Source organism: Boleophthalmus pectinirostris, unplaced genomic scaffold, assembly GCF_026225935.1.
Source record: "Boleophthalmus pectinirostris isolate CB_2022bp ecotype Guang Dong unplaced genomic scaffold, ASM2622593v1 HiC_scaffold_14, whole genome shotgun sequence".
In the NCBI taxonomy this organism is placed as follows: domain Eukaryota; kingdom Metazoa; phylum Chordata; class Actinopteri; order Gobiiformes; family Gobiidae; genus Boleophthalmus; species Boleophthalmus pectinirostris.
The window spans coordinates 12551303-12693206 of NW_026571047.1; the positions used below are offsets into that span (position 1 = coordinate 12551303).

Genomic DNA, 141904 nt, shown 5'->3' on the forward strand with positions numbered 1-141904 from the left:
GTGGCTGCATGTACTTCCTCTGCTTTGACACCCTGAGTCTCCTGTCTTGTGTTTCCTGCTGTGATCTGACACTCTTTCACACGACGCCTCGGATGCACATCTGAAGAAATGTTAAGGAATATCCCTTTCACTCTGTCCCAGTTTCCAGGGCTTTCTTATGGCAGCCAACATGTATTCAACAGCTGTTTTTCACAATACATCAAGAGATTTCAGTGGGAGTGACTCAAATGGAGAAGGCAAGAAGCCAGGTGACACAGCAGGCTCTATTAATGTACACAGGTTTCAGCGGTGCAAAAGTGAGCTTCAAATTATCTTACTTAGAAGGTGTATTTTGTCTATGATGCAGTAATGATTAGGCACAGTTTGTTGCTGCATAAAGCAGAAGACTAGATAGTGAACAACAAAGCCACTGCAATGCAGAATGCTGTATACAGTAATTACAGGTTTACAGGAGAATGGTCTGCATCTCTATAGCCCCATACTGTGTTTTCAAAAGCTAAAAGTGGTGTTTAAGTATTTATTAATTTATTTATTCTTAGTCAGAATTTTCAGATTCACAAATTGAGCAGTGGGATTACTAGCAAAATATTGGTAGTTGTGCATGCTGTTGTTGTGCCCTTGAGCAAGACACTTAAACTGCCTTCCCATGTGGTTGATGATGGTTGACTGTTGGCACACATTTGGCAAACACATTTCCATCTACCTCAGGGCAGCCATGGCTATTGGAGTAGTGTTGAAATGGAATGAAAAATGCTAGGGATGCACTGATCCAACTTTTCTTTTCGATACGATACTTTGACTTTAAGTATCTGCCGATACCCTTAAGGTTTTATTTCCTTAAAACACAGTTAACATAGCCCATAAATATGCATAAAAATGCACTTGATTAAAGCCCCAACTAGAATACCCCATCCAGCATTTTTTTCAGTATTGGTGATGATATTTGATACCAGTATTGGTGCAACCCCAAAAAATGCCTTGTAAAGTGACTTTGCCAATCTATACCACAATATATAACCCTATAGTAGAACTGTTAAAGTTCTGATTAAAGTGGTAGTTATACACACACACACACCAGGATAGTAATTATTACTTTAACACTATGTGCCACTTCCTTGCACAGCAGTCTTCCCCAGTCACCATGTGGGCATCCCAGCAGAGACTGCCACACCTTGTCAAAATACTGAGATTTCCAACCGAGTAGCCCCAAGACTTCTTTTCTAATTGTCTTAATGATAGACTGAAATAAAGGGTGTGCTTGAGAGAACATTTGAGAAGTCACACATCCTCTTAATTAGATGAGATGGTAGTTTCTGTAATAGGACAAAACTTAATTGAAGTGACCTGACCAATGACAGAGCAGCAGTGACCTATGCCTTGTGTTATTTGCTCAGAAGCACTGGTCACTGTGAGTGGGCGCACCTCTCCACAGATCTTACCTGTAATATGGCAGTGTTACCTGCAGAGATTGATACATTTAATGCCATAGAGTGCAACAATCCAGGCAAAGCAGTAACATCTCCATTGAGACAAGCAGGTGGCAGTCTCTCCACCAGAAAAGTGACATAGTTTTTTTTCATGAGTATAACCTAAAATGCATTAGCATATGAATTCAGAAGTTTTGAGGCAAGCACATAAATGACTTGTAAATTTTTTATGTAAAATGTTGTGCAGTATTTGACACAACACAAACACTTTTGGAGTAAATTGGATAATCAATTTCTTTTCAGCAACTTTTGAAGAACATTTTTCACTTTGATTTACACACGGAGCGAGACTCTTACCGCCTCCTGCTTTCAGTCAAACATTTCCAACACTGATAAAGTCAAACTAGGACAAGTGGTACTTTCTAAACATTTCCTTCAGAGATGTATAAGCCAGTGCTGCAGGGGGAGACTGTGACACCGGTGACAGTTGACATGAATCACAGTCGGGGTGGCCTCCTCTCCATCACACCTGTCGTATATTTCAACCATTAGTTCACACAGAGAAGACTTGAATGGAGAAGGATTTAGCACTTAGCTCACAGAGACAGCTCCTGACGTTCATATTTTCTGTGCATGCTTTTGTACCACCTACCACAAATCTTTAAATTCAGCCCTCCACACTGCTCAGATTCATTTGGCTTTGAAAGAGGCAGCAATATATAAGAACCCATTCACAAAAAAGGAGTTAACAAATTGCTTCAAAATAGTACTGACAATACATGCAATTTAATCTTAAAATACCAAATGCAGTTTGGATTACATATAACAATATTGCCAGCAAACAAGAGTTAGGTGATGTGTTTGCAGATTATTATAGTTTATTAAGAAGAACTGATGCTTAGTAGCTACTTGATTATTATTATTATATACTTCCTAAACTCCTAATCCTAACCCCTAAATTAAACCTGAATCAATCTGAATAAACTATTGAGATATTAATAGATTTGTTCATTATGAATTAAGCCTTTTTCATGCTTTATTAAAGGTGCACTGTGTAACATTTCTGGTGAAGGTCTTTGGCTTTGTCTAGAATGTTCCACAGTAAACATCTATCATGACGGAGACAAGCAGGTTACAGCACTACGCTACATTACAATTCAGCTCTGTGGAAAGTTGCCCCTATTCACAGAAGGAATATTTGTATTTTGAACAACGTAATGAATAAATGCTAGATGGATATGTTTAATGTTATACCATGGAACATTCCAGGCAAAGCAATATCTCCATGGAAACAAGAAGTAGTGCAACCTCCACCAGAAAAGTTGAGCAGTGCACCTTTAAGGCTGTAATAAAGTATACCAAAATGTATACAAAAGTGTACCAAATTGTTTATAAAAATATACAAGACTGGAGAAAGAGGAAAACCTGTTTATATCTAAAATAAAGTTTTTGTACAAGTGATGTCAATTCTTCCAGCTAAAATGTCAAGTTGTGCTTATAGTATCTTTGACAGTCTTTTCAGTGTTTGCCCCCAGCACAACATCCTCTCCCTCTTCTCTTCATCTCAGAGCTAACTTCTCTTCTCTTTCCAGAACCTGTAAAACACTTTCTCTTTGGCTCAGCTTCGTCCGGGTTTGACAGCGTCCACCTTTTGAGCCAAAGTATTAAGCCTAACACAATGAGTTGGAGTGACAGGCTATTAGAAAGAACAAGCTGCAGCCCTGTGCTCCAACCCTGTGTGTCACTGCTGACCTTTCTATTGTCTTGCACTGTCTCAGCTGATTAGGTTCATTTGAGCCTGACTTACTGTTACTGTTCAAATCGAGGATCAAGATTGAACAACCCTTAGCTTCTAAAATGATGCCCTTCACTTATTTTGACACCAACAAGAAAATGTGCAATGATTAATAAAGTCTATCTAAGTCTAAGTCTAAATCTGATTATTAAAATGACAACATCCGATGTGAGTAATCTGATTTCTTTCTGGTTGTTCACAGCTGTGCAGGTTTTGACAAGGAAATTATGTAAAATAGGCAAACTAATGAGGAGACAAAAATGAAATGAAATTGTTAAAGATAGAATGATTTTAAAATTCGTCGTGCTTTGTCTTACAAGTACTGCAGTAACTCTAAAATTCCATTGATTAACTGTCACATGACACCAGGTGTTTTTGGTGATCAGATTTTTTGTGCATGTAAACACACATCAAAAATCAGATTGTATTAATTGGGTTATCTGTTTATTCTAGTTATGCAAAGTTTACTGGCCATGTAAATGTGTCCAATGCCTTTTCATATCAAAATAGATAGAAGTGACAATGTATCCCCTCTTATTTAATACTTTTATTTATCCTCTTTATAAATTACCACAAATATTTAATATTTAGAATTTTTATTTTGTAGATTTTAAATAATCTTACAGGACTTTTTTAACACCAAGACAAAAAGAAATGTCTCTTATTTTATTTTATTATACTTGCACTGGCCCAACCCAGTAACAGAGTAGCCTAACTGATGAGGGCTATTGTTCTCACTCGTTTCTTTTTCTCTACTATTATTTTTCCTTGCAAACGATTGTGATTTTCAGGGCCTAAACGTCGATGAAAAGTCCCCAGACTGGGTATAGGATTGACTGGTCCGGTGAAAAATTTTATAAAATGGGCATCGCGACAATGCTCAAAGTGACCCGACTTAACAGTGCCACCTAGAATTGGACCTTATTTCTTTGATGGCTTCTCACGGCCACAAGTATTGGTCCAGAGAGCTAAATTCAAATTACAATTGCGTAATCCTGACCTGAATGTAATGGTGTATGAAGTCTAATATAACTGAACACTGTTGTGCCCCCTACCATGTACATGATGTCACCATTATTAGATTTGTACCAAAATCTCGGGATTATATTCTATGTATCACTACAAGAAAAAATATATATTATGGACAAGGGGTATTTTTCACAGTTGGCCAGCAACACTCACATGTTTAGTCCGAACGTGCTGAAATTTGAATCTCTAATGCATGCTCTTGGCCTGAATATAATATACTATAGTGTATGACAAGTGTACACTTTAGCGTCCTCTACCATGACTACAAGCATGACTACTGTGGATGTCTTTAATTATTGAGACAAATAAAGGTCTTATTAATACAGTGCAGTACAATAAATATGACTTTTTAGTGTACTGTTTATGTCTTTATTGTTTTGTTGACATAAGTGAGCAAGTTTCCTTTTCAGTGCTGTACTGACAGAAAATTCTTACTCTGCTGGAGAACTGTTGATATATACATTAAGACAAATGATATAATATCTAGGTTGCAAAATAACTGTGGTGGACTCTGCAGTTGGTGGCAGTAGACAAAGGCTCACTGACAAAACACTCTCTTTCAGTGGTCGTAATCCAACCGTCCTTGAACCTATTGGGTGTATGAGGGCAGCAGATAGTGCGTATCTTGTGATGTGTTAATTAGACTTTCAGCAGAGAGGCGGCATATTAAAGCAGTCTGGGGGTTTGGAGGCACAAAACTCAAAAGCCAGAGGAAAGCACACGAGTCACGCTGACCTTCTTGTAAATTCAGGATGGCAATTCATTTTTCCACTGGGCCACAAACCACCATTGTTGTAGTGTCATGGGCTATAGACTGAAGATAACACTGGGATTTGCATATGTTTAATCGAATGCAATTATAAACTTGCTGTGGAACAAAATGTACTTTAAGATCTAGTAGGCTATGTTAGAAAATACATTGTAAGTTCTGCCTCTCTTTGTCTTGCTAAAATAACACTAATGAAATATACTAAAGGTGTATCTCATGATTTAGAAGATATAATGCTACATACCTTTTATTTCAGGGGTAAATGCTCAATCCGTCAACCCATAATGTCATTGTTTAGTCTTACAACGTGTCATTCAGTATTAGCTTTGTCAAAAGTTGTGAAAATCAGATATTTATTGAAATTAACACTAGTATCGAAACTAGTCATTTGAGCAAGTACTGTCTTTTTATCAAATTATCTTGAGCTTATTTTAAGTATAAAGTATCATAAGTATAAAACCATATGGTGAAATAAATGAAGTACCCTATTATTATTATTATTTTTTATCATTATAGTAGTATTAGTTATCATTGTAGTACCAAAATCAGTATCAAGTATTGAGCCTATTCAAAATGGAGTTTAAAATTTTGGTTTTGTGACAACACACTAGTATTTGCACACTGTATTTAAACCAGATATAGGCCTATACTAGTCACCATATACTGTATCTAGATAGAAATCAATAATAAAGTATGTAGGTCTCTTTGTGTCTTTCCCTCATTTCTTGTCTGTGAAATATAGTGTGAAAAGTGCAATAAGCATTCAGAACATATATCCTATAAATGTCCACTGGTGCGCTGAGTACAGGAGGGCATGGTTATGTAATATGTCACTGTATATCTATGGACCAAGTTGACCTGAGAAAATTCTTGTTCTTGGCACAGACAGCACAAGACACCGTATACTTGGTGCATAAATTTATTTCAACATATATTAATATACTGTATCTGCTTTATTAAAGACACTCCACACACTATTTACACTATTAACAATGTAAATCCACTGGCGTTGAAAATAAACATTGTGATTTACAACCAGGAGGCTACTCTTTTGACCTATGGCATAAAGAACGTGAATTCGATTTGACAGCTCACGTGCCTATGTACTTGACAGCAGATGTCATAACAGTCTCTCAGAAAAAGCAGAGCACATCAGAGTGACTGATTACAGGGCCTTGATCCAAATGGCAGTGACGTACCAATCCCCACAGCTGCCTGCATCATGGACCAATCGAAATCGAAAGCTCTATTTTTGGACCCATGTTACACGTTACAGGCTGAAATGTGAAGATACAATGCTCGACTTTGACAGACCTATCAGCTTCAATCAGTTTCGTCATTTAAGAATAAAGTGAAAAGAAAAATGATTGCAACCTTTTGGGGAGCTTTGATAGAGCCTGGCCAGAACAGATCAAGACGCTGGACTTGAACAAGTGAACACACAGAAGTCAAGAATTATCAGAAGTGAGAGAGGGAGAGAGGAGGTGTGCGGTTGTTTCATTTGCACTTGGAAAGAGAAAAAAAAGCAGGACAGACAGTGAATCACTATAGAGACTGATATGATGGGCTGTCATAGGAGGTGTCATAGACTGAAGGAAGTGAAAGCATCCCAGCACTCACACAGAGAAGATAGACACTGGTGACAAGTGCTCAGAGGAGACAGAGTACTGATGTATTTACTCAGGCTCTGGTAACTGGGCTGAGACAGTGCAACTAATGATGGCCAGGATCAATGTTTACAGTGTGAACACAGAGGTCAGCAGGCAACACACAGCACCTGGGCTCTGAGAGGGAAAGTATGGAAAGGTTTCCCCAAAACAATATTAGCAGATGTGACAAAGTGATTTTGAAGTAATCATAGCTGCACATGCTACAATGTACAGCAATATAATCATTCATGGAGAATCTTTCCAACTCATGTAAACATTTCTAGCCAATTTTTTACCAAGTGGTTGAAGGTTACGTTTATAATCACCATTGTGTCACATGTTGAGATAAAAATAACTTAAAATGGCAGTTTTTTAATTAAATAATAGCAGCTGCTACTATGTTTAACATAGTTTAAAGTTAAATCGTTACATTTATAATTTTTTATTTCAATAAACTACATTCATTTGTTGCTACATACAATGCATTGCCTGATGCCGACAGTACTATTACTATCCGATTTTCCCTTGTTTTAGTATAAAATACTTACAGCTACATACTGTAGTTATACTACCTGATATTATGCTGAATATTTACAATAAAGTATAGTTATTTTGCTAACTTCTTTGTGCAAAACTCTTGTGCTTTTGATACTCATACACATCCTCACATACAGAGCAGGTACAAAACAAACGTGTTCTCAGTTCATTGTTCATTTGCGTCTCCACTCAGAAAATGTACAGTAATAATCCCTGTAGTCTATTGTGATACACTGAAAATGAATCTCATTGAGAGCAGTTGAAAGGAATCATTAGTCAATAGTTTTCTATAAACAAAGAATGCAGAGTCCTGAGGTGATGTCTACTCCCAGTCTAGACATCTACAGTACAAAACATAAAACTGCTACATTAAAGTTTTCTTTCAACTGTAAGTTACTGAATATCGTTAAAAAACTCTTGACCTATGTTGGAAGTTTGGAGGAGGTGAGACACAATTATGGAGAGAACCCCCCAGTCACAGGCGGTACATGAGTCGCCTCTCAAAGGGCTCCTTCTCTTCTAAGATATGCTAAAGAAAAACACAGAATGAGATTACAGACAGGAATACATTATCAGGATCTAATTCTAGATTCATTAGCACCACCACAGTGTATGTTGGCAGGAAACACACATGTCTGATGCAGAGGGAGCCTGCATGGCTTCTCTGCTCAGGAAGCAGTCTTTGGTCACAAATCAAGCCTAAAAGGCGTGTGCCGTGATGAGCTGTCCAAGTCCTGATGGATGGTGTCCATTTGCCAGTGCCGGAGATGTGATCCTGAGCTTGTCTTTCATGGATAAAGTACCCAGTCTCGGCGCTGTTCATTAACCGCTCTTCTCGGCTTATTATCTCTGCCAGAAGACATTTGTGTCCTCCGCTCAGACTGGAGCAGTCACACACAGATCTCTATGGCAGTGGCCATGACCATCTGGCTTTTATTCTTGTCTCGTCCTGGAGACTGGTGCTGCCCAGGATCCTCTCTGGGAGACAGAGGATCAGAGAGGACAGAGCGCTTAAGGGGGGCGGGCCTCATACAGGTGGTGCCTGGAGGAGTGGAGGGCTCAGGGTGTCTGTGTGAAGATCTCAAAGTGGAGGAAGAGGAGGAGGAGGTACAGCTGCCTGTACACACCCCTGAGCTGGACCTTTCCCCCCTCTTAGCCCTACATGAGGCCCTGCGTCTCAGCTCGCTCACTAGTTCGTACTTGACAAAGCAGAAGACATCTTTGACTCCACAACGTTTCTCTGGCTCTGCAGCTAACAGCCTTTGGAACATGCGTAAAGCATCGTCAGTGAAGCGGCGCCACTGTGATGGGTATGTTCCCAAAGGACATCCCGCCTTCTGCCAACGTCTAAACTCTTCATAGAAGGCATCAGTGGGTAGTGCTGCCTCCCAGGGGAAGTTACCTGTCAACATACAAAAGACCAGCACACCAAACGCCCACACGTCCAGACTGGTGGTCACTAAGAAGCCCTCAGTCCGACTGGCTCTGCAGACCTCAGGGGCAGTGTATGGGATGGTCCCGCTCACACGCTTCACTCTGCAGCCCACACGCCGCGTCATCCCGAAGTCTGCCAGCTTTATCCTCCGACACTCACGGTCAAAGAGCAGCACATTCTCTGGTTTGACATCTCTGTGAACCAGGCTTTTCCCATGCATGAAGTCGAGGGCCAGGCCCAGCTGCTGCATGCAACGCTTCACCATGTCCTCTGGCAGGCCCACCTGAAACAGAGGAGGAGAGGGCTAAATAAAGAACACTGAGCTGACAGCAGGAGGTGTGCAGCCTCACAGCCAAACAGGTACAGTACAAGCACGATGAATAGCTAAAAAAAATGCTATATTAAATGGTGAAATAAAGTATAGGGTGAAAATAATACACTTTGGAGAAGAGAAATGAAACAAAAGCAGCTGTGAATACTGCAGCCATTTTTAATGAGTCATTAGAAGAGGCCTGAAGCCTGCGCTTCAGCACTAAAACAAAGGCAGGACTCCGAGCCGAAGGAAAAGCGGGACAGAACAGGGCTTGTATCCCGAGAGGGCTTGTTAAAAGTGCTGCGCTGCACATAGCCAGTGATTGGAGCGACTGGGCTCTGGGAGAACAGCTGTATGATTGCTTTACCTGTGGGGGGATGATGTCGAAAAGATCCCCGGCGGGTGCATATTCTTGTCCAAATACGTAGCAGTCCTCGGTCTCAAAAAGCACGTCTAAGACTTTGATGATGAAAGGACTGGAGCCGAGCGAGCCCGTCAGACTGTACTCCCGCAGGAAGCTCTTCAGCTTGGTCTTGTTCTTAGTCACAAACTTCAGAGCTATTTTAGTGCCTGCAAAACCAAAATACATTTGTAAAACATGGGTGTCAATTCAGACACTGCAATCAGACATTTTTAAAAGCAAATGTCACATTAAAATGTTGTAGGAGGCTGAGTCTTGGTTTTCTATCTATTTCTTCACCCATACTGTAGGAAATAAACTGTGAATAGGTCTTTCAAAGCACTTCAAAATATGGATTTCATTCAAACCGAGAAAGAGCAACTTTGAAGTGAAGCCTTGGGAGTTCTTCCACCACATTCATCCTTTTAACTACTGCTCTATTCATAACAACACATGGACTGAAAAAGAAGCATGCTAAATCTCTTTTCTTGTGTTCCACACAGCTCAATATAATACACTGACTATTCAAAAGGACCATGCTATTAGCCTTTTAAAAAGTTTGGATTGTTGGCATCCCAATGTTTTACCATTATTTGGGGGAGTTCTTGACATTGCACATGGTGACTAACTGAACAGTTTGTTCTCTACCTGAAAAGCCTACGCCTATGCTTCTCTACATTACTTTGTACTGTTCAAGTAACATTGATTAGACTCAAATGTTCTTTAAACACCACAATATTCAATCAGCAGTTTGGCTGTTAAGCTCACTTTTTTACTGACTGCAATGCAGTATGCACTGTAGTTCATCACTAATGTTCTGACAATATGTATTTCAATTGCATCACAAAACGCACTAACTGCATTTAGTATGCAAAGTCCTATAGGTGACATAATTAAACAAATAAATCTTACTTGAATAATTCAAATCACAAAAGCAACTTCAGTTAAATAAACATAATTTATTTTATGGATTTGGATGTTATGCTTTTGTCTGCTATTTAGTTATAATGTACGGCACCAGTAATATGTATTGTTGGGTGTCACTAAGTTACTAACACATAGTTACTTTAATTAAATTAGATTTTTAAGTAACTTGGTAGTTTAATGTACTATTGTGAAAATAGTTGCTGTAGTAGTTATTAATAAAATATTTAGTTACTTAGTTTCCCATAAACATGACTTCTGCTGTCAGGACCCCCCTCAGAGGCAGAGAGGAGATTGTTACACTGCTGTATAAACAAGTTATTTGTTCTTTAACTCTGTTTAGATGCCTTTAATAATAACACATACTTTCCCAACCCTGTAGTAATAATGTGATTATATTATTGTTATTATTATTACATTACATTGTTAAAAGTTATTTTGCATAATATGTTTAACTTTAATTTTCAATAAGGTTTGACCATGACCCCAATGCCTCATATCTCTCCTGTTCTTTTGTGCAATTTCAGAACAAATGCCACAACCCTGATACCTTGTGCCCTGTGTGCCACCAGGTCCACCTTCCCATATGTGCCCTTGCCCAGCTCTCGGATGTGCTCGTACTGCTTGGCTACATCTGCAGTGGACAGAGAGGTGAGGGTCAGGGCTTGCATATCTTCCACCGGGACCCTGTCACAATAGCCCCCTTTAGACGGAGGAGAGGTGCCTGCGCTGCCAACTCGCCCTGGTCCAGTAGGCGACAGAGACAGGCTCGCCTTGACTCCGTGGGGCAGACTAGAAAGAAAAGAAATAAAGAGTGGGTTTAGTGACTTACTCAAACTACTATGACAATAAGAATATCAAAGATAACAATATGTAATACTAAGTAATACATAATAGATGTGTTGCACCTGTTAAAACTAAATATGTATGTATATGCATAAAAAAGTAGTATTGGCATTATCAAACCTCATATCAAAGTCATGTTTTGTTGTAGCTGTATGGTGAAACTGTAGAAAATTATAGACCACAATCCTTTGCTCATTTTCAGGACAGACAACATGAAACAATGTAATCTTTATCTTTTGGAATATGAGAATACCTATATCTCTGACATTCTGTAAAGCACTAGCCCCAGTACTGCAAACAAGCTTATTATTACTGTAATTAATTATACTGTATTATGACTCATAATATTACGTGATCATGAATGTTTTGTATTAGAAGCAAAGTATGCATAATTTTGGCAGGCTTGGCAAGGAGTGTGTTGTGATGGTTGTAGAGGTTGTGATTTTATGGATGTGCAATATCCCCAAATAATACCACAAATTTCAGCTTTTGTAGAGTCTAAATCGTGATACATTTCGAATGAATTCATATAATATAGTGTCTTTATGTATCATTTAGAGGTAGCCGCCCTAACTAAAATCACCTGCCGCTCCTAAGAGTTCAAACTTTACTACTTGCGAATGGTTAAACCCAACTGTTACTGACCCATCAGTGGGTGGGGCAAAGTGTCTATGTTAAAAGCATAGAGTTACGTTGCAGAGAAAAAACCACTAGGCCTGTCACGACAAAAAATTTTGAAGCATGATATACTGCCACAGAGATATATATATCGAAAAACGATACTATTTAAACTACATTATGCCACTAACACAATAACAATAAATCAAGACAATCCCAGTAAACCAGCTGCAATCAAATCATATAGAAGAATGACAGGATAATTCTGGGAGTCCCTGCTTAGACTGCTGCCCCCGCGACCTGGCCCCGGATAAGCGGAAGAAAATGGATGGATGGATGGATCTGATAATTAGACATTACTTATTTAACCTACAACCATTATTACAAAGAAAATGTACACAGAATGAATATTAAACCCACAAATATATTGGTCCAGCTTTCATATACTGAACCATAAGTCAATAGTAATTATCGTGACAGGCCTAAAAATCACTGAATCATGATATGCAGATATGATTAAAATAACAACAGCCTACCTGGACTTTTTTTTTGTTTTTTTTTAACAGTATACATATAATTGACAGGTGGCCCGGTTATTGCAGATCATTGACATTTAGTGAATATGGTCTTTTGTGATTTATTTCTCCTTTGTAGTTGATTGGTGCTCAGTATTCTTCAGCATAATGTATTTTCCTGTGTGCTTCCCAAAGAGGATATAAATCTAGAAGGCTATAACAGGTCTTCATTTCCATACAAGCAATTCCGGTAAAGGCTGGCTCTTTCAGTCAATTCAATGCACTTCCTCTTGTCCCTCTAGATCATTCTGGGCAGCTCTGTTCCGATGGCTGGACTCATGACTGCTAGGAGCGGACCACGATGGAAAATCAATATAACAGGTGGAACGACTAATATATGGAAACAGCTGGGGAAGACTGGCAGCCAGAGGTATGCGCCGCCACTCTATGATTCAATATTATTAACACATATTTACTCATGTGTGCAATATAACCACATAACCCCAGATGAGAGTTTTTTGAGAGTTTCTTGGTTGCTGCAGCATGATATGAAACAAAAATAAATAAAATAATTAACCCTATAAGGTCCGAAGGTAAGTAATATATTCATGGGTTTCAGCTCCTTGTTATGACTTTTTCCTATTCAAAAGATCACTACGGCAACAATCCTAATTTCTCATCATTCTGAAATGACATTTGACTACTGAAAACAATGTATTTTTTATTGTTAATTACTATGTGAGCACTGCTTTCATCATTCTGAAACACATGGACACCATCATTTTCACAGATAAAAACAACTGCCATTTTTATGTAATTGCTGACCAAGCATAGGTCAAATTAATTCTGTACGAAAATTATAGCTGCTTTAATTGGAAACTTGGCTTGAGTCAGATCTGCAAATGACACCAGAAATGAGACAAGAGAAAATGAGAAATGCAGCAACAGGGGAAACATTAAATAAACTATGAATAACAATAATAATTATGTGGAAGCGCCAAATGGACTGTTGATGAAATGGAGTGAATCGGCTAATGATCTCACTGGCCTCTCCGCTCACAAACGCACACTCAAATCTAATCATCTGATCAGTCACACACACTGCAATATAGGAACTAATTCAGGGCACACACTTTAGCTGATGGTTTCTTTCATGAACAAGTCAAGGATTATCATTTTATGTCTATTTTGCAGGAGATATGGTGGATATATTTTTGCAACCCAGCTGTGTCCCAACCTAGACTTCTGATCATTCACTGTTAGGAAGCCTCAGACACAAACCTGAAGCTATAGCTGATTTACTTTAGTGATTAAGAAGTACATTTTAGTAAACAGAAATGGTGTGCCTTGATTTGGTCTAGAAAAGATGCTTTCAGCTAGTACATTTGCCCACATAACAGTTTTTATTTTTTATTTTTTTTTTTTTTTTATTAATACAGCCAGACAGAGAAAGCTAAAAATAAGACGCAACCATGTGCTCTCCTGTGTTCTTGGCTTGTCAGAAAATCTTTCGTTCCAATAATTTACAAAATCACACTTCTTCCTTCTCCTTCTTCTATCTTATCAGAGGCCTGGAGATGGTTATATAAGCAGACCATGAATATTGGAGCCCACTCGTACTGAAGGCAGCCACAGTGAGTCAACACAAAAGCTGATCATCATCCAGACTCCAGAGTGCACACTCTAGGTCTGTTCAATAAACATTTGAACAAACATGGGCAGCTCCTGACCTCTGAAATACACAAAGACAAATTACATTAGGTGCTTTCCGGATTCTGTAGATTGCAGATAATAGCCCACCCACGCATTTCCTTGTAGAAATCCATTTAAGGGTATAAAATGAATGAGGGATGTAGAAACTCATTGGCCAAAGTATCTACTAGACAGAAATAAAGACATTTGAAAAATACTTGACACTTCCATAATAGTAGGAATATGTCAAAAGGAAGTGCCACATGTAGTTATTTGAGCTGGTCATCAGGAACAGATTTTTCCTGGAGATGGCACTTGAAATGGGGCAAGATCTTGTGCTAAAATATTTTTTGTCTCTATAGAGAAAAAAAATCAAAGAATGTATTACATATCATGTTTTAAGACTTATAATCATTTTGGTGTCTCAAATTTATTGTTGATTCATATAAACTTATTCTTAATCTAGATTTGTACAGCACTTAGGATATGAGCTACAGTCTCAAATGTGTGAGGGCTGAAGTAATGCTGGGTCATGAAGAGGTCTGGTGTATCATTTGAATTTCAGTGTCAAAGGCCCATTGTATTGTGCAGCTGTGAGACTCCACTGCACTAGCCAGCTCGTCTCCTCCCATGATGCACTCTGCTCCTCTTCTAAACATGGTGGCCAATAAATTCAACTCCATAAGATTTCAGTCAGACATTTTCTTTTAATCATCGGTATAAGCTTTTCAAACCCAAGCCCTGGGCATTTTCTAATTTTTGTAATGCCACTGCTGAAGTAGGAGGAACTCATAACTTTGGGATTAGAGGTGTATTAAAAGTCCCTTAAACTTATTCACCATTAAAATTAAATAAAAATAACCCTACGATCAGCTTTACGACACCCACTGGAAAATCTTTTTTTTCTGTGGAGCTGAGATGTGGCTATCTGAAGGAGGCGATGATCACATCTTGGGGCCAAATAAAAAGCAAAAAGGACTCAAGGGAGACAACGGGAGTGTAGTTGCATACTGCTGCAGGAACACATTTTATAGCCTGGTCAAATCAGGGCAAACTATTTTAGAGATGCACTACCCACGCAGTTTTTAAAGTTTTTATTTTAGCATTCCTTCCTGGTTCATTTCATATGCATTGCTAAACTGAATATACAAGAATATATACAAGAAACTAAATTAAGACATTTAACCAAAAGAGCATTTATCCCTATTCAGCACTATTGCACTTGTTTTTGTCAGAATTTGAGGATAACACTACAATTTCCAATCTAAAGATCGCAAAAACAAAATGAATGCTAAGCATAAATATTCATATAACAGTTCTCAATGGGGATATTTATTCAAATAATCAGTAACTGGAGACTAACTGCTGTTGTAAAATACCAGTAAACGTGGCTATGATTATGTTATGGCACACTGAGGCAGCACAGTGTTTCCCGTCCTTGTTTTCCCCACTCTCTTCCTGCTCCTGAAAACGTAAACAAGGGACTAATGAAACAAATAAATAAATAGCTGAGACTGCTGTGCGTCTCTACCTCTGCCTCCTCCTTTGCTAATGGACTAGTCGTGGTGCTCTAGGAAGCCCAAGTCATTACAAGCTGAAGACTGATCTCCTGCGTCCAATTTACTGTCAAAATGCCCGCCACGTGCTGCCTCCAGGTCAGGTGGAAAAAACAGTGAGTGAAATGTGAAGTGACTAATATGCTTGTCTTTTGGTGGTACCCAAAATAAGATGAACTGATCCTATGGAGTTGGGACACAGTGTTCTAAATACTAAAACTAGATCACCTTGAGGAGAGAATGGGTTGAACTAACCCCCGCAGTGCAGTGATGGGTGAACCTGCAGCCTGAGAGAGATGGATATTCTGGGTCCACTCTGACATAGACTCACACTAGAGCCCTGTACTATCTAACCAGCCCCCTTCCATCCCTCTTCCCTGTCTCATCACCTCCTGTTGCTAGCTCCATATCCACAGACTACAAAGAGACCACCTACCAGAGCTACTGCAGATACTGCCGGGAGCAACGAGCACCCGTTGTGATGACCCAAAACTCGCTCAATATCCAAGGTTAAACATCCAATGAGGAAGCTGCACTGGTACAGCATAACAAATCAAAGCATGGCAGTTACACAATTTGGTGAGGAGGATTTCCAAGGAATTGTTATGGCAATGGTAAAGAGTGACCATTTATGCCCACTGAGGCTGGAGTTATTGTTACATTATAAGTATACATTGCTGTGTGTTTGTGTTTCAAATCAATCCATAAACAAGTCAATACCAAGCCCAGTTGGACTGATGATTAACAAATGTATTTTAAAACAACAACAACAATACTTTTCTGCATTAGTAAAGTCACAATACTAAAATGTCAAACTTGATTTCAGTATTAACCCTCTCAGGCTCAAATTAATTTTTAGTATCAGGAAAAATCTGATATTTGGGGAAAATTATAATATGGATCGTCCACGTTTATCAGCATGGATGGGAGAAAAGGCTCCTGAGTAAAAAAAGTTCATAAAATATGGATGTGGAGTTAGTAGGTAATTGGAATTTAGTTGTTGCAAATCTGCAATGCCTGCCTGGAGAGGGTTAAGGGATAGACTCAAGATCACAAAAAAAACACCCTTTCTATAGACAATAGAATTTCATTTTCAACATTAAATTGTAGTGTTTTCTTTTATATTACCATATGGTTTTGTATCCATATAATCTCTCAATCATCAAGGTATGTTCCATAGTAGTCCATGGGTCTTTACTATCAGTTTATGTGCTCTTATACTTGATCAGATACAGTTCAAGATCACTCTAAAGCTATTCAGGAAAGGTTCATTGACCTGTGAAGGTGACATTTAAGGATCTAGTATCTAATTTCGATACTAATTTTAGTATTGATTAGTAGCTGATTTTTTATTCTTTTGACAACTCTATTCTGTATAATAACAAAGTTTGTAAACTGCTCATCATCAAATTAGTTTCAAAGCGGCCTGCTCTTTTCCTGTGTCAATCATATCGCACTGATTATAATCCTCTCTTGATTTGCTGCAGAGAGAACAATGATGCACCAAAACAAACAGCACTGGCAAATTCACCCCATCAAGTGTGGGATTATAGGGTATCCGATTAGGATCTTCCAAGCATCTGACTGTAAACGCCTCATAACAACCATCAGCGGCACCTCCCCCATTCACTAATCATAATCTCAACCTAAGGAAAAATCCAGTGCTAAAATATCTCCATCATAATCCATCCAGGGAACATATTGTACCTCACTCCCCCACTTCATAATCAGTCGCCTCAAGTTTCTATGAGGAGGCTTTATGTGATGAGAGGGGAACGGGAGGGGGGAAAAATCCAATGAGATGGAGTCAAGCATGCCAGAAGTGTGGACCTCTTTGATGTCTAATACGTACATGGGCAAATTGGACTGTTGATGAGCTCAGAAAATGAGGTTCAGGGGAATATTGTTGCAACATCACTAAAGAGGACAGGGCTTCCTCCTCATTAGCCTGTGTATGTCCTTTTCTTGATTGTTAGTTAATTATACACAAAGGGGATTAGTTGTCACATATATAAATAAAATATAAATAAAGACTGTATAACAAGCAAGCAAAAACAAGTGTTACTTGACCAGTCTCCAACTTGGTTAAGAAATTAGGTCAGAATATCAATCCATGCATCATAACAAAAAGGATCAAAATACAAACAAAATAAAACTTAAACATTTTTTATTGCTCCTGTGTTGTGAGCTATTTACATGGTTCTGTTTTTTTTTTGACATGTCTTAAACAAACACTACAACTTAATGATGGTTATTCATATATATATATATATATATATATATATATATATATATATATATATATATATATATATATATATATATATATATATATATATATATATATATATATATATATATATATATATATTAATTACATGATAAGCACAATGGGTGCATGTAAATGAGGTGTTATAACGACGATGAAATTTGCTCATGCTCAACTTTTTCTGGTCTCATGCTTTCAAAATAGCAGGAAAGACCAGTGTTTCTTGTATGTCCTCTAAGTGTCCCTATATTGGCACTACATTCATAAAAAAAAAAAAAAAAGATGAAACATCTGAAGATGACGAGAATTGTCTATCTAATGATGTAATGTGTTGCCACTTTGTGCTTATAGTGTATGTGTGTATATGTTTATATTTATATGATTATGTATTTGCAATTTTCCCATGCTTTTGTTTTTAATCCCTTCTCTTACATGCTGAGCTGCATATGCCTGCTCATTATGTTAAGAGAAAGGCTGCCCTATCTCACGCACATTACATAAAAAACAAAAACACAAAGGCAATATTTAAACGTTATTCTAATGACCAGATTATCCAGGTCCGACACTGCCAGAATCATGCAGCTTTGCTTTTAGGGGAGATTTGCGTGAGCGAGTCATCTTCCCATTTAAAATAAGCTTTAACGATGAGATATCACCTATCTACCAAGAATTAAAGGGGTCATTAAAAGTGGAGTGGCCCGGATCCCCTTGCATCCATCTACTGTACTGCGTGCGTTATGGGCGAAGACTGATAAACAAACGTTAACGTGACATAATGGCAAAAAAATAAAATAAAATAAAAATACAATAAATAAACTACGCTGCTGCAAAAAAGAAAAACATCCTCAATGGGCCATTAGTGTTAGGCTCTAGCTGCAATATTTACATAGGCTATTATTCACCTTGATGGAAACGTAGACAATTCAAATTATCTAAGGTTAAAGATATGGCAAAGTTAGTTGGAAGACGTTTTTACGCGCACGATGGAAACAAAGAATTTGAAAACGTACAATCCTCAAATAGTCATCCCACAAATGTATAGAAACCAAATAAGCTCCAGAAGATGTAACTGTATTACCTGCTGGCGACCTGTCTGTCTCCTCCATGGTCCTGCATCGGCTTGAGTGGAGCAGAGCTGCGCTGCCCTGCTCCGTTTTGCTCCCGTGGAACCAGCAATGCACTCACTCAACTGTATCACTCCTCTCTCAAGAAATAACAATATCTTTTAAACGTTTCCTCTATCGATACCTATTGTCCTGACTTCGGAAATTATTTTGGTATGAATCAGTGCATGGTGCGTGGATGGAGATGTTGAGCATCCTTCGTCCTCTTCATCTCAGCCTGCCCTGGAAGCGAAGTCTGTTTATGTTTCGCTACTCTAATGGTCCACCTGACCCACTTCAGCTGCACAAACGCCAAGACGAACCCATTCATTCACTTCTGGGCTCGGAAAGCCTTGCCAGATCCACGTTCCCGCCTCAGCTCTTTCACGCATACAAGGTGGTCCGTCCGTCTTGTCAGTGCGTCCGCGGGGACTTTAGGCTATAGGTTGGTAAAGGGGTGGTCTCAGATGTTGCTCCGGTGCTTGTGGCTCTTACCAGTCAGCTCCTTCATTGTTCATCGTCTCCACCCTCTGGAAAACTAATGCGCTCACGTGTCCAGGGTCCTAGTGCCACCATGTTTATTCCACCTACAATCAGTGCATCTTTTTGAGTCATTCTTTGAAGTAACAAGCTGCTCAGTCGTTGCATAATTTAACATCTTATGGCTCTGAGTGAGTAGTTCAGACTATGACAGTGTCATTGCCCTGTCCAATAATTCACTATCCTAGCATTATCCATTTCCATAATTTAAAGATGCCCGTAATCTTTCTGGTGGAGGGTCCATCACTTGTCTGGAGAATGTCGAATGCATCACGTACTTAATCTACTTATTGTGTAACCAATTGTTGTCTGATTCTGGACAGATGTCTCTGCCGCTGGTGCTGATAATCATGTCTGCTGAAACTGAATAATCCCAGGTAACATTGTAAACCCATATTGGCTCCACTTTCAGTGTGAGTGCCAGTGGATTATTAGACTGTTGTAGTAGAGCTAAATCAGTAGTATGTGTGTAGAGAAAAAGAAAGAAAAAAGAAAAACAAACAAACAAAAACATCCAAGTTATGCCTGCATACAAAACAGGTGTTTTCCATAAATTCTACCATTATGTGTGGAGCCCAAGTACATTTTGGTCACTCACAAATCATGCTCACTTTCATGTGGAGCCTGTACTGCATTGCCAACTACTGGCCAACCCACAGTCCATGCCCATTTGCCCATTTGTCCCTTTTACATTCCATGTGAAGCTCACACTGCCCAGACAAATGGGTTTTATCTGGATTGCCCAGATGGGAACCTGAAACCCATGGACAACCCAATGAGGGCCCATAAAAGAAATATCCATGACTGAAATATTATTACTTAAATACATAAAAAGAATCCATACATTTAGATATCTGCAGGGTTACAACAGTGTTGGTTAGAACACTGGTTTTATAAGAGCATGCATGGGCATGGGACAGAAAAAGTTATTGTTTCAAAATTGCAGTCTTGTAATTTACTATCTGTGAGAACTCTGTATAAAATGATGAACCTGTTAATGTTTACTTTTGGGGGGGCTTACGAAATGTGTATATAAATATACATATTTATATATATATATGGTTGATTGGGGTTCATGCTGATCTCTCAGCAGTGACAGCTTCAGGTGTCCCAGCTCATACTCAAGTGGATTCACAAGGTGGTGAAGAAGAGTGCAGTACAACACATAACAACGCACCAATGAAGACACCACACACGATATTCAAGCCACTCAACCAAGGTCAAGAACACTAGTGGGAGCACGTCACACCTCTGCACTGTGAGTAAAGACAACTACCACTGCTCCAAACTTCCCTCAGGCTGGCCTAGTTTTGCACTTTTAATGTGTCACCTCAAGTTTTCCTTCTAAAGACTGACCCTGTTTCTATACTGTTCTGTAATTTGTCTTCTAGCTGAATTTATTTTAGAACTTGATGCCCTAACTGCTACATATTTGCTCTAAATCCCAAATTAGACCACTGGCTGGCCTTCCTCTATGCATTTCAGGAAATGGCTATAGGTATGCCTGTACAACAACAAATTCAAGTTTTATCGATTTAAATTTTTTGTTTGTATTTAGGCCCATTTCTCAGTCTTTTAATATTACTTGCGCGTCAATATTACTTGAGCAAATATAGACGCTACACTACATGAATATCATACATATCTCAATACTATGATAAATATTAATGAGCGGTGTTTGTGAAAAATAAAGAACAAGGGACAATCAACAATTGAAGTTTAACTACATTTCCCACAATGCTCCGCTATTTTACTCCACGTGGTTGGTCAAAATAGTCGATGACGTAATAACTATGCGCACGTAACCTTGTATTGGTTTTGTAAAACAGCACAAGGAAACATGCAAAGCTGCTTAAAACACTTTTAAACTTTATAAATTGTTCTTCCATACCGTGACCCAGTCATGAGTAAATATATTTTACCAATTTCTGTTTTTGGAACGGCTTTTGGTTGCGCTGTATTGTTAAAGTGAGTATCCACTGGTTATTTCTTGGTATATGCCAGCACAGTGTAAACTACACTGCAATACGCGAAAGAGCTTTAGATTTAAACAGCACCAACCTCAAAATCCTATTGGTATCTTAAAAGTATTTGCACGATTTATCGGGCTTTATATGAACTACTTCTGTATTAACCACCGTTTCTGATCTCTGTAGAAACCATGTGACAGGTGGGCGATGTAAGAGTAAAGCTACAATACATGGCAAGACTGTGGTGATAACAGGAGCTAACACAGGCATTGGGAAAGAGACAGCCCGAGAACTCGCTAAGAGAGGTGTGGAGACATGTCTAGCAGCATGAAATATCTTGCAAATGTGATATGAGTTGGTGGACACAGCCATTATGTAATTTGTTATTAAGCAATCAATACAACACTGCCTCTACTCCCTCTGTATCCTCAGGAGGTCGTATTATTATGGGATGTCGAGACATGGAGAAGTGCGAGGCGGCTGCAAAGGAGATTCGAGGGAAAACACTGAATCCTCATGTTTATGCCTGCCAACTTGATCTGGCCTCTCTGAAGTCCATCCGTCAGTTTGCAGAACGAATACAAAAAGGTTAAGCAAAACACGCATCAAGTCTTTCTCTGTGACTGAAATTAGTAAAATTAATTCCAAAATGTTTCTTATAGAAGAGAACCATGTGGATATTTTAATAAACAATGCTGGAGTGATGCGATGTCCAGATTGGAAGACAGAAGATGGTTTTGACATGCAGTTTGGGGTAAATCACCTAGGTACAAATTATAATAAAACTATGCTTATTGATTAGGCCTGTCATGACAATTACTATACCAACTTATTGTTCAATACATGATAGATGGAACAATACATTTTGTTGCTCAGTATTTATTGTGTGTACATTTTCTTTGCATTAGTGTTGACATTTTAGTTATTTTAGTTGTAATACGATAAGATTTGTGCTGTAAAAAGTTGACTAAGTATTTTCTATGGCTAATTAATGGTTCATTCTGCTATTTATTTGTTGCAGCCCATGCCTTTTAATGATACTGTTGTTTGTAAATAATATTTAAATAATGGTGTACTGGGATTATCTTGCTTTATTATTATTGTGTCAGTGGCATAAAGTAGTTTCAGTATTATTGTTTTTCACTTTATATCTCTCTAGCAAGATCATGCTTCAAAATGTATTATCGTGACAGGCCTATTATTGATATACTTAACTATAATCTGCCTAATTTTCTTGGGTTTATCCTCCTTAATTCCTCCACAGGACACTTCTTGTTGACAAATCTTCTGTTGGACAAGTTGAAAGAATCCGCCCCCAGCCGAGTGATCAACCTGACCTCGCTCGCCCACATCCTTGGAAAGATTGACTTTGAGGACTTGAACTGGGAGAACAAGAAGTTTGATACCAAGCAGGCGTACTGTCAGAGTAAGCTTGCCAATGTTCTGTTCACCAGAGAGCTGGCCAAGCGATTACAAGGCAAGTCTAGTGGCTGCTGCCGTTTTATGTAGGCATTGTGTGGGACTGGAGAATTTACAGTTGGATATAATTTTGCAACAATGTACTTTGTGTTGCTGTTACAGGCACAGGAGTAACAGTGAATGCTGTCCACCCAGGTGTTGTTGCCACAGAGCTTGGGAGGCACACAGGTCTCCACCAATCACAGTTTTCCAGCTCTGTGCTTAGTAAGTATTTCTTGTTTGTATTAAAACAAGTTACGCAGTTTTCTATGTTATAATGTTGTTTCCTCATAGAAAACATACCATCTGGAGTTGTGTTTTGTTTCATTCACACATGTTCTGTGTATTTAGGCTTAGTTCTTCTCTCAAACCGAAAATACTCCACCTCGTAATGCCATGTGGCAATACAGGAAATTCATACACCCATGGATCTATAATCACATTTGGATAATTTAATGTGACTCTTAACTTGAAAATTTCAACTTCATGACATCACAAGGTGGAACTGAGCATTTTGAACTTTGGAGATGTGGACAGCCTAATAAAAAATGTGAGAATGAAAGAAACATAACTACAGGTATGTTTTTGACAAGGCACCAGCATTAGAACATGGCTTAAAGCTCACAAGAATCCAGGTTGTGTAATGTAGGACCTTTAACTATTACCAACCATTGCTGAAACCTTTTTGCTAAAAGAAATATTGGCTTTAATAAATAACTGTTGACTTTATGGTGGTTGCAGTAACTCAGTCAATCAAAAGTTGGTGGCTTGATCCCTGTTGTCCTGGACAAAATGGGTATCGGCAAAAAATGCACATTATTACATATTTAGCTTTCAGTGTGAAGATGTAGTCATCCTTATTTTTTAATACTATGTGTGCCCTGCTGTGTCTGTGCAGTATATTAAAAAATCTTTGATTTTCCTCTTCAGTGTTACTGTATGTTTGCTGCATAGTTACCTCTTTTTACTGACACAATGAAACTTATTTCTTCCTATAGGCCCTTTTTTCTCTCTTTTGGTAAAAAGCCCTGAGCTGGGGGCACAGCCCAGTATCTTCCTGGCAGTGTCTGAGGAGATGGAAGGTGTGACTGGACGGTACTATGATGTGATGACAGAGAAGGAGCCAGCGCCTCTGGCCCTGGATGATGAGGTTGCTCTGAGGTTATGGGAAGTCAGCAGTAGACTGGTGGGTCTGAAAGAGGACAAACAGAGCCAGTCAGAGTCAGCAGCAGGATCAAACCAGAGCAGTGCTGTTGCACACAAGCTGAGGCCACAGATTTCTCCTACTGCACCTGCCTCAGCATCTGCACTGGAAAAACACTGAACATATGGAGGTGGAATCCCCCCCTTGAAAAATCTGTATAATGTATATAAGAGAATGTATTTTAAAGGACAATGTAGCATACATGTCTATTTAAATATCCGAACGTGTGACACACAATTGCAGTTAAGAATTAAATTCTGAAATTATCGATGCATCTTCTAAATTTATTAATTTTTTCTGCCCAAATTGCCTCCATTCATTGACTTTCTGCTTCTTTTTCTCAACTGTGCATGGATAAAATACACAACTCTCACACAAATAGCGCCCTCTGGATGCATATCAGCACAAAACAGAAGCCAATAATTCAAGTATAAGACTTACAATACATACTTACATTATATACATTATATAACTAACACATATCTCATAATAATAATAATAATTATTATTATTTTTTTTTTATTATTATTATTATTATTATTATTATTATTATTAGTAGTAGTAGTAGTAGTAGTAGTAGTAGTAGTAGTAATAATAATAATATTATCATAATCATAATAATAACATACTGTATGTGCACAAAATGGAGTGATGGAGTGATTAAAATTCATATTCAGTAGAACATAAACTATTTTGTGGAATGATAAAGTATTTTGTTGAAAGTTTAAGTAAAAAATCATTAGTGGAAGATGTTCCTAAAGACAACTGTAAGTGCACATGTAACTGGTATGTGATTGGTTTATTCATTCTAATGCATACTTTTATGCGCTCTCTGGTTCTCATATTACCCCATGATGCTGAGTACTTACTGAGTTAGAAAGCACTCATGTCGTATTTCTGGCGTTATCTCTCAGGAGGATTGAAGCTCTCAGACAGCTATCATCAGATGCCCACAGAAAAAGGGTTTGACCTCGTAAATCTTGACACATTTTTTTTTTGTTTTCCATTTTAGACTTGTTCTCATTCCTGGCGATGATATTTTAACGTTATCTATGATAGTTCTTATTTGGTTTAGGCGAACTTTCAATTTAATGATATCGAATACTAAACCTTCTGGCACAGATCAATGGATCCTAATGCAGGCTCAGACTGTCTGGCAACGACCCTGAAACTCTGCCTCTCCATCGTTCAATCACGTCTGATTTTAGAAGAGGAGACCCTCACTGGTGCCTTTGCATCATAGGAGAAAGGTTGGTTATATTACATTAGAATATCACACACAAACAAAAATCTAACAAAAATTTAACCAATATATATTTGATTCTATGTCGGGGTATATGACTTCATTTCACCTCGATGTTTTATAGTATGCAATAGGCTACATTGCAAAGGTTGAATTCACTGGTTTGAGTTTTTGAATGCGCACCAGTCTTGTTCCGGACTGCATTACCCACAATGCTAAAATGCATCTACAGACCGCAGAAAATGTCCGAAGTTCAACAAGCTTCTTCAGAAAAGTGCTTAAACGGTGCGTACACTTGTGCCTGGGTGAGTTGAGCCATGTATTGAATATTTTGTAATAATCTCCCACCATATGGTAAAGTGCCATGATACATCGATAATTACAACAAGTCGGAGAAACACTGACAGAAAGCTGTACTAAAACAAAAGAGTAACGTAGCCTATTTGCATTTCGGTGAACGTATTTCTTGTGAATGATACTGTGAACGTAGCAGTGCGTCTTTGCAAAAATTGCAAAAGTTAATCGTTAACTACATACACATACACTCAAGCAAGTAGAAAAAAAGCAATTCAAGTGATTTTTTTTCTCTAACTTGCTCATAATGTAAGCAGCAGACCATGGCGACCACACAAGAAAATAAAGAGCTACTACCTGAAGATGTTGGCACAGATGACTGTCTGTCCTCCTACACACACATCTACAGTCCTGATCTACTCAAGTAAGTTCTCCTAAAATTTTTCAAATGTGCTTCATTTGAAACCGTTGCAGTGGATTGTTGTATGCATTTTCAGGGACCAAGTTGCTTTTATCACTGGTGGAGGATCTGGAATTGGACTCAGAATTGCTGAAATATTTATGAGGTAAAATATAAACAATACTTTGAATGCGTGAATGAGTAATTTATAATCCAGAAAAATTAAACACAATACAAGAGGTAGTTATAGTGCAACATGCCTTGAACTTCAGACTCTGTTATCTTCTTATCTTGGTATAATATATATATTATATATATATATATATATATATATATATATATATATATATATATATATATATATATATACACACACATATATATACATATATATGTATATATGTGTGTATGTATATATATGTATATATATATGTATATGTATGTATATATATATATATATATATGTATGTATATATATATATATATGTATGTGTGTGTGTATGTATATATATATATGTATGTGTGTGTATATATATAGTGTGTGTGTATGTATATATATGTATATGTTAAAATCCTTCTTAAGTTTCACTGATGACTTTTTGCAGACTTTGTTCAAGAGTTAAAGTGCCATATTGTAGGGATTAATTTGTTTTAGATTCATATTCAGCATGTTGCAAAAGTAATTGCACAATCACACTCATATATAGTATTTTCTGTTACGTTTTTGGTAGACATGGCTGTGATACTGTTATTGCTAGCCGGAATCTGGACAAATTAAGAGAGGTAATATAAAACAATATTTTAACAGTTCATAAAAGTACATTTTGTGTTTATCTATATATTGTGTTTGCCCTCCTAGGCTGCTCAAAAGCTGTCTACTGCCACTGGACGGTGCTGCCTCCCTCTGTGTCTCGATGTAAGGAAACCTGAGAGCATCACGGCTGCAGTAGACGAGACACTCAAAGAGTTTGGCCGAATAGACATCCTCATTAACAGTATGTGATGGCTTACTACATACAAAATTGTCATGGCATCCACACTCATTTGATGTATTGGTAGATGCTGCTGGAAACTTCCTTTGTCCTGCTACATCACTGTCCTTCAATGCCTTCAAAACTGTGCTGGAGATTGACACCATGGGCACATTCAACACCAGCAAAGTGGTTTACGAGAAGTGGTTCAAGGTACACTTTTCTGAAACTAGACAAATATTATTTGTAAAACAACAATTGATTGCATTTATGATGACTGGATCACCAGAAGTCAAAGTTGTAGAAGTTCAATTTTAGCAGTTGAAAGATATTTCTACCTGCACTCTTCTTGGCTGATGTATTGGGCTTGTATTTTGTACTGACTTTCTACAGGATCATGGAGGCAATATTGTCAATATTTCTGCTACTCTTGGCTACAGAGGACAGGCACTCCAGGTGCATGCTGGCTCTGCCAAGGCTGCAAATGGTCATGTTGTTTTTTTGTCCAAGATTTTTTAGTTGCATTCAACTGTTGGACTAAAGCACTAATTGTTTTTACCTGCATTTTAACAGATGCAATGACAAAACACCTGGCTGTGGAGTGGGGTCCAAATGGAGTCAGAGTGAATACTGTAGCTCCTGGTCCTATCTCTGGCACAGAGGGCTTCCGTAGACTTGGTAAATATGAATAATCATATTTTATTAAATGAGTAACTCTTTATTTTATAATGTATCTGTCCATCCAAGGTGGACCAAGAGGTGAATCTGCTGGTGCTTTCCAGTCTATTCCCCTTCAGCGTGCAGGCAACAAGACCGAGATGGCCCACTGCACACTATTCTTGGCCAGCCGAGCTTCTTCTTATGTGACTGGAGCCATTGTGGTGGCAGACGGTGGTGCATGGCTTTCTTCACCCAATGACTTTGCCATGCTTCTGGGTATGGCCTCACAATATGCTAAACTCTAAATGTGGATTGTCGTGTTCTCTGTCATGATATAAGAGATTTATAATAAAAAATAAATAAATAACAGTAGTGTGCAATACCTATAATGTTATAATGTAATTGTAATGTAATTTTAATAAAGAGTAATACAACAAAAGTAATCATCTTTTATTTCTTATTGTCTTTCAGGTTATTGGTCATCTGAAAACGAACAAAGACCAGTCAAATCTGAAAACAAATAGTTAACAGAAACCGTATATTCTCATTTGTAATGTACCTTATTTCCTGTCTTTGGATTTGCTTTTTTGCTGAAGACATCAATACACTACCAGAAATGTTTTAATTACAAGATTAAACAATTAAAATATAGCCGTAATTTTAGAGAGTAGTCTATTGTATTGCATGTACAAAATAAATTCTACATAATTTTTAAACTACTGTAATTCTGACACGTGTAATAAATGTTTTAATGACTGACCTCGTTATGTTTGTGGTTTTGTTTTTACCTATATGCAGACAGCACTCAAGTATTATAGTTTTCTGCCAGCAGAGGGTGCTAACAGTCTAACTATGTTGTAACTGGCCATAAGCGGTATTTAGCAGCAACAGTGATTTATTTACGGCTTTATCAGTAGGGTTACACTAGTATTACACTAAGGCTGTGAGCAAACTAGATAAGAAAGCTTGCATGATAATTGTGCAGGACCCCGTGGTGACTGAGCCTAAACAAGCTTATCTTTTGACCTGTTATAAAGTAAAATCTAGATAATTGCCCGTACATGACTAGTTTGTATCTTAAACCAGAATAACATATATGAATATCTATAGCTCTGTGTCCGTGGTACTGCGGGCTGATTTGTACGCGTGCGTGAGACGTCAGCGCTGTGTGGTGTGTCTGCGGCGGCCGGAGGAGGAGGAGGAGGAGGAGGAGGATGGGGCACTGCTGATGCTGATGCGAGAGCTTTCGGCGTCACAGATCAACATCGCCCAGGAGTCACGGGCATATGATGAAGCAGGTTGTCGTTATTTGATGTACTTTTAATTCTCATCAGTTTTTCACGGTGGACCTAGAAGCGGACGAAGCTGTCGAGCTTTTGATAAATGAAGATCGCGGATAAATAAACCAGGTCGCTTCTGTCTGGTCGGTGGTGGTCTGGCCTGTCTTCTGAGACACAGGTGGATTGAGAAACGACGTCAAAAATCATCGATAAAAGGGAGTCACGAAACAAATGCCGCTAAGCTTGAATCATCCATACAGTATTGCATCCAAACGCACATATGGAGCTTTGGTAATGTTGGGAGAAACGCTGTTTGGCGAGTTAGCCAGCTATTAAGCTAATTTGGCTAGCTAGTCAGTCAGCTAACCACTGGCCAATGGCACGAGAGAAGCGAGATGCCCGAAGGAGGAGTTATTTAAAATCGTTAGCTTAAAATCTTTTTAACGCGGAAAGTTAAACAGCGACATGTGTTAAGGCTCGCATTTTGTAACACCCGAGGGCGTATCATGCTTTGTTTTGAGGCTACAGTTTGCTTACCTTTACGCACATCTCCAAATTAGCTGCGGATGGATAAGAGTAAAGGATATGGACAATGTTGCGAAATTCGGCTATTTATCGCGCAACTGTGGCGTATTTTACTTGCTTTCGTTGGATACACGTTGCTGTCGTGTCCTATTTTTAATTTTTTTTTACCTATTCATGGTCCTTCTTCAAACGTAAGTGGAATATGTTGACTTTGGGTGAGTCGAATCCATTGGATACAGCCAGGATTGAACCTGCCACGAGAGGGGAGTGAGTCACGGTGACTGATAAAAATAAATAATATTCTTAGTCAAGTTCACACTCTTACATCTGTGACAGAGAAACTATTAAGTAAGAGTAAGTATAAATGACTATATTTTATTTAAGCAGTTAAGTTTAGAGTACAATATTTTGCTTTGCCAATGCCAGTGCAAAAATGTGTCTACTACTGAAACAATGGTTGTTGACTGCTGTGAGATAAAATTAAAGTGACAGCTTTATAAGGATTACCAGGGAACATTGACAGTCTAAATGGAACCAGCGCTCCTGTCTGGCCCTTTGGGGCATACACAGTGGGAGACAGAACAACCATTTCCTCTGGGATTTCACTCTCTGGACTCAGACAATGGGAGTGTGCTCTGTCAAAACAAGAGTGGCCAGACAGGTTTGGACATCAGTGACCAGGATCATACATTCAAATCATTAGGTGATGAAGTCCTTCTTCAAAACAATGTGCCCCATTTGGACTCTCTAATAAATATCACTGAATTGTCTGGTGGAAATTTTAAATTTGAGAGAGACAGCCAAAGTAATTCCCAGGCTTTGCCCCAAAGAACAGAGGAACTCTCTTGCTCAGAAAACGGAGAGCCATCAGAGGAGGTCAGTGACTCCACCTTGTCGTGGCTGTTTTCCCCAGGCCTCTTTGAAGTGTCTGGGAAAGGCACTAGCTTTGACCAATCAAGTCAGCCTCAGGAGCCCACTGATGAAAACTCACATGCTCCTAGTTATGGAGCTAATACACAGACTGTGAGTGTGCTATCCTGTCTAGCAGAAAACACTGACATTTCTAAAACCTTAGATTCAGTTTTGTTGGTAGATTTCTTTTCAGATGAACACTTGTCTTCACGTGATGAGAGTGTTACAAAGGAGGCCACAGGACTCTCTCTCCCCCAGGACGCTCTGTCACCTGACATTGGAGACAAAGGTCTATACCCAGATCAAGTGACTGATCTGCCACTAACCAGTACCTTCACAACTCAGAGTTTACCTGAGAACTGCCTTCTGCTCGACCACACAAGCACGCTGGAGGACTGCTTTCAACGATCTGTGCCTTTGTTGGATATCGAGGTTCCCCTTTGTGACAACAGCTTGTGCCCTGCCAGTCCTGTTTCTCCTTCACTTTTATCGATAGAGCAAATAGGATCCACTGTAACTGCAAACCAAGGTTACGTGTCAGAACTGGAGCAGCTAGTGGAAATTTCATCTGATGATGCCGACAATGTTAAGGATGACACGAGACAGGACGACGCATACCAAAAGGAAGAAATAAAGGACGCAAATGTACCATGTGAAATAAAAAATCAGGATTCAACAATGGCTTTAGATCTTTGTCCATCTACTGATGAGGTCCACAATGAGGAGCACCCTGACACTTTACAAACTGACCCTTTGACCACTGAATCAGCGCCAGAGCCAAATGAAGATTCAAACCACCTAGAAATGTCAGACATATTGGATTTTTCAGCTCAGGACTCATCAGTGGAGGCGGAATGGACTAACAAGCAGACTGTGGAGGCACTGTGTCTCTCCAAGATGGTGGGAGATGACTCAGTGCCTGTAGTTCCAACTGTCATCACAAGTGAAGAAGACTTCTCCCCACTGAAAGCCGTGTTCGATGCTCTGGACCAGGACGGAGATGGATTCGTTCGCATTGAGGAGTTTATGGAGTTCGCAGTGGCATATGGGGCAGATCAGGTGAGATGCCGTTTTCTTCTTTAATTTAGAGTTGGCAGGGTTTTATAGAAAGGGCCTTTATGCAGAACTAAGTGATTTATTATTGATTTTCTGCAGGCCTTCAGTGTGCTTCCCGCTAAAAGCTTTTGTAATGGCATTAGTGGAAACCCTAGCCAGTATTGTAGTAGGTAAAATGACTCACTCAGGTGAAGTCATTTTAGTTTAGAATAGTGTTTTTTGTGTTTACTTTCCTGTCCAAGTTTACAGTTACCTATGTCAAGCTTTCTACACAGAAGGCAAGTTGTACATTTGGTAATAAGTAGCAGGCTAGACTGATAGAAGTTTCTATTCAGGACAATATAATAATTTTTTAAAATTTTAATGTTCTAGTTGAGATTCACTAGCATCAGTAACATTAAGTAAACAACAGAAACTAGCCAATTTCATATCATTGTTAATAAGATATGCCTATCTAATGAATGAATTTCATATGTTTTTGCACATCATTTCCATATAATATTTGGAACATCTGAGTGGAATATCTACTTGTTCCTCTTTTAACACCCATCTGTTTGCTGTTTTTTTCTAACACAATTAATGTCATTGTGGATTAGACTTCCGTCCACATTTGGTGAAGTGTTTTGGTTAAGCCTGGATTTAAGTTTCTGAGCGTATTGGCTTCAATGGTTCAATGAGGCCTGGCAGCGTTCCCATGTGTCACATCATGACAAACCTCCATATTCTCATTTGCATCTCCAGCTTGGTTTACAGATAATCTCTTTGGGAAATTATGCATTATGCTCAAACTACCACCCACTTAAAACTTCATTTCAATGGTTTTATACTAATAACTTGTTCCTTGTGTTGAGCAGTGAGGTGCCTCTACAGAAACTTTGACTTAAATAAACCACCAGTGAATAATTTTACTGGATGTTGTAATGTGTACAGTTGTCATGTGCTCTCAGTTTGGTGTCAAATTTCTTTCCTGTTAGACACGTTGGTGGACCAGTCTCTTCAAATGTTTACAAGAAAAACCAAGCTCCTACAAATTATCTCACCATTTGCAAATAATGACGTAATGGTGAGACAAGTGATAACCTCAGACTTTGTCATGTTATACTTTTTAATTTAAAAGATGACTGCTCTTTCAGTGTTGTATAATTAATATAGAGGCTGTACTTGTCTTAATCCTGAACACCATTAAAACTTTCTTCATTTACTATCTGAAAAACGCCACATCCTTTTGTGAGGGTAGTGAATTGTATTTTTTATCACAGAGATCCTCACAGTTTTTGTTGTCTCTTGAATGAATACTTTGAACTGTCCTTTTGAATAGCAGAGTGAGTTTTTGGTGCTGTGGTCCACTAATGCAGTTTAATCCTTGTTCAAACCCCTGCATTGGTCGCAGGCTGCCCTGTGTTTAGCTGTAGGCATCTGTGGATCCCCAGGCAGAGAATTGTAAAGGATTAAGAGTAAAATGTGTTTGCCTGAGTCAGATGAACTTCATAGTTTGGGTGCAGACTATAGACTCTGACTTTTTGGGCGGGGACTGTAGTGTGACTATTATGTCAACTCTTGTGGCACATCACATTTACATCACACAAGTTCACAAATGGGTACTGTTTTGAGTTTCAGTTAACTACTTCTTGAGTTTTGTCTTCTTTAAAGTTTTTGTTGAGATCTTAAATGATTGTTCAGATTGATCACCTCTATTATTAGTTGGATACTGTTACCAAGGCATAGAGGAGCCCATCAGGTAATTTTCCTACAGGAAACTCCTCTCCAATTTCTTTCCTTACGGGATCTAGCAGCCAGAAAAATCCCTGCTATCCCTGTCAGCTTCTGTTTACAGGACATTATTGAACCAGCTAAGATTTGGCCTTAATCATGTCTAGAAAATCCAACATGCAGAAGACTGCTTTATCTCCTGGAATTTGAGGAATCCATTTAATCTACGCAATTATTCACAAATATGTCATCACAGACTCACAATGCTTTGTGGTAAGGCTGTAAAAGTGTTCCAGTAAATCAGCATTGCATAAGGGGAAAATAAAAACATCACGATTCTGTTTGTTTTTATTTTGTTTTTGTTACACCAAGAAAACCTTAACATCAGTTTTCTATAATTACGTTTCACCATATTGATTTTTGCACAGCGCATTCACAATATGAACAATGAAATCTGCAGGGCATAGCAATTATTACCATTGAGCTCAGACAAACATGACAGCTAGTTTCCCAGTCACACATAATCCTAATAGATATAGCTTTCATAAGAAACCTGTTTCCAAGAATTAAGCCATATTTTATCAGTATCTATCTATTCAATATAATGTCAGACTATAGTTTAGATTTTTTTTATTTTATTTTATTTTATTTTATTCAGATTTATGGAAATTATTAACACTAGTCGTACATATACTTCATGCTTCACCACAAATACCTCTGCAGTTTGTGACACAAAGCAGGATGGAATCCGCTAGGTATTTGCATGCTGGTGGCTTGTGCAAACTATACAAATGTCTCCTGCTGAATAATTCCATACAAAGATAAGTGGGCTTTTGGAAACTTGTACTGCACAGTGTGGTTTGAAAATGATCATGTAGCCCCCCCAACATTGCAGATAAACCACTAAAACTTTACAGATTTCTTTTTATTGAGTAATTTTGTCATCAAGGAAACACATGGCCAAAAGCTTTTTCCACTTCATACCTACCAAATTAAAAATAGAATTGAACTGAACAGTTTTTTATGGTTAAATGAATATGGCATTTTTTGTATGAACATTTGAGCCTTAAACTTCAGATCAAATCTGTATTTCTGCCACAAGCTGACACATGTTAATCATATCCAGTCATGTTATAGTCAAGGAGAATCATTTAGAAAAGAGAAACTTTATAAATTTTTTCTTCCTATTTATTTATAAAAACGTTATTTTGAAACTCGTTTCATTCATTGTGTAGTAAGTCAACACCCCTGGAGTTTCTGATTGTGACCCTCTTAGGACACAGAAACTGCTCTCAGCTGTATTGTGGTCACCTCCTTATCACTGCACTCTTTAACCAGCCTCCCTTCACCCGCTGCTTTTATGCACTGCCCTGCTAATCCACAAAGGAATGCCCTGAACTCCAAAACCGTCGTACTTTTGCATTAATTTTGCTCCTCTTTGCTTTCCTCTAGAAATGTATATTCAAAGATGCAAAAAAGATCAACCTGCCTTTTAACATGTCTTAAAGCCTATAATCAGTGATTATTAGTGTTTTGCTTATACACCAAGTACACTTTGCCTTAGGATAGAGTCTAAATAAAGGATTCTTCTCCTCTCCACGGGGTCATGCACACATGGCTTGTGTGGATGCAGTGAGGCATGCCCTGGCTCTGATTAGACCCAAACAAGAGGTACTGACAAACCACAGGCTTCACTTCTCTGTAAGAAGAGGGACTGGAATGACAGTTGGCTTGAGTTGACTTTTTGTATGTTTTGTAGTCAGCCTTTGGTAAATGTGTCTACCACTTCCCCCCTTATTGCAAGTATTTAAATTTAAATCTGTAATATTTACATGTTAGTTATAGCTTGTTAACTGTTTTATTCTAAATATTTTTCATGTTAAATGTTTAAATTAGAAATAATTTTGAAACATGTATTTTGGAAAACTGCAACCCTGACAGGATTTCTGCAATAGCACTGTAACTCTTACAAGAGTTTTAAATGTCACACAGACCACAACTTAGCTTGCAACACCTTTCGTCTCACCTCACCCAGGAGAGGGGTTTCTGAACAGGCGTCTCAGAAAGAGAATCTTATTTCCTGCCAACTGCCATGTTTCTCTCTCAAATGGAAAGCGATTGTGATGGCAGGCACGTCTTGTCATACATTTTCCCAGTTGGTTGGAAACACAGTAACGAAAGAGAAGCTAAAATGAACATTACTGCGTTGAACCACAGTGATACTGATGTCCCTCCCCTGCAGCTTCTTTTTAATTCAAAACATCATAAGCCTAGTGCATTGTGGGAAAATGCTTTATCACTGCATCCCTGAGCAGGTCAGCAGGGTTTTTTATAGATGCACTTTTTGCATTCTAAGTCACTGTAAAAGACCTCATTGGCTTTGAGTGCTCAGTTTCCTTGAAGAATATGTAAATAGTAACCACAAAAACCTCTCTCGGTGATCCCCCAGCTAATTTAGTCAGCGTTACATGTCTGAAATTATACTGTAATCATAGGTTTTGTGTCATATTGGTGATGGACAACCTTTGACTTACTCTGCAGTCTGTTATTTGTGCAAATTGATTTTGATTGCATGGCGCCTTTCTGAATTCTGCAAAGACCACTTTCCATAAAGCAAGATACTGCAACAAGGAAATGCAAGATTACAAACAGCAGTCTACTAGCTCAAAAATCTAACTGTTTGATGTGGACCCAATTCACCTTCAGGATCCAGACATGTTAAGGATATTGTGCCTAAATGAAACAATCGTTTACTTTGCACCATTTCCATATAGGACCAGAGCCCTTGCTGAGGTCAAGTTCTGTGTAAACTTTGTGTAAGATATTTGACATTAACCAGTAAATTATGCAAGCCATATTGTCATCACTATTTTCTAAGGTATAACAAACAATTTGCCATTGTATTGATAGCAGTGTTTTATTTGGTGCATGTAGTTAGTGGAGCGGACATCTTCTTGTTGCCAGGATACGGATGGAGGAATATACAGCATGTAGATGCACTTACGTAACCCATTTTACACTTGGGTACTCAGAGTAGCAGTGTCTCCGCCTAGCTCTCTTCTCATTAAACAATCATACATTATATTACATTTTATTTGTCCTGCTAGCCCATAATATCACCAAAAGCTGTCATCGCCTCCTTTGTTTTGCCTGTCACTGTGGTGCAAGCTGCTTCTTGAGAATCCTTGTAAACTCGGCATTGCACAGAATCCAATAAATCCAGAAATCCCTTGACACATAAGGTCAGCAACACAGTGAAAGTCAGGAGTTGTTTTTATTGGTGACGTTTTGCTCTCAGAGGCACATTGATAAGCTGCACGCTATTCAGCAATTAAACTGTCTTTGCGAGATGAATGACCATGAAAATCTTTTTTTTTTTTTTTTTTTTTTTGGCATCTGTCAGTAAAATGTTGATTTGTTTCTTTTCATTGTGGTTCACTGTTTTACTCAAGTCAAACATTACAGGCTGGTATTTTCCGTTATGCAGAGGAAAAAAATGTTTTCCTTGTAGAATTCATTACATCATCTAGGAGCGTCCACTACAAGTCTAACTGCTGCTGTAGTTAGTTACTATGACAAATAAATAAAATGTATTTCTGATTTGTTTTGTTTGTTCCTTTAGGTGAAAGATTTGACCAAATTTCTTGATCCTAGTGGTCTGGGAGTGATAAGTTTTGAGGACTTCCATCGTGGGATATCAGCAATTAGCAATGGAGGTATGTTTTTATCAGAGCCTGAAGGTTAACTGCAATCAAATCAAAATCTCAATTTCTCTGTTTGTGCTGCAAACAACGTAGTATCATGTATTTCTTGTATTAAAAAAAAAAAATGCTAATTCAGGAGTTTAATCCTCTACAAACAAGACAATTGTTAATTCTCTGGGACTAGTTTGAAATGTGCACTTTGATGAGACCTGATTTCAGAATTAGAATTTCTTGGATCATTAATTACTATCAGAAATGTATGTTACATTTCAATTTATTTCCAAGACCTTGGAGTATTTTTGACCGTTCTCCCAAAATTAAGCTTAATAGCTGTCCAAGAGCCACATTTAACCATTTAAAGTCCACCAAAATTACAGACACAGATACTCCAAGTCTGATGTCACCCATTAGTGTCTTCTTTATGGGCCAGTTTGCCACACCCCTAATTCTAGAGTAGACACTGCTTGAGCTGCATATTCTGGCATTAACTCCCCAACATCTGGCTCTCAGCGCCTTCCTCTTGCCACATTGTAGCCGAACAGATAAAGGATTTTAACATAGCAAAATGACCCAAATTCTCATCAGTATTTACTTACTGCCATATTAGTCTATTTTTGCTTATCATAAAAAGATAAACCTATACCTCAGTCTTAAAAAGTCTTTAAAAATCAAGTCTTCAAACAGTCTTAAAAAAACAAGTTCATTTAATCTAGTTTGCAGTGGTAGAAACGTGTTTCTCATTTACCTAAGGCACTCAGAGCATCCTATTTAGTACTATTATTATTAACTGTATAAGCACTTTTCACAAATTCAGAGGCCAGTGCAGAGTTTTTCCAGTAAAGTACGGCTAATGACAACTTGCATGTTAACAGCGCACCAACCTTACTTCTCGGTTTTGCATGTGTTTATTTTTTTCATCAGAAGAGATTGGGTACAGTCCCTTATAACAAAAAATAGAAGCACTTTAAAAAACACAACCCTATAAACCATTTATAAAGCAACAAAAAGTAAGTTTCAAGATTCTCTGTAAAAATTTAAAAAAAAATTTTTATTTCTGCACTCAAGCTGCACCTACATCCAACTGCTACTACGGCTAATGGAAAACCCTCTCTGGGACATTTATGGTCTCTAATTCTGTAGAGACGAGGTTTCTATTGATTTTGGAGACAACAAAACAAAAAGTTCAGTATCATAAGTTTTACCTGCGTTGACACACACACGGTTAGAGCTGGGGCTGACGTCACAACGAAGCCACACTGTTTGCCTATAGCCTCTCTGCTATTGATTCTGTGTACTGTTTCCCAAAGCTTTCTGGGTTGCACATCTCCAGTTACACCACCTTTGAATAATTCATGTATTGGAAAGCCTGAGCTGCCTGGGCACATGGGCGAAACTGGCATGGTTTCACGTGGGAGAGGGCAGGTTCCTGTTCACCTAAATAATTTAGACTTTTCCTGACATGTACTCTGTTTCTTTTTTTGGCTACATAACACAAATACAGCAGGTTTGTGTAAAGATCTGACTTCTCATTACTTAACAAGCAAATGCAATGTCCAATTACAACACCAAACCTCTTTTACCAGGTCTTAAAAAATAATCTGTCAGAATACATTTAATTACATTTGCTGCTGACCACCATAGATAGCTTCCATATCTGTATTTCAAAAGCCTTGCCTTCTGCATGTCTGAGACCAGAATACATTTGAGTCCACTGATAAATCATGAATCTTTCAGTAGCTCACAGGTAGTTTGAGTGTCTGCCTCTAAACGTGCACTGTGGGCTAAAAGAGCAGTTATGTAAGAGCAGAGGGCACATAAAACATCAGGGCAACCCAAAGCCTTTCAAAGTCCTCCTGTTTGTGTTCACTTCTCTCAGCTGGGCGCTATTCGCAGCACTGTTTACTTGATACAGGAGCCGCAAAGGGTTGTGGGACATCATCTCTCACATTACAAAGGTTTGGTTTCAGGCTTTGTTTTTGTGTTCAGCAGATAGAGGTTGCTTTATTTGGTTTTTATTGTTTTATTTTGTCACAATGGCCTTCAGTTGACACGTAAATCACAAGTATTATAGTTACACAATAATATGCCCTCATAAAGCTAAAGATTGCTGAGTGTAAATATGCCAAAGTAGGGCTGCTAGGACATTTAAAAGTGCTGAGTGCATAAACCAAACACAACACGGTCAGCTTTATCAATTCATCAAACATGAGTAATGCTATCACAAAGTCACCTTTTTATTTTAAGTAAATTGGATTGATGGATGGCACATCATTGGTACCTACCCAAATTACGTAAAAACAAATGTCAGTAGATAATTGACCAAAACCTTGCTGACTAGCTCCAAAAATCTGCAGCTGTAAAGTTAAGAACATGAAACACTACTCCATAAATTCACAAAGGCATAGTGTTATAGATAATAATGTGTTCCTTCCTCATTACCTATTTTGTACTTTAACTGTTTTTGTAATCGCTTCATAACACAATGATTAGGGAAAAATGCAATTATAATAGTTTGTGGTTAGCCGTTTTGAAAATGTTGTCCAAATCTATTTTTCTTAATTAAGCCAACACAAACCAAACTGTCAGTACAAGGGCATGGACACTCTAGCCTTTCTATGTCTGTTATCGTTTATTCTGCTCAAATTAAACTTGTTCTCCTCCTCCTTCACACAGGCCCTGAGCCGCAGTTGTATGGAGTCAACTACAGCCCGGGCGATGGAGCTGTGGGCTGTCCCGAGGAGTACGATGAGGTGAGCCTTGTCCTGCGCTCACATTGTTGTAGCAGGTCACACACACTGACCTTCGTGTGCACTCCATCTCCCCTCTGTAATTCACTGAGCTATCATTACCTCGATGTGAACGCACAGCTTGAACAGCCTGGGTTTGGCAGCTGGCAGTCCGCACTTCAGGGTATTCTTTGGCAAATATTGAATTAGATGGAATGTGCCAGAAGATTTTGACATGTGTGCAGACTTGTGTTTTTGTTCTTGCGGTCAGCATTTCTGGGATTCCTGTCTCCTCTTGAGCACAAATCTTGTATTTTTAACCTCATTGTTGCATGCTACTTGAAATGTAAAATTCCTCTGCCAATTTCTGCCCATGCAGCAAAGATTGTCTTGGCACACTGTCACTGCCCTCATTTGGTGAGGTTAAGAAGTGCAGTGCTGGTTTAATTATTGTACAGTCCTCTCCTACTACAGTGTGGAACGTATGTTGTAAAAGCTACCTTAAAGTTTTACGTTGTGTGCTGTATATGCATACAGAGTGACAGTTTTTAATTCCTTGGACATGAGATGCTACACTTGCAAATGCAAAATACAAACGCTAATTCAGTTTCACAGTTGTTTTTGGCATTGAGTTCACAGTAAATGCCCATCTTCCAAGTGTTTCATTACTGACTAGAATAAATGCTTTTAGAATTAGATGACTGATGCAAAGTAACAGTTAGTTCACATTCAAATAATGAAAGAAAGACACTTTTGCAAGTTGCATATATTATAGATGTAGCATATTATTGACATTCAGTCTATATAACTGTATGTGTAAAACCACAAAACAGAACAAAATTGAAACAACATTGTACTTTTTGCCAAAAACATGCCCAAATGAACAGTGATCTTCAAAATATTTGTGTTCTTGTGGCTGCTATTTACTGGAAGTATGGAGCAGACTTTCTGGGGGAGGTTTGTGTATGTTTGAAGTCGATGCCACACCTGTGTCCCTGGTCTTGTTTTTTCCCGCTCAACGTTTTGGCAGAAAAGAGTTCCTCGCGTTCAATGGCTGAGCTGTTCTCACCCTGTTTGCTCTCAAAACAGCCAAGGTGAGCCTGGCAGAAGTGAGGCGTAGTGCCCACCCGATCCACCCCACATTTTCCTTTTTAACGTAACCCTCTGCATATTTTAGTTTCACAGTTGTTCAAGGATTTTCAATCACCCTACGTGGTTACTGATAGTGATTATACAATTTTTTTTGCCGTTGTTTGTGTCATTTACAGAGCTATGGAGATATGTATTACATGGCTTAATAATTGACACTGAGTCAGGAAGTGAACTCCCAGGAGCTATTGAAGATTAAACACCATTCCAGCTGATTGAGTGGAGTTTCAGCTGGTATTAGGTCGACTTTGGACTGTTCCCGCCCCTCAAACCACGCAGCGGAACAACGTGTTACACTGTTTTTCTTTTCTTAATTTGGCCTCACTGTAAGTCAAGGTGACAGAGTAGTAGATGCACAGACTTTTGGAGGGTGAGGGTCCGTGCGGGTGATACTGGAAAGGGACAATGGTTGTGGAAATGGTGGCGCCTTGTCATTCAACTTTGGACGTTTCTTATCAACTGGTATTTCTCATTCTTTATCTATGACATTTTGTTTTGTGGCTGTACGTGTGCAATGGAGCTACATTTTGTTAAAGTGTGGCAGTTGGTTTGATTTTGTTTCTTGGTGGTGTTGGTGTAGCAGGTTGTGTGAGTCTTTAAAAAACAGCTGACTTGTGAAGTGTTCCCTGAGACTGCACATTAAAGGGCTGTCATTTTAGAATAATAATGTTTGAATTATAGTTTACACATCACTTCTTTAATCCTGAATACACTTTTCATCTGATTTGTAAGTATTAAACTTTGAAATAACTAAACCTATTACAATAATTGTAGTACAATAATTGGAGGTATAGATTTAAGTAAGTGTTCATAAATGTGGGCCCCTCAAGTAGACTGTTTAGGAGACACAAGCCTCTGTAATTTTTTTTTCATACAAAACCATAACTTAAATGAATAGTACAATAAACGTACTGCTAGATTTGAACTTAAGGCTATAGACAATATTTTGCACAGGTGTAAAGTAAACATTGTCAAGAGAGCTATCAAGCTTTTATCATGATGGTTCATTAAATAGTATCCCTTTTGATGATTCCCTCTAAACTATATTGAACGTGGCTCTTTTCTTTTGTCCTTTGCAGCAAAATGAGGTGACAGACAGCGCCTACCTGGGCTCAGAGAGCACCTACAGTGAGTGTGAGACGTTCACAGATGAAGACACTGGGGCGTGTGTGGCTCCAGAGATGCACGAGGACGTGGAGACAGACAGTGGCATCGAAGCCACACTGCACGACCCGGAGGACAGGAGTAACCGGTATGTACCCCTCTCTACACTGGACCCTCTCACTCCCACACTGGAAATCATTTGTGTCATGTAAGTTTACTGCAAATGAATGGCAGACCTTTCAACTCTGGGTCAGTCCTGATTCTTGAATGCAAGCGTCCAATAGTGGATCAGTGACTTTAATACAATTTGGGTCATTCCGTGGGCAGATTAAAAATACACTACTACTGACCTCCTATCTAAATGCTATAATATTTCTCTGACATCTTCCTACCCACAGTGGTAAAGACAGTTTGCTATCACTGAAGAGCAAAACTATTTCCTAAGGCGTCAACATTATAAAGATGAGACCTTGAAAATAACACTAATGATAGTGTATTTGATTTCAGCGCCAGGTGATTCAGTTGTTCCACTCTTATCTCTGCTGCTATTATAGTATTACATTAGGAAGTTGATGTTTGGGTTTTTAATTTGAGATAACCATGAACATGGAAAAAAAGTTATAGTGTATTTTTTTCAACAGGAAATTACTTGTGAATTGCTGTGTTAGTTATTTTAATGGTGTATCATATAACATTTCTGGTGGAGGGTCCACCACCATATTGTTTTCATGAAGATGTTTTTGCTTGGTTATTATGGCATTAAACCCATTGATCTTCATGGAGACAAGTAAGACAACTACCAGGGCAAGTTATAGGTCAGATTTGTGGAGAGGGGTGATCTAGTAAGCATGTAATGCATGTCTTTCAAGGTTTTTTGAGCAATAGCATCACTTGTAAATTACTATTCCATGGAGAAAAGGAGGCCCCCTAAGTGTCTAAAAAGAGCTGTAGTTTGATTTATTGTTATCTTTTCTTAATTGATTAAAACATATATTAAATAACTAAATATTTGTAGAATAAATATTGGCACGGATATTCCCTATGATTAAATTAACTAATGCTCCTATTTATCATATGTTTGTAACACAAATCTTCAGCCAGTGTTTTCAGAAGCTGTGTACCTAAAAGTTGACATAGTATTTAGGGCAGGCAGGAGGAAGTGCAGAGCTGTGCCCCTATCTGCTGACTGTGACACATGTATCTGGTTGTTTGCTGATGGATGGGGCTGCTCCTCTCTGCTCACCCTTTGGGACACCTCCATCCTATGAATGAGACTTAAATTCCAGGAAGTGTTGAGTTTGCACTTTTTCTGTTGTTTTTCCTGTCTTTTTTTTTTTTTTTTTTCACACGTCACATAATCTCTCCGCATGCTCTTTTACTCATACCTCACCATGTTAGGGCCAGGGAATGTTTGCTAAACTCTTGCTGATCATTTGAGATTGAAAAACATTAAGGTTCTTTGTTTAAGATTTAACAGATTAGGTCAAGTAATCTGTAATTTCCGAGATTATTATGTATTTATAACTATTTAGGCCTTAAAAGTTTTTCAAGGTTAAATGGTAAGTAAATGGCCAAGGACACAAAAACAGTATCTACTATGGTTGATTGATTGATTGCATTTATATAGCGCCTTTCAAGATACCAAAAGCGCTTTACAGTTCATTATTCAGTCACTATACACTCAGTGGTGGTAAGATTCTATTGTAGCCACAGCTGCCCTGGGGCACACTGACGGAAGCAATTGAACTACCTATTTTGCCGTTGCTGCTCCAGTTGAATTTGTATGCATTTTTTGCTTGTGTATGAGGCCTTGCTGCTACTTTTCCTACTTTTCTTTTACAGAATAATCTTGATAATTATTAGAACCAGTAAAAGATCAGATGATAACATTATGGAAACAACTGTATCCATTTTGTATTGATTTTGATAATGGCATTGTATTACGAGGGTATTTTTCAAATTATGACTACTACTACCAAAGCCACTGCGCGTGTTGGCCTTTAGTCACTTAGTCATTTAATCAGTCAATAGTGTTTTAGTCATCCAAAATTTGTATTACTTTACCAATTATTTTATTTAGAGTCTAGATGGGAGAAAATCAGAAAGGAGAATGGATGGAATGATTTAGCTGAAGATTTGGGAGTGAATCTGCCATTTACATACAAATACAGTATTTTCAAGTATTTGTGTTTATAAATAGTGCAGTTGTAGTCTTATGTGTACAGTTTGAGTCAGATACATAGTGAAACTTAACATTGTTTTGAAAGCTTTTGTCACATTTTAATTGATTAATTGATCGACAGACTATGCCTTTAGGTGACTAAGATTCTCTTTAATCAACTATATCCCTAATAGCCACGATATTAGTATATAAGGTCACATATGGTGGCACTGTTGTCTAAGATGAGTGTGAGTCTGTAGTCACAGCCAGGCATAGGCACTGTTCTAGGATTAGGCTGTAACAGGATTACCCCCCCTCTCCTCTCTGTGCCTTTCTGTCCTACCTTGTCCCCTGCCCTCTTGGTCTCTGTGCGGTTAGTGGGACAGGACCATTTCTTAGTCTCAAATCTGATTAACCCACTCATAGACATCTCTCTGTAGTAACAGTCAGTCATGCGTGCAGGTAGCTAATTAGCAACATAGGTTTTCTTCTATTTTCTCCCTCGTGGAGATTATTTTACAAATTGGCCTGAGTCTAGAAACTTCAGGATTCCTCTTTGGTTGTGTGGAGTTTTGCCGCCAGCTGCTCCGAGGCTCCATCGCCAGGGCAGCACTAGGCGAGTCAGGATGAGGTCTCCTTCCTCACCCTCCATCTGTGTGAGGCAGCTCCCAGTGAAAAGGTCCGGTAAAAAGAAGCTAAACAGGGGGTAAGTGGTTGCCTATAGTTGGTCATTCTTCCATTTGCTCAGACTTAGGTTTGTTGCCTGGTTGATTTTTAGCTAGACATGGTTAAAATATTTGGTCATTGCTTATGGTGAATGTTTAAATGTTGTGTCAGTGTATGCAGAGAGTGCAGTGGAGTTTGTGCTGATTTGTAAGTTCTTATTCTGTGGGCTAGAGGAAAAGGACAATATACACACATTATAAAAGCGGAAACCATTTCTGTTTTCCTAAATAAAGTCTAAGATATTGTTATTGCATTTTCAACCAACCATATTCCTACAAACAATGTCTCAGTTCAGTTAAATAACATAATGGATAGTAAAACAAGTGCTTGTTAATGCTTGACCTACATAAGAAAACAAACAAGGCCTCTTTTTGCATGTTCATCCCAGTAGTAGAAATGTACTAGTCATTTTGATTTAGCTGAAGCAGGTTTTGGATTAATGTGAATTAAAGGATTAGCTCTTGTGTGATAGTCCAACTTGTCCAGACAGTGGATCTTGACTGTCCAAGAAACGTTATTTGTCCTAATTTAGAATTAAGACATCTCTTCTTTTTCTTTTATTTTCAAGCATCTTTCTAGTCATTCATTTTCTAGTTGTTAATTTCTGGAGTTCATAATTTGAATGGCGGTTTATATAGACTATTCAGGTGGGTTGCAAGCTATAGTTGGCAAGAGTACTGTGCTGCTGATGCCAAGCCCATTATAAGAGCAGTGCATCTGAAAAGGCATCTGGCATAAAACTGTCAAACCACAATCTGAATCATACAAATAAGTGCCTATGATTTGCTGGAGTAGCCCCCAAGAGAATGACAAACACAAATTTCTGTACTAGCTTGGAGGAAAAGGTCCATTTTGTTTCACTCTGCTGCAACACACTGTAGCTAAACCCTTCCCTCTTGTGTGTCTTTAGTTTTTCCCTCAACTCCGAACTACACAACCACTCGCCCGCTCTGGTGATCGGAGGAGAGGAGGAGCACTTTGAGGATTTTGGAGAAAGCAATACGTCAGAACTGCTGCTAGAGACCAGTGTGGCCGAGACCGAGACAGACGGTGGCCCTCCCCTCACAAAAACACCAGAGAAGCTCAATGGCTCCTCCCTGCTCTCTCCCAGGTACCTAGTTTAACTGATACTTTAAATTATCTTTCTGACACACTGTAGGACACTGTGTGCTTTTCCTCAGACCAAATGTCAACAAGGACGTGTTTTGTTTCAACAATGCACAGTGATAAGACAAAGCACAGATGGCACTAACGGCTCTGTCTTTGTCTATGGGAAAAGTCAAGATAACAGCATAGACTACTCAGGGCTAACAGTCCATTCGATCAATGATGTTAGAATTTGAAATTAGTGGGTTTCTTTTTTTTCCCCATGATCAATGTTTATCTATTCAGTACAGGAGACTACTTTATGACCTAGGGTCTAATAATCTGTATAATAACAATCTGAGGAATAAATTATGGTTACTTTTCTTTTACCATGTACACATCCTAAATATATAGGAGTTGTTTAAAAAACTGTTAAACAATTAAAGGGACTATCCAATTTTTCATATAATGAAGTAAAATACAAGTTCCATTACAGAATGACAGCAAAACTCCGCTCTGGCCCTGTGGAATGCTTATAAACTGAGCGTGGTGAATAATTAGCATGCTAGGAATGCGTTAGAAAAGTGAGAAATTACTTTGGACCACTGCAAAATGAACTGGTTAAGATACAGCTTTTTTCATTTTACATAGTAGTATTTTTGCTATTTTTCTGTTGTTCAATCAAAGTATTTAACCACCTCTTAAACGTCCTATATTGCACAAAATTGACTCTTGTGAGCTTTTAGCCAGGTTATAATGCTGTTACCTCAAACACATACCTGTAGTTGTGTTTTGTTTCATTCACACATGTAACGTGGCATCATTAGTCTGTCTACATCTCCTAGGCTCAAAATGGTCTGTTTCATCTTGTGATGTTATAAAGCAGTAGTTTTCAGTTACTTAACAGATACCGTTTGCCTTTTATTCAGTTAAGATTGGCAATTCCAGGGCTGAAATTATCTAATGAAGGTGTATGGAGTTGAAAATCACAGTAGACCACTTCCTGTATTGCCATATGACGTCACAAGGTGGAACTGAGTGGTTTTTTTTTGTTTGAGAGAAGAACTAAGCCTGAATATGCAGAGTTTGTGTGTTAAACTTATGTGAATGAAACAAAACACAACTCCAGGTATGCTTATGATGAGGAAACATTGTTATATAACAGATCAGAAAATGTTGTAATATGGGCCCCTTAACATCTCTGCAGTGGGAAACATCTATATTATGGCACATTATATTTGGTTAAAGCATCTTTGTTCTAATTAGTGACTCATGGGAGATGGTTACATCATTTGTCTTTCCAGGAAGCTTTTGACAGCCTTTCATTGTCTCATAAAACTCTTAAATAGTTCTTGGTGTTATCTCACATGAAGCCATAATAGATCCAGATTGGGAATGAGAGATGACATCACACACATGTTTAACCTTATTCAGTTGTCAGGGTGTTCCAAGTCAAAAAGCCCAAAACAAAACTGCATCCTCCTCCTAACTTCTCCCACTCAGTGTGAATGCGTCACCGTGTTATGAGCCATCGGTGCTGATCACTGGCACATGTCGAGCCTACACCCACCCACACACTCTGAGCTACATATCGCCACACTTTTCTCACACTTTTCCATCGCTGTAGCAACAAGTAATCCTTTCTACAGGCTGTATTTTAATAGACACGGCTGCATATGACCATCAACAAGTGACTTTTAAATCTCAAGGTCCACACCGGGACGGAGGTTTTCTGCTAACATAAACAGGAATGGTGCCAATGTGTTACATAACTCAGAGCTGTGTTGCTGTCTGAAAATGCGATCAGCTGTTGTAGGTGATATCAGGAGAGTAGTGTATATAATGGAAAATCCCACAGTGTTTTTGTAACTTTCTAAATTATTTAAACTTTCAAATCTAAATATATAATCTTTCTTGTTAGAATGTGGTTTTAACCTAGCAGGGAAGATACCTTATCAGTCAAAATAAAGTATCACATTCCAGAGAACACTTGTACTCAAGACATTGTGAACTGATGTGGATTTTACCTTTTAATTTCTTCACTTACCAAAATGTATAACTTTGTTTGGACTTATGACTAGGATAGAGATTTAATATAGTTACCAGCTGGAAGCTACATTTACACTCCTGAATCCATATGCTGTAACAGGACTGACCACAGGACACCTTTTAATTAACACTGACCTGCAATAACAGCAAGACTAAAAATGACTTGGCCAAGAACTTAAAGGTGCACTTTGTAACATTTCTGATGTTGTTTCCGCCACATGTTTGTCTCCATGAAGATTCTTTATTAGTATGTATTTCATTACAGGTGTTTACTGTTTGAAGAACATGCATACTTTCTTACTCTCCATAGATCTGACCTGTAACTTGACCCAATGTTGTGGCAGACCCTCCCTCAAAAAAGATACATAGTGTACTTTAATGACTGTGAACTTTCTAATTCTAATTCCAATACAACACATTCTACTGTGTGTTTTCCTCAAAGACAGCTCTCACCTTTTGCACACATCCCTTCAGTCCCTGCCCTGACACTGATGATGTTTACACTATTCGCTTGTTGTGTCCTGCTACACAACACACTCCAGTCTCTGCTTGGTCACTCACTACCCCTCCTCTCTCCCTCTCTCCCTCTCCCCCTTCCCCTGCCTGCAGTGGACCACCCCCCCTCCCCGACTCCTTTCAGAGCTTTCTCAGGGAGGAGGCTCTGGACTTTTTCTGTAGCCAGTGTCATAAACAAATCAGTCGTCTCGAAGACCTCTCCACACGCCTCAATTTTCTCGAGATGACTAGGTAACGCGCTGGTTGTGCCTGTGCAGTGTTGATTAGAAGCCACACCTCCATGTCACACCTCATCTCACCATGTGTGCATGCAGTGTAGGATTAGTTTGGATTTTGGTAGAGCCAGTATGAGGTGAAAGACAAGTCTATTCGAGGTGCATTTCTCAGTGTTTTAATAGTCTTTCACCCTATGCTCCTATTAGTGTGACATAGAATTTTTTAGATAGTATTCAAGATCAAGCCTGGTGAGTATATCAGCGTCACACAAGTTTCAAACATTGTACACACTAATTTTCCATACTAAATAAAAGCAAAAACATTGCTTATTACATATCATAACAAGTCTGTATGCATATCATTTGCTTTCATTTTCCACCTGCATCATAATGACTCATGTTACAGTGCTGTATGCATTTGCTTACTGTGCAACTGGACTTACAACAGTTATTACAATACATCAGTTATTTTGCCAATAAGACATTGCCACTGTGTGTCCTTTATTAGTGTGATGCTGAGTGCTGTGTTAGACTGCTGTGTTGTGATTTATAGTCTCCATCATGACTTTGGGGCCTATCTTGTGTGCTTTGATCAAAGGTTGTCATTGAGCAACACTAGGAGTTGGTTTCTCCTTCCTTTGTCCTCCTACTCTTCCTGACCACTTCCTGTTTTTTATCTCTCTATCCAGCGCTGGCAAGAGGCTGTCCAGTAAAAAAGTGGCAAGGTAAGCAAAAAATGTTTCTTAGGTTTCAAACTGCAGTAAGTGGCTGAGCTGAAATGGTTAGGATATTTGCATTGGGAGATATTTTTTGTTTGTAATGTTCTTTTTGAATGACTTTGTGCAGACATCTACTACAGAACAGCTCCATGACTCTGGACACAGTGAGCGATCTCACACGGGATATTTTGGAGCTAGCTGACAATGACATCACTGACAAGGTGAGTTGATTGTCTTTTTGATGTAATTTTTAATATTTTTTTTTCTAGACAATATACTTCATAATTTACCTTTGCATCTATAAAACAACTGCAGTATACATTTATTGATATCTCTCACATTTACTTGCTTGGCAAGTAAATGTTTACAAGTAATATGCTTTTAAAAAAAAAAACAAAAAAAACACTTCTATTTCCGTCTTTTACGTGGAATAGAGCTTCAATGTAAGATATGTATAATTAGTATAAGTGAAACAATTCTTAAGAAATCAGATTTGAATTTCTTTCAGTATATATATATTTTCCTCCAACCCTATGCCCTGACAGTCAGGAGTTTGATGTACATGTACTTGCCCCTTACCTCTTGATTTACCTCTAGTACCTGTACCTGTTGTGTGGTAGGTGTTGCTACTGGAGCGGCGGGTGGCTGAGTTGGAAAAGGAGTCAGAGGCCTCTGGAGAGCAACACGCACGGCTGCGGCAGGAGAACCTGCAGCTGGTGCACCGCGCCAACGCCTTTGAGGAGCAACTGAAGGAGCAGGAGCTCTATGCCGACGAGCAGCTGCAGCAAGAGGCCCGCAAGCACAAGGACGCCATCAGCAAACTGGAGCGAGAGAGGGGGCTGGAGCTGGAGAACTTACAGGCCAGGTACCAGGGCGGAGGGGGATTAGGATGCTTTTGGTCAGCTGTTAAACCTTTTATTTTGAATGGTTACCTTAGCTTTTACTTCAGACATTAAAAGTACAGTTACATATTTTTTTTCTTGGTTTAGTGAAATCTCTGTATCACCCTGTGTGACTCATTCTCTAAAAGCTTGCATTAGTTTAGTCATAGCTTGGGTGAAGCTGTGTGAAATAATTATCTAATATCTCATATATGTTAACTATTAACTGAGAAATTCATGTAAGGTGGTTGTGTGAAGTCAGCTCTCCAGTGGCGTTGACTTTATTGATGTGATGGCTCTACACTGCCACCTTCTGGTAAAATCTGTCAATGGAGATTTAGTTGTAAAATGTTTGTCTTTGGTTTCCAGGCTTCAGCAGTTGGACGAGGAGAACAGTGAGCTGAGGTCATGTATCCCATGTTTACGAGCCAACATAGAGAGATTAGAAGAGGTTTGTGCAAATCAACCATAAATTCTCTATTTACCAAATGATGTTGTAAAGCTAATGTTTTGATTGCTTTTAATATGACAGGAAAAGAAGAAATTACAGGATGAAACAGAGGCTTTGTCAGACCGACTGGAGGACGAAATGGAGAACAGGAGGAAATTGGCCAATAAACTGAGCCATGAGCGCCATATAAACCAGAAGGAGAAGGAGAGCACACAGGAGGTAGGACTGCCTAATTATCAAAACAAACAGTGCCCTTTATACATGTTTAAAATGGTACCACTGTCTTGAAACATGTTCTCTAAATATTTCACTGTCTTTCCTTTCCAGCTGATTGAAGACCTGCGTAAACAACTGGAGCACTTACAATTATACAAATTGGAAATTGAAACAAAAAGAGGACGTACGCCTGGTGCTGGATTGCAGGAGTACCAGACGAGGACCAGAGAGGCAGAGCTGGAGCAGGAAATCAAACGGCTCAAACAAGTAAGAAAATGCATTCTCAAAACATTAACAACAATTGTGAAGTTGCTGTCTAGACTTTATGATTAATCTCTTTCTTCAGGACAATCGCAGCCTAAAAGAGCAGAATGATGAACTGAACGGTCAGATTATTAACCTGAGTATCCAGGGAGCCAAGACCCTCATGTCAGCCTCTTTCTCTGATTCTCTGGCTGCTGAGATCAGCTCTGTGTCCCGCGCTGAGGTATGTATCAACAACAAATGCAGTCTTTTTATTTATTTATTTTTATTTCGTGTTGTAATATTTCTGTGTTGTTTCAGTTGATGGAGACTGTCCACAAGCAGGAGGAGATCAACTACAGATTACAGGACTACATTGACAAAATCATCGTGGCGATTATGGAGTGCAACCCCTCAATTTTGGAAGTGAAATAGACACAATGCTGCATACTGGAGATATTGTAAACAAATGTAAACCTAAATATATATTTATATAAATCAGAAATAATTTGGCCATTCATACTATCATAAAACTCCTCCTTATGAAGATTAAGTAACAAAAAATAAACTCTTAAAAATAAGATATCCCAACCTGCAGATGCATATGCTAACCTTAAACCGAAATGGGTTCTGTTGACCCCCATGCTTGTGGCTAGAGGAACCTACAAATCATTTAAAGTTGAAATCCTCCTTTTAAAATACAGTGTCAGTATAAAGGTACAAGAAAACCGTTATGTTTAAAAGGTGACCACAAACTATGTTGCTTCATTCTATTGGATAGAGCTGAATTTGTTTTGGCATTTTCTTTTTATGATGCTCTGGTCCAGAAATGGCAACATTTAGATTAGGTGTTATGCTTGCTGTGTTGCCTACAAGATTTCTGAATAACCCACGTGAGGGGATCAAAATGCCCGGAGGGTTTAGCGTGGGTTTGCTTTTTGTGGCTTTAAAAAATACACTAGTGGGGAAATGTAAATGATACCCAATCAGTTCTTGCATTTGCTTCCTATTATTTATTTTCTACAATGAAACAAGGGTCACAATTTAGGTGGGCCTTAACCCTGATAGAACTTATATTATAATTTTCACTGACTGATGTAAACACTGGAAAAACTGCTATTCCTTCGAAGATTACTGACAATTACTGGCACTTTGTAAATAAATGGTTGTGCTTTATCGTAGGTTATGTAAGGCCCACCTGACTAGTATCCCTTGGTTGAGTGAAAGCGATATAGGGAGCAGACATCTCCATTTTTTTTCCTACACAAAAGTATTATATGATTTTTTATGTTTATTTTTTTTTGACTGAAACACATTGGGTGAAGAAAAGTAGCTGTACTTTGCACTACATTTTGTTTTATTTTTATATGTTTGCACCATTGTGTATTCTAAAGGGATTGGAAAACTGACCAATAACTAGAAGCACTCATACCAGGACATTTCACAGTTGATATAAGAGGAGCAGCAATAAAAGTGGACACCTTGGAGAAGAGCTGGACTAAATCTTTCTAACTTAAAAGCAACATCTCCACAAGGATGGATGGATGCTTGTCTTGCTGGTACTGCGCAGCACTTTGAGACTTTGTTTATTGCTGTCTGAAACTGACTTTAAATTAACTTTTCAATGGTCTTCTATGGGAGATTATCCAGACAGCATGACACTCGGCATCGGATCTCTGGCCACTCCACAGGAAATAGGCCGGATGTAAATGACTTGTAAAGTTTTTCTACTCTCATTCTAGATTCTAGGTATTTTTATAGTGGGAAGAATTTGCTGCTTTTCCGTGTGGGGACAGCTGCTTGTACCTTCTCTAGCATGTAGCGTGTACAGTCAATGTTGGAATTCTGTCAAATCACAGATGTTTATTCACTGTGTCTGTGATGTATTCTGATGAAAATTTGTACATTGGTATTTTTGGAATTGTTCAGGACAAAGAAGGTGACAGTCCCTTTGTAAAAAAAAAAATCCCACATGAAGAATTTATTAAATCATAGAATAATTTAAATTATATTGTGTTAAGGATGTGCAGAGGCATGAATGTGGCAAGCTTGCTTTTCCTTTAAGGTCAATATTCCCTCTTGTTAAATGCTGATGTGGTCATGTCCTCACGTAGATTGGGCAGATAACTGCAGTTTGTATTGAATCACGCATGGCACAAACATTTGAATTAAGAAATTTACTATATTTTAAGTGAAAGTAATGTCATATAATTTATAAATGAACTGGTGGTTGGCATGTTGATAATCCATTCTTATTTGTTAGCTTGGTAAATATGGGTTTGCGACATCTCATTTTATGCTCAAAATGTTTTGGTTATGAACAAAGCTCCCACAATGCAGTAAAGTCGCCCTGCTAACACTAACTGTTAACTTTGTAGTTCTGAAACTAATGGCCATTGAAACAGCTGAGACCAGAGTTGAAAACATTCCCTTTTAGCAGAGCTGAAGGTGATTGCACTTTAACCAGATTATTTTACTCCTTTAAACGTGTTTTCAAATTGACCAAAGATGGATGTTTGAATATAATCTAACAATATTCTGTATCAGGGTCTGCAGTTTTGGTTGTATCACCGGTGCCAGTAAAACTATGAGCTCATCCGGGAGAGAACAAACTGGCCTGCTCTAGTCCGACACTGTGCCTCTGAGTCTTGCTTCTGTGATAAGCCTTTGGGAACGCACTGACCCGTGACTTGTGTCAGTTTGTTGTAATATTAATGAAATCAAACCTGTAAATATAAAATGTCCTTTTGTGTACTCTTTTTCTTTTCATTCTCACTTCCAGTGTCCAAAGAACGTTTGCTCAAGGCACAAACAGCACTACTGTAGTAGTGCATGGCTTGCCATTGTGTGACATGGGAGAAATAAAAGAAAATATTGTAGAAAAGAGAAATTTAAGAAAAAATGTATTCTTATTTTCAATAGTAATGTATAAATTATATCAGTATTGGTTACACAGTTGTATAATATTTTGGAGGATTACCAAATCATCCTCATTGTTAATGGGAAAATATACTGTAATTGCGTCGTTGTACAATGATAAAGATTTTACAGTAAGCAGTGGAAGTAAGACTAGAAAACAAATAAAGAAATTAAACTAATCTGTTGTATCTCCTCTTTCGTTTTGTCTTCTATTATAATACAGCTGGAAGGTTTGTACATTTTCTTTGCATTCCCTCTGCACAGGCCCATATCTTCCAGAGTCTTTGGTTCTTACTAATCTTTACCTGCTGGTTGTAGAGACCCTTTACCTCCTGACCACAGTGACATAACACAGAAATCTTTGATCTTTGAACTCACACTAATCATATTATATTTGGCACATTATACCAATATGAAACTTAAATGTCAATAAATAATAAATATGCATCATCACTTATTAAATCTAAATAATTGAAACTGTAAAAAATTCTCAAAAGACGATAAATTAAAACCCAAAACCAACACATGGGGGATTCCATCAGACCGTAACTAGGTGTTACAAGAGAGGACGTTGCTGTCTTGAATGCAGCCTGACGTTCCCGGAACCATTCGTTTCGGCTAAGTATCTACGGTCATATTTTGATGGAGCACAGGCTTCGTTGAACGACATGGCGCGCCACCAATCATTCAAAAGTGAAAAATAATAAGGTTTTATTTAACCTTTTCATAAATATAACATATTTAGTGTACCTGCACTATCCGGTTTGACAGCGAAGCATTGGTAAGAACACAACAAGGTAATATTACATAAGGCTGCACACGTTTACTGAACATGTATGAATATCCATAACGTTATGTGTGCGTGTTTATTGTATGTATTGTGTATTTAGAATTTAAGGCATTTAAATGCATGACATCATAGACATACTGTGCTATCAATTATGAAAGCATATACCTATTACTAACAAACAAATCTGATGTAATCTAGGGATGGAGACACTCACCCAAAGTTCTGAGGTTCGCCTGTCAGTGGGCCAGTGTTTTCGCACATTGAGCATGTCCTCGGCCCAGGACGACGTTATCGGTGCTCTCCAAACACTCAACTCTCTCTTGGACACACAGGGGCACAATTCTGGCTCCTCTGTTCACCAGCAAGAGTTCAGACGAAGTCATTATACCCGGACACTCCAGTTTCTCATCAGTCACATCCAAGCAGACTGGCTTCACAACCTTACAGAAACCCAGTGCACTCAACTATGGGACCGTTTATTTATTCATGGTCCTCCAGAACAAGCACTTCTTGTTCTTATGGAGGGGATTGCACAATTAAGGCAAGTACTATGCTGTTTAAAGAAAAATAGCAATACTTTGTAGCCTAACTTTATTTTATTACCTATTTGCAGCCCTAGCTCTAGCCTGGACCACTTGCTGAGCATCACTGAGACCTTTCTTCAAAGTGGCCGGCTCACTGACCTACTGTGGTCCTATTGTTTAGGGACTGGCCCCGCTGACTCCCCACAATTCAGAGAGGCGCTGCTCGGACGTATAGCAGCCCTTCCAGACCACATGGCCAACAAATTACAACTTAACAACAGGACATTGTTTCTTCCACAGAATTATTACCCATTATTGGCTCGAGAGATTCTCACAGCTCTGGAGAGGACCTGTCAGGCACTAAAAGGTGACTGCATTTTTTTGTTATGATGGTTGTTTTTTCAAGCCCCACTACTGCAGTACATTTGTATTTTGGGCAATAGTACCTCAATTGGTAGAGCGTTCATCCACGATCAGATTTTTATATATTTTAACAGGTGGTTCTGACTGTTCTTTGACATTTGTTGCCCAGACCCTTGGAAAAGTTTGTATCCAGGGCCACAGTGGTATGTGTCTAAACATATTAACAGAACATCACGTTTTTTAACTTCTATAATTTAGACATCTTGTTTCTTTTTCAGGTTTAGTGATGGCAGTGCTGGCTCCACAGTTGTCAAAACACACTCGTACTGATATGGTGTGGCAAAGGGTTTGTTGGAAACTCACTGAAAACGTGCCACACCGTTGGACTGACAGTGTGCTTCCTCAGCTGGTGCAGGCTGTTCCCGGGTGAGACGGTCTTCGAACTTTGAAGTGTTGTAGGACTGAGCATCTGGTATTTAATTGACTAATGTTTATGTTTCAGACCTGGTGCTTTGGGCAGAATCATTGGAAATCTGGTTGTGTCAAATAAAAAGGCCCAGTTTGTGATAACTCATAAAATGTTGTTGTTACAATACAAATATGAGGTAGAAACCTGTTTTTTGTTGACCCAGTATTCTGTCACTCAAAATGATATTGTTTATAAAAATGTTGTGTTTTTCAGACACAGGTCCTTAGGGTTGTCTTGGGTTACCTTGCAGCAGACAGGGAACGAAGACCGCTGCTTCTACAAGTTTGTTTAATCATTTTTATACCTGATATAAAAAATATAGTTCTGTTATCATTCATTATGTTTCTTTGTAGGTATTACGGTCTCTCTGTCAAGCATGGGCCAATCCCAGTGCCGTAAGACATACCCCACTAGAACAACAGATGTATATTAGCAAGGCACTACTTCTTAGCGTTGGTTTGCTGAATGACTCTGAGCTGAAGGATTTACGTTCAGGTATACACTACCGTTCAAAAGTTTGGGGTCACTTAGAAATGTTTTTGAAAGAAAAGCACTGTTTTTTTCAATGAAGATAACTTTAAACTAATCAGAAATGCACTCTATACATTGCTAATGTGGTAAATGACTATTCTAGCTGCAAATGTCTGGTTTTTGGTGCAATATCTACATAGGTGTATAGAGGCCCATTTCCAGCAACTGTCATTCCGGTGTTTTAATGGTACAATGTGTTTGTACATTGTGTCAGAAGGCTAATGGATGATTAGAAAACCCTTGTGCAATCATGTTAGGACAGCTGAAAACAGTTTAGCTGGTTAGAAAAGCTATAAAACTGACCTTCCTTTGAGCAGGTCGAGTATCTGGAGCATCACATTTGTGGGGTTGATTAAATGCTCAAGATGGCCAGAAAAAGAATACTTTCATGTGAAACTCGACAGTCTGTTCTTGTTCTTAGAAATGAAGACTATTCCAATGCGAGAAATTACCAGGAAACTGAAGATTTCCTACAACGGTGTGTACTGCTCCATTCATAGAACAGCACAAACAGGCTCTAACCAGAGTAAAAAGAGAAGTGGAAGGCCACACTGCACAACTGAGCAAGAAGATAAGTACATTAGAGGCTGCAGTTTGAGAAATAGACACCTCACAGGTCCTCAACTGGCAGCTTCATTAAATAGTACCAACAAAATGCCAGTGTCAACATCTACAGTGAAGAGGCGACTCAGGGATGCTGGCCTTCAAGGTAGAGTGGCAAAGAAAAAGCCGTATCTGAGACTTGCCAATAAAAGAAAAAGATTAATATGGGCAAAAGAACACAAACATTGGACAGGAAGATTGGAAAAAAGTGTTATGGACGGACGGATCGAAGTTTGACGGGTTTGGATCACACAGAAGAACATTTGTGAGATGCAGAACAACTGAAAAGATGCTGGAAGAGTGCCTGATGCCATCTGTCAAACATGGTGGGGGTAAAGTGGTGGTCTGGGGTTGCTTTGGTGCTGCTAAGGTGAGAGATTTGTTCAGGGTAAAAGGGATTTTGAATAAGGAAGGCTATCACTCCATTTTGTAACGCCATGCCATACCCTGTGGACAGTGCTTGATTGGAGCCAGTTTCATCCTACAACAGGACAATGACCCAAAGCACACCTCCAAATTGTGCAAGAACTATGTAGAGAAGAAGCAGGCAGCTGGTATTCTATCTGTAATGGAATGGCCAGCGCAGTCTCCAGATCTAAACCCCATTGAGCTGTTATGAGAGCAGCTTGACCGTACGGTACACAAGAAGTGCCCATCCAGCCAATCCAACTTGTGGGAGGTGCTTCTAGAAACGTGGGGTGAAATTTCTCCAGATTAACAAATTAACAGCTAGAATGCCAAAGGTCTGCAGTGCTGAAAATGCTGCAAATGGAGGATTCTTTGACGAAAGCAAAGTTTGAAGGAAAAAAAATATTATTTCAAATACAAATCATTATTTCTAACCTTGTCAATGACTTGACTATATTTTCTATTAATTTTACAACTCATGGTGGTAAATAAGTGTGACTTTTCATGGAAAACATAAAATTGTCTGGGTGACCCCAAACTTTTGAACGATAGTGTATTTAATTTTTAAATCTGGTTCTACACACTTATATTGACCTGGCAAGTTGTAATGTAAAAATGTATTATTGTCAGAGTTGCTTCAGTGTTTGCTGGGAGGCATGCAGAGTCACCTCGACAGCAGCATGGTGCAGATTCGGCGCATAGGGATGGTGGTGGGCGAGTGCTTGAGCTCTCGTATGGATATAAATGGGATAAAACTCAAATTTGAGGTAATAATTACAGTGAAATTATTAAAATTTAAATCCATTGTTACCAGGTTTTTACTGTCTCCGTGCTTTAGTATGATGCAGATGACGATACACAGGAGCTCTTATCTTTGATGACACCCGCAACAGAAGATGATCAAGATCCTGAATATCCTACACGGTAAAATTTCAAGTCAATAGAGGGGCACTGACATTTTTACTGGTGGAAGGTCTACCACCTGCATGTCTACACTGGCAATGTAATTTCTTTGTTCCACTGTATTGCATTAAATCTGTTACATTTCTTCTTTTTTTTTTTAATGCAAAACATGCATACTGTGAGCGGGCTCACCTCTACGCAGCTCTTACTTACAACTTAATCTGGTGGTGTAAACTTTTTATCTTTATGGAGATACAAGTTTAATACAATACTGTGGAACATTCTAAGCGAAGCAATAAAATCTCCATGGAGACTTACTTAACCTTTTAAGTTCTTCTTTTTGCTGTATTTTAAACTTATTTAGTACACATTTTGTTTGCAGAATGGATTCACAAGACTTGTGTGAAGAGAAAACTTCTTCTATAGCTTCCCAAAATGAGTGCAGCCCCCCAAAATCAAAAGACTCTGATTTGGATAGGTGAATATTTCTCTTTCTCAAGAATTAGTACAGTTGTTTACCTGAAAGTGCTAAAGAAAGCGTTAAAATCTTGCAGTGATGATGAACTGACTCCATATGACATGTCTTGTGACCAAAAGCTAAGCCAGTCTTCCCCACCTCGCTACTTGCGTGACTGTATTGAGAGTAAGTTCTAAGATAAATATTAAAATCGCAATCTAGTTGACACTAACTCATCTCTCCTGATCCTCTGATGTATACTGTCAGTTTTAACTTCTTCTGATGATGCTGTACGGGTGGAACTCAGTTTAAATGTGGCTGAGAATTTGGTACGGAAAAACCCATTTGCAACCAAAGAGGTAAACATATAAAAATATAGCTTCTATAATTAAAACTATATGCTACATTTGAGCATTTTTTACAGTGAATTTTGTTTAAATACTACAGTATGTTTCCATTGCAGATTAGTGTCCAGATGACCAAAGTGCTGATTCACATAGAAAACAAATTCAACATTGATAACTTCCTAGCCCTTCGACAAGCAACAATGGTGGCACTCACTGTTACTGACTGTATACCTGTATGTATTATTTGTTATAATGTTACTGTGAATACAAATACATGTTTATTTGCTTTGTTTTTTCTTCATAGGTGAGTCAGTATTTGATTACAGAGTTTTATTCCCTAAACTATAGTCTTCGCCAGCGCCTTGATATTTTGGAAGTAAATAATCATAATAATAACTAATTGCTTTTTGCTGATTGAATGAAAAATAACAGTGTTTATTTCTGACTCATTTAGGTCCTTGCTCTGGCGGCTCAAGAGCTTTCAAAGTCAATCAGTAACAAAACAGACACTTGTATGAGTGTGGTCTCCACCTCTGATTTGACTCTGTACCCTGGTGATAACCCTGAGCAATGGAGACAAGTCATAGAAAAGCGCATTCAAAGCAAAACTAAGCGTCTAACAAAGGTACAATCTCTATTTTCTACAGCCAAAATAACATCTTTGGATTCCTATATTGACAATTTGTGTTTCAGGGATCCACTCACCCTCTCAAAGCTGCTCCAAACCGCTATGCCCCAGTTGCTGGTTATTTCTTCTTCCCTTTGCTCAGAAATTATGACAAGTTTGTTAAATTTTTTCATGTAATATTCTACACCTTGAGAACTTAGAAGCACTCATTGTCTGCTTTGTCTAGGCCACAAGTGACGTTTGACCTTCTGGGCAGTGATCACCTTATACTGGGCAGGTTGATCCACACTTTAGGTCTTTTCATGCACCTTGCTCTTAATGCTCCTGTAAGTGAACTATTATTTTTACTAATTAATGAAAATAGGGTGAAATCCTTGAAATGAAAAATTCTCTTGACCACAGGTAGCTGCACAAATGGGATGCGCATTGCTGGACTTTGTGTGGACTGTTCGGTATCACTCTGAGCAGTAAGTAGAAGACTTTAGACAAGAAAAAAAAACATTATACAGCATGTATTGAGTAAACTGTATTGTGTCTCTAATAGAACAGTGAGGCGAGGTGTCCTCTTTGCTGTGTGTGCAGTGTTTTTAAGCATGCCCACTCAAAATCTGCTGTTGGATCTTGGTGATCAGCTTTTTGAGACTAGAGCTTGGTTAGCAGGTAAGACTGTTGACTGAAATTAACGGTTAGTTAATCAGTAAAAGATTCCAAATATATTATGTATATGTATTCTATATTCTATATAATTCCAGAAAACAATGTGGCTATAAACAGTCAGTTCATGTAATTATCTTATTAATTATTTGTACATACACAAATATGAACTCACATAACGGAATACCATTTCTGGGAAATGGATGAGGAAAAAGGATGTCCTGTTCAACTTGCACTGTCCATGACGTGGCCCTCAAAAATAAAACATTTAGACTGGAGGAAATGACAATGTTACACTTCAGTGCTTCTTTATAGCCTTGTTTGTGTGATTATTTTCTAGATGTGGCTGAAGGGGATGCAGATTCTGACTGCCGTAATTTGGCAATACAGAGCCTGGTTCTGTTGGATAAGGGCCTTAAAAAACAGCTGCAAGATCCTCAAGCTCTGAGTCTTGAGTCATAACTTAGTCGGATTTGAATATGTCCTCATTGGAACTATTTACTGATGGAAATGCATGATCCCAGAAACAGTAGGATGTTCAATCATTTCCAGGTGCTGTGGATTTTTCATATCCTGAAGACAGCCACCCAAAGGAATAGCATGACACAAATGTTTTTCTATGCCTAATCCATTACAATAAACTATAACATATTGCATTTTGTATATTGTACAAAACTGAAAACCATCACATATTGTATTTTAAATAAAATCATTTATTGTTTTTAAAACATTTGCCTGCTTTATTTTATTATATAGTGCTGAAACATCACTAAAATAGGAACCTTCAGCTGGTTCTTAGTTGAGCAAAGAGCAGCTTTCATATAATTAAATTAATCTGAAAAGGACTGTGATTGCATGCACTGGCTAGAAGTTGACTAAACTGAAACCATAGACTGTGTATAAGACTATTTACAGTCTATGAATGAAGCGAACACTTCTCGGAATGACTCGTTATTTTCCGTAACTCCGCCCAGAAACCCCGGTGTTGTCAGGGGCAACAAGGAAAGACGCTCTGCCTGCAGCTAGCACTACAACAGAGGTTTGTATCATACGATTGAACCTGAAATACTCAAAGTTTATGAGAATTTCAATAACAAAACGATCGCAGGACAAACTAAACAAAAGATAATTTTACTACAGCCATAAAAAGCAGTACACTTTGCTTTTTTACGAGGTTAGCAATCTAGGCTATCATATCGGCTAACGGGCTAACTTATCTACCAAGCGCATGTAGCACTCACTACAATTATATATCGTTAAATGTATAATTCAAGTAACATATAAATACTTAATAACAATTGTATTGCACTAGATCAAAGACATACAGTGCACCCGTATATATTTTACATTGTCGATTGTGGACATTTTAAGACTGATCCTTTGATTTGACTTTTATTTATATGCAAATGCAAGCTTTGCTCTTTTCATATTTTTGAAGCTTCACGCCATTGGGGACATGGCGGTGTATTTTGACCACCCAATCGATGCCCCGGAGAGCAGTGGTGCGCCCATACAATTGACCTGGCACCCGGTCTCACCAGTTTTGGCTGTGGCATCAAATAGCCCCAGCTCTGGAGGCGCTGTCGATGTTTACATGCAACAGGTAACTGTTACACTTTAGATTTTTTTTTTGTTTGTTTGTTTGTTTGTTTGTTTGGTTTTTTTTTTTTTGCATATAGTATATATAAACAAAGACGGCTCATAAAGTCTCATGTCTTATTTACAGGGTGACTTTGTGGAGAAGTGTCACTTAGAAAGGTCTCACCGACCCACTGTGGTGCGTTGGCATCCTACAAAGTCAGTGCTTGCCGTTGGCTGGGAGAATGGAGAAGTTATTTTGCTGACCTACCCCTCTGGAGATCACACAGCCCTGCCCAGCACACATTTGGTCTCCTGCACTCTCCTTGAATGGAGTGGTCTTGGAAGCCGCTTAGTAACAGGTGACCAGGTAAGGGCGTTATTTGAATCTCACAGGTCAAGGTTATAAATGTGTTTTAGTCAATTAATACTTAACTCTGTACTGTATGGTTTTTTGACATTAAGAATGGAGTTCTTGCAGTATGGAATATTGATGGAAAGGGAAGACTGCAAGGAAATCATCTAACTAAGCATGAATACAAAATACCCTTATCCAGCTGTATATTTAAACCAGCAACACCTGGCGAGTAAGTTAAGTTAACTTAAGTTGTAATTATAATTTCATGAACATGATAAAAACTTGACTCTGGTTTAAGCGATGTGGCAATGCTTGCCCATGCATCTGTACGGGGGGATTCAAATGCTTTGGACAAGTTTGGTTGGAATAAGGCACCTCTCAAGATAGGCCCACAAGAAGAGCTTACATTTTATGTAAGCAATACATATGGTAAGTCTGAATCTTTGTCATTATTATTGGTTTAATTCAAGAGCATTGCCTGTAAAATTACTTCCTAATCATAATTCTCTTTTAAAAATGTCTATGTTTTATGAAAACAGGTACAGTCTATATACTGGATGAGCACGGTAAATCAAGTGAACTTTTGAGTGTGGAAGAAGCCATTCAACATATGTACTACTTTGACAAAAGAGACGTCCTTGCTGTGATCACAGAAACTATGGTACTCTCACAATACTCATTAGGACCCCCAGGAGGAGCTCAAGAGTTCATGAAGGTATTTTGCTTCTGTTTCCTTTTTTCTGAATACTATTTACTGCATACCATATACATAACTTTTTTTATACCGTACACAACTGAGACTTCAAATTTTCATTGGTATATTCTCTGATGTCTTCTTATTTACCATAATAGGTCAAATTGTGCAGCAAGTTGGGGCTGAATAACTACATTGCTTGGACTGACAATGGGCTTCTTATTACAACATCAGGGGATCAGACCATTAGGTAAGTACAGACCTGCTTACAGATTTTTAAGCTTGTCATAGCAATTATCTTGTGAATTCATCCATAGGTTGTGGGACCTTGAACGAGATGACAACTATGTTTTGTCTCTTGAGGAGGCTGTAGGCTTTGAGAGAGATGAAATTGTGAACTGTGTCACTTATTGTTCAGGGAAAGGTACACGAATTACGTACAAGAAGTTTTATTTTTTTATTTATTTTTTTTATCTACATCCTTGAGATCATATTTCCTATTTGTTATATTTTACAGAAATACTGGCTGCAGGTACCAGCTGTGGTCGCATAGCAATGTGGAAAATGGTGTTTCAGTCAGGCAGCACCAAGTCAGACAGTAAAATCCAGTGGAAGTTACAAGCTCCTACTGAAATACAAGGCAATGTCACACAGCTAGAGGTAATCTTTGAAAAATATTAATGCATTCTGTAATGCATTTTATGTTACATATTTATGATGTCTATTCTTTTTTTAGTGGAATCCCAACTTAAATCTTTTAGCTGCTAACAATTCCTACACTGCCCTGATCCTGTCTGAACATGTTATGTCAGCCCACTTCAACCAGCAGGTGGCAGCCGTCCAGGTTTCACCGACTCAGCTCAGTGTCTCTCGGTTCAATCCAGAGGTGCACTTGGCTCTGCAGTCAGACTCACATATCAAGGGTGTCTGTGGTACAAAGGTAAATTCACTCCATTATATTGGGATATTTTTTTTTATTATTATTTTCAAAAGAACCATTTTTGTAATCTATCCAATGAAACAGGAGTCACTGATAGTCTGGAGTGGCAAGCAGATTACTGTTTATGACATTTCAGAAATAGCCTTACGCACTTCTGGTAATATTTAAAAAAAAAAATAAAAATCTGTAATTCTTCAATTACTTGAAAACACCGGCTAATTTCTTTTTATTTTATTCTCTAATTAGGGTCATTTACTTGTGACTCCCATGTAGTAGCCGTACATGGAGAGAATCTATACACTGTAGAACCCAGTAGAGTCCAGATCCGTACACCCCAGGTTAGTAGAGATGACTCTAACTCCTACTCATGATGATGATGGCTATTCTAACATTTTTTTCTACTTAGGGCACAGTGAAGCAATTACTAACATTTTCAAAAACCGAAGGAAACCCAGTACTGCTCAGTGTGTGCCAGTCATATCTAATAGTTGGCACAGACACTGCTCACATAAGAGTATTTGATCTCTCCCGGAGGTAAGGGTGCATTTTATAGTTTTGATTGCATATTGTTTTAACAAATCAAATGTTTATTTTTGTTTTATAGAGATGCCAAAGCTCATTCAAGTGCCAAGAACCTGGCTGAGTTTATTCCCAATCTGGGAGGCTTGAGTTCAGTTAAGTGTAACGCAAATGGCAGCCAAGTCAGCATCCTTATTACACGGGTTAGTGGCTGTATATTAAAAAAAACAAACCCAAATAACTGGAGACAGAACCATAAACAGTGAACCTACTTTGTCTGTTCAGGTAAACGGAAAGCCAGACCACAAAGTCTACTTTTACGATGTTGAGATGGACACCATTACACACTTTGACTTCTTTAGTGGAAGACCCTCAAGTGGTATCACACCATCTGAAGAAGGTGACAGGTAATATTCATTGAAGTAATATTTTAGTTTTTCTATTTTGTGTGTATCATATGTAATTCATTTTAATCTATGCATTCCCTATGCATTGTCTCAGGCATCAGTTAGAAGGGACAGAGCTCAGTGGCCGCTGTCCCATTTCTCATTTCTGGGATGAGAGTGAGCCTCGTCTTTTCGTTTGTGAGACTGTGCCGGTCAGCTCTGAGAGTTCATCACCTGTTCCTGTCGATGGGGTAATGATGGCCAACATTACAAATGCCATGTGCAAATCTGTCTCAAATCTAATGGAGACGTTTGGTTTTGTTTCAGGCTGATGTTTCCGTGGTCACACTGTTCTGCACTCAGGAGCATGGCCTTCTATTACACGACTGCTACCTCAAACCAGCGGTTCTGCAGTCTCTCCTTGCAATGGATGTACCGTATTATTACTTCATCTGCAAGGTGAGAGCTGTGAGCTTCTCTGTAGATTGTTAATAATGCAGGTTATATGTAGTGCCTTCTTGTCATTTTATTTGTATCATTTATTTTCTGTGCAATTCTTTGTTTGACTCAATACAACCCAGCTGTTTTATCGGAGGCATAATGTCTTTCTGCCAGAAGTAAGTCAAAGTCAGTCATGTCAGTTGAGAGAACCTGCTTCCAGCAAGTGCGATTCTGCTTTTCGCAATAATACAATGTGTCCCTAGTACCAAACAGATCTATTCCCATATGTGTTTGTGTCATTTTGTCTTCTGTATTGGATGCTATGACATCTAATTACTGTTCAGTAGCACATGTGCATCTTGACGGTTGCCTCTCACACAATTTCTTCTATTAATCTGAATCTTATTTTCAGCCTGGGGAGAGGGATCCATCGTGCCAATCTGAAGCGATATCTCCACACCTTCACCTGTCTCCCAAAAGTCCCATTGCTCCAAAGATGGTGTCAAGACGAGCACTTCGAGACTTTGTGGGGCTGGAGAACTGTGAGAAAACTACCCGAGACGCCATGTTAAATTTCAGCTTTTACTTGACCATTGGGGATATGGATGAAGCCTTTAAGTCTATCAAACTAATTAAAAGGTAAGCACTCTTCACCTTTTCCATGATTAATAACAATACACATTCATACTTAAGCATGACTACATAGGAGTCTGTACACTTTTGTAGACTGGCAAATTCAGTTAAATCCTCATGTATGTTCACAGTTCAAATTTTAAGGCTGAAGGTTGAATTTGATTGAACAAATGACTGTCGCCTGTATCATTGTACTTTTAATAATTTCCTTTACAAGTCAGACCCCTATTAGTTGAAATAAATAAAATAGACCTCAGTAAATAAACACAGGAGGTAATGGTTATGTCTGTCCAATGCTGACAATACTAATGTAAGTACAATAATGTCTGTGCCTGTGTCCAAGTTCAAAGGGGATACACTTCTCTAAACATTTATGCAGTAGTACAAAAAGTAGCCTTGTCAGTATGGTCTAAAAGGAGTTCACTTCCCATTCCTATGCTCAGGTCACAAGGGCTGATGTACTTTGAGCTTTAGCATTTCCCATAAGGACAACAAGAACACAAACAAATAGGAAAGTTGGCCGGATATTCTCTGGTAGACTTTAATAGGTCTGATGACAGCTTTACCGCCGTCCTCATTCATGGCTATTTTTGCTGCTGTTTCTGTTTCAGCATTGTGCCCAATTCCCTTAAATCCCACCCAAAGGAATTGTGATTTCCTGATATAGTATCTGCAGGGATGAGTCTCAAATCATGTAGTTATTTTAGTTTCGATGTTATAGTAAAGTCACCATTTTAGAAACCCAAAATGTATTTATTCTCAACTCCTCATAATTCAAGTCTGAGTCCAGTCGTCAGCTCTTTCTAAGTTCGAGTACAAGTACATTCATAGCAGGTCATTCATAGTTTGATTAGTCACTTAACAGCAGTTAAAAATCTAAATATGAAGTCTCAAGAACATTAACAGGGTAAAAGAAGAGAAACCCCATTTGAACCTCAAGTTGAGTGTTCCCAGGGACTTAGAGCACCAGTACAGTGACAGTGCCCAGTATAATTAAATGTAACTTTAAGTTGTAATATTTTTGTAATTATGTTTTAGAGCATCAAATCAGAATTAAGTGAAATGCTGATGCTAACAAACACGTTTTGTTATTCATATGTGCATTTTGTCTAGACTAGGTAATGAAGATGATTAGACCCAAGATATCACAATATTAACAATTATAATATGTTTATTCTCCTGCTGTTCTTGAACTTTGCATTGCAACAAAGGAATTCTCCATTATGGGACAAACAAAGGTTCTCTTCTCTTTTTTAATAATACTCACAAAAGCATTTATATCTATAATTGTTTATATTAACTTAATTTTACATTATGTACCACCAACATAGGATATATATTTTATACACTTTTTTATCAGAGCATTAAATTACTTGAATTGCATTTACTATGTGTACAATACATTTGAATTGACCATGTTTGTATAATTTTCTAACATACCTTCTATGTTTAAGAAATTCCTATATTTAAAATGTATGAATAGTTTTCTTTTTTGTCAGTAAATTGCCACACTGGCCCTTCAGATCTATAAATTGTGAGGTAATGTGGTATTTTGACCCAGTATATTAAACAAATAACTGTTCATGTATATTCATTCTTATTTATATTAAAATATTCTAGTGGCCATTTTACTCAAAATATTCCAAATTACGATACATCAAGGTCCAGCTTGAGTTTCTCCAGGCAAGTTGATAATTCATTGGTGTAGTCCAAATGACATACTGTAGTTATCCACCATAAGATTTTAAAACTGAATCAACTAAGACTTAAATATATTGTTTATACATGCATAGTACTCTACTTTGTGCCTGAGCTGTGTTATAATCCTTTTCTATGCCTGTTGAGTAGTTGTGATATGCAGATTTGATAGTTCAGCTTAGTAGACTGCAGCGATTTGTACAGTGCGTTTGCTGCTAACATGGCGATTCCACATAGTCATTGTCTGGACGCGGATGGAAAGGAGATGTGAGCGAGCGACTGATGATGATGACGCTAGGTGCCATGCAGTCTTCACGGCGATGTAAAATGTTCCATATGAGCATGGCTGCAGCCAGTGTGGCCAGCAGACATGAAGCAATGTTCAGGTAGCACGAGTAGGACAGGTGCGTGTATGGGCCGATCCTGTAGAAGGTGACTAGTCCAATTACCAGCACCAAACCTAGACAGAGAGACAGTTTGGTTAAACATGTTCAGTTCACTTTTGCTTTCACGCTGTATTTAGCAGGAAGTCTGTAAGCGGCCTTTGTAAACATATTTCCTTTAGGGAACAAGCTTCAGAGATGTACAAAGGAAAAATATCAAACTTAGAAAGCTTCTTTCAGATGTATTCACTTTGATTCATGCTGTGAGGAACTCTTTGAGTGCAATCAATGAATGCCACACCACATTTGGCTCTTTGAACCTTGCCTTGTCCTATCTACTATTAATAAATATTTCCAAGTTGCGTCACTGTTCCTGATCTTGGTTAATTCTGTGGTAAAACCAGTCATCCAGAGTGGTATAAATTTAGAGTGAAATAATGAGTGGAAATGGACATGTTGGTGCCTTCGGATATGAATCAGTCTATTTCCTGGAGCGGTTTATTTGTGTGTGTACCTTTACAATCTGATGGTCATTGTTTTAGCGGAGGATGTGAAGACTGCGCCCCATGGATCATTGCGTGTGGATACTGCTCTGGGTGCAGGTCATGTTTAATCTGCTTGGGTCCTTCTCCAAGAATATGAATAATCTCCTCTGTAGCACTGAGCCAGGGTGGGCTGTGTGAACATTTGGATTTGGCACACACTTATCTCCCAAGGTTCCTTCCTCTTCTTCCTCTTTCCATCCTTCCTTCCCTTTTCTCCACACCCTGAGCTTGGGGTTAATCTATAACTGGACCTTGGATGTGATTTGTCACCACAAACTTGTAAAAATGAGGAAAAAACTTTGCTCCCCATTCCTCCTTTTTATGGCCATGTATTTTGTCTTAAAACATGCTTGACCTAAAATTTGGCTTTTGACATTTCAGAATTGTGTCCATTCACAGACCACATTCCGGGCTTATCCAGAGGAGACTGATGCCATGGTTCAGAGAGGCGCATAGAGAGGGGATTGTGATTGTAACGCTAGAACTATTTTGACATTCTTAAAATGAATGAAAACATTCACAGGAAGGGGAATAATAGAATCTGCCAAAAATATAACATCCATTCACGTTGATAGGCCATTGACTAAGTAAGAAGCAGGCCTATTGATACTTTGCACCTGATATCATCAACATTCCTTGGGGGTGTGATGTTAACTCTAGTCACTACCATATCAGAAGTTCTATTAGATTTTAATCGGATCTTTATTTTAACACAAGCTGACCAGAAAGAGTTGACTTAGTTGGAACTACTGTACAAGAGGTAAGATTTGTGCTGTTAAAAAGATTCTTTCACAAATGATTACAGTCATAATATATCTAGCATTAGCCAACAGGTTTTCAGTTTGTCACTCGGACCTTTTTTGTTGAACAACAACCGCTAAACTGGACCCTGAATGTTTGTACTGATCACAGGCTCCTGAAAGTGGATTGTTTAAATCTATTTTGTCTGTTTTCAGACTACCTTTCTTGGCAGTGTTTGGTAATGTATGTATTGTGTCACCTTGGAAACTGCTAGACATTCCACCCTACAGATACGTGTAGAGCACCCCCAGCATGACGTCACTACGAAGTGTCAATTCTTCTTTTTAAAAGCCTTCTCTTTTAAAATTAGAGTTTTTTTTTTTTTTACTTACTTACTTAATATCTATATATTATAGATATTTGTAAGCAATAGATGTGGTCATGCTTTCTACTAACATGTATTTTGTAGACTCATGCCTTTTAAGGTGAAGTTCAAAATTTGAAATGTTTGGTCATTTGGTTTTTAGGTGTATGTTTGACTAGTTCCTTACTAGCTTCACTGATTTTCCATTACTGTTGAAGAATTATTCAGAAGTAAATTCTTAATTAGATGGACATGTCTCTTATGAAGTATTATTGTGATTTGGGCTCTTGTTCTTCAAGGAGGGTGGTGGTGTTGAGTACTGGATAGCTGTGTAATGTTGGGTGGGCCACCATCCTCAAACTTCCAGAGATAAAAGCTGTGCTGCTGGTGAGGACAGTCTGATAAAGAGGAGATTCTTTATTTGCTGCTGATGGCGGACATTTTGTAAACACAGACATAAAAGCTGGGCCAGCTTATCAGAGCGGAGGCTTTCCCACCCTCTTGTCGTGTGTAGCACAGCCACACACTCTAAACACACTGATACACAAATATGGCAGCACACACAAACATACAACAGTCCAAACTGTCTTTCCCGTCTGTGCCCCTCCCCTACTTTTCCTTCTTGAGCGTGGCCCTTTGCATAACAGGTAGTCACAGACATTTCCTTGTCCTGAGCAGGGATATCCTGGCGCCCGATAGTCGCTCTCTGGCCCACTGCAGCTCAGCCCCATGGATTTTACACTTGGACTAAATATAGACCCGTGTGGACCTCTCAATATTGTGCCACACAGATACAAAGTGGCAAAGGTCCAATACTGAACAAAACATAGTTCCTAAAATGGCACAGGGACAGCCCCTACAACTTTACTTTGGAGAAAGGTATTTGGTTGTTGTCTCTGGGTGCTTTCCTCTTTTGTATTTTAAAACATTCTATTCCATTTTTAGTCTTGCTTTTCCTAGATTAAAACAAAATAAAAATGGTGATCTATGGTATGCTAGTTGATGAGACTCACTTGCGAGCTGGAAGAGTGCAGCGATGGCCTCCTCCCACCACTGTGACTCCTGTGTGACGAAGGGCAGCTCCATGAGGCCCAGGAGGAAGATCAGCTGACCAGCCGTCAGAGCCATGGTGGCCATCAGGTTACAGGCTCGCATCATGTCGAACTGCACTGTGGGCACATGACGGACACTGTTATTCTCTTCATCACTACAGTCACTGTAAACTTCACATTTACGAATGGATTTATTTATTTTAAGGCCCTAGTAAAACATGAATCAAACTGTATGCATGCAACAATCGCTTTATCATTAAATGATCACAATCTCATAATGACTAGTTATTGAATTGAATATACATTTGAACATTGTTTATAATGCTAAAGTGCATGTGCACTGAAAAGTATTTGCTGACACTTACGTTTGACAGTACTGCGTGATTCTTGGTAGCCTGCAAAGTCTGCCCCCCATCCCAGCCCCTCACACTGTCTTTGGGCCCCGTGCTCTTTGCGTCCAGCCTGGAGCTCCTCTCTGCTTCTTTCCACTCCCATTGGGCACATCCTCCACAGACCCACGCTCCTCTTGCGGCCGTCTTCCAGAGCCTGCAGCACCCAGCTGGGGGTGAAGGCTGCCACATTGTTCAGCACTAAAGAGAGCAGGGCCACTGCCACCGCAGCTGCCACCAGCCTCTGCACAGCCATGGGCCGCCGCACGCCCGCCACCTCTGCCTCTGGTCCTGCCTCAGACAGCAGCTCCTCTGGGCGCTCTTCTGAGGCCTCCTGGTCCGTCTCCTGTCCCCCCGCCACTGCACTTTCTACTGGCTCCAGCAGCTTTGTGGGGCTGCTTGCACACAGATGGAATGGATTTGAGTCCTTAAGTTGCCCTAAAGAACATCTCCATCCATTGTCATGGGGAGGTGAGACATGCAGGTCCTTAGCCCTCTTCTTCAGACAGTGCTGCAGGCTCAAAGGGGTTTGTCCAGCAGGTAGCTTGGTCCATTCCACTGGCTCGGGCTGGCTGCAGCTTCAGAGTTGTCTTGGTTTTTGTTGGTGCTCTTTGATCCTTAGTCAATCTGTTTAAGTCAGTGCAGTGCTGATTCAGCCTGCATTTTTTTCCTTTTCAGGCAATGTTTTTTCTGATATCTTTTGAGCTGCTCCGGAGAACAGATGTAAAAATAAATAAAATCTTGTGCCAGGAGTGAACAGTTCTAAGTTTGTCTCATAGTCCAAGGATCTCCTGCTGCCTAGACCAAAGCTCCTGCCGTCCTCCTCCTTCAGTTTGTGTCAGTCGTATGAGTTCTGTAGTAGAAGTATGCAGAGGCACATTCCATCACTGGCTCACACACCAGTTCCCAGTCTCAGCTCCAACGCGTGCAGCCGACTTCTAATGGAGACTTTAAAAATGTGTGTGAGTGTGTTTGTGTGTCTGTGGGAGAATGTCCAAAGACCCCCTCTTAGACGTCACACTTGTGTATTCTTTTGTCTGGAGCCCAGGGGGCGTTTGCTGGAGTCCTCTTTCTCATGTGCAACAAACATATTGGCAGCCTCAGTCGCTCTGCTACAGGATGTGTTTCCTGAGAGGAAAGAGGATGGGAAGAGAGGCCAAATGTAGACCTGTTCTTCTCTTGTCTTTCCTTTTGTGGACTGCTAGATCTTGCCGCTTTGTTCAGCTGGCCCTGTATTTCCACCTCAAACTATGCAATTTTTATGTTTTCTGTGTCCATGTATGGAATTGGTTGGGGGCTTGTTTTCATTTTACTTCATCTATATCTCCCCCCTTTTTTTGGCCCCTAAAGATTTGGGCTATTTCCTGTTGCCTAACTTTAATAAACATCCACATCTGTATCAGCTAAAGTAAGGAGGTAGGAGGGGGCACAAATATGGAACAGATGGCTCAGGAATCTTGTATCCACAGCAATGGTTTACGTCAGCAAAGAGAAGACTGAACATAAGAACACATAGTTTGATCAGATTTCAAAATTCATCTGCCATGTTATGCAAAATCACCTTTAAAGAGCTTTTAAACTTGTCCTATATTTGAAGCTTGAGTGGTCCTATTTTCATCCACCCCTTATCTCCGCCCACGTCACTGTACTTGACTGATTCCAGGTCATATATGTTGGGTTCCAATAGGTCACGTAGCCACTTTCCAAAGATAAAAATTTCTTAAATGAAAATTTGCTGCTTACTACTGTGAAATGCTATGAAGAGGTGGGCCCTATTACTTCTGCAGTTTTAAACAGGAACTTAATTGACCTGTTTCTGTTATCAAGCTGTTTTAGATAACTATTGGAATTTACAATGATGAAATGGAAAATGAAAATATTATGTTATACTTCAATACTATGTACCTGAAAAAAGCATCTTATATATATATTATATTTTTCCAGGTTATATTACATTTGGGGTTTATTTAAATTCCATTGTTAAATTCCATTGTTCCTTGGTGAAGAAAGTGAATTCTTTTTGCCCCTTTGTCTTTTCTCTTCAGTGCAGCAGTATGGGAAAACATGGCGCGGATGTGTGTAAAAACCCGGCGCTTGGATGTGGCACGAGTTTGCCTCGGGAATATGGGAAATCCCAGAGCAGCGAAAGCTTTGAAGGAGGCTGAGGTCGAGCCAGAGGCTGAAGCACAAGTTGCAATGTTAGCCATTCAGCTTGGCATGTTGGTAAGACATCAAAACACTTACATTGTATGTCATAAATCATTTGATTCCTTAATGGTATATCTAAAAATGGCATGTCCTCTTGCATTCCACCATACCAGGGGACTTCCCGCACCAATAACAATTATCTTTTCCCCTCATCTTTTCCTGTCCCCCTACAGGAAGACGCTGAGAAGTTGTACAAGTCCTGTCAGCGATATGACCTGCTCAACAACTTCTACCAGGCCTCAGGAGACTGGCTGAAAGCTCTGGAACTAGCAGAAATGCATGATCGCATCCACCTGCGTACCACCTACTACAACTATGCAAAATACCTGGAAAGTGTAGGGAATAAAACACAGGCCATCACATTGTAAGTCACAAAATTATATTGCGTTATGTTAAATGATCACTCTTTTTAAGGTTTCAGCAACATTTCATTTTTTACAGCTTTGAGAAATCCGAGAGCCACAGGGTTGAAGTACCAAGAATGCTTCAAGACGACACATCCTCTCTAGAAATTTATGTGAACAAAATGAGAGACAAGTAAGTCAACCGGAGATATCGCTGCCTACTGATCTGATACATTTTTCTAGATTAAAGCTAATAGCCAGGAACACCAGTTGGATCACTTCATCTGTATTTTAAACTGTGGAATATCTAACTGCAGAACTGTTGATGGAGTTATAATTCTTCAGTTAATGAGGCACTAAATGGTCATGTAATTGTACTTAACGGACCACTCATCGCCTAGTGGTAGTCCAAAGTATCACAGTTCCACTGGGGGCCTGACTTCTCTCTGATCATTCTAATCATTGGAACCCAAATCAGTGGATTTCAAACTTTTATATTATTTTATATTTTGTATAATATTCAGCTTTCCCAGTACAATTTGATCTGAATTTGGACTTTATCAGACCTAAATTAGGGCTAACGATTAAAACACAAAGGAAGACAAAAATATTAATACATTTTTCTCTAAATAAAACTTAACTTAAAGCTGTATAGAGCTTAAAGATGTATAGAGCCTCGCGTGTCACAGTTTGGGAAACTTTTTTTTATGGGGCCTAGAAATCCTACTCTACTTTTCCCATTGCAGTATTAGACATATGCAATTGATGTACTTCCTTCGCTTTAATTTCAGGAATGTGTACAAATGGTGGGCACAGTATCTTGAGAGCCAGTCGGACATGGATGCAGCACTACGCTTCTATGAGTTGGCTCAGGATTACCTCTCTCTTGTTCGAGTTTTCTGCTACATGGGAAATATTCAGAAAGTAATAACAATGTTCAAAATACTATGTTTTAAATTCACAAATGACAAACACAATATTGTAACTTATCAGGCGTCTGAGATTGCCAACGACACAGGGGATAGGGCAGCGTCCTACCACCTGGCCCGGCACTATGAGGGACATGACGATATCAAACAGGCTGTTCACTTCTACACACGAGCTCAGGCGTACAACAATGCCATACGGCTTTGTAAGGTACAGTTCATGCATGATGTAACTCTGTCTTTAAATTGTGCTAAACTAAATGTAATTTGAAACATTAATTCATTAACTTCTTTGAATAGGAGAACAGTCTGGACGACCAGCTGATGAACCTAGCTCTCCTCAGTAACCCAGAGGATATGATGGAGGCTGCCTGTTACTATGAGGAGAGAGAGACACATATGGACCGAGCAGTGGCTCTTTACCACAAGGTCTGTCAAAGAGCATGTTTTTGCCTGTCCACAAGGGGGCACTGTTGAACTACATCTCATGCTGTGCATCTGTTCTATAGGCTGGTTATGTGTCAAAAGCCCTGGAGCTGGCCTTTGCCACAGAACAGTTCTCTGCTCTGCAGCTCATTGCAGAGGGTCTGAATGAGGGTTCAGACCCCGCGCTGCTGGCACGCTGCTCTGACTTCTTTATTACACATGCCCAATATGAAAAGGCTGTGGAGCTATTGGTAGCAGCTAAGAAGGTACAGTTCAGCATGATGGTAGGAAACAGCACAATGCTATATGTTCTATAACACATGTCTGATGTCATCACAGTATCAGGAGGCACTGGAGCTGTGTGTGAGCCAGAACCTGGACGTCTCAGAGGAGCTAGCAGAGAAGATGACTGTGACCGAGTCAAAAGACATGTCTGAGGAGGCCAGGAAGGAGCTGCTGGAGAGGATAGCAGACTGCTGTATGCGACAGGGCAACTACCACCTAGCTACCAAAAAGTACACGCAAGCAGGGAATAAGCTAAAGGTAACACACTTCCATTTATTATTATAATAATCAGACAACATGTTTGTATGAATTAACAACAATGTCCTTAATCAAATACAGGCTATGAGGGCTCTTCTCAAATCTGGTGACACAGAGAAAATCGTATTCTTTGCCAATGTTTGTCGTCAAAAAGACCTTTTTATTTTGGCCGCAAACTATCTTCAGTCTCTGGACTGGCGCACAGATCCGGAAATTCTCAAAACTATCATTGGTTTCTACACTAAAGGCAGAGCGCCAGAGCTGTTAGCGGGCTTCTATGAAGCCTGTGCACAGGTAACCATGATCATACAATGCACATTGTAATCGAGTGGATTTTTTTAATTTGACAGCATTAATACAAAATACTTTTTATCTTTTGTTTAGGTGGAAATAGACGATTACCAAAACTATGAAAAAGCACTTGATGCTCTGACTGAGGCCTATAAGTGCCTTTCAAAAGCGAAGGATACTTCTGAGAAACAGGAAGTCAAATTGTCAAACATGCAACACAAAATCACTTTAATCAAGAAGTTTGTCCATGTGCGCAGGTAAGCCCAGTCATGCTATTAACAAATTTTATTATTTAAAAAAATACATGTTTAGAAATATTTGAATGATGGTTGTAGGTTGTATGTGGAGAACGCTGCAGAGGCTGTGCGTGTTTGTGAAGCCCTGTTAGAAGAGCCGGACTTAGACCCAGCTGTCAGAGTGGGGGATGCTTTTGGTTTCTTGGTGGATCACTACTGTCAGCAGGGCCAGTTCCAAGTGGTAAGGTACTTTATTTATTAAATCATTTCTGACGAATCATTTCCCTATTTTTGATTGTAATCTTTACATGTACTGTTGCAGGCCTACCGCAGGTTAGAAGAGTTACAAAAACTGTTGCCGTCCCAAAACCTGCGGTACTACATCAACCCAACCAGTCTGGAGGCCCTGCAGAGAGAGATGGGCGTGATCCTAGACCACTCAGAACAGAAAGTGATCATGAAAGATGACGACGAGGTCATGGAAGAGTTAAATGAATCTCACTCATGACTTCTGACTTTTAGTTTTTATGACAATTTTATATACGTGACTTCATCCTCCATAGAGTGAATAAGCAATGTGACAGCTGTCAGTGTAGTTGAGGTATTTCTGGTAAACTTTAAACTGACAGAAAAAGTGCTATCTCTACACATAATCTTATTTCATTAATACATTTGTTGAGTATACCATAGCCCTCCTATGATTAATGATTCTGGAAAATAATTTTGTCTTTTCTGGAGCAGACTGGTACACACTGATCAGGACCAATTGTTGCCTTATCTATTTGATAGGGATTAATCACTGTAAATACTGTGAAGGCTTTTGTATGTGGCTGTTATCATAATGTAAATTGGTGCCATTTTTACATTTTGTAAAAAGAAGTTTTATCTTTCCTCACCTGACTGTTTTGGTGTGCAAAGAAAGACAATTGTGTAAATACTGTAATATGAATAAATGTTTGTATCCTTTTTGTCTGTAAAATATTTTTCATTGCACATTATTTACCACCCACAGGCTTAGTAGGGTTGAGCCTGGTTAGTACTGGAATAGGAGACTGCTGTCAATACCAGCTGCCACAGTGGGGCAGCAGTGACTCAGTGATAAGAGCACATTCTCACTCAGATCAATGAATACTGCCATTGTGCTATTGGGCAAGACACTTCACTCCTCCTTTCCTCCAATGTCCATGTACGCTTGTGTATGAGTGTGTGTTTGTGAGAGTGAATGTGTCCCCCACCAAATAAACAATAAAATCATATTTTAAGAGGAAATGGATAATAAGGCATTATCATGTTTTTTGTGAGACAAACTGAGGTCATATGGGATGATGGGGCATATTTTTTATTTTTTCCACTACAAATGATTAATTTATATTATATTAACACAACACTATCCAGTCTTTACAAGATTTTTCATTATAAAGTTTTTATGACCATCTAACTATATAAAAGGAAATATGCATATAAATTAATGTTCATTCAGATGCATTATTAATTTAAAACATATTCATTATTATGTTCATTCATTAATATATTATATTAACACAACTAATTATTTTTGTTCTAATAATGTTATTTTTATATTTCTTTTCGATGTAATGTAAAATGTAATTTGAGACTCCAGTATGGTAGGTCTATTTAAGATCTGCAAGCATAACAAAACTCTTGTTTGTGTCATTGTTACTAAAGCCTTAGCAACCCAAAGTGACTGTGTTGTGTTATAGTCTGAAGAAACAGGGATGAGAATGGCCGCTCAGGATCAGCCGCTAATCACAGAAGGAGTTCATGGCCGAATCCAAACTCTGACCGAGGTCAATGTGAGTATTGAGCAGTAAATCATAATTCATCTTTGTCAGTGAATGTCAAACTTTTTTCATAATGATGAGGAACTGGCCTTACCCTGTGGTACAAAAGTAGTTGTTTATTCAGTTATAACTCAAATTTCTTGACAGGCCTACCTGATTCTGCCCTTATTTACATTTAGTCTTGAGGCTATACTGACATCAAGTGCTTCGTTACGTTGCATAGGTATAGACCTAGTGCCTACTAATGTCTGCTATGTTTTCCCCAGACTTTTGTTGTTCTCTTGTGTTAAATAGTGGAGCACTGACATCCAGAAATGCCACTTTACTTTCAGATCGAATTGTGTGACAAAAATGAGCATCTTTCCACCAAAGTGGGTTTACTGGAGAGCAGACTCAGCCGTCTGACCATCTCCAACTCAGAGCTCTCCTCAATGCTGGTTCACAGCGAAGAGGAAAAACTCAAGGTATGTTCATATGATAACTGACTTTGATTTGAAATAGTCTGTTTCTAAATGGTCAGGAGGTGATTACTGTGGCATGTTACAGCTGTCCAAAGAACTGGTTGAGGAGAAACAGCGAAATAACAAAATGGTGGAACAACTTGAAGAAGAATTGTTGAATTTGAAAGACAAGGTAATGTCATTTATAGACATTATGGGGAAGAAGATGCCTTTGATTATATTGTGATTTGTCGTTGAAGGCAATTTATGTAACACCACAACCTTTTGGTGGCTGACCATAAATGTACCTAATAGCTTGAAGTAGTCTACATACAGTATTTTGTAGTGGTGTGGATTAGGTCTTCTGAACAACTACTGAAACTACAAGACAATCAGTTATTGCTCTTTAGAGGTAGTTTATTTGTTACTTGAAAAGCAATGAAGTATTAACACAAGAATTGTATTTCACAGCTTTTGAATCAGGGCAGTGTAATAACGCAGATAGAGATGGAGAGAGACAAGCTGAAGTGGGAGCTGCAGTCTGGGAGAGAGCTGAGCCAGGACTACAATCACCTAAAGGAGGACTACCAGAGTCTGAGCCAGGCCCATCACCGAGAGCTGGCTCACAACCAGGAGCTGAGTACAGAACTGCTGGCTCTGGCTCAGGCTCAGGACGCTCTCCGCAGGCAGCTGCAGGAACAGCAGCAGACGGTTCAGACCACCACCAAGGACCTGCACATCGAGCTAGATCGTGTACTGGCCCTGGTCAGCCGTATGTCACAAGATAGAGTCAAGGTACTTTGAGTTTCTGAAACACTTTATAATAACTACACCTGATGAGCCTTAATAACATGAATTTACAATGAACTTAAAGTTATTAAGACAAATTTAACCCCTTAATTAAATAGGTATTAAGTCTACTAAGCCATTTTAATACACTGTTAATAAACTATTTGTTCATTATGATTTAAGTCTTTAAGTCTACTTCATGCTTTATTAAGGCTATCTAAGGTGTAGTTATTTTAAAGTGTAACTTTAACTTAAATTTCCAATATAATAATTTAATGTATGTTTTCAACCACAGTAATAAGCAGATTTACTCTGTGAGCTCATTTCAAACTAAAATTGACACATACATTATACCAGGAAAACTTTTTTTCATAGCAGGGCTGGCTGCTGTGGCAAAAAGGCTTTTTTTTGTTTGTTTTTTGTTGTTGTTGTTTTTAATAGGCTTGTTTTGATGACTGAATCTTGATTAATTTCAACTAATCTCTCAACTCTACCTCTTATGGATTATCTGTTGTCAATGCCCTCTTCATTTAAATGCTAATTGTAGATGTTACAATAATTACACAACTACATTTCCAGCCTGAGGATTTAGCCGCGTTGGACAAGGAGCAGAAAACTCTGGGGGCAAATGTGAGTGCACATGACTTAAGCATCCTCACATGTGTTTTGGACTTTCCATAATCAACTCTCCTCTGTCATCATCTGCAGCTCTTAGGAAACCAGGATAAAATGAAAACCATGATGGAGAACTTGAAGAGGACCTACGAGGAAAAACAGAAGGAATTGGAGGAGAAAGTGTAAGCCAGGCCAGTTTGTCATGGTCTAGAGTTGTACAAATAGAAGTTCATTCTGTCCCATTGATCAAAAAGAGTCTATTCAGGAAACATGTTCTTATAAATATTACATTCCTCACTGCATGTTTGACTGATGTGGTCTGTCTGTGTCCTCCTGTGATGTGGCTGCTCCTGATGTGGTTGGGGGATTAGATTGGCGATGGATAAGGAGAACAAGATGGAGATCCAGAGTACACAGCAGAAGTTAACTCAACAAAGAGAGGTGAATACATCGTACTTAAATAGGTTCAAAGTTGTGTTTAATGATGATTTAAACATTTGCAAAACTCAGCACACAAGCCTACGTCACCTATGTTCCTGCACAGCATTTTTCCATAAATACAGTATACAAAAGCAGAATACAAAACAGTACACTACAGCTTCACAAACCTGATATGATGTGCACTAGTTAGAGAAATGCATGCTGGTTGTAATGTGATAGTGCTCTGAAGGGGGAGTGACTTAAGTGGAGTGCAAAGGGAGAGAGCAAATATAGCATTTTCAACAGCTAAAAAGTAACATGGTGATCCTAATATGTTACCAATTAATACTCCATAGAAGTGTAATACCCACTGTTCAGCAATACATACTTTTGATTAGTGCCATTTAACCCAAAAAAGTCAAATTTCTTCTTTCAAAGTCTGAACTCTGCTCCAGACCACATGCTTTTACTGACAGACAATTGGCAGGTCATTGACAATTACAAATGATGGATCTCAATCTCAATTACAATTCATTCAATTGTGCAGCCCTCACTCAAATTATTCAGTGGAGTTGTACATTAAAAACAAATATGATCTCTAAATTAGCAAAGCTTTTTTGGACCTTTATTATGTTTTGTTTCATGTTTTGTAGACCAAGAGCTATTCACAGAGCTACGTGAGAGAGATTGAAGAGGAGAACTCTCAGCTGCAACTCAAACTTAAAGAACTCAATGAGGAATACAGAGCCCGACTGAACTGCTATATACAAGACCTAGCAGTAAGAACCCCTCCCACACTAAATCATGTACAAAATGCAACCAAAGTCTATACAAATACCAACTTTGTATATTTTTAGGAGTACATGGATGGAATAGGCGAGTCAACAAAGTCTCCAAACATGAGTAAAATGAAACGTTACGTAGACAATATGCTACAGGACATGCGTTCATCTTTCAGAGTGAGAGAAGAACAGTTAGCTACAGCGGCGCGTTTTTATAAGAAGAGACTACAGAGGATCACCATTACCCATCATGCTTTGCTCATAGCATACAGGTCAGTGAGACAATGCTTGTGGTTTTGAATTGTTATGAAGAAATCTGGTGAATATGTGACACAACCATCTAGAACAGTGTTTTCCAAAGTTTTTTCTCAGGGGACCCATAGTTTAAAAGTCACAGTTCTTTGTGACCCAAGTCAATAGACATTGTAAATCACAAAAAAAAAAAAAAATTTGACCATTATTGAAGATTAATGAATATATTTTATTGTTGGCTGAGTGATCATGTCTTTCTGAACAATTAGTATTACCTTATTTTTGGGGCGATAAGAGCACTGAATTATAAGGCGCAATATCAAAAATGTTGAATTCTCTCGTCTATTTTCATACATAAGATAATTTGCATAAACTATAAGCAATTTAAAAAAAAAAAAAACTGCTTGCTCCTTGTGCGCTGATGTGGTCAGTTTCTGTCGGACTATAGATCACGACTCAGTGGGATATGAGTAAAAATCGGTTTGAGGTCAATAAGCACAACCATAATCAATACATAAGGAGCACCAGATTATAAGGTGCATGCTGATTTTTCAGAAATTTAAGGGATTTCAAGTCTGAAAAATATGGTATTCAAGGAAACAAGGAAAAACAGTAATCAGTGTTTCCCACAGAAAACTGGTTAGGCAAGGCCTAAAAAGTGAGGAGTGGAGGTGCATGGAGATGTATGTATATGTATATTGCAGCCCTACATGCAGATCATGACAAGGCAACCCCCCAAAAAAATCTCTTGCGACCCACCTGAGGGTCACAACCCAGGCTTTGGGAAACAAAGATCTAGAATACACACAGTTTCAAATTGAGCTGGAAAGTTATATTGAAATCCCAAAGAGTCATTGTTGCCAGTTGAACGGACTCTAAACCATAACATTAATTTGGTTTGTGTTTGTGTTATAAGTTTAAATATTTCTTCCACTGGATTTCTCATTCTTATAAACACTGCTGCCCACCATCTTAAATTATGACATCAAATTCTAGTCTGTGAACATGAGTTTCAGCTTCCTGTTATATGCAGCATTTTGGGATTTTTTTCCATTCAAAATATGTAATATTTAGTTTTAAATTGTTAATCACTAAAGCAACCGTGTAAATAATTCACCATCCTGGAACTCATTAATTCAGAGATCAGAGAGAGCAGATGTTGGCCAAACCAGACTTTGGGCTGAAAACTGGACCTCCAGAATCCAGTTTTGATTTGGACATAAATGAACTGAAGGGTGAAATGGAAAAGGAAATTCAACATCTTCGCCAAGATAAAGCAAGACTAGAGCTACAACTACAGACAGCCATGGCACAGGTACAAAAATATGGGTTTAATCTTAATTTTTCATTTAAAAAATTTTTGATTTACACTTCATATTTTTAGATGTCCACATTCCAAATCCCAATACAAGCTGCCTCTCAAGAGTAAGTAATTTCAGGAATGCTGACTTTACTGTTCAGCTGTAAACCCATATCATATTTAAGTACAAAAATGTAACTTTATCAGGGTGTCTCAGAAATGCGAAGAATCCTGGACAGACGTCAGGAAACAGCTGAAGGACATGACAGAGTCCACATTGGTATGGAAACTATTTGTGATTGGATGATTAAAAGATGAGCTATATGCAAATGTGTTCTGTAGGAAAGTTTTGAGAAGGAGCGCATACTTCTCATGACCAGAGCAACAGTGGCTGAAGCGCAAGTGACAGAGATGCAGGAATATATAGACAAACAGCTGGACAGGTAATGAGTTTGATGTTGAAAGAAATCTTTGAAGTACGTTTTACAAGGGCTAAAAAGCAGTGGTAAAAATAGGACTGAGTAAGTAAAAGTACATATTATTTGGCTATAAATTTGCTCATTTACAAGTACAAATAATGCATAATACATGAAATATACTACCCCTGCCAAAATATGATGTGGTTAAGTAAAAAAAATATTATCCAAGAGGTAATGCTAGTTTTGATAGAGAGCTTGCTACATTTTGTATAAGCTATAATCTGAGATGTATTCATGGGTTTCAGTCACTTGATCTTTCCTTTGCTCCATTTTTAAGACTTTTAACCATTCAGAAGTTTGAGTTTTCATTTGAATTGCCATCACATGGAGTTGAATTAAACCTTTATATTATGAAAATCATCACATTAACAGACAGATGTTTTGGCTTTAAAATTTCTAAGTTGGAACTGTTTTAAAGGTACAAGAAGAACCCCACAGACCTCAACAAACAAGATTGCAGAGAGGAAGCTCATCCGTCCACAAGTGCAATCTGAACTAACTGCAAAGAATCATGGGTAGATTTAAACATAGCCATTCATGCATTTTACTTCTAAATGTTAAAATTCTCAAAATAGATTATTTCTTCAATTCACCCACTTTCTTGTGTTCATAGCAGTGTATATTGTCTACATGGTATAGATTTTATAGTCACTAGGGGGTGCTGTCAAACGCTGGGGGCCTCTCATAATGAAAGACCCCCAAAGAGAGCTGGCCTTGAGAAAAAAATGCCAGGAATGTTTGTAAAGCTTATGTCAATTTCACGAGCTGCGGAGAAGAAAGAGCGGTGACAATGAGGGTCGCCCTGGTGAGAATAATGTCATTACATGTTACCCAGACTGGTACAGCCTGTGAATACTTGAGACCAGAGCAGCGCTGGGAACCAAGGCCCAAACAAGCAGCGTCTATCCAGAATGTGGATCATATTAGGCTCTCAGAGAGGGCCAGTGAATAGGCATCTACTCCCTTTAAATCCCTTTAACAGTGGAAGCTCTACAGGTTTTCAGCAATGGGGCATGTTTACAAGATACCACACATGTCAAAAAGTCTGGTTTAAAGTTATAAATGATAGAAAGGCTTGTACACTTAAACTGATAATAAATGTTTGCCCCGAATGTTGTTGGGCATTGGGGAATAGTGGTACAATGTGAGCATGCAGCCACACACGTCAGTGCAGCCCCATTTACAGGGGCCATGCCAGCATGGGGACGCAGGGGCGCGGGGTGTGAAGGTTTGAGAGGAATGGGAAGTGGGATTTTGTCAGTAATGTATTAGACTCAGAGGACCCTGGGAAAAATGGGTGGGGGCTGCGGTTTGGTCAGATGCCAACATAGTCACAGTGCCAGGGGCTGGTGTGGGGAGCTCTGCTCACGTCTGTGCAGCCCTCTGTGGAGCTGTGGGAAAGTGGACCAGGTTGTGCTTTGGCCCTCACCGACAAAGACACAGGCGTGCTGCAGCGTGAGGCCTCCGCACACTTTATAATTCAAATACAGTACACAGCAGATAAACAGAAACAAGAGAGGGCCAAACAGACAGGGCCACAAACCCACTCCAGTCAGGCCACAGCTGGTTGCCAGGCAACATGCCAGAGCTTCAAGCTCTGCTTTTGGAAAAGTCAACTTTTAGACTCAGCCGCTGCTTAGAGACACTGTATGAGGTCACTATTGTCATGTAAATACTCACTGTATTCCTCACATAACTCGAAAGATAATCTGAAACTTTTCTGACAAAGAGAAAAACTTAAGGGGCCATTTTATTTTTCTGTTCACAAGCCAATAATCTGAAGTCACTGATCTGAGAGCTGATCATTATATTCCCATACTCTCTGTTTAGTCTACTGCTTACTTAAGTTTGTTGAACAATTTAACATTAATTAAATATTCTATTTTGGAATATAAATACTATATACATTGTGAAATCCTGGATCTTTAATTAAAACTAGGGATTAGCATTATAAAACATCTCTTCTTATGCAGCCATTGTTCAGTTTCAGCATATTATTAGCATATTTTATTAACACTGGAAGTATAATAGAAATCTGAAATAATTTTATTTCTCGGTTTCACACAACAAATATGCTCCTCAGTCTGCACATGCAGTATACATTCAGTGCATTACTACATACATGTAGTTATGTAATCATTACATGAGATGAAAGAAGATGAAAAAAGGAAATCATTGATCTGTAGCTTTTCCTTCACAGTCCACTGGATACAGCTCATTACAAAATGGATACAGTTTGGTGCTCTCTAGTCCCTGTGGCCTTTTCCTGCCCCGGTGACAGAGCAGTGTCCCCTGGGACCGTCCCGTTCAGATGAGTCTTTAAACTAAGCACTGGAGCAGAGGAAGTACCTCACAAGGCCAGCGCCGGCCACTTGTCAACAGCTCCTTTGTTTAAGGAGGTTAATGCCTAATTGATACAGGCTTAATGAGATAGAGCTGTGTGTGTGTGTGTGTGTGTGTGTGTGTGTGTGTGTGTGTGTGTGTGTGTGTGTGTGTGTGTGTGTGTGTGTGTGTGTGTGTGTGTGTGTGTGTGTGTGTGTGTGTGTATGCGAGTATGCGGGAGAGAGGGTCATAATGAAATGGACAGTCCAGGACACAGAAAGAGATTTATGGGAATACAAGGAGCAAACTGGGACTCAGTGGGAACCAGGAAGAAAAGGTGACAATGAGAGGAATGCACGAGGAGTCCAGTCCTGCCTCATCATGAGAACCTGTCACAGACAATGCATCAATTAAGTGTTCCCATGGACACATTTTACGGCTCTAGACGTTCCCATGACTCAGATATGTATTGATGCATTGTGAGCGCTTCAGCCCATATCGCCCAGTTTAAGGAGACATCCACAGCACTGTCCTATTGTGATTTAAAGTGCTGCAGTCTTGTGGACATGAAGCCGTGCTGCTTTCTTTCTTAGACACCTGTCTTTTCTTCTCTGATGAGCTGTCTTCTCTCTCGCCCCCGCGCCACGGACTCAGACTATTCAACTCTCTCTCCAGACAAGCTTTCTCCACTGGGCACAAGGAGGGAGGGGGGCTCAGGCCAGGCCTCAAGCACTTCACAGCACCAAGAAGAATTGGTCCTGAAAGCTGTGGAGATGGTGGGTGGCTGCAGGCGAGGGAACAGTCTGAAAAGGGGAAAAACTTAAGAAAGAGGGAGAATGCTTTTAGGAGCTAAAAGAAGAATTATCCCGGGACACTTGATTATTTATTTCAAAAGTTCAGTATAATTGGAAATAGCAATGAAAATCTGTACATATGTAAGGGAACAATGTAAATGTTTTAGTTTTATATGTGACAGAACAGAAGAGCCTGGCAAATACATGGGGCCTCATGTTTAAATTAGCATTTCCAAAATTTTACCAAAAAATACAATTAACCCAAGGAAATGGGTAGTATTTTCATAGACAGGGAATAGTAAAAATGATTCCATATATAGGGTGAGAATAGAGCAGAGGTACAGTAGTTGGGGCATAGGGGTGACAATGAGAGACGAGCACGGCGTTCCCACACTCACGCCGTTCCCACACTGGACCCAGATAATCCCTGTCTTAATTGGGGGAGAATTCCAGCGCACATGTTCCAGGCTCAGAGCACAGAGCAGAGGAGAGGAGGAGAGCACAGGGCAGAGAGGCAGTGAGCCCTGTGTCGTACGTGTGAGGGGGCACTTTACTGCAGTATAAACACATGGAGAACTGTCAGCACATACAAAACAGAAACACTTACAACTGGTCACTTTTCACACTTACACAAAGAGACAGGGCTTTTAGCTGCCACTTAACATAGGGCTACTTTCACTGACGAGATGAGGTCATAACATACTTCAATGCTGTCATGATTATAAAGATAATATATTGCTTTCTTATCATTGGGTTGCTCCCTTTTTATGCCAGGGATTTGGTAAATTTCTATGGGCTTCCTTTAACAACTGGGAACCACACATTATTGTGACAGAACAAATGTGAAAGGGGGAGGAGAGACATTTGATAACTCATCAGATCCTTGATTCAAATCTAGAGTCTAGAATCTGACAAAGCCCTAGCATCAATTCAAACTTTGGTTCAAAATAAATAAATAAATTAATAAATGCATGAAAATTGTGTCCATGAATACAGGCAAGTTTAATGCTGTACTGTGTAACATTCCAGGTAAATCAATAACATCATGTAGATAGATCCTCTTCTAGAAATGTTTCATGCAATCAAAGGTGGGTCCAAGTCGTTGTTTTGCAAGTCTCAAGTAAGTCTCAAGTTTTTGACTTCAAGTCCAAGTTAAGTCCCAAGTCAAATACAGGCAGGTCCAAGTTGAGTTTTGAGTCACTGGCCCATAAACCCAAGTCAAGTCCAAGCCATCTGCTTTGAGCTTCAAGTAATTTCAAGTCTTTAAACCAAAGTACTCAGCTTTTTGCAGTTTATATGAATTTTAAACTAAATTGTACTTTTAAAAAGTCATAGTATATTTATATGAGGATTTATAGAGTATATAAGAGTTGTAGAAAATAATTTAGTTAATTTTTCTTTTTTAAATGTCTTGACAAGATCTTAGAGTGAATTATTATGGTCAGAATAGAAAGAATTTAGATTTAAAAGTGCTTCCCAAGTCTTCTCAAATCACAGGCCTCAAGCCTGAGTCAAGTCCCAAGTTACTGACCTTCAAGTCCAATTCGAGTCCCGAGTCTTAGTCAGATTTATCAAGTCAAGTCTCAAGTCCTACAAATAGTGACTCAAGTCTGACTTGAGTCCAAGTCACAACAAGTCCCCACCTCTGCATGCAATACATACCCAGAGCTGTATTTTGTTTCATTCACACAAGAATTTCACACAAACCCTGCATATTTAAAAGGTAAAAGGTAGCTGTTAACTTGAAAACTACCAGTTCATGACATCACAAGGTGGAACAGATTTTTGATCAGCAGTTTGGATTTTGGTTTTTGAAGATATAGACAGACTAATAAACCAGAATTACTCAAATGTGTGAATGAAACAAAACACAACTCCAGGTATGTTTTGATGAGGTAACAACATTCTGACATGGCAACTCACAAGGATCCATTTTGTGTAGTATAGGACCTTTAATAACTTGCATGAAGTAAAATCAAACACAAGCTCCTGCAGAAATATTAGAAGCTATAATTATGGTGCTTTCAAGTAAAACATTAGTATTGCATATCACGTTTTCATAATATTTCTCCAAAGTGTGCGCAAACCTCAGCCCGAAGCTACAAAAGGCAGGAGAGATACTGGTGACACAACAGCACGGCGGTGAAGGGCAGTTTCGTTCAGCCTCCCTCTCTCCCTCACAAACACTGCAGAACAATGGGGCGAGTGTGACTGTAAGGAGGAACCTGAGAGGGCTGAGATAACAGGTACAGGCCCCCATCACTGCTCAAACACAGGGTTAGTGGCAGCTAGTGAGAGCGCTGGTTTCTCCTCATTGTCCACACACTCAATGAGGTTTTGTGAGAAAAAAGTATAATCCCACTAGTTTAGTCTAAGAGCAGAGACAGAACAGGTGCATTTGGGTGCTGGGCCAGGACAGGAGTGCTCTAAGTCCTTGTGTGGAATTAGTTGTAATAGACTGAATATATTTCTAACTATTTAAACTATCTACTAGTTTTTAGCCATGCAACAACATTCGAACATGGCAAAAAACTTACAATAATCAATTTTGCGTAATATAGGACCTTTAAGGACACAAACACCAATATCGATCAAAGGCCAGACATAGAATGTTCACCACTTTAACAATGTATATCATTTGCAGATCAGGTGTCTGCTAACATGGTGTAAACAGTAAATAGTATGCTGTTTGTGACTGAGAGATTGGTGCAGAACTTCCTCTACTCCGGTGGGCTTTGGTCCATTTTTCCTCAGATTATCGTTAATGTGAACAAGCCTGGAGGTAAACAAATTCAGTTCTACTGTCTTCTACATTCACCAACAGATCTGGACACTAGGGAACCTCTATTTGAGCTGTCTTCCAGGCAATTGCCTATTTGTGAGAACCTGTTTGCATACAATAGATCTGTACTGGATTGTAGAGCTGAAAGATACATTGAAAATGGATATCACAATTGTTGTTGAAAAAGTATAACACAGAGTCACTGGGATAATAATGGATTCTTGTGAGCTTTTAGCAATGTTATAATACTGTTCCCTCTTCCAAAACACAACCTGGAGTTGTGTTTTGTTTCATTCACATATGTTTGAGTAATCCTTTATTATTAGTCTGTCTACATCTCCAAAGCTCAAAATGCTTTCCTCCACCACGTGATGTCATGTAGGGGTAGTTTTCAAGTTAACAGCTACATTTATCTTTTGTTCAGGAGAGATTGACATTTCCAGGGCTAAAATCCATCCATATGATTCTAGTGGTGTATGGAGTTTAAAAACACAGTAGAGCACTTCCTGTGACACCCACATGACATGACAAGATGGAGTGATTTCTGTTTGAGAGAAGAACTTGTGTGTTAAACGTATGTGAATGAAACAAAATACAACTCCAGGTATATTTTTCATAACATATCATATCATAATATCACTGTGACTATGTTGTTGGCATCTGACCAAACCGCAGCCCCCACTCATTGACATTTCAGGTTTCTGGCCACAACAAGAAAACACTTGGTTCCAACAGCTTGCATTAATAACAGACTTTGTACCTAAAGACATACAAACAAGCACACCTCTAGATAGTCTGATTTAAGATCACACTATACTTTCCCTTTTTTCACCGTTATTATCAGAAGACTATTATGATACAGGCCAACTTAGCTAACTAGATTTCTCCCTAATTAGCCGTAGGTCTTTGGTGTGACAGGGTGGGCCTCTTGGTGCCTTGTTAGCGCACGGTGCCAGTGTGAGCAGGTCTTTGAGACTCTACCCCCTGCGGGACAGTACAGGGCACAGGATGCGGAGGGCGAAGGCAGCTGTGTCCTCTCAGTTTCAGGCCACACTGGCTCGCCTTTGGAGGGGGTCTTGATTCAGTCCCTCTACAATACTTTGGGGTTTTGGCGGGAAAAATCCAAACCAAAGACCTCCTCCCTGCACCCATAGTCCCATACTTCACGTATACAGGTCCTGATGGATTTTCAGTGTGCGTTTTGAAGGGGATTACAGCCATCTGCGGGCTCTCAAGGCACAAAGGGGAGTCCACGCGCTCCTCCCTTCTCCACTTCAGAGGGATAACACGCACAGAAACATGCACTACACTTGTACCCTATTCGAGCCTGACCTCCCCTCCTAGACCAACTGTCCACTCCAATGTAAAGCGATTTCAAGATGGCCTTCAGTGTGCAGCACAAATTCTATAGCACAATGAAAAAAACTTGAGCTTGGTTGTAACTTTTGAAATCACTTTATATTTATGTATGCTTTTGTTCAGCTTTATAATAATGTGACAATGGGGCAATCATGTGGTCCTCAGGAAATTAGGAACGTGTTTTTCCGAATTTAAAAATACGCATGTCCACGGCAAAAGAACCCAGCTGCCAGATCAGATCAGATCAGATGATGTGATAAATTATTTTTAATATTTATATATTTTTTATTTATATTGAAATATTAAAATATTACTCTGAGTTGACTTGCATCTCCACAAACTTGACTCTTACTTGGCCTGGATAAAGGCCTTCACCTGCTTGTCTCCACTGAAATGTTGTATGATATTCCACAGTATGGTACACAATTTCTATGGTAAATGTTTCAAAGTATGGTTTTGTTATTGTTCCATTTTTGGTCTTTGTCACTTCCAGAAAATTATACTGTGTTGTCTTCATAAACTAGCTCTTTAACTTAATACTACAACATTTAGGGGTTTTCTGTTTGTTGTCTGTATCATGACAACAAACATCAACATCTATAAAAACTGTATCTATAATACATGAAGGTAAAATACAAAGACACTGAGAACATCTCAACATGTAAGCAAATAGAAACTCAGTGTGAGCATCTGAGATGTTTTAAAGCAGGGGTCTCCAACCTTTTTACTCTGGTGAGCTACCTTTACAAAATGAAAATGCCAGAGAGCAAATAGTTTTACTAGTTCAAGAAACTGAGTAAATATAAGAGCCACAGCAAGCCTTAGATGAGGTATAGTTAGATGGCTGTAAAACATAAACCATTATCCATATAAGGCACAAAGTTAGGCATCAAAATGATGCACGCATAATGGTAATAGGCATTTAATTAATCAAATTAGACTTATTAAGCACAGTATGTGTAATTCAGAAATCCCTTGGCGAGCTACTTGGAAGGGGATGGAGAGCTACCAGTAACTCACAAGCTATAGGTTGGCGACCCCTGTTTTAAAGCATACATGGACCAGATGAGTCAGATTATGGCAGTAGAGGTTTTTCCAAGTCACAGAGCTGCATATTCACCTGTCACTCAGAATGGTTTCTCAGACAGGAGCATCCAGAGAATTCCATGAGGGCTGTGTCATTCCCAGCTGTGCTTCTTGTTATGGGAACCTCGGCCCGTCAGCTGGACAGTGGATGCCAGGGATAGGGCTTGGATTTGGGATTCAGCCTCTGCCATGTGTGGGGAGATGCACAAGCACTTAGTCATGGAAGACATTACACAAGTTTCCATGGTTACAAACTTTATAGTGACATTTATAGTCTTGTGCGTAAATTCAGCCAAAAAGATCTTCCATGTATCTCTGCTAATCATCCTGCTACTTTTGGCTCCCAACCAAACATATAAATACTTTCTCTTTCCGCTTTCATTTTTTTTTTTAACAGTAAGGTTTGAAACCATCCTCCATGCAGCAGCAGCATAATCACCAACTTCCTCAGACTTTCCATTTTTCCTCTTCCATTTGTACCTTTGACACACATTTAAAAACAAATCTCAAGTATCAATACACAATGGTGCTCTAAAAACGGAAATAAACACATGCTCTGATATAGAGTTGTAGATGCATTAACAATGCCAGCAGATAATCCTTTGACACTGTACCAGATCTATTGTATCTAATGCTGTTTTTAGTCAGTTGTCATCCTTTAGTCTTTGATCAGAGGAAGCATCACCCGGCCTGGTTCGACCCGGGCGTGGTTCTAAGGAGGACCACAGGGAGTCTCCAGTAGCACTCTGGCCCAGGTCAGTCTCTCATCTCTGGAGCTTTGTTTTTACTCACTTCCCCTTAACTTCCCCAGGGCCCTGAAGTCTACACCCTCCTTCCACTCTCACACACTAGAAAGATGTAAGATGAAATAACTAATGTTAAAAAAAACTAAAAACTACTACTAATTGTATTAAAGGTGCACTTGGGTGTTCCTCACCTGCCTGGAATGTTCCACTGTATGACATTAAAAAGCTCTACCTTAGATTTATTCAGTTCAACTAACTGAAAAATACCTCTCCACAGATCGGACCTATGACTTGGCCTGGTTTGGTCTTCATAAAGCTAGAAAGGTGTAATGGCATACTGTGAAACATTTCAGACCAAGCAATTTCGTCTCCATGGGGAAAAGCATTTGATAGACCCCCACACCAGAAAAGTTACACAATGTACTTCCAATGTTTAGTTGCAAATTACATCACATCATTCAGTATGTCTGTGATGTTGCATTTAGATGGGTCCAGGTACAACGTCTGTTAATGCAGATTTACTGGTATGGTTTGATCACTATTGACAGGTAATGGTGCTTGTTACCTGCCCTACATTTGAGTGTGTAAGAACATGGCTTCATTTATTAGATCTGCCTTTAACCAGAAACTGTCCTTAAGTAATTCACGCTAATTGAATAAGAGAAAAAAGTTCGTCATCTTTGAACTGAATTGAGTGCAAGTCCAGGTGGCTACTTTTTGAAACTATTTGTGTACAAACACTGCCTAGTCACCTATTCCCAACAGCAGTTCCTGTCTTTATTTGTTGCTAAAAAGCTGTGTTTATGTTTAAATCATCCATGTCTTGTTAGCGTGTTTCCCCTGACATGGACACCGCTGCACTCAGGACGAGGGCCGGGGTCACTGAGTAGTCACAACAATACAGGAAGTGTCTCATTGTCCCACTGTCACATGATGTATTGGGGCTGGGGGTATAATTCCACCACTCTTTGTCTTGCTCTTTACCGTTCTCGCTGCACTGACCTCGGATGCACAGCTTGGGTCGGCCTGTCTGAGGAGGGGTCCGCGGTGGGCCCCCCAGAGCTACAGGATGCTTTAAGGAGCAGTGAGGCAGTAAATAGCCGGGGAGGCCTGGAGGGAACCAGTATTGCAGGGCCACAGCACTGTCCCTGGGTCTGTATGGGACAGGGAGAGCATGTAGGCCTTTTGTGGTGCTTTTACCAAAACACCATGTTAATTCCCCCAGCTGCTCTTTTTCAAATGTATTTACAGTGTCTTGTAAAAGTGACCGAGGGACACACCATACATGTTTATGCTTGGGTTTGTAGGAGTTGAAACAGGTGCTGTTTCAACACATAATATTTCATCATTCATAGTTTTTTAAGGCACGCTGTAAAACTTTACTAGTTGAGGCTGTTACCTGCTTGCCTCAATGGAAATTTTGCTGTTATGCCTGGAAATTACATGAAGACAAATAAACGGTGCAACTGTGCTAAGTTACACATCTGCAGATCTGTGGAGGAGCAAGCCCACACCCAATAAACAATGCTTCTGAAACAATGTTTCTCTTTATATCTTTATGCAATAAAAACACAAAAAAAAAAATCATAAATGAAAAACAGTGTGGAACCAGACCACAGCAGTAACATCTCCATGGAGACAAGCAGACCCCTCCATCAAAGTTCCATAGGGAAGAAATAGTCTGTTCTCTGTGGTAAAATATACACCCAGCGATTGGTAAGAGCCAGGAGAAAGGTGTTAAAAGTGTCTTGCTCACTGACAAAACTGCTATTTGCATGGGTACAGAATGTAACCAGCAACTTCCATGTTAATAGCAACCATCTCTATTCTGTACATTCATTTTTGTTATAAATGTAAAAGTGAATGTGCACAGTTAATCCAAAGTATAAAAAATACACTGCCCCATCTTGCATATGGCCAGAGACAGTGTGGCACCTCGGCTCCACTCTCCTTGACAATACTCCCTTAATAGAAATTTATGACTTCCTGAATCTTGAAAACGGGAGGCAGAGGAGGACAACAGAATTCCAACCTCTGGGTGTTTTTATTTTCCGTGTGTCCTAGTCCAAACAGTCCCAGGGGCCCTAACACGACTTAAATCTCTGTGCCTCTCTCTCACTGTGGCATTCTGTTTGTCTGAGGTCTTCTACTGTTTAATTTATGGGCACTTGAGGTGACTTATGTCTGAGAAACATTTACCAGAGCATAGACCTGTTAATGCATGCAGACTTATAGAGCAGTCCAAGGTTAGAGAAAGTTGTTTTAGGGATGTGTGAAATTTCCATGATAAATAAACAAAAACAAAGCTTGCGACAGTTAAGGTTTGCCATAATTTGTATTTGAACAAACATAACATAGAAATATTACACAATACTGACATTTCACAGTTTAAAATCATCATAAAAAATCTTATTCACATATATACATTCATATTACATTTATATAATACAATAATAACACAATGGCAGTGAACGCTTGAAGACACTGAAAAAGACATTTGGTTTGAACCCCTGCAGACATAGTGCACACAACACAAAAAAACAAATGAAAACACATATTACATGTATTATTCTGTGTCCAGTGTAATTGGCTCTAACAGCATTTTAATTCATTTCAATATATCTTGTGTATATAGTAACAACTTTGGTAACACTGAACTCAAGTCGCTTTCACAAATCTCTTTCAAATATGATGATAACTAAATGTATAATAAGGTAAAACTTTTGATAATATTAATTTATTTGTAGAATTACATGTTTGCGGTATAGGATTACGCAGAAAATGTCCACATGTTCATATATAAATACTCAAATGCCAACACTATGCTACATATATTTGCTTTTTATTTGGTTTTAGTGCTTGCAGCATTCTGGATGAATCACTTATTTCAATCAGTGCAAATTCTTTCTTTTTAAGACCTTTATAATCTCCTTTAACTTAAGACTGAAACCAATTCCAGTCAGTTATGCTCACCTCATAATTCAGGCTCATTTTATTTATTTTGAATGAGACTTCTGAATCCACTTTTAAATCCTAGACACCTCACTTCAACATTGTGTAGCACTGGTGTCAAAATGTTTAGATTTTTTAAGATTGGTAGTGGCTTGTCTCAATTCAAGAACAGCCCACATATGCAGCTTATTTGACTGCACCAAAATGGCTACTGACCAACACCGTTCTGTTCTCTGGAATCAGTGCTCTGGGGCCTTTCTAGGCACTCTCCTAGCCACACTGCATCCTCTTAGCGGGACAGGGCTCGCTTACGCCTTGCTGTTAATGCTGGCGGTTTCTGTTTTGGAACACATGATTTCCCCATTGCATATGTCAGTCTATAGGTAGCTCACATGGTATTTGCTGAGCAGCTTTAGCCGTGAGGTAGGCCTCTTGGAAGTCCTTGTATCTAGGAGCACATCCCAGCCAGGCCTCTCCAAAATGCACCCTCCCCGTGAAGAGGAAACTGCCCGGTCCAGGTTTGACGCCGCATTGTAACAGAGTCCGGATCTCGCCCTGGCTGGTGAGGCGACTGTTGCCGCTGGTGAAGAGGGCGTACTTCTGTCGGAAAACACGTGTGGCGCTGACTTTGATCACAGCCGCTCTTAAAGTATCATCATCTTCAACTGAACGGATGTTTCCACGCACCACTGCAGATAAAAGAATGCAAGATTAGATATGCTTTCAGGTATGGAATCAGACATACTTCAAAAAAATGTGATAATGATGGTGACTAACGGTGCCTATATATAACAAAATATTGTTAAAATGTCAAAATGCTAAGTACTATTTTATGAAGAGAATGTGTGAGACATTGAATCCAAAATTGTCATTTATTGAAGCTTTGGTCTTTGATTATTAAAATAACATTCTTTTTTTTTCTCCTCCATACAATGTGATTCGAAACCCTCAAATTATTCCATATTTGACATCTATTATTTACATTTGTTGCACCATCTCTTACCAACTACTAACTCAAGATAAAAGCTGTTTTCAAACTTCTAATCTAATCCTAATTTTTGCTGCGAGCTAAACCTTTTCTCATTCCCATTACAGCTCAATCAGATTAGTCCACTTCTCCTTCTTTCGGGGGTGGGTTGGTTGGATTAGTCCACTACAGTGGACTGGGGGGTTCTCTAAAGGTTTGGGGGTGTGGATTCCTTCTATTTCACCTTTCACCTTTGCACTTTTGAGAAGAGGATTTGGAGGTGCTGGTTTTAGCACAGGAGATTTGTAGTTCCTAATTTGACATTACGCCTTTCATTTGGTGGTCTTTTGAAAATATGGTAATCCTTTTAGAAGCACTGACAGGGCTAGTTAGTGTGACAATAAAATTTCAGGTAACTTACCAAAATCGCTAGTGCATACAGCCATCAAGATCTCGGTATTGTTGCAAGGTCTGCAGGCATCTGTCAAGAAAAAGGGAGAAATGTCCGTTAGGAAACTTGTACAATATCCAAAGAGACACCTATATGCTAATGGTACTGCTAAGCCTCAGTTAATTGCCCATCCGGATCAATGTAAAGGAATCTGTTAGTTAGCGAAGACTTTTCAGTACAGGACAGACCAACCACCGAGCCACAAATTGCAGCTGCTACTTTTCATTTTACATTTTATAGTTGGAGCGGTGAAGTTTTTAGGTGTGAGATCCTTCCTGGACAGACAATTTAAAAGCCCTCCCTCCCCTCTTTCCTATGCCTCTGTCCCAAAGCCTTCCTGGGTGTCTACAGTCACACCTCATCAAAGCTTAGAAGATGGGGAGGCCACTTCAAAAGATTCCAGCTCAAAACCACTTCTGAGAAAGTTCCTCCTTAATTTACCGAAAGCCTGACAAATGATCTGAAAGGAATATTTAAAATGTGAACTCTCCTGAAGCCATGGATTTAAATTTTAAGATGCAGCATTTTTAAAGTTAATTTTCTTGGTTGCCCTCCTAAGAAATGTGATAAATGAGATTCCTTCCTCCCTAGTCTTAATAGTGTGTGTGGGAGTCTAGGGCTGGACTAAAGGGGTGCACTTCTCCAGACCAGTCTCCGCAGCCCCAACAAAAGATTGGAGCATCTCAGCTGGGCCCAGGCAAACCCCCCCGGTTGCCTAGGAGACGGCAGTAATCCCAGAATGCTCATTGAAAGGGGCCCGGGACACTGGAGAGAAAGCGCACCCCCACATACTGTGTCTTTGTGCCCCCTCCTCCCTCCACTTCACTTGGTCGAAGCCTCCTTTGAATCCCAAGCAGCCATTCCACAGGCTGCGGTGGTGGAGAAGTTTGCCCACATCCTCCCATGCACACTGCTCTCTTATGAATCATGGTATGAATTATCCACAGAGCTGCCTTTGAAATAAACTCTGTGGTTTAGGCTTTTGGGAAGAACAAAAAGGATCACCTCTACTTGCCCTTGTTGAAATATCACAAATGGAGTCATATGTGAACTTATACTTGTGAAGTTATATGTGAAGTTATACTGGTGATGGTGTATGCAATAACATTATGATTTGTATTTTTTTATATATATGGCTATAGATAATGTGATATGGTGTTTATCTATAATTGTTAATCTAGTCACAGTTTATGTTAAAAACCTGTGTACTCTGTTGTCTTTCCCAAAAATGAATGGAGAGAGTTGCACCAGCATGGGCCTCTATGGTTAATGGCAAATGAATATGCAAATCACTTTACATTAGGAGACGTGACGACCCTAAAAGGGTAAGAGTGAGAGGAAAGCTATTCTCAACAATTTCTAATCTAATCAAGAAACCATGTAAAGCATAACTAAGCCAAAGTAACACTGTCCCAAAATGGCTGCTAACTGGACACTCACCTTCACTGGTCACTTGGTTGGAGTCCATTGACAGCTGTGCACTCCAATCTCCTCTCAGTTCATATCTGAAAGACGCAATCCTTCTGCTGATATCCTGGTGAGGAGTGGCTTGGAGGAACAGTGCCACCTTTTCCCCTGGCAGCCGGCTGAAACACCTGACTCGAGGTGGAGCAGAGGTACCAAGGCGGTCGCTAACCAAGAGCTCCAGCACCCCATCCCGTTCCAGGTACAGCTGAGCCCCATGGAACTGCTCTGAGGGCTTGACACAGGCGGTGATGAGACCTGAACTACTGCCCCCAGGTCCCACTGCTACATAGGGCAGGCGGGGGGACAGGGTGAGCCGCAGTGCCCCTTTAGGATACAACCAGTCTAGGGTACCCTCCGAGCAGTGCAGGGAGATCTGCTCCACGCTGCCTTGCTGCTGGGACAACCCACTGTGGAAGAAAAAAATGTGAGTATTTTTCTGAAATACATTCTCAAATATAACCCTTCAATCTGCATGGCATATATTCCCTAATATAAATAATATTTAACATGATAAAGGCTAGTGAAGTTTTTATTAGCCTAATAACTAAATAAAAAAGACATCACTCTGGATTGATTTAAACTGCGCCGCCTACTGGTGATTCTGCAAAGCATGCACCCCGTTAACTCTTCTAACACATACTGAATTTCGTGAAAATCCTTGCTCCATCCAGAGATTTAACATGTGCATATGAAACTACAAATTGTGCACCACTAACAGCGCATTTTCCACGGTGAATAAGCTTAAACCCAGCCGTCTCCTGCTTGTCTGGACAGTCAGTCCCTCCTGCAGATATACGCTGCAGGGGCCAATCACCCCAAAGCTCCCGAAACATTTTAATTGCACCCTAATGGCAAGTCCAAACATGTTGCACTCCTGCACGCACTGCCCCTTTCTAGGGGTCAAGGGTCGGATCAACAGATAAGCAACGGAAATTTAATGAATGAATCCTGTGAGCTGAAGCAAACATGTACACAAAATAAAACACTTGCCTTCCTCTCCAACTGCACTGGTCCTCGGAATAGTACGACATGGCCACGTCAAAACAGATTAGAAATAAAATCCAAAATGCGTAAATCCAAGCGCCACCGTACGCAGACATCTTCAATGGAGAGTGGAGCCAAGTGAAGGAATGCGAAATGGATAATCCCCAAAAAACTCAACCACTCAGCCACGCACAACAAAAAACTGCTATAAAGCCACTATAGCGCTGGTAAAATCCATACTCGTGCGTATTCTCTTACCCTCCGAGTTAGATAAGAGAAAGGCTCACTCCTCTATCTACTTCGTCTCTCAACCCTCTCGGCTGATGTGCACCAGGTTCACGCAGAGCTCTGAAGTTATCCCCCAACACCAAAACTTGAGCAGCCAATCAGAGCGCGGCACTGGAAACTTTAAACCACTCTCTCTCTCCGCGCAGGGGGGAGGGACGCGGGCGCAGGGAGGGGGACACTATGCAAAATTACTGCATTGTCTTCAAAACTGTCTATCGAAGTAGATCTTAAGGTGGTCCAGCCTATTAGTTTCTCGTTACTTGGGTTTGGTAATAGGCTATAACAATAATATGACAAAGCATATATCTCGTTAATACAAAGACTTAAAAGTTAATTCTAGTAATATTTTGCAGTGATTTTAGTCATTAAATCCCCAATCCAAAGAGCTGTTCATTCACGTAGCCGTTAATCTACTGGAGAGTGGACAATCCCCAAAGAGTCCTAATGATGGTTTTAATTACAATATTAAAGATCCTATATTAGGCAAAAATTGACTCATGAACTTTAAGCCATGTTATAATCTTGTTACCTCATCAAAAACATACCTGGAGGCATGTTTTGTTTCATTCATAAAGGTTTGATTTTAGTCTGTCTACATCTCCAAAGCTCAAAATGCTCTATTCCAACTTGTGATGTAAAGAAGTTATTTTTAAGTCAACAGCTACCTTTTACCTTTTGATCTGTAGGGCCGAAATTATTGAAATGATTCTAGTCAAGGTGCATGGAGTTTAAAAACACAATGGAGCACCTCATGTATTACCACATGACATCACAAGGTGGAACAAGGTGTTTCTGTTTGAAAGAAGAACTCAGCCTAAATGTGCAGGGTTTTTGTGTTCAACATGTGTGAACGAAACAAAACGCAATTCCAGGTATGTTTTTGTCTATTACAACTTAGATCAGAAAATACTGTAATATTTAGTGTTTAATTTGTAAAGTGAATCTTTGTGATCCTCATCCTGTAATTGCAGAGTATGTGAGCTAAACAAGCCAACCAACAGTGTGTGGGCTCTGACATCACTGGGTCTGACTTGTTGTTGTTATGTCTCGTGATGATGTAGGTGCAGAATGTGTCTCCTCTGACTTGCCTTTTACCCTGCTGGGCTCCTCTTTCATGTGCTGGCATTTATAACCAAATTAAATATTCTTTTGTGCACTGGCTGCCATCCATCTCTCCTGAGTCAGTGGCTCTGAGTCTGCTGCATGCATGTGCTGTGGAGTGAGACATCCTGGGACCTCTGATGGAGTTATGACAAGGCTTGACAGCGGCACAAAGGCACATGTGCAGAAATCCAGCTGCTTTATTGTGTGAGGCAGGACCAGACTTTGTTAAGTGCACAGCCATTCAAACCAGTGGACTTTAAAGTGCACAGACTGACAGCAGGGAAACCCACAGAGAGAAATATGAATGTATTACTGGCTGGAGCCTATTAGTTATGGACTTTAAAGGCAACCACATGTTAAGATTACACAGTTTTAGACCTGTCATAAACAATAACAAACATGTATTTTATGAAGAAGAGGTATGCTAAAGCAGTATACAATGTCTAGTTAGTAATAGATGAAAAAATGAATCAAGAGAAAACTGGGAGGACAATATGTTGCATTCATGTTTTAGAATTTGATGATGCCATAACATTATGTCAGATTGAGGACAAGGGCCAATAATTCTAAGGAAATGGCAGTACGGAAAGAAATATCCAAAACAGAAAATCCAAATGAACAAATGTTTAACAATACTACAGTATTTAATACAAATTGTGTAAACCTGCATTTTTGAAATCAAGATACTTATAACAATTATGTCCCTGTGACTGCATTTTTTCTTTACTGTAATAAAATACTTTAGTTCATTAGTGCTGACAGAGAAGACATGGGACTTTGTGTCAGTTTTTATTTCGTATGCACTGGCCCAGTAATTAGATAAATAATAATAAACCAGGAAAAATATATGCATTTTGACAGTGCCCTCAACCTCATTTATACTATAGCTTATTTAAAATGTTATGATAAAATGGATACAACTTGATTCGAAAATGACTGCTACCAATCTACACATACACTATGCATTCAACTTTGCCCCTCTGACCCTGAATGTTCCAGCACCCTTGAATCAACATATTTGCTCCATGAATTCCCCATTCAATAAAATTGGGATGTATTAAATCTGGCAGTGTATGTATCAGTTTTATAATCCCACATAGCACTCTACTCCTTTTGAGTGTGTGAAAATCCAAAGCTGCCGATTCCCTTCCTCGTTAGAACAATGCCATCTTTGACTGTAACGAAACTCAGTCTGTTTGTCCTCTTACTGTAACCACTGAAGCAGGCTCGCTCCCACAGTTGGGCCCGGGACTCCTCTCTCCCCCCCTCTCTCTTTTCACTGTCTTGCCAATAAGAGTGTCTTCAAACTGGACCTACAAGAGTTTGCATGTATCTGTGAGCGCTGGCTGTATTTGCTGTGCGTACTCTATCCTTTAATGTGTGTGTATACTCAGTGTAGTGACAGTCTGCTGCTACTACTGTTTTATGGGACCTTGACATTCTCTCACACTGGCTCTGAATATGCGCTGATACAAAGAGGTCTTTCACAAAACCAAATACTCATCTGTAAACCTTTTCACTGTATTTTAAGAATGTCATGTTTGATGGATTATTACCAAATTCTTCTTAAGGTTAAGTAAGACTATATTTAGACAATATTTCAGCAATTGATAATCACAACAGGTACATCATTTGTTTTAGATAGTATGGACAAGTTCATTTGATAAAACATATTTTACAGAGTTTTAAAAATAATGTTTTACCTACTTTTTACCTTTGCTCACATACAACTTCTAAAGTGCTGATGATGAGGTGTAATATTTGACCTGGGATGCCCTTCAAACCAGCTGACCCTCACTGAGAAGCCAGGAGCCCAGTGTTCCCAGACCTCGCAGCAGGTTCCCATGGCACCTGACTGCTAATCCAGATGATCTGACATGGCCAGTGTTTGTGAGCCTGCACGACTCATCTGTCTGCAGTAATGAGATCTAAGACCTTGTCAGGAGACTCTTGTAACGTATGTTTCCGGATCCCAGGAATATGCCCCTCCCTTCACAGAAGAGGGCTGTGTTCAGTACAGGGAGTGAAGCCATGGGAAACTGGTGGGGGACAATGCTACATGTTAATGAGTTTTTCAAGCAATTTACACTTTGCTTGTTAAAAATTTATAGAGTTTAAACATGTTGCAGGTTGATATGAATAAATATGAATTTTAAAAAATCAAAAATACTTCTTACACACTGTAAGATTTACTAAGGTACAGCATTAGAATGTCGTTAGTTCTTATAAATTGTGTGTTAACAGACTTCAATAGCAACAGTACCAGATTGATCCTGTGTACTTCCCCAAATGTATGGTGTACTGACAGGTAAATTAGATAACCTTAAGTATCCCCTATTTCATCTAATTGTTTGTTTGAATTGAGTTGAATGTTTGGAGTTCCTTTGGGCTTTGTTTATGATCCCATGCTGTTCTGACTATGGCTTAATTAGCTCCACTCAGTGCTAATGCTGATTATCCAGCCACACAATTTCTATTATTACTAAGCCTTTTGTAAACAACACAAAAGATAATATTAATTTGAACTGGTTAAGTGATAAGTAAATGAAAATTAAGATAGGATTGCACTAATTAGGTAATCATTTGCTCATTGTATCTACAAGAAACCAGCTCTGAACCATAGACTTGTATAATAATAAAGTATATTGGTGTACCTCATGGCTCTATATTTGGACCACCTGTCTTTGGAACATTACGTTTTAATATATGTAAGAATATAAAGAAAAGAGTACATAGGGCTTTATGTTGAAATTGTTTGATGACAGAAGTAGTTATGTCTTCTGTATATTGCTATTACTATTGAATGACATTGTTGTTAGCGCCACATGACTTCTTAACTGCTAATTAGCCAGTATAGTTGTTTACATTTCCATCACACTATTTTCCATGTTGTGATGAGTCAGTGGGACAAACAGGCTTTTCCGTTCCCACCTCTGAGCTGTGGCTGGTGCTTGTGGAGTCCAGCCATGGTCAGGTCTCCCATTTACCCAGCACGCCCTCATGTGAAAACGCATGTGTAAACTGACACCGGCCCTCTCATTGCACTTTCTCAGGGTCCCGGTTGTGTACATGTTTGTTTGTGTGACAGTAACATTTCTCTCAAGTCTGTTTGTCTAGTTGTTGCTTGTGTGGCTGTGTGTTGGTGTAAAGCCCAGTGGGAAATCCAATACAAGAGTCAGGGGCCTGAAGCGGATAAACACAAGCCAGGACGTCGACAAACGCAGCTGGAAATGTAAAGACACCCTCAGAATGATCTTTAACGCTTTTCCAAACATGTAATAGATCACTTAGCCCCACCATCTCAAAGCTCCACTGGACTTTAATTTCCTCCATAGGGATGTCATATATGAGTTTAGCAAGATTGGGCCCATATGTTGTCATAAATTAAATTATATGTGTGATTTTTTCCCATCGCTTTAGCCTGAGAATCTCACTTGCAAAAGGTTCAAGGTTCAGGGTATACATGTCCAAAATTACTGCATTAATAAAAAGTACTGTATTTTGATTTTGATACAAAGTTATTTTGTGGTAGAGATACATTTATAGAATTAACTAATTTTTGCAGTTGAGTAAATCTATTCATATTTAATCACTAGTACATAGAGGTGTAACGATATCCAAGTCTCACGATACGATATCGTCACGCTATGAACCTCACGGTATGATATTCATTGCAATTTCGTGGGAAAGCTCATGATATGGTGGGGAGGCTCACAATTAGGGATGTAACAATATCCAGATTTCTCGGTAGGATATTTTCACGATTTACATCTCATGGTACAATATTTATTGCAATATATTGTGGAGCAAAACAGACAAAACTGTGAATATGCTACTTTTTCCTCTTAAAATGCCTTGACAAGACTTAATCCAAAGAACTAAGACTTAAAAGTGTTTAGAATTGTTATTTCTTCATGTAGTCTGCACTGAAATGGAGCAAGGGATCATGGTCTATGTAGTTCCCTCTGTCTTTTTATGAGCTATTGCTGCACCATAACTCTTAATTTAAGCAGAGAAACTTGTATTTCAATATATTGTGATGGTCCACGATATTATTGTGAGAACTCTGACGATATGATATCACAATATTTCGGTTATTGTTACATCCCTACTACTGTACAGCTAGGACATTTCTTGAATACAATTGAATACAGATTTATAAAAAACAAAAACAAAACTAGTACTTCCACAAGTATCACAACTACCACAGCCACTATTGGTACTTACTAATTCACTTACTCACTAACCCTATGTCTGCTCCTCACAAGTTTTAGCCCAATTTTCACTACTATTGCTACCATTACAAATACAAACTTTTCTGGTTTAAAAGCACATAAGACAAGTTTATATTTTACTTAACAAAAGTAAGTTATACGTATATTATCTTGAATTTTCTCCTATCTTTTCCCCCCTCTTTCTATTCAGCAACTCCATATAACCTAATTATAGGGTCTGGGGTCAAAGGTCACAGCTGGGTACCCTGGGGACTTTTCATTAGCAAAAATGGAGGGAAGAAGCTGCAGGTGTTTAAAATGGTCCCCTCTGTCCTTTGTGCAATCTCCATTAAAAACACATAGATATCAGTTTGAGTCACTTTTAAATAATGATTTGTCTGTTTCAGGAAATAACTAATCATCGTAATACATTTTGAATTTACTATTTAATCTCCAAATATACAATACAGTACAAAGCGTCTGGCACAAAGCTCACATATTACTTACCCAAAGAGAATATTCTGTTATTTTCAGAATTCCTAAATTGTGACAACAATTCGATTTTATCACACAACTAATGCCTTATCTTAAGCTGAAACAGATAATGCTAATGTCACTGAACCGGGACTGAGACAGCGTCAACACTCCAGCCTTTGCCTTGATATGCAGCATTCCTCAGTTGTTTAAAAAGCGCACATAGGGAATAGTTTAGCGCTCGAGTAAACAGACTTTTTAAATATTTGATGGCAAGCAGAAGGCAAAACCACAGAATGTGCAAGAAGTTTTCCCTTGTGGTTAACGGCCAAATTTGGAATACAAAGCTCTAGCATACGGCCTGGTGGTGTTTTTAGGGCTCATTGGGTGGGCGGGGGACGATTGATTTGCAAAAGCCAGTCTGTGTCTTGTTTTTGGAGGGAAACTTTTCTTTGCATTGTTCCTGAAAGACAGTAGCCTTCAAAGATGTAATTACTGTAAATTTATAGCCGTCATTAAGAGAGTTTCAATGTAGCTGTTGATATGTTTTGTACAACCTTTGCTATAGATAAAAATGTGTACTTTTACTGAAGTACAATTACAACTTTTTTCTCACCCTGCCAGTATAGTGTATAGTGTAGTATATTGTGATCAAATTAGACTTGTTGTCATGATGTAGTAGCCTTGTAATAATATGATATACATGATATGAACAGGAATAACAGCAGTACTTGTAATAGCATTATATAGTACTTTCACTGACAGTACAGATTGGGTTTGGGATATCTCAACTCATTAGAATCAATTAGCCATCATCTCCTAGCTGTACTATTTGTAATCCAGATGAGAGTATTGTTATCAGTGGCTAATGCTAATGCTAATGTTTTCTTGGAGCCCAGCCGGGGGTCAGACAGAGGTGCTCCCCTGTCTGTCTTCACCCCTCCCCTGCCCCCTGCAGCCCCCGCACTTAGCTCTAATTGGCTGGATCAATTTGGAGGGAAACTGAACAAGGAGCAGGATCCCTCCAAAATTGACAATAGGTATAGTGTTTTACATATGGCCACAGGAAAGACAGATGTTGCAGCCTTCGACCACATCCACATGTGAAAGGCCTGATTTGGATACAATGGGCCACGGTACAAAGGCCGATATTTTGGTGGTCAAGACATGCATAATGTTGGTGGTCAAAAGTTTGTTAGTTGAAAGTTTTTCGGAGGGGTAAGTATTCTTTTAAACATGAAAAATAAAATGAAATTATAAAAGCTGTATATAAAACATATTTATAGATAAAAAGTACAGATGTTTTTTGTTGTAGCAGTTCACCACTAATGAGGGCTCTGCTTTATAGGAATTCTTGTTTACATGTTTTTTTGTGCATTCTCAATACTATGAGAACACACAGACATAGACACACATAGAAATAAACGTTATCACATTAATTTAATAGTAATTTAATAGTGTGGCGGATGTGTGATTTCTGACTACCATGTGAAAGTGCTACAACATCTAAAGATAACAGGTGTTGGTTAAAAAATGTGTATATTGATTTTGATGTTCTTCTGTTGCTTTTCTTGAGAAAATAAATGGTGAGAAAATCTCTTGATGACAAAAGAGGGGGCACTGAGATGCTATCATCTATACCAGCAAACAATGAAAGTCACTTTCCCTCCAAAAGCATGAGAGGCCAACCACACACACAGTAGGCAATAGATGTGTCTTGCATATAGTCTACAAGACACATTTTAAACTATAAAAAATTATTAATTTTGGGAACTATTTGGACAATCTTTTAGTGAACAGCTTTTTTATGCACCTAGTGTCAGCAACCAGAATTTATACAGAGAATTTATCTTTGGTAGGTGACACTGTTTGTCATCCAAATATGTGTTTTTAATTGGTTGTTCCATTATACAGAATGAAAGCTATTTGTTTGATCCTAATTTGATTATTTTGTGAAGGTCCCATATTGTGCTATTTTCTGATTTATGTTATAATATTGTTGCCTCATTAAAAACATGTCAGGAGTTGTGTTTTGTATATTATTTATGCTATTTAGGCTATTTAGGCTAAGTTCTTTTGTCAAACAGAAAACACTGTTTCACCTTGTGATGTCAGGTGGTAATACAGGAAGCACTATAATGTTCAGTCCTTTGAAACTCCATACACCTTCACTAGAGTCATTTGGATAATTGCAGCCCTGGAATTCTAAAGCTCTGCTAAAGAAAAGTTAAAAAGTAGCCATTAACTTAAAATGAAACAAAACACAACAACAATTTATGTTTTTGATGAGGTAGCAACATTCTAACACAGCTTAAAGCTCAAAAGAGTAAATTTTGCATACTGTAGGACCTTTAAAACTTCTAGTATTATAGGGTATCTATTTATTTAAAAACCTTTTTTTGATTCATCTCACACTGGGACCAGACCAAACAAAATATGAAGAAATAAAATGCTTTAATCCAAACATGTATTATGTATGTAAGGTGAATATAGACTAAACTAAACTAAAATAAGACTAGATTGCCACTGTGACATTCTCATATTTCCTTTCTAACAGAAAACCAAGCCATCTTTACAGGTTCACTCAGCTTCTGTGCAACAAAACAACAAAGCAAAATGTTCCAGTGTTGTAAAAATAAAAATTGTTCACTCTTTCTCTTGCCGCCTGACTGCACTTGAACAGCCCCTCCTCCTCTTCCTCACCCAAAGCCCGCTCAGTGCATTCAGCCTGGTCAGAGGAGGTCATCCTGGACTCTACAGAATATAATTAGTCTCCATCGCACACACACACACACACACACACAGGTCTCTGGAGAATTTAAAGTTTAAACCTCCTCTTCTACAATAGCGGGTCAAGACAATAGACACATGCCGATACTCTGACCCTGTGGCTATCTGCTGCAGACATAGCCCCACACTGTTCATAATGCAAACCTGCCCCCCTCCCCCACTCAGTGTGCACTGAGCGGGAACATCACATAGCATCAAATTTCACTCAACAGAAAAAAATATATATATGGCAACAGGTGACAATCTCAGCTAAGGTCCATAAATCTACAGATCAGGTTTAGGATATAAAGTTAATACGTGTGGTACGCCACTTAAGATGGTTCTTGTGAAGTCTGTAACTAAAGACCAGGCGAGGATTAACATAGCCTTTAATGATTTTATGATGTATAGCTGATTATGTAGTAAAGACACAACAATACACAACTATAGGCCTATATTATGGAAGTAATAGGCATTGTATGTACTGTATGTGTAAGAAAGTGAGCTGGCATCCGGTAGTGTTAAATCAGGTGCTGTATTTTAATTAAATCTGCAGCATTAAATATCTTACACATTAAACGCAAAACATATTGAAACATGTGTAAATGCAATAAGGCCAGTCTGACAGCTTTACAACTGATCCAGTGCCCAAAGAACTAAATATTTTTAATGGAAAAACTTGTACCTGTAGTTCAGCCTTGTACAAACATGTTCTAAAATGATCAGTCTCTCAAATGTCAATGCTTCTGGAGTTGTTACAATGTGCAGTCTGAACAGAATCATACTTTTTAAACATGTATAGCAAATCTAATCACAATACCTTGTAATTGTTTCCCATTACTAGAAGAGACTATGGTGGCTCCCCCATTAAAATTCTCCCCCATGGTCTAAAAAAGAGCACGGACTAATTGTATGAAAGAAATTTATGAATATAGAAAGTATTAGAGCCACTACAGCCTGAACCAAATCTAAGGAACACTGCTTGTCAATTATATTTTTCCCCCCCTAAAACAGTTCTATTCCAACATTTTGATAAGCTGAAATGAAAAATAAATTTGTAAAGCTCTTGTCCAAGAATTAAAACTTGTCTATCTAAACTGCTATTATTAAACATTTCACTCTAAAACAAATACGTTGAAATTGCAAATGTATTTTACTTAATTAGCTACAAAGACAGGATTTGAACAAGTCAAGCAGATATAATGGGGATGGAATTAGTGCAATTAGATCTCAGAGCACCTCCAACACCACCATGTGATTAAAAGTTCATTCTTGTGGCTTTATCCCTGATCTAAAAGGCTCACATTTTGCCCTTTGGATGACAATTAAACTGCATGAAAGAGGTCCCTAAGCGGCTATGATTGCACATCCCAATCTGAATAATCTTTTATCTCGCACCGTTTGTCATTTGAGTCCTCTGACCTGTGGTTCATCTTGGATCTTTAAAATACGCCCCCCTCTTTCTGCACCTGCACGGACCCCTCCCTCTCTTTCATCAATGGAACCTGTCTTTTCACAACGTATACTTGTAGCAAAGGGGAAGGCATTGTTTGAGGTGGAGCCTTGAGGGAACCGCCAAAATGCAGTGTTGCCATTAATTTAGTGCATACTACCCCCCTCCTCTCTGAACTGACCCACGCCTCTCACTCACTACATGGGTATCACATCACTCGCCCCTGGGGTACGAGGCCGCGCTGCCCCGGACCTTCTCCAGACAACAGGTGGATTTGAAAGTATACAACAGGTGGTGCACTATGGGAAATATTGTTTTGGTCTGTTCCATGTTAATTTTAAAATGATAATGCGTGAACAATGTGGACCAAAATTTTTAAGATTATTCCTATACATTTTTTTTTTTTTTGCTACCATGCATTTAGGTGCATTTCATTTTTTGGTGATCTGTGATTGGCTAAGCTCTACATTTTCCCAAACCCCAACAAAGGATAGTAATGTAGGATGTAGGGAGTATGGGTTGAAAATACATCCATTCACACATTGTATTGTGAGAAGAGTTTATATTTAACTAATAGTTTGGCATAATAATTGCTTCTTCTTGTACTGTGTAATTGGGGGGGTCCACCATCCACTTATCACCATGGAGATGATATTACATCAACAAGCCAAAATACCAAACCAAGTTTTTTGTTCTAATCAATAAACTCCTGTAATTGAAAAAAAGCAAGTGTCTAAACTGTGGAACATTCTTCAATGCAGTGAGCCTACAAGAAGGACCCTGCACCAGAAAATGTACAGTGCATCTTAAAAGTATGTCTGAAGAATTACTGTCATGTAATTTGTATCTTATTTTCTGAAAATGTATGCTGATTAAATGAGATGGAATGATTCTGCTCCAGATACACCGTTTACCAAATATGTATAATCAGTGTTGTGAAGTAACTGAGTACATGTACTGAAAATATTATTTAAGAATTATTATTATTATTTAAGTATTAAGAATACAAATTTTGAGTACCTGTATCAGTACAGGTACTTATCCACTTGGTGGTTCAGAAAAACATTGCAGTACTTGATCAAAAAGATTAGGCTTCAAACTACACGTAATTAGTGAAATAAAAATTTTTAAAAAGAAACAGAAAACTGCTCTTGTGCTGAGTGCAAGTGTGATTTTGAAGATCTCCAAATAGTGAGGAAATGCAAACAGTTAAACAAATATAAGACTGTTTTAATCCTATGTTGCATCTTAACATTATAATTTAAATTCATTTATTTAATTTAAACTCAGTGTAAAAGTTCTAAGTATTCTGAATACAGTATTGTGATTACAAAATACACTTTAATGCAGGTATTTTGTATTCTGTAACTAAATACATTTTCAAAGTATTATTCCCATCACTGTGCATAAAACACTTACAATGAACTGGTAAGCCCACTGACAATAAACAAACAGAAAAAGATCACAGGAGACACACATATTTGAAAAATGCTCATCCAATAAAGCTCCAAAATTCTTTGAAACTAGACAAATAATGGAATCAAATCAAATAACTTTCTGTTGTGGCTACGCTCCGGCCAAGAACACAAACACTAATAAATATTTATGTGGCTGCATGATCACAGTTTTTACACAGATTTTACGGTAAAACCCAAAAGGTCATCTGCAGAGGAAGTGTGTAAATAAAAGACACACGAAACGCCAAGTGATTCTGCTCTCCTTCTGCACTGGACTGTGTCACCAACCCAACCGAGCACAAGAGTGAGACAGCACAGTGAAAAAGCCTGGTCCTCAATAAGACATTCACCACTGCACACAAATAAGTGACGCACATGATACAAGGGAGAGTAGCAGTGGACTTGAGCTAATCAGACTCTCTTCATGCACTGAGAGACAGGGGTCACGTCTCAGGGCCACATGTTTGTGATGGAAATGTGGATGGCAGGCGTAGGAAAACAAAGCTTGAGACGGCGTACTTTACACATGAGATAACACACACAGAAGTGAAAAATGACCACAAAAACGATTTTTCTCTTAAGGGTCCAAAATTATACAGCGACGCAGGGAGCCTGAGATTGGGGAAAACAGAATGGAAAACATATGGAGATTTATACCATATATATGCTAAATGTACAATTCAAAAGACATCCACAACAAAAACACTGGTTCAAGTCACGGTCGAAAGATAAGAATCATGCATTTTATGCTAATGATATTAGATAAATTTTGTTTTGCATCCTTAGTTTAAACATAGCCAAATGCTGATATCTTAACTGCTGATAAAGAATATAAAACAATATACAGATAAAAATTAAACATTCTATTTGAAGTATAAATTAAATTACAGCTTAAACCAGAGGTTCCAAAATTTTTCAGGCCAGGACCCCTGCTGTAATGTGAACTTGATGTTTGCATTACTTTCATGTTTAACTGTATTCAGTTCAGTAATTTATTGCACAAATTCGACTAGAATATATTGTTATTTATTTAAAATTAATAGTAATAGTTAAATACAGTTTCAGTACCATCTACTGGTCTCTACATATATGTGCATTATTTTTGCATATGTCCTAATCATTGACGTGTGTCAGTCTAGATTTATCTAATATTGTAGTCAGTTTCCCAACATGACCCTTTCAGATCAACATTTTTGGTCACATTCCTCATTTAGTAACTACACAGTCCACAGGAGATTCCCTCTCAGCAGGAATCCAAGACTTATCGATTTTAGGGCCATACAGAGAAATGACACAAAGATGGGATTTAATGGCCCTTCGATTGAGTGATTTTGAAAAGTCGCCCTCTGACCTCCAGTCCTGACCCCTCCTATTCTCCAGGGTCCAGTGGCTGTCACTGGTCATTTGTCAAACCCCTCGCACTGATCTGATTATGTCCAATTTGGGATCTGCCGACTACACACTTCTGGGATCAACCCAAGCTGCTTTCAGCAACTTTACATCACAACAAATAGTGGGATTGTTTCACAAAAAGGAAAGACTTCTCTCTATTGAGACCAAAAAGACAAAACCAGAGGAATGACAAACCTGCAGCTCTTTCAAGCGGCACAAGAGATTAGAACTGACTTTAATGTGAGGATAAACTACAACCTATAAAAACACTATTCAATGTCATTTATATTTTGCTGATGATAAACATTGTAATGTCAACTGTGCAGATGCTTCATTGACATTCAATTGAAAGTGATAAGCAGGTTCATAATAATAATAATACTAATACTAATAAAAATAATATTCCAAATCTGTCTCTGACTCCTGATCAACACAGGACATCTGCAGTAGCTAAGAGCCTGCATTATAAGTTAAATGTAGTATAAAAAACAAACAAGAGCAAAATGAGTGGTAATAAAATATGAATAATATTGGGATAAAATACAAGCAACTGGACTCAGTAAATTTGAACAGCAAATAGTAACACGTGCCACTCTCTCTTCTGCCTCAGGGTGGTTCTGGATATCAGTGGTAGATAAGATGAGGTGTGTTACACTTAGGAAATTTAAAAAATGCCACCCACAGTGTTAAAATTAGGAGGTCCATTCACACTTATGTGACAGAGAGCCGAGGGGGGTGACAAATCAAAAATGAGTGTTAGTCGTAAGAGTAGAGATAAGAAGAATCCATCAGCTATTATAAAGATATGGAAATAGGGAGATGGGGTCAGACCTAGTTCAGAACTGATTATCCAGGGATCAGAAGAACACTAAGATGAAGATTAGATACAGACAATATAGTCAAATGTTATATGTATATGCATTGGTAACAAATGTTTTACAACAAGACAAATAATGCTGAGAGAATTTCATTTAAATGAGTTTTGAATGAGTCTTAAAAATGTCGCTTATAATCAGGAAGCTATAAAATCCATTATTTTTATGGCTCCTACAGCTCAGCTCAAACAGTGAGAGACAGAAGACTACATTCATAGCATACTCCATACAACTGTGCATCAACTCACCCGCATGTAACAGATAACCCTATGTTCTGTCAATCACTAGTTCAGTTATTTTGTATTACTGTATTTCTATATTTAATTTTTACATATACATTTGTATAATTATGCCTTATTTGATTAGTCTCTTACTATTTTTACTATTTCAAATGTTGATCTAGGGCCAAATTCACAAATTATCCATACTTAGCCAAATCAGCTTGTGTCAGATGTTTAAGAACTTACAACAAAATTGTAGTACCTAAATAAATGCATTGTAAGTTAGACTACAGAATACATATAGTATATTAACTCAGTGACCTGTGTATAGTGTCCTAATTGTTTTTCCTGCTGCATGCCTGTCACTCAAATGTCTATCTATGATGAAAGACTGTGACACAGTTCACAGCCAGCAAATTCTTCAAGCCATTGCTAATCTTCAAATGCAACTACCTCAATGTGCTTGTATCCATATCAAACAGGTAACTAAGTCCCCATATAAACTAAGTGTGTAATCACATTTTCACCGACACACTTTTATCCACAATTAGCCTGGATCTCATTATGTCTGCCTGAGATGTTTTGGCCCGGGTTGAGTGAAGGATCTCGGGAAGGATGGGGGTTGGAGGGGGCTTGGTGACCCTGGAGAGCATGACCTGAGGAGACCCTGGGGGAGTTTACTGGGGGGATGGGTTATCTTCTCTGGGGAGTAAAAGTAAGTTGTAGTGCCCCTGCTGGCTGCATTCACTTCAGGGTTGGTCCTCATTGAATTTGTATAGCAAAAAACATACTGATTCATCAACCAAGGAGCTCCACCAGAATGCATACTTTTCACTTGCTAATATTACAGCATTGGGTGGATTATAATACTAAAAAAATGCCAGGTTGCCAGATGTAGTCTCCTGCCACTCACAACATATCAAAAAGATGGTATAATCACAGCAACTTAATTTAATATTCAACTTGATTTTATGAGTTGTAAGTATAATTTGGCTTTTCCCACTGCATCCCTGGTGTTTTGATTTCCCTCCAAAATGTCTATTGTAGAAAGCACACCCCCATCACCACCACTTGTATGGGAGCAACCCCCCTTCCCACACTATTGAAGAGGCGGTGACTGATGTTAAGCCCACCGAGTAAGGAGGATTTCTGGACCAACACAGCATCTCCAAAAACAAACACTTAAATTTAGTTTGTATTTTGGGGTAAACATCTTAGAAACCATGGCAACCTCACAGAATGGCTGTTATTTGTCAGTGTGAATGTAATATCTTTTAGTCAGGCCAGATGTCGTTAGAAGATTTGAGCAAGCTGAAATCTATTGGTTTTATTCCTAGCTCAGCTCAGTTCGAGTTCTTGTGTGTAAAAACACACATACAATCATTGAAATAAAAAAAATAAATAAATAAAAGTAACACTTACATTAAGATGTAATTCAAAATGGTACCAAAATGAAAATAACTAGGAATAATATTTTTAACAGTCTACTGACTACTGCAACCATCTTCAGTTAACTATGTCAAAATGCAAAAAGGTGATTAGCAGAATTTCTATGTTGTTATATACATTATTAGAAAATTATAAAGTGATGTAAAAATTGTGAATTGCATCAAATTGTGTCTTAATTGCATTGTTACAATATCTGAATTGCTAACTAAACTGACCTAAGTGTCCCTAGTGTTTGACATCCGCCACAGACACCAGAGATGTGTAATTCCATTCCCTCTTTTGTCTCAGGCCTAATCAGAGCGGACGAGGTGTGTACGTGTCCTTTGACCTCTGAGGGATCTTTAGCCTTTCTCCAACACCTCAGGGTGAGCTTCGGGATGTCAGTCATTCAACTCCTCACCCAGAGTCTCTGTTTACTGTTCAAAGGTCCAAAGTTAGAAACACTTGACTATAATAAGGTTTAATATTTAAACTAAAACTATATAGAAAAGGGCTGTACTTGCAAAATCTACAAAACATCCATACAATACTCTACATCTGCAGGTATAATATTAGCAAATGCCGCATATATTTTGACACGATGGATGTACGATGAACGTATTAGTTCAAATGCTAAGGTCTGGTCTACATGTACATGAATATATAATATAAAATGCATTACCTTTACAACCAGAGCTGTGCAATACACAATAAAAATCAAATAGGGATATGATTCCTAAGACAATATTGTGATATTATCATATATCAAATAGCACAGATACTTTACCCCATCCACCTGTGAGTGACAGGTGGATTTAGGGTGTGAACTTTCAAAAGCAGCAAATAGCTTTAGCTAATACCTCCTATTTGCAACTTCTGTGAAAATAAAAACTGTGTGTCTTATGCCAGTTACGCTGTTAAGAAAATAGCTAAAAGCCTTGCCAATTGAAACAAATAGTAAACACTAATTATGCTGACTGAAATCATGTGTAATTGTCTGTACAGCCATTTCTTTTCTTCTATGTGTTCCATTCAGATCCACTTGAACAAGCTGCAATAAGTCTATGAGCCTTTTCCCTTCTCAAAATGAGCAAGCTCCGACACAAAGGGCCACCACTGTGGATAAATACTGCTTTTGTCTCAGCCAGTTGAACTTAAGGCTTCCCTTAACGCAGCCGACAGTGTGTTCAGCCTTTCTGTCTTTTCAGATGCATTGGCGCCAACCGACAGAGCCCACTGCCAAATGGGAAAACGACTACATAGGCAGAAAGAAAGAACAGAATCAATCAGGAAGTGGCAGCATTTGAGTTGTGCCAGAGAAACCGGGCAACTTCCTGGTCTGGTTGCCAGGGTGACGGGAGTCTGAGCCAGCTGGTGCAGCGGGCAGCCGGTGGGTCTGCCGGGGGTGGCCAAAGATGACGGTTGGAACTAGTTTAAAAGAAAACACTAGCTAATTCAAACATAGGCCTACACATACAGCATGAATGGACAAAGTGTAATTACTAAAGAAAGTACTCCATCTGATTCATAACATTTGTATTTTATTCTTATTTGAAACCACCATGTAAAATCAATTATTATTATAGTTATCAATATAAATTCAAAGTTTTGATTAATTTGATGCATACCAACTAAGGTATCACAACATGTATATGTAAATATAATGGTTTGATAGGAAAGTGAAATTCAAGTTTTCATTATATTTTTGTTCATTAGTTGCAGCTGATTATTATCACTTAAAAACAGCCATGTTTGTGTGTTATGAATCTGCATTGAATGGAATTCCATGAAACTCCAGGGGGTTTGTGAGGCTGCTCTGGGAGATCAGGGGAACTCAGTAGCACTGATAGATAAACACAGCTGGGGAGCCATGGAGCTGGTGCCCGCTCCGCTCCTCTCTGGCCCTGCCATAACTCTGTTTACACAGGGGATGTGTGCTAATCTGCAGCTCTGATCTTTTCACAGACATCCGACAGGCCAGGATTAAAGAGCCTTGTATATGGCCATGGCGCTGCTAATTCTTCAGAGGATAGACTTCAATGACAAATGTTTTTATGTTTAATATAAAGACTGATGGGTGTGTAGGGGTCATCCCTGAATCAGTCTGTGTGTGGCTAAATCTTTGTGGGTGGCTCTGGTTCATGGTAGAGCATTCGTCAGCAAACACATATCCCACAAATATATTTCTGGTTCAAGGAGATTAAAAAAAACCACTATAATCGATTTATAATGACTGTATAATCAATGGCATTGTTATGTTTTTCAAATCATCATCATCATCATCATCATAACCATAATAATCATAATAATCATCATCATAATCATAATAACAACAATAAAATATAGCCGCAAGCGGCAATGATCGGCCCTCGTGCGTGCTTACGCCGCGCCCCGCTTACGCCGCGCCCCGCTTACGCCGCGCCCCGCTTACGCCGTGCCCCGCAAACGCCGCGCCTCGCAAACGCCACGCCCCGCAAATGCCACACCTGACCCTAATAAGCCTAAGATTAAACCTTACCCTAATCATAATCCTAACCATAGCCCCAACCCTAGCCCTAAAAATCTTAATTTAACCCTGCAATTTTCAAAATTTGGCAAAAAAAATTACCCAAGATGGCGGATGTCCGGTTTGTAAAGGGGCGTGGTCACAATATAAATTTTTGTTCTTATTGCCATGATGCATCTGGATACCAAATTTGGTTTGGCTACGCCAACGTTTGTGTAAGGACGTCCCATTGGCAAGGATACAATTTTGACTTGTTGCCATGGCAACACAATGTAAATAGTTGTGAGCATCATTGAGTTTTTTAATTGAGACCATGTCACAAATGTGGGTACCAAATGTTGTATATCTGTGACAAATAAAACCTTATTTTTACATACAAATTTTCTAGGGGGCGCTATTGCACCCATTTTTGTATTTTCTTACATCAGTCTGTTCAGGGTCGAAATTGCCAAATTTTGCACAAATTATCAGGCGTCGAAGTTTGATGGTGAGCCCCAAAAACTAACCCAAAATTTGCACCGTTGCCACAACAAATTCTTATTTACAATGTCTAAAGCACACCAATGTAAGTGTCATGGGCATGTATATATTTAATTTTTTCATACATGGTGTGAAGGGAACAAGCCCCCAAAATTATTGTATTTCCTCTTTGGCTTTATAACCTAGCCTGCTGCCCATGGTCATAAAGTTAATCTTAGTTATAAGGTTCCATAAATTGAATCTATGTTATAAAGCTGTTTCCTCATCAAACGCTTACCTGGAGTTGTGTTTTGTTTCATTCACACTTTTAACACACAAATCCTGCATATTTAGGTTGAGATCTTCTCTGAAACAGAAAACACTCTGTTCCACTTATTGATATCATGTAGTACTACAGGAAGTGCTCCACTATGTTCTTAATCTCCACACACCTTCACTACAATCATTTGGATAATTTCAGCTCTGGAATTGCCAATCTCTACTGAAATAAAGGTGAAAGGTAGCTGTCGACATGAAAATATGACATCACAAAGAGTAAAAGAGCATTTTGAGCTTTGGAAATGTAGACAGAGCGACAGACTAATAATAAAGGATTACTCAAACAACTCCAGATATGTTTTTGATGGGGTAACAACATTATGAAATGGCTTAAAGCTCACTAGAGTAAATTTTGTGTCACATAGGAGCTTTAAGACCACTGATACCTGCTCTAGAGCACCATCTGCTGGTACAGGTATTTCACTACAGTTAGCCTTCGACACACACTGATGAAACAGTGAAAGCAACCCGGCAAAATACATGATTTAAGTAGTCTAATCGCTATTTAATGGCATATATGATTATATAATATCATACTGATGACATGGTTGTAATTGCTTTTTGCATCGTATCTTGTCGGCTTCCATAGCTGGTGCGTAAGCGTTTGACGTCAGTACAACAACAACCTGTTATGACTGCTCGGGTGAGGGAATATAACGTTAATTGGTCAAGACTTAATTTCTGCCAATAAACCACGATTTCTCATCCTTTATATGTGAATATCTCTTTACAAAGGTAAGACCAAAAACAACTGACTTTTACGTAAACCAATGTTTAAGCCAAATATCTGCATTTTTAGGTAAAAACGGTCAAAAACCAAGCTAACCTAGCCTTAGCATTTTCGAGGTGGCCCAGCGACATTGACCCAAGTAAAATCTAGATTTTTCTAAACGGTTCTATGACATTTCATTACTCTTCAGGCTCAGTTTGTGATCTTTAAATTGGTGTACTTCGATAAGTACACCACTGTTTTTATGCACGCTATACTTGGTCAGTCTGGCATGCTAGTTTAGCATTAGAGCTAAATTACGATCAGCAGCCCCTTTTTCGCGTGATATTCAGTTCTTCGATTGCAGCGTTAAAGGGTCGATAGCTATCCTTATGGAACATTTTATTATTGATTTTTTTAAAAAGTGTTTTTCACGGATGTACATTTTGCTCTGCGGTGCTAATTGCTCTCCTGTCATCCTGTACTAGTGGCATCATATGCCATTTAAATGTAACTCAATCAAAGCTATTTAATTGTATAGTTATAATGAATATAATGATTATTATAATTGGTACTACTTTGTTAATTATTTGTCATAACGCGTAACTGCTGCAGCTCTGTTCAGACGCGCATTGCAGGTGCATTGCGGTGATACACTTAAACTAAAACCTGACTCTATGCATATTGTCTGTGTCCCGCAGCCAGATATCTTGGAGAGACGAGGCATTCATAACCCAGTCTGATAGCAAGCCGAAGAGACGGGGAACAGGATAGGGAAACAGGGCGAAACGGGCCCCGCGGAGCCGGTGGAGAAGATGGCCGGCAGCCCGGAAAAGACTTCAACCGCACAAGAATTGAAAGAGCAGGGGAACCGACTGTTCCTCTGTCGCAAGTACCAGGAGGCTGCAACATGCTACGGCAAAGCTATAGTGAGTATGGCATCAATAAAGGGCGATTACAGCCTGTGCCATGTGCAGCCATGGATGTTATTTTCAGATTTCATTGTTCTCATATTTCTACTGTGTTTCTCTTAACAGAATCGTAATCCCTCCGTGGCAGTGTACTACACTAACAGAGCACTTTGCCATGTGAAACTGCAGCAATATGACAAAGCTCTGGCTGACTGTAAACATGCTCTGGAGCTGGACAGTCAGTCAGTCAAGGCACACTTTTTCCTGGGCCAATGTCACTTGGAGCTTGAAAACTATGATGAGGCCATTGGAAACCTGCAAAAGGGTCAGAATAAACATGTAAAATACCTATGTTAAGCAAACATGATCTTACACCTTTTTGTTTTTGCTGCCTAGCTTACAACTTGGCTAAAGAACAGAGGCTGAATTTTGGAGATGACATTCCAAGTGCTTTGCGCATTGCCAAAAAGAAACGCTGGAACAACATTGAGGAGAAGAGAATTAATCAGGAAAATGAGCTGCATGCTTATCTGACTAAACTCATTTTAGCTGATAAGGAAAGGTGCGCTCCACAACATTTGACAATTGACACGGACACAATCAGACCATATAGTTGAACACTTTATTTGATGCACCCTTCACAGAGAAATGGATGAATTCAAGAAGAACCAGGATGATAATCAAAATGGAGGTGATGCGACAAAAATTGCCACAAAGCATGTAGGTCTTGTCTTGCCTATATATAGTAGTGAAACTATTTTCAGTCCCTTTGTCATTTTTCACTGTTATGTTCCATCTTTTAAGGACAAATACCTAATGGACATGGATGAACTCTTCTCTCAAGTGGATGAGAAGAGAAAAGTAAGTATAACCCACCAAGTGTGCACAGACTGAGTTACACATAAAAAAAAACAATTGGTTTCATCACTAATAGTGGTATAGAATCAGAAGCAGTAAATAGAACAGTGCATTGAACATAACAAAATATTCTGCAGAAACGTGAGATCCCAGATTACCTCTGTGGTAAAATCAGTTTTGAGTTGATGAGAGAGCCCTGCATCACACCCAGTGGAATCACTTACGATCGCAAGGACATCGAGGAGCATTTACAGGTTAGTACGTGTATTTTTATTACATCAGCAATGAGGTAGAAGCTGTTATTCTCAACTGGTCAGACTGTGTAGAGGGATTTTATTTAATTACAGTGAATCTTGTAATTAGGGATGGGCATTCGATGAAATGTTCTTAATTGATCGTCGGAAGAATTAACGATCGATTATTGATTAATCATCAACGTGTTTATATTAAAATGACCATCATTATTATTACTATCTGCACTACTAACCTGCATACATAAATTCAACTTTACGACATATAAACCGTAACGACTCTAGAGCCACATCAATCCGTTTGAGATTATAATGTGTTTAACGCAGTTTTGCGCAACTCTCACAAAAACGAAACTTAAAACCGCATCGCTAATTTGCAGAAACTAAGCAAAGATAAAACTACAGCTCTTATGTCGCTGATGCGGTCAACTTCTGTTGGATTAAAAGACATCAGTGGAATACAGGTTAGTGTGACCATATTTGCGTTTGTCAAAACCAGGACACCGTACGGGGGGAGGGAGGTGGGGACTCGTCATCGACATTGCGCGACTCTCACCTGGCAAAACTTCTTCCCACTGGACACCGAAACATATGTGCTGCTTTGTACACTGTGCACATGGCCTCACACTTGTCCCGAACGCAACGGAAAGCGTGGAATTTCTTGTACAAGTCATCGTTAAATACGCATTTGCGTTGCAGACTGACCGACTGTTTGTGTCTCGCTCCTTCTGAGTGCAGAGAGACACATGTACGGACCCCTGTTTGGTCACGCTACGCACAGCAACCTACATTCGGTTTGTCGATGAAATTCTTAATGATCAATTATCGATTAATTGATTAATCATGCCCATCCCTACTTGTAATTAAATAAAATCTACAATTTGTATCTTTTATTTATATAATAATATACCCGTCTCTGTATCTATACAGCGAGTGGGTCATTTTGACCCTGTCACCAGGAGTCCACTGACCCAGGACCAACTCATCCCTAACCTGGCCATGAAGGAGGTGATAGATGCCTTTATCCAGGAGAATGGCTGGGTGGAGGACTACTGATCCTCAAACCTTCAACAGGAGCCTGGACTATAGACAACTGATCTCTCTATGACTGGATATTACATTTACGCAATCGAGAGAAGCCACACTTTGGATTATCATATAGACGCTGTACGTTTTCTCTCCACATCTGACCTTTGCTGTTACCAGCTGGTTTGCTGTTCCCTTCTGAACTGTTCAACGTCCCTCTCAGCCCTGTCTTATACATTGACTTGCATAAGGGCCCTCTGACTCTTCTTGTTTCTTAGTGCCACAATTCCTACGAAGACTTTGCACTGCAGTGTTTCACAGATGCCCACAGTATGCACAGCACACACAATGGAAACAGACCCAATGAAGACCATTCTACTCAACTACAACTTGTATTTATCATAAATATTTGTCCATTTACTGCACACTCACAAAGCTCATACAATCAACCAGTTCCCTTCTCTGCCTCAAGATGGGGCCAATTGTTTCCACAAACTAAAAATAACAGTTCATCTCACACCATGTATCAGAGTTAACAAACTGAATGTATACAATGTTTTAGATTTAATCTAAAGTTATCAAAAATTTTGTATAAAACAGGGCCTTAAGAAGCCTTGACAAAGACTCCATACAAAAAAGCTGGATAGTCACTGAATGAGGATACCGGCAGGAAATGCCAGGTTTACAATCTCTTGAAAAGCTGCTTGTGTGTTGATGAAAGTGAAAAGATTTGATGTCTCTAAATATTGCCTTTTGTGTGACAGTAAAACTCAGTGGAGAATTTGACAAAAAGATGGTTATTCCCACCTGTTTGTATTGGCCTTTGTTTTGTTACTTCAGAAAATAATGTGGTAAAATAATGCTGGAGGGAGCATTTGTTCTCCGTACCTCAGCCCAGGTTCTGTGTGCTGTTCTGCTTTTCTTGTAATGAACTGGCTGATCTTAGTGTTGGTTCACTGTAAGATGGAGGCAGTGTGTATAATTTGCTTGTGTATTGTGAAATTTTAATTCTTGACAAAATAGGGTTCCTTTTCTCTAGAGTTTGAGAAACTGTATTAAATGTAGATATGTCAATAACTATTTCCTGCTTTGGTTTTCATTGGTCCTCATTAAACAGTGACACTTGCATTGGTGATGTGATTTACTGAATGGATATTTTAGATAATAAATGTGCCAATATTGTGAACAAAATACTATAAAAGAAGAATAAGAAAATAACATTCTAAATAAATGTTTTATGGATTGCAAAAATATTGATAAAAAAATATAGTCTGACCAGTCCACTGTAATCGTACAGCATATTCTGGTCCATGATGCAGACACAGGAGGGGAAGAGTGTTCCCCAGTAACACTGTGTCTATTGTGAGTGTCCACTCAAGAGCTGACGTTCGACTGGTGCCATTTGGGAAGAGCGCTGAACACAGGACAAGACAGAAACAACAACATGGTAAGGATGTGTTTTAAATAGGAATGTATAAAATTATATATATTCTTTTCATTCTGAGAATTATTATCTTGAGACTTACTATGTGTCTTCAGAGTTCTCCTGTTTCTCGGCTTTGTGTGTTGGCTTTGTGTTTGACTTACAACTCGGCAACACAAAGTAAGGCACAGAAGAACATCATTGTCATTTATGTTGTATAATCATTCTAAACTTAAACTCCTTTTTGTGGCAGTGGGTCTGAGCGATAAAGTGCTGATCTTCCCTTATGAGACAGACTTCAGTTATGTGGCTCTGATCCCTCAGAAGGAACTGGCTTTAAGGGCCTTCACTCTGTGCATGCGTGTAGCCACAGAGCTGCCTGAGGAGAGGCAGATCATCTTGTTTGCCTACCGCACTCCCGACTATGATGAGCTTAACGTGTGGCGTGAGAAGGACGGGCGCATTTCCTTTTATATGAGTGGTGATGGGGCCTCCTTTCACCTGCCCCCCCTGGGCACTTTCCGCACTAGCCTCTGCCTCACCTGGGAGTCTCGCACCGGCCTGGCGGCATTCTGGTTTGACGGTAAGCGCAGCACATACCAGGTGTACAAACCGGGCCACACCATCCGACCCAAAGGCACTGTGCTCCTGGGGCAGGACCCTGACAAACACCTGGGGGCTTTGGAGGCCCAGCAGAGCTTTGTGGGTGAGCTCACCGACCTCAACATGTGGGACTATGTTCTGTCTAGAAGTATGATCCAGGCCTGGCACTACCGGCACAAGATCCCGAAGGGAAACATCTTTGACTGGGCCTCCATCAGCTACGACCTCAGCGGAAATGTGTTGGTGGTAGATGATGACTGACAGGAGCCTGTGTCCAGAGCATGGGTTGACAAGGCTGTGGAGATCTATGTAGGACTCATTATAACACGCTTTGTGTTTAGTAGACTTTGCTCTTCCACATGGTAACTTCAGTCCAAGGAAATGTTACATGCCTTTTGAAGATAACCACTATTTTTAACATAGGTCGTGTATAGAGAGACCGGAGAAAGAGGAGACTCACAAAGACCAGAGCAATGTGTGCAGCAGTGAGGCCTAGGGACAGAGCAGCAGCTTACCTGTGTCTCAAATAATGTGCTTTCACCATTACTAATATTACTTAATGAAATAATTACTACTGCCACTGGAGCATTTTAAAAGCATATACATATACTAAATAGTCAAGGAAAATGTACCAAATTTATTTAATGTATTTGTTTAGGAAATCCTTATTATTATTAATTACATTTTCTTTTAAGAATTATTAATTATTATTCATTATTAATCTGTATTTTTGTGAATGTTGCCTTTAACTCAACACTGTACTGGAATTTAATCTATTTGAAATGATGTAACAATGCTTTTGGGTCTGAAATAAAATTATGCGATCTGAATTAAAAATGGTGTTTGTTATTGGAGTAAAGTGCTCGTCTTTGAACTGTGGCCCTTCCTTTTTTAATCATCCCCCCATGACACAATTGGAAATAATAATGTAATTCAATTCTCCTCATTATTTAAGTATACAGAATAGTATCACACAAAGCCTCCTGTGTTTTATGTCTTTTGTCCTTTTGTCCTGTGATGCTGTAGTAAAGTAAGAGGCAGATTTCTTGTAATGAGGGCAAGAGCCATAATGAGATGGATGTGTTACATGTTACTTGCAGAGACCAAGTCATATGGAACTGCTACACTAATAAATGCCCCTGAGAATGAGCTGAGGGTCAAATGTTGTCCATCCAAGTGTAACACAGCAGCCCCACGTCCTCCTCTCGTGGTGACCTCCTTGCACAAAACACTGAACTTTTTCCTCCACAGTGCATCCAGGCGCCCGCTCCCTTGAGGCTGAGAAACTGCGTGTGTTTCTGAGTGAAAATCACCGTGGGCTCTCTCTGGCAGCAGCGGCTAAATGAGGAGAAGTGAAGGCAGGGCCGATGAGCTCTGACTGCGGGTCAGCAGCCAAATGTTCCACCTTCTTGGATGTTGGAATGCATCAATCGCAGTGCCCACTGACTGTGTGGTAACACCTTTGTGCACCATCTGCCCAGGCTGCGGCTTCTGAGCCCTCAAGTCCACAAACACTCTCCATCCTCGTGCCTCTCATATGTACTGCAACTCTTCAGGATAAAGAGACTAGGAACAAAGAAGTTGTTTTGGCAAATGTTTGTTTGTCTTCAGCTACTAAATTACTACCATAATACTAAATACTAAATATATTTCTAAATTTACATGATCTCAAATGAATTATCTTCTGCAGACTAGAGCAATTATATAGCATCCTTCCTCACCAGTTTTCATTTTCTACACAGGTTGCCATCACCAGATTTGATCCTTGTGCTTGGGATGCTCAGATCACTGTTCAGTCAGTGGAAAATTCTTCCCCTGTGCATTGCATGTATAATCCCAGAGCACAAACAGTTGCGGGTCTGCTTGTCCCGCTGGCAGACAGGGCGGCGGTCTGCGGGCCTACCAGATCTGCATATTGGCCCATGGTGCTTGAAGCTCACTGTGTGTGTGGACCGTGTGTGCAGCGTGTGTGGAGCTGGTGAAATGTCTTCCACGCGAGAGGACATAGACGGTGAGAGGAGCCACGCGTGAGGGGCTGGGGCGGACAGAAGGAGGGCCGTTCTGGATTCCTTCGAGCAACTCCAAATAGATTTCCAGGCAAAACATATTTGCATACGCAAGACAGTGCTATGAGCAATATGAGAGTCTTGTAAGGCATGTGCGCATTGAACAGATGGGTCATTTTTAGAGCTTTCTTGCAGAAATTACAGCCCATTAAATTACGATCTTGGCCACAATTTAGCTGACTTTTGTTAATTGTACTTGAAAGGGGTCAGTCTAATGGAGTCTTGTCAATTCTGAGATTGTCACTGATTCATGCTCTAAAAGTAATATTTTATTTTTTTCCTAAATGAGAATACATTTATACATACTTTCTCCTCCCCCATTATTTTATTATGTTGCATTGTTTCTTCCTCTGCTACCCGTCTTCCGATCTGGTCCATGTCTAGTCTCCCCATGTCATATTGTATTGTGTATTTGTAATGTACCGATGGGGTGACAGGTCCCATTTTGATTCCTTTGTATGTCTAGTACATGTGAAGAAATTGACAATAAAGGCATTCATTCATTCATTCATTCATACTCCTGGTACAAGGTATGGAGATTGTGGATTCTACTTAAAATAACTTCTAACTTCCTCCCTCCCAGCAAAGGAAAAAAAATATTGATATGATATTCTATTCTATTTGTGGAGAGAGAAGAATTATTTTGTCTGTGTGTGTGTTTGTGCTCTGCAACTTTCTGACCATCCGTCTAAGGTGTACTCTCTAAAAAACTGAGGTAACCTCAAGAATTAAGCAAACTGATGGATATTAGAAATCTTTAAAACACTGAATTCTTTGGAACTTTTAAACTGTAAATTTGCTCCTCCACAGTTGAAATGGAAGCCAAAAGTGTATGGCAGCCTCCTCTTTAACCCTGTCCATGTACCTCTCTGAGCTTGTGGGGTGGCTCTATGGGCTTTGGTCCTCCCCTCTGGGCTGTATGAAAAATTCACCAGGCCGTCCCATTAGAGTCAGTCCAAATCAGGGCGCAGCCATTACAGCAGGCCCATGCATGACACTTTTATCACTTGAGACTAAGCAGCGCAAATGTTATGTTTAGTAAACAGCAAATCACAGCAGATGCCCTGTGTCCAAGTGCACTAGGTTCAGACCTGTGCACTGAAAGGTAAATGTCTTCACACACAGAGACAGCGCGGGCCACAAGTCCCAGCCGATAAAGGCAGATGGAGCGTACCCTTTTCATGTGGGCTTTTCACACTGAGGGTGAGAGGCCTGACCTTTGCTTAGTCCATGTGTCAGCAGCTGGAGCCGAGGTGAGACCTTCAGGCAGGACGAGCCACAACGTCCACCCCTGACAGAACTGTGGAGTCACAGAGAAAAACATTATTGTTACAGATGTATGTAAGTATACATAATATACAGTCTATAGATGAAAATGTACTAAACGACAGTATATACACACATTGTAAGTGTACTATATTTGGGATGGTCTGATATGGATTTTTTGAGCCAATACCAACACATATATATATATATATATTTGTGTGTGTTGGTATTGGCTCAAAAAAAAAAAAAAAAAAAAAAATAAATAAATATAAATAAATAAATATATATATATATACACATACATATGTGTGTGTGTGTATATGTATATATATAGATAGATAGATAGATAGATAGATAGAGATATAGATATATCTAGATCTAGATATATATATATAGATAGATATAAAATCAACCATATTTGAGTCTAAATACTCTTCTCTTTTGGAATTTTACTTCAGTGCCTTTTAAACCAGCCCTGCTCCAAACATTATTGTAGTCAATAATAATAAACATTTATACTGCATACTATGACCAATAGTGTGATTATCATTACAAGAGTCATGTACATACGCCCAGTATAATAATGAATATTATTTGAATTTATGGTTAAAATGTCTGTCACCCAGGACTTAATCCAAGCTGTTTGAAATCTCTAGTAGACTCAACAATGATAACAATAAGAGAGAGATGAAATGATAAGTATTTGGGAGAATATGAAAATTAAAGTTATGAAATATGTCCTATTTTGGATTTGAGGCTTATATCATAGAATAGACAGACAAATATGAATATTTTCCCCTATCTGCTCTGACCCACTTCAAATCTCTACCACATCTTCAAGAGTGAAGTGAGCCTGGTGTGATTGTGGTTTTGAGCGCTCGCCCTTGGGCTGCTGTGTGTGTGAACATATGAGCCACGCCACAGCCAGTGGAGGGACTGCTGATTAAATATTACAGCCCTCTAAATGGATGGAGATTAGTCTCTGTGGGAATGTTAGGGCTTAATTTACCCCCCGGCCAAAAGCGCCTGTGTGGAACTGTGAGGAGGGAGCAGTGTGGACGGCAGGGGATGTTCAACATGGGACGCTGTGTAAGTGCACTACTTGGAGCTCAGTGGGTCAGCCAGCGATGTACTGTGGTTTTACAGAATCATCAGAGCAACAGTCATATAGGTCAATTACTGTATCATAGACATGACTTACTTATTACAGTACTCAAGTGTAACAGTAGTTTGTCAACTAGATCAACTGATTGTCTGATATACTTCATCAAATGCATAATGTTACAATTGTGGTTTTGTAGATATGATAAATTAGATTTTAGAGTATATTGGCTATAATAAAAACAAATACAATGGCTTAAAAAGAGACAGAAATGTTTTGTGATATTCTTAACACAGGTATAAAGTGCCCTTTTTGTGGGTCTTGAACCTCAACCAAGACATTTACAGGCACATTTGAGCACATTCTTAATGCATTGTTAAAATATAGAGATAATGCAAACAAAAACATTTAGACACTGCATTTAGAAAATTTATTGCACACCCCTAGTCTAATATGCATATTATTTGATTTCACCAGTAGAAAACATCAGGTACAAAACTACATCTGACTATCACTTTTATTTATTTATTTATTTTTTCTTAAAAAATGCTATTTTAAAAAGGACAAAAATAATCATCTCACTAGATTTGACAGTTTCCTCTGGGGCAAGGACTCCTCTACAAAAAATATCTGTGATTTTCCAAACTCAATAAGGCCAAATAAAAATAAAGCAAAAAATAACTTCTGAAATATATGCAAACTTTGAGAATACTGTAGGAACAATTATCTTCATATGTGTAACACATAACTAGGATGTATAAAAAATTATTCCCATGACACTTTTAAGTTAGCATTTCAATTGCCATTTGTCTGTGTTGTGTCATGCTATGTCAGCTCACAATGTGAATAATTGATGGCATGGTTTTGTCGTTCACCACATTGAATGCTTTTAAGAGCATGAGAGTGTTTTGAGGTCTTTGCATGAAAAGCCTACACTTTATTATTTATAAACATAAGACTTTTATGGATCAGAGGCATCTCCTTAATCACCTCAGCACCTTATCGGCACACTTCTGGATGAACTTGACAAACAGATGTTTTCTCAGTGTCAGATGTAGCACTGCGAGGTCTTTATTCTCTTCATTTTCCTCCCATAATGGACAAACATTCATCAAACACACTGCACATGTGTGGAGCTTCCACAGACAATAAAGGCGCATACACACACACACACGTGTGCGTGCGCACACACACACACATACACACATACACACATACACACACAGTCTGCGCCACTGGGCAGGGACTAGCCTGAAAGATTGAAAGCAATTAAAACTATCATCTGCAGTGGCTCTGGGCAGGCCTGTGGCTGCGAGGGGGAGCTGCCACAGTGCATCAGGCTCTCAGTCTCAGCAACGCACGGCGACATGAGAGAGGCCCTCTCTCCACGCACACACCAAACACACAGGCTAAGGCACTACGTACATCCACACTGCACTTTACCAAACAACCACTACAAGCACTAGATGCTGCCATAACCTTTCACCTCCCTTCATGCAACATCTGTTTCTTTCCTTTCATGACTGGAAAGTTTATTTTTGGAGAATCCATGTGCTGAACAGCTATGGACAGAGTTTAGCTATGTAACGCTTTATAATGGCCTGCCCTAAAGCAGCAGCCACCTATATCTCTCCAGAGGTAAAGTCGAAAAGAAGATGAAAAGTTTCAGTTGCTACGCAATGATACTAGAAGATTGTGCAAGATGCCTTCGGTGTCAAGATAAATGCTTATTTTGTATGTATATGTAAGGTCCAGAGTGTATAGAGCCTTGGGTGCAGGTGCTGTTAAAACAGAGGAGAGAGACATTGTTGGGTAAATACTTGAGTGGTTTGGGATGTTCTGGAGGCGCGTGCACTGACACATTGAGCACTCATCAGTCTGATCTCATTAGAGGAGGAGAAGTGCTGTAACTCGGAGCTGTTTGGCCAAACTTGGAGCAGTTTACCTGTGTTCTGATCCTTGGGAATGGTAACTGTCTGGCTCTGTCTGGACTGGCCCTTAACAAGTCTCCTCAGGACAACCACACCACCATTATCAAGTGGAGCTCCTGTCTCACCCTCCTGCTGCCTCTCTCTGTGCTCTCTCTCCGATCAGCTCCTGACCTGTCACTCTCACTTAGTGTCTACATTAGCACCGGTGCTTGCCTCATCCTGGTTCTCTTCAGCAGTCCTCGGCTCTACCTCCCCGTGGTGCGTTTGAATACATATCTCCGATATTCAGCCCCTACTTAATTTGACAGGCCCCTGTTTTGTCAGTCTGACAGGCCTATAGCAAGACACTAATAGGCCACAGAGACCACCAGCAAAGCACCAGCCAAGGAGCGCCCTGCGGTGCCAGTCCCCATCAGCCTCCACGTCTCTCGGGGCCATGAACGCAGCTGAGAGGGGAGAGGGTCAGAAGTGCGCTGGACGGACAGTAGTGCTGTCACACCAGTCCACAACAGACTGGACCAGGCCTCAGTGCTGACAACACCACCGCTTCTCCACCACCCCCTGTCCCACCGAGAGCGCACACAAAAGAGGAAAAAAAGAGCAGCCATCAGGGGCATGGAGAGATGCAATGACTGCGTGTGCCACTCACCCACTCCACCACAGTCATCACAGAGATGACAGCTGAGAGGAAATTAACTCACTGTTTGTTTTTCAAAGAGACATCGGGGCAGTGGGGCAGAGGTGTGTTAGTGTGTGTTAGTGTGTCTGTGTGTGCGTGTTAGTGTGTGTGTTAGTGTGTGTGTGTGTGCGTGTGTTTGTGTGTGTGTGTGTTAGTGTGTGTATGTGTGTGTGTGTGTGTCTGTGTGTGTGTTTAGTGTGTGTGTTTATGTGTGTGTGCGTGTTAGTGTGTGTGTGTTAGTGTGTGTGTGTGCGTGTTAGTGTGTGTGTGTGTGTGTGTGTGTGTGTGTGTGTAGTGTGTGTGTGCGTGTGTGTTGTGTGTTGTGTGTGTGCGTGCGCATGTTAGTGTGTGTGTGTTAGTGTGTGTTGTGTTTGTGTTGTGTGTGTGTGTGTGTGTGTGTGTGTGTGTGTGTGTGTGTGTGCGTGCGTGTGCATGTTAGTGTGTGTGTGTTAGTGTGTGTGTGTGTTTGTGTCTGGATTGGGGGCAGGGTCTAGCCTTCAGGACTGCTGCTGTCCAGAGAATCAAAACCTGTTTGCTTTTGATAGTGTTTAATTGGTGACTAGCAGTGTGTGTAAGTCAAGCGATCTTAAATGTGAAGAACTGGTCTTTTGTCTGCAGAGACAACGGTCAGAGCCATTGCAAGTGTGTGTAGGTGTACAGTCCACCACATTATTGGCCACAATTGAAGATATGGGACAGCTATTTTTTCCCAAGCAGTAGCCACAGCAACCAGTCTGCGCAATAGATTGACACCAGGATATTTGTGTAAAAACTTGCATCATAGCTCAGTAGAGCTAAGCAGTAATTATACAGTGACACTGGGATGTCTTTAGGGATCCTCAGTTCAGATTTACTGTGTGCTGATTATTCTTTTTGTCACTTAAACATCTTCAATGCTGGGACTGGGGCCAGAGACAGGAACTGTTCAGGGGGACTCCTGGGGTCTCTCCCTGTTAGTGAATTATTAAGGTTTACTAATACTTCATAAATCCCCTCTTTGTCCTGTCCATTACCAGCCTGTCACATCATCTCGTAGTAGCTAGACTGACTCACTTGCTTCATCTAAATGACAGAAGTTAAACTGTGTTCCAGAGGAGAAGGGGGATGGAGGAGAGGAGGGGGGCAGCAGAGAGGAAGTAGGCCCCAGGGCTCCATGATCAGAGTAGACTAACTTCAGTGTACTTCTAACTGCTACTTTTTATATAATATTTTTTCCAAAATATAATGTACAAATTTGAAGATACCATACAGTCGTTATAGGGTCTTGTTTTTCCTCATTCTTCCTTCTTTACAAAGTCTCCATGCATGTACACCACCAGCTCTGCCCCAGCCTCCTCCATCCACCGCCCCCCTCCTAAATACTCAACCTTGCCTGAGTGCGTGCCTGGCGGACTCTCTCTGCGCTCTCGACAGCCGAGCTGGTCATTGCCCCGAGCGCTGAGGAGCTGTCGCCTCTCGTTAGTGTCGCCGTGACGACCCCAAGTCCTGCCTGCTCCTTGATTAGATAGAGGTGGATGAGGAGTGTGTCTATGTTACTGTAGTATTATGTTACTGTGAGTGGGAGGAGGCCCGCAGAGTTGCTTAAAGATCATTGATTTGGTCAATTGGTTTCACAACTCCCATCCCACAAAAGGTCAGTTATGACTCAATGAGGCTGTTCTCTCACTCTGAACTGAATCTGCTGACAATAAAACTTTGATAATCAAAATGAAACGTTTAACTGAGCATCAATTAATCAAAATTAATATTTATTTATAAGGGTAATGCACATGTAATCAAGAAAACGTCAATACTCATACGAAGGTTACCAGCACAAGGCAAAAGCACCGGGTGCCTCAATAGCAGCTATACGTGCAAAGTTGAGATCCATCTTAAAGAAGGTAAGTCTGATGAAGACTAGTACAACAAAACATCTTCAGCTCTGGTGAAGGAGTCACAAATATTCAAGACAAAATTTTAAAAACAATTATGAGGCTAGAAGCTCAATTTAACTTTGGATATTATGCATTTTCTCTTGACAAATCATTTGCACAGTCACCTGGATCATCACTGTTCCAGGGCTGACCACTTCATTCATTTGCAGCTTTCAGTGTGTGGCAGTGTGTGACAGTGATTTAATAGTTGAACAAAACACTTCAATCATCTGTAATGATTACTTCTTCTGCCTTGTAAAATCAAACAAGAAAAATACCAAAATACAGTTGAAGCACTACAGATGTAAGTAAATGATGAGATTGACCTTATAAAAATTGTCTGCTGAAGGATGGCCAGGTCAGAGTGGGTGGCCCCTGAGGGATCCATAAACGCACTGTCTGATTTCACTTGTACATATATGCCCTGCCCAGGGCACAGCTGTCCATCTCTGGACAATTTATCTGCCCAAAGGGAGGACTGACTGGACCCTGTGCACATACTGACCATCTGCCTGTCTTTTACTCAACCACTCAACTCTGCTCAAAATTATAAGCAAGCACTGACAAAACTTTACTTATTTTTCATGTACAATCAAAACAATAATTTAGGCTAGCATTAGTTCAAATTTCTTTTTGCATAATAAAATAAACCTTTAATTAAACTTAATTTGTAACTGAGATAAGACTTAATATCTAGAGTAGGATGTAAGGCACACTGCACAGACCAATCTACAGCCATCTCAAATCTAGAATTATGTATATTACATACCATGTCTCTTACTCACTCTTAGTAATTGTACTAGTATCCAATCATACGGTGTAAGTGTTAGACAACCAGTGAGAGAGACAGACAGCAAGTGAGAGAGGAACAAGACTCGCCCCCCAGCTATAGCTTCCTGACTTGTTTATTTGCTAACTGGGTGGGAGGGAGGGTGTGGGATGGGTGGAGGGTGAACATATGGTTTGCTAAAACATGGACTTGTAGTTGGGGAGGCCGGGGCACCCTAAGGGATGGAGCTGACGGCTTTGGTCACTGTCTGCCTCAATTCCTCCCGCTTGGACAGCCAGAGCTCCAGCAGCTTTCTCCTGCATTTTGCAGTGCGTTGTGGTCCCACATTCATTATTCTAATCCAGTACTTAAAAGTACCTTGGTCAAACTCGTAATGTGTTAGGGTTTGAATTAGTATGAGCACAAAAACATAGGGTTGCAGCTGAGACACAAACAAACACTATCCTTCTGTAATAATAATAATAATAATGCAATACTCTACCACTGAGCTACTGTTCAATCTGTTCAGCTAAGATACACATACAAAAACTCAACATCCCAGGCTGGATTAGTTATGTGTATTGTGTGATAATGAATATTTTATTGTTGTAGAATATAATAACAATATCACCTTCCAGTAATCAAAGGTAACTTAACTTAATGACAATATTCTTGATCAAACATTTGACTGATAAGCATCTGTAGAGTAAAGGATGCACCACATATCAGTGCAGCAGAGGAGATCGACAGTTAAAGGCAGTTAGGCCCTGGAGGCCAGTGCGTACATGGACACAGTCACTGTGGGACTAGGGCGCTAACACACATGGGCTCACACAGGCTGCATTGATGAAAAGCATATGCAGCCGCTGCACACTCTTCCGTGGGTCAGTGAGTTAATATGCACAGACTTACACAGATTTGGTGACTACAGTTGTTTAGAGGCTCACACGTGCATGCGCTTGTGCACACAAGCCCCCTTAAGGTCAGCACTGTGATGGACAGGAGTCTTGATCCGTTCTGACAGAATCGGCTGCTTCCTTTCAATTGCACTTCCTTTTCCCCCATCAGGTGACAGCCACAGGTGCCTGCGCAGCCGAGACCCCATCTCTTGCGGCTGCGGTGGGGGGCAGCTGTGGAATCAGGAGATTTAGAGACTGAGACGATGAGTGAAAGCCATCAGCAAGGCACCAGCTGCTTCATGTCACTGACCCATAGTACACCTCTCTGTACACCATACACTCACACGTGTGTATGATAAACAGTGAATGATAGGCCTCAGCTGGGGCTTATTCCAAATGAATACTTCTGTCACTAGCTCATCACACCAGTGATACTGTGCCACCTATACATATGTGATGTTTGCCTACAAACGCAGGCCCAGTGAAGGCCAGAGATGTTTGAAGAGAAGGCTCCGAAAAGTCATGATTCCATTCAGAAGTGAACTCTGACATTTAGCCTTTTCAGACATCCAGCCAGCTCACTTTAGAGGCAGCAGTTTCACTTTGGAAAGTGGCCAGTGCTCATCTCGCCTTCATCTGTGTAATTGTGAGTGCTCATTTAAGTGTAAAGCTCAAAATGTCTCACTGGCGCTCCCAGCGCTGTTCCCTCTTGTGCTTCTATATGCCACTCAAATCAGGAAAAGACCTTATTATTTGTTTTGTTAGATCATTTGATAGAAAGGAAGGTATAAGCTGAAAAAAAGAGTTACAGGTACCACTCAAAAGATTGGTCACACTTTTTTACACTGTAGATTCTCCGTCATCAAATAAAAGAACACCGTGAAATCAATCCAACTTAAATTTCAAAGCCATAACATATACTAAAGACCAAAGAAAGAACTGAGCGCATCAAGAACTTGGCTGCAACAAAGTTGTAAAATCCACTTTTGGAGAAATCCAAAGAAATGGGGGTGTTTTGTAGCCCAAGCGTCTTTGTAAAGCTTGCAGTGGCTCCAGGAGTTGTTCTCTTTGAAAATGAGGTGAAGGAGGGAAACAGTGGAGCGGTGGTGAATAATTGATATTGGCTGAGAGCGATATGAGTTTAGTTAATGTGCCCAGCAGCACAGGCTAAGAGTGGAGCTGTTAGCCATTCTACCCCAGGCCTAAAACTCACAAGCAGACACTGAGGTTAAAGGTGCTTTAGTTGATTCTTGTGCAACTCATAAATCTTTCTCGTCTCAAAGTATAGGCCATCTTGCTCTGTGCATGTGTGTCCTCCCTTCATTTGCATGGTGTAGGGAGTACGTCTTTGCGTTTTACTTGGGAGGCATGAGCACAGCTGGGTCTGGCTGGTAGCAGTGTTGTTGCACCCCTCGGGTTCCTTTCTCTGAGTGGTAATAGAGTGCTCCTGTCAGCCTCCCCAGATGCTGCTCCATAAGGACCCTCACTACTCTCCCTGTTCTCCACAAGACTTCTGTGTTGAGTCTTGGCCAATGCACTGACATTTTAATCTCCACTTATTCCTCTGAAGGCAAACAAGGCAGTCAGAGTTACAATATGGGAATGAAATGTTCTGGCAATTTTAGTTTGAGCTGATAAGTTCAACAAGGAAATGGAAACAAAGTGTCGTCATACATAAAGAATAAGCTTTGAGGCTTTTTAAGGAGTCCATTGGTTGATGTCGGCTCCAGTGTCAGTCAGATGCTTCATTTGCACCTCTTAAGTACTTCACACAGTCATTTTACTAATACACAAATGGCATTCCACAATACCTACTGTCTACATGCTCAATTTGGATGGGGGCTTTTAAGTTATTGACTTCACAAATAAACTGTGCCAGACTTTGTAGTGTAGAACAATTAATTAGCAGATTACCTATTGAAAAGAGGCCTCACTAAGCACCAAACACTTCAGGCACAGATACTGACACAGTCTCCCAAGTGTCCCAATAGTCTTATAGCCTCTTAGAAAAACTGACATCATCTCCCATGTGGCTCTGAGATGTGGGGAGACCTCCTGCACTTCCCTCTCAGTGCGGTGGTGACTCCTGATTTAGCAGACATCCTCTTTTCCTCCTGTCACATTTGGTACAGATGGTTAAGCTCTATGGAGTGGCCTGTCAGTCTCCATTTGGCCTCCTCCATGTGACAGCGGGCCTGATGGTTCGTGAAGGGGCCCCGACTTCTTCAGCACACGGACATTGACATTTCTCAAAGGGGCAGGCGCACTCGTGTGCTCCCCACCCAGCCAGAGGAGGGAGCCCAGGAACCTAGAGTTGACCCACAGCCTGCCACAGGCACAGGGAGCACGGCTAGAAGGGATGCACGAATTGGGATGGAAATACAGGTTAGTTTCTGAGCTAGATGGTATAAATAGGTCCAGAAAGAGAGCAGATCACCTCCCTATTTGTAATATCCAACTGATAATCATTATGTATTGGCAAATGGTTTATTAAAATATGATATCTTATGATTAAATAATTGATTTAATGTTATATTGTAATTCTATTGAGATTAAAAAAGAATTAGAATTAGAGTTTGGTGGGAAAAATGCTGAAAATATGAACTGTACAACTGGATCTAAATAAATGTGTACCTTTAAAAATGTGATTAAATGCTACAAAGCAATGAAGCACGCACAAGTAATCAGTTGTCCTTGCGTGGGCTAGATAATAATTTTGAGCCTCATTAATGTGAAGTACATGTTATAAGCAAACATGGGATTTAGAATAAGATTTTAGAATAAGATGATAACAAAACATTTAAAAAATGTGTAATCAGTAACTAAATAAACACTCTTAGCTACTGCATTTAAATTTTTCTTTAATCACTAAGTGACCCAAGTTACATAAGCAAACTCAGACATTTGTCTCACCCAAACTCTTTAGGAGGTCAATTCAGACCTGTGCTAGGCTCTGTGCACCCTGGCTGAAGGTAGGAGCACATTTGCCTGATTCCGAGGGGAGCGAGGAGCAGGGGGAGCAGGGGGAGCAAGGGGGAGCTGCTGTATGTAGTGCCTCGGGGCACTGCTCCCAGTCAGTATATATCCAGCGCACACTGAGCTGCGCTCCCATTTGAGCGGGACAGAGTCAGCGTGGCCTCAGCACGCAGCTACACAGGACCCCTGCGACTTAGGTAGGTTACTTGCATTTAAATATATTGGCATGGACAGAAAAAAAGAGACTGATTCTTATTTAAAAATGGTTTAAATACATTTTCATGGAACTAAAGTATAATCTAGTCTAGTCTAATAATTAGTCTGGAGTTTATGGTAACAACATTACAACAACAACACTGAAATCTTTCAATGATAAATGCATGATTAAATGATAATATGTTATTTGAACTTTTGCTTTTTGCTTATTGTTATTATTTTATATATATGTATATATAAGTAATCTGTAAATATTTCAAATTTATTTATTTATTGCATTATTTCTTTTTATTCATTTATTTCATTAACTAAAATTTTATATTTAATTTGTTCTTTTTCTCACTGTATTTCAAGAATATTAAATGAACAGACATAAAAAAATTAAAAATACGTTATTCTTTTAAAATATTTAGTGCATATTATTTACCCTTTTCTTTTACAGAACTTAAAAACTCATCATCATAAGGAGAACTGTCATCAATACTGGTTGAGGTAAAACTTCATTTTCTTAATCTTGATAACTTTATCATTTAACTGCATTATTTGACTTAAACTTTAATCATCTACTAAACACAGTAAAAGTAATGACCTGCAAGTGTAGATATCACTATTGAGTATAGAGTACGGTCCAGTAGAGTGGAACGCTGTCAAAGCTTTTAGAGCGAGCACCTCTTTAATTGTGACAGTAGATGTTGAAGCGGTTATTGGCTCGTTTGATCATCAACCCTAAAAGCTCAAAACAAGACCGCAGGGTTCAGATATGGGGCAGTGAGGAGGGTGGACTGTACACTCGCAGTCAAGAGGCGTGTAGATACCAGAGCCCTGAGAGGGAAAAATGTACTGTAAAAATGATTTTTATTGATTGACTCGTAGTTGCAGCTGTTAGGCCCCATTATGAGCTTTAAGCCTGGGTCAGAGCCCTGGGGCAGATAAGTGAGCCAATCAAACGGGCGACCACTAACGGGCCAATTCTGAGGGTCCAATTGGGAACGCAAACGGGAAACGCCTGCCATCCGAGGTTAGAGTCACCAAGGCTTTCATCGTCAGCTTTCATGTGCCACTTTTGCAGAGCCTTAGCTGTCCTGAGACAAGACGTGCCACCAGTCACTCAAATTCTCAAACTTTAAAAAAATGTATTATGAATAATAATCTAAATTACATAATTAAATTTTTATCTTTTCAGTTTTTTTTTTAACCCTTAAATCCTTAAAACTATTTCAGGGCTCTCCCAACAGCTTAGGTCCAAGTACGAAAATGTTAGGTTATAGATTATAGTAAAAATGACAAATAGACAAATAAAGAATATATATAATCCTCTTTTTCACATTAGAAAAATAGTTTGCTTCAGCTATGGACCTGAAAACTAATCATTCATGAATTATTAGTATTATTATTAAACCAATCAAATCCAGCATACATACTACCAGTCCAGTGGCAGAGAACAGTTGAACTTATGCACAGTGTCCTGACCCAGATCCTAGTCCTGCCACTAATGATGCCCTTTAGGCATTACAATGTTTCCTCATTAGTAAAATACAGCATTAAACCCCCAACTCAGACCCTACATTTGCCCGTCCAACACATTCTTTGGTCTGGTGTCAGAGTCTGAACTCAGGTACTGAGTTTGTCCTGTCTCGAACAGGCTCGACTAAAACTGTACAGAAACAAGTACGAGGCAAGTGCAGTCAGAAAGGAGTAGTGCCTCTCTGCAGTTAGGTCCATAATCTATGGTTACCTGAAACATTTGGAAAATATCTTGTCTGTAGTAATTTTGAAAAGGTCTGTCAACCATGTAGTTTAATTATTTTCATTTAAAAAACAGAACACTTAGAATAATAACCAGGAATGACTTCGCCAGATTGCAAAAAACATAAATAAAAAAATGTAAATGAAAAATTCAGTGGTTTTCAAATTATATTAGAACATCAGATATTTTATTTAGTGTAAGTGAGTCCTGTTCAAGTATTTTCTTAAAATTTTAATTTCTTAGTTTTTATAAAAAAAAATTCAAATAATATAACAAAGTTTGTGTCTGTCTTTTTCAGGTTGTGAGTACAAAAGAAAATGCAATTTTCTTTCTCCAAACTCAACTAAGCAAACACCTATTTAAAGAAACGTCTTTATCATTACAAGCTGTACGATTTTAACACTGAGAAGCAAAGATGTCTAAGGATGACACTTGTAAGGTCTCATCAGCCAGCAAGCACAAGGAACGAAAACCCAAGAAGCCTCACTACATCCCCCGTCCCTGGGGCAAACCGTATAACTACAAATGTTTCCAGTGCCCCTTCACCTGCATGGAGAAGTCTCACCTCTACAACCACATGAAGTACAGTCTGTGTAAGAACTCACTCTCACTGCTCATTGAGTCTGACTGGCCCTATAAAAAAGGAAACATTCTGCATCCTGACCAGCTCCGCTCCTTTCAACACGGCCTCCACAACGCCGCGAAGGACGATTTAGAAGGTACAAGGAGGGACGAAGGGAGACCAAAGCAAAGGAGGACTCAGGAGGAGGAGGCAGAAGACAAAGAGTCTCACGAGCCCGAGGACGAAGAGGAGGGAGGTCGGAGTGATGGAGGCGAAATCGCAGGTGTGACCAAAGAAAACCCAAACAACAACAACAAAGGGGATACCACAGAAAGCCGGAAAACCAAACCATCTGAGTCAGATATGCTTATGGCCGACATGCTCTCTCTAGAAGATCAGCTTCTCCGGGCGCGCTCTGTGGAGGTGGAAGCCCAGCTCAAACACTACAAACTCTCCAAGACATGCCTATCCGCCCCTGGGCTTCTCTCAGAGCAGTGGAGGCTACTAGCGTCTAGCCACACCAAAGCTAAAGCTGAACCCCGAGTGAGCAGTTCAATCCCATGTTACCCTCCTCCGCCTAATTTAGTGGATTACCCACAGGACCCCACTGGGCTCAATCTGTCGGTGCTCGGGGTGGGATATCCCATCAGTCCCAGCCTTTTCTCCTATATGAATTCAGCCATGCCCTCAGCAGCTACCAGTCTGACAGCCCAGAACCAGCTGGCCCAACTTCCCTTCCTGGCGTCGGCCGCTCAGCTGATGCACCCTGCGTCGAACACACACGCTCCAGCTGAGAGAGCTTTAATCCCACCGCGACTCTACTACCCCTTCCTCTATGAGCACACTCTAGGCCAGAGCGAGCCCAGTAAGGCACTTAAAACATCAACAAATAACCTAGAAGCAAATGTATTGTCAGGTTTTCAGCCAAAACTCAATCTATGGAAAGTCCCGGCGGTGCGGCCCCCGACAGCAGCAGTCCAGACCACAGGCTGGGCGTCACCTCAAAGAAACTCCCCTGAACCAAGCTTCAGAGTGCAGGGGGAAAAACAGCAGATAACAGCCAAAGACGGGAAAGCAGTGTGGGGACTGAAAAGGACCGGTGCTCCGCTAGGGAACCTGGAGGCACCTGTCGAAAAGAAGTCGAATGTGGGATTCACCTTTGACCTTCTGAAGAATATCCAAACAGCGTCAAGCCTTAACATGGTTGCAGATAAACTTCTCTCACATAAAAAGTAAGACCCTGAATAGTTTTAATAATGTCTGTTTTTTTCTTCTTTTATTGTGTATTGGGTATTAGTGTTTACTGTTGTATGTTGAACACTTTGGTCAATTGTGATTATTTTTAAATGTACCAAACAAATAAATTTGACATGACATGTAAAGTGAAAAGTTATAATGATTAATAACTATTATTCTTGTCTCTTTAAGTTTACAGGATCCTCTGCTTGAAACGCAGCCTATTGACTCATGGTACAAAGAAGCTCTCACCAGCCCAAACAGTGAAACCTCCTCTCATTCTTCTGGTGGTGGAACCGGCCTCCAGGATGGTTCACACTCAGCAAGCAAAGGATCGTCCGAATCTGTGGCTGCACTTCTCACTGATCTTTCCAAGGCTCTGCAGGATTACCAGGAAGCCGAGCGCAAGATTTCCCACATGGAGACTGAGGACCTACCTGCTCAGAGCCATCTCTGGGAACATCTCAGCAAAATCCGCAGTGAGCTCTCACATATCCACCAAGCCCTCGAGCGGACGTCGAGGCCAAGTGATGGACCCCTGGATCTGTCTGTCAAGAGGGAGCAGACTGATTTGCAGCGAGTAGATTTTAAAGATGGCAACTCCACAGAGACAGAGGACGAGGAGGAAGACCTGGAGGACAAAAAGGACGAAGCAG

General features: G+C 39.4%; 12 protein-coding genes across 19 annotated transcripts in view; 9 read left to right on the forward strand and 3 right to left on the reverse strand.

Annotated features, from left to right (window-relative positions):
- Window positions 1–8096: 8096 nt before the first annotated feature.
- Window positions 8097–18890, reverse strand: sbk1 (SH3 domain binding kinase 1). Its single transcript, XM_020924142.2, has 4 exons — window positions 18853–18890; window positions 10829–11070; window positions 9322–9524; window positions 8097–8924 (listed from the first exon to the last, which is right to left on the reverse strand). Exons 1-4 carry the CDS (start codon window positions 18888–18890, stop codon window positions 8097–8099), a joined length of 1311 nt encoding a protein of 436 aa, XP_020779801.1.
- A 2317-nt stretch (window positions 18891–21207) lies between these two features.
- LOC110159576 (retinol dehydrogenase 13) lies at window positions 21208–24317 on the forward strand. Its single transcript, XM_020924143.2, has 7 exons — window positions 21208–21385; window positions 21574–21692; window positions 21820–21975; window positions 22050–22154; window positions 22652–22864; window positions 22969–23070; window positions 23844–24317. Exons 1-7 carry the CDS (start codon window positions 21321–21323, stop codon window positions 24167–24169), a joined length of 1086 nt encoding a protein of 361 aa, XP_020779802.1. The 5' UTR covers window positions 21208–21320; the 3' UTR covers window positions 24170–24317.
- A 1111-nt stretch (window positions 24318–25428) lies between these two features.
- Window positions 25429–28376, forward strand: decr2 (2,4-dienoyl CoA reductase 2, peroxisomal). 3 transcript variants are annotated; one of them, XM_020924328.2, is made up of 10 exons: window positions 25429–25597; window positions 25901–26010; window positions 26084–26152; window positions 26718–26769; window positions 26846–26981; window positions 27046–27170; window positions 27351–27444; window positions 27531–27635; window positions 27705–27893; window positions 28089–28376. In XM_020924328.2, the coding sequence occupies exons 1-10, from the start codon at window positions 25505–25507 to the stop codon at window positions 28139–28141; spliced, it is 1026 nt and encodes a 341-aa protein (XP_020779987.2). In that variant the 5' UTR covers window positions 25429–25504; the 3' UTR covers window positions 28142–28376. The 3 variants fall into 3 exon arrangements, with proteins under 3 accessions (XP_020779987.2, XP_020779988.2, XP_020779989.1); XM_020924329.2 differs by having other exon boundaries at window positions 25432–25597; window positions 25904–26010; XM_020924330.2 differs by having other exon boundaries at window positions 25484–25577; window positions 25904–26010.
- A 464-nt stretch (window positions 28377–28840) lies between these two features.
- Window positions 28841–54144, forward strand: rab11fip3 (RAB11 family interacting protein 3 (class II)). 3 transcript variants are annotated; one of them, XM_055150224.1, is made up of 14 exons: window positions 28841–31393; window positions 36723–36816; window positions 39478–39554; window positions 41759–41931; window positions 45581–45781; window positions 48415–48552; window positions 49226–49261; window positions 49383–49476; window positions 49876–50120; window positions 50506–50587; window positions 50669–50806; window positions 50915–51070; window positions 51150–51290; window positions 51368–54144. In XM_055150224.1, the coding sequence occupies exons 1-14, from the start codon at window positions 29951–29953 to the stop codon at window positions 51479–51481; spliced, it is 3132 nt and encodes a 1043-aa protein (XP_055006199.1). In that variant the 5' UTR covers window positions 28841–29950; the 3' UTR covers window positions 51482–54144. The 3 variants fall into 3 exon arrangements, with proteins under 3 accessions (XP_055006199.1, XP_055006197.1, XP_055006198.1); XM_055150222.1 differs by lacking the exon at window positions 48415–48552; XM_055150223.1 differs by lacking the exons at window positions 45581–45781; window positions 48415–48552.
- Window positions 54145–54608: 464 nt separating this feature from the next.
- telo2 (TEL2, telomere maintenance 2, homolog (S. cerevisiae)) lies at window positions 54609–61370 on the forward strand. Of its 3 annotated transcripts, none has more exons than XM_055150474.1 (22): window positions 54609–54762; window positions 54954–55296; window positions 55369–55646; window positions 55777–55845; window positions 55921–56068; window positions 56145–56247; window positions 56325–56393; window positions 56465–56606; window positions 57064–57120; window positions 58284–58420; window positions 58492–58577; window positions 58939–59034; window positions 59111–59199; window positions 59281–59372; window positions 59477–59593; window positions 59665–59736; window positions 59815–59985; window positions 60054–60142; window positions 60215–60314; window positions 60391–60455; window positions 60533–60648; window positions 60983–61370. In XM_055150474.1, the coding sequence occupies exons 2-22, from the start codon at window positions 54956–54958 to the stop codon at window positions 61102–61104; spliced, it is 2559 nt and encodes an 852-aa protein (XP_055006449.1). In that variant the 5' UTR covers window positions 54609–54762; window positions 54954–54955; the 3' UTR covers window positions 61105–61370. The 3 variants fall into 3 exon arrangements, with proteins under 3 accessions (XP_055006449.1, XP_055006448.1, XP_020779855.2); XM_055150473.1 differs by having other exon boundaries at window positions 54609–54746; XM_020924196.2 differs by lacking the exon at window positions 57064–57120 and having other exon boundaries at window positions 54609–54746.
- Window positions 61371–61581: 211 nt separating this feature from the next.
- On the forward strand, window positions 61582–77316 carry ift140 (intraflagellar transport 140 homolog (Chlamydomonas)). Of its 2 annotated transcripts, XM_055150453.1 has the most exons (31): window positions 61582–61681; window positions 62081–62245; window positions 62369–62590; window positions 62686–62807; window positions 62877–63007; window positions 63118–63144; window positions 63232–63293; window positions 63431–63522; window positions 63590–63696; window positions 63790–63932; window positions 64009–64212; window positions 64297–64369; window positions 64459–64550; window positions 64619–64746; window positions 64817–64934; window positions 65017–65138; window positions 65233–65368; window positions 65445–65576; window positions 65971–66197; window positions 73409–73586; window positions 73745–73935; window positions 74013–74108; window positions 74707–74839; window positions 74909–75052; window positions 75142–75270; window positions 75351–75533; window positions 75607–75810; window positions 75892–76104; window positions 76195–76358; window positions 76437–76578; window positions 76660–77316. In XM_055150453.1, exons 2-31 carry the CDS (start codon window positions 62099–62101, stop codon window positions 76843–76845), a joined length of 4248 nt encoding a protein of 1415 aa, XP_055006428.1. In that variant the 5' UTR covers window positions 61582–61681; window positions 62081–62098; the 3' UTR covers window positions 76846–77316. The 2 variants fall into 2 exon arrangements, with proteins under 2 accessions (XP_055006428.1, XP_020780016.2); XM_020924357.2 differs by having other exon boundaries at window positions 63118–63293.
- tmem204 (transmembrane protein 204) lies at window positions 67359–72368 on the reverse strand. Its single transcript, XM_020924218.2, has 3 exons — window positions 71340–72368; window positions 70936–71091; window positions 67359–68349 (listed from the first exon to the last, which is right to left on the reverse strand). The coding sequence occupies exons 1-3, from the start codon at window positions 71617–71619 to the stop codon at window positions 68105–68107; spliced, it is 681 nt and encodes a 226-aa protein (XP_020779877.1). The 5' UTR covers window positions 71620–72368; the 3' UTR covers window positions 67359–68104.
- A 763-nt stretch (window positions 77317–78079) lies between the features above and the next one.
- On the forward strand, window positions 78080–85923 carry ccdc78 (coiled-coil domain containing 78). Its single transcript, XM_020924356.2, has 16 exons — window positions 78080–78151; window positions 78472–78603; window positions 78686–78772; window positions 79051–79374; window positions 79948–79998; window positions 80077–80165; window positions 80355–80424; window positions 81057–81182; window positions 81261–81457; window positions 82578–82752; window positions 82822–82862; window positions 82945–83017; window positions 83080–83180; window positions 83635–83699; window positions 85546–85621; window positions 85857–85923. Exons 1-16 carry the CDS (start codon window positions 78080–78082, stop codon window positions 85921–85923), a joined length of 1746 nt encoding a protein of 581 aa, XP_020780015.2.
- A 9642-nt stretch (window positions 85924–95565) lies between these two features.
- Window positions 95566–99270, reverse strand: metrn (meteorin, glial cell differentiation regulator). Its single transcript, XM_020924425.2, has 4 exons — window positions 99133–99270; window positions 98116–98549; window positions 96646–96705; window positions 95566–95946 (listed from the first exon to the last, which is right to left on the reverse strand). The coding sequence occupies exons 1-4, from the start codon at window positions 99240–99242 to the stop codon at window positions 95630–95632; spliced, it is 921 nt and encodes a 306-aa protein (XP_020780084.2). The 5' UTR covers window positions 99243–99270; the 3' UTR covers window positions 95566–95629.
- Window positions 99271–118680: 19410 nt separating this feature from the next.
- Window positions 118681–122940, forward strand: stub1 (STIP1 homology and U-Box containing protein 1). Its single transcript, XM_020924140.2, has 8 exons — window positions 118681–118840; window positions 119516–119743; window positions 119852–120050; window positions 120122–120287; window positions 120370–120445; window positions 120530–120586; window positions 120721–120837; window positions 121765–122940. The coding sequence occupies exons 2-8, from the start codon at window positions 119630–119632 to the stop codon at window positions 121888–121890; spliced, it is 855 nt and encodes a 284-aa protein (XP_020779799.1). The 5' UTR covers window positions 118681–118840; window positions 119516–119629; the 3' UTR covers window positions 121891–122940.
- A 118-nt stretch (window positions 122941–123058) lies between these two features.
- Window positions 123059–124480, forward strand: crp1 (C-reactive protein 1). Its single transcript, XM_020924355.2, has 3 exons — window positions 123059–123307; window positions 123400–123463; window positions 123537–124480. The coding sequence occupies exons 1-3, from the start codon at window positions 123305–123307 to the stop codon at window positions 124145–124147; spliced, it is 678 nt and encodes a 225-aa protein (XP_020780014.2). The 5' UTR covers window positions 123059–123304; the 3' UTR covers window positions 124148–124480.
- Window positions 124481–139865: 15385 nt separating this feature from the next.
- prr35 (proline rich 35) overlaps window positions 139866–141904 on the forward strand; it is a 2371-nt gene continuing 332 nt past the window's right edge. Inside the window, exons 1-2 of the mRNA XM_020924107.1 lie at window positions 139866–141244; window positions 141441–141904. The exon at window positions 141441–141904 is cut by the window's right edge and continues 332 nt beyond it. Coding sequence (XP_020779766.1) covers window positions 139866–141244; window positions 141441–141904 — 1843 coding nt within the window. The remainder of the gene's footprint in view (window positions 141245–141440) is intronic.

Excerpts from the sequence above, each read along its gene's own strand:
- sbk1 (XM_020924142.2), bottom strand. The coding sequence starts at position 18,890 with ATGCAGGACCATGGAGGAGACAGACAGGTCGCCAGCAG. Across the intron at positions 11,071-18,852 it reads GACAGACAGGTCGCCAGCAG|TCTGCCCCACGGAGTCAAGG; the intron begins GTAATACAGTTA and ends TTTTCTTTCTAG. Across the intron at positions 9,525-10,828 it reads GGTGGCACACAGGGCACAAG|GCACTAAAATAGCTCTGAAG; the intron begins GTATCAGGGTTG and ends TTGGTTTTGCAG.
- LOC110159576 (XM_020924143.2), top strand. The coding sequence starts at position 21,321 with ATGAGTAAATATATTTTACCAATTTCTGTTTTTGGAACGGCTTTTGGT. Across the intron at positions 21,386-21,573 it reads GGTTGCGCTGTATTGTTAAA|AAACCATGTGACAGGTGGGC; the intron begins GTGAGTATCCAC and ends TGATCTCTGTAG. Across the intron at positions 22,865-22,968 it reads GCTGGCCAAGCGATTACAAG|GCACAGGAGTAACAGTGAAT; the intron begins GCAAGTCTAGTG and ends TTGCTGTTACAG.
- decr2 (XM_020924328.2), top strand. The coding sequence starts at position 25,505 with ATGCTAAAATGCATCTACAGACCGCAGAAAATGTCCGAAGTTCAACAA. Across the intron at positions 26,982-27,045 it reads AATAGACATCCTCATTAACA|ATGCTGCTGGAAACTTCCTT; the intron begins GTATGTGATGGC and ends ATGTATTGGTAG. Across the intron at positions 27,636-27,704 it reads AGAGGGCTTCCGTAGACTTG|GTGGACCAAGAGGTGAATCT; the intron begins GTAAATATGAAT and ends TGTCCATCCAAG.
- rab11fip3 (XM_055150224.1), top strand. The coding sequence starts at position 29,951 with ATGGAACCAGCGCTCCTGTCTGGCCCTTTGGGGCATACACAGTGGGAG. Across the intron at positions 50,588-50,668 it reads ACATAGAGAGATTAGAAGAG|GAAAAGAAGAAATTACAGGA; the intron begins GTTTGTGCAAAT and ends TTAATATGACAG. Across the intron at positions 51,071-51,149 it reads AAATCAAACGGCTCAAACAA|GACAATCGCAGCCTAAAAGA; the intron begins GTAAGAAAATGC and ends CTCTTTCTTCAG.
- telo2 (XM_055150474.1), top strand. The coding sequence starts at position 54,956 with ATGGAGACACTCACCCAAAGTTCTGAGGTTCGCCTGTCAGTGGGCCAG. Across the intron at positions 59,035-59,110 it reads AAAGACTCTGATTTGGATAG|TGATGATGAACTGACTCCAT; the intron begins GTGAATATTTCT and ends AAAATCTTGCAG. Across the intron at positions 59,594-59,664 it reads CTGTTACTGACTGTATACCT|GTGAGTCAGTATTTGATTAC; the intron begins GTATGTATTATT and ends TTTTCTTCATAG.
- ift140 (XM_020924357.2), top strand. The coding sequence starts at position 62,099 with ATGGCGGTGTATTTTGACCACCCAATCGATGCCCCGGAGAGCAGTGGT. Across the intron at positions 63,933-64,008 it reads GCAATGTCACACAGCTAGAG|TGGAATCCCAACTTAAATCT; the intron begins GTAATCTTTGAA and ends TTCTTTTTTTAG. Across the intron at positions 75,271-75,350 it reads CAGTGGCTCTTTACCACAAG|GCTGGTTATGTGTCAAAAGC; the intron begins GTCTGTCAAAGA and ends TCTGTTCTATAG.
- tmem204 (XM_020924218.2), bottom strand. The coding sequence starts at position 71,619 with ATGGCTGTGCAGAGGCTGGTGGCAGCTGCGGTGGCAGTGGCCCTGCTC. Across the intron at positions 71,092-71,339 it reads ATCACGCAGTACTGTCAAAC|TGCAGTTCGACATGATGCGA; the intron begins GTAAGTGTCAGC and ends ATGTGCCCACAG. Across the intron at positions 68,350-70,935 it reads TGCACTCTTCCAGCTCGCAA|GTTTGGTGCTGGTAATTGGA; the intron begins GTGAGTCTCATC and ends CTCTCTGTCTAG.
- ccdc78 (XM_020924356.2), top strand. The coding sequence starts at position 78,080 with ATGGCCGCTCAGGATCAGCCGCTAATCACAGAAGGAGTTCATGGCCGA. Across the intron at positions 78,773-79,050 it reads TGTTGAATTTGAAAGACAAG|CTTTTGAATCAGGGCAGTGT; the intron begins GTAATGTCATTT and ends TGTATTTCACAG. Across the intron at positions 85,622-85,856 it reads CTTTGTTTAAGGAGGTTAAT|TGGGAACCAGGAAGAAAAGG; the intron begins GCCTAATTGATA and ends ACTGGGACTCAG.
- metrn (XM_020924425.2), bottom strand. The coding sequence starts at position 99,242 with ATGTCTGCGTACGGTGGCGCTTGGATTTACGCATTTTGGATTTTATTT. Across the intron at positions 96,706-98,115 it reads CAACCAAGTGACCAGTGAAG|ATGCCTGCAGACCTTGCAAC; the intron begins GTGAGTGTCCAG and ends TTTTCTTGACAG. Across the intron at positions 95,947-96,645 it reads TGTATGCACTAGCGATTTTG|TGGTGCGTGGAAACATCCGT; the intron begins GTAAGTTACCTG and ends TTTTATCTGCAG.
- stub1 (XM_020924140.2), top strand. The coding sequence starts at position 119,630 with ATGGCCGGCAGCCCGGAAAAGACTTCAACCGCACAAGAATTGAAAGAG. Across the intron at positions 120,288-120,369 it reads ATTTTAGCTGATAAGGAAAG|AGAAATGGATGAATTCAAGA; the intron begins GTGCGCTCCACA and ends CACCCTTCACAG. Across the intron at positions 120,838-121,764 it reads ACATCGAGGAGCATTTACAG|CGAGTGGGTCATTTTGACCC; the intron begins GTTAGTACGTGT and ends GTATCTATACAG.
- crp1 (XM_020924355.2), top strand. Across the intron at positions 123,464-123,536 it reads TTACAACTCGGCAACACAAA|TGGGTCTGAGCGATAAAGTG; the intron begins GTAAGGCACAGA and ends TTTTTGTGGCAG.